Source organism: Jaculus jaculus, chromosome 4 (assembly GCF_020740685.1).
Source record: "Jaculus jaculus isolate mJacJac1 chromosome 4, mJacJac1.mat.Y.cur, whole genome shotgun sequence".
Taxonomy (NCBI): Eukaryota; Metazoa; Chordata; class Mammalia; order Rodentia; family Dipodidae; genus Jaculus; species Jaculus jaculus.
The window spans coordinates 67310954-67446046 of NC_059105.1; the positions used below are offsets into that span (position 1 = coordinate 67310954).

The 135093-nt window shown below is 42.0% G+C and overlaps 1 protein-coding gene across 3 annotated transcripts; it reads left to right on the forward strand.

The window, feature by feature from the left end:
* The first annotated feature begins 15190 nt into the window (after positions 1–15190).
* Slc25a12 (solute carrier family 25 member 12) lies at positions 15191–117320 on the forward strand. Of its 3 annotated transcripts, none has more exons than XM_045147751.1 (18): positions 15191–15240; positions 16248–16301; positions 46185–46327; positions 58802–58917; positions 69509–69648; positions 77904–78050; positions 80484–80622; positions 81330–81423; positions 84230–84314; positions 90824–90905; positions 92380–92538; positions 96851–96903; positions 97142–97222; positions 109581–109721; positions 111744–111882; positions 114737–114895; positions 115007–115097; positions 116698–117320. In XM_045147751.1, the coding sequence occupies exons 1-18, from the start codon at positions 15229–15231 to the stop codon at positions 116894–116896; spliced, it is 2034 nt and encodes a 677-aa protein (XP_045003686.1). In that variant the 5' UTR covers positions 15191–15228; the 3' UTR covers positions 116897–117320. The 3 variants fall into 3 exon arrangements, with proteins under 3 accessions (XP_045003686.1, XP_045003685.1, XP_045003687.1); XM_045147750.1 differs by lacking the exon at positions 15191–15240 and adding an exon at positions 15469–15603; XM_045147752.1 differs by lacking the exons at positions 15191–15240; positions 16248–16301; positions 46185–46327 and adding an exon at positions 65191–65294.
* The last annotated feature ends 17773 nt before the right edge of the window (positions 117321–135093 follow it).

Sequence of the window (135093 nt, forward strand, 5' to 3'; positions counted from 1 at the left end):
CCCAAGGACATAAAATTATTGTCTGAATCCATATGAAGGGAAACTTTTATTCCTCAATATAGTATTATTTTCAATGATCCCTTTACCCACAATATTTTCAGTGTTTTGGTTTTTTCTCTCCCATCCAGTGGTAGTTAAGAATAGGACTCATGGGCTGGAAAGATGGCTTAGCGGTTAAGTGCTTGCCTGTGAAGCCTAAGGACCCCGGTTCGAGGCTAAATTCCCCAGGTCCCACGTTAGCCAGATGCACAAGGGGGCGCACGCGTCTGGAGTTCGTTTGCAGAGGCTGGAAGCCCTGGCGCGCCCATTCTCTCTCTCTCCCTCTATCTGCCTCTTTCTCTCTCTCTGTCACTCTCAAATAAATAAATAAAAATAAAAATAAAAAGAATAGGACTCATTGCAATTTCTGTCCAAGCAACAGAATTATATATGTAGGTAGGCATCCATGGTGACAAAGCTTGAACACAATTTTCTTTGACACTTTGTTATGACATTTTTAAAAAATATTTTTAGAACCAGGTGCGGTGGCGCACGCCTTTAATCCCAGCACTTGGGAGGCAGAGGAAGGAGGATCGCCATGAGTTCAAGGCCACCCTGAGACTACATAATGAATTCCAGGTCAGCCTGGGCTAGAGTGAGACTCTACCTCAAAAAAATTAAAAAATAATAAAAGTTTTAATTTTTATTCATTTGAGACAGAGGGGGAGAGAGAGAGAGAATGAGAATGGATGTGCCAGGGCCTCTAGCCACTGCAAAAAACTCCAGATGCATGTACCACCATATGCATCTGGCTTACATGGGACCTAGAGAATTGAACCTGGATCCTTAGGCTTCTCAGGCAAGCACCTTAACCACTAAGCCATCTCTCCAGCTCCATTATGGCATTTTAAAAATTTTGGGAAAAATAGAAATTTTCAATAAACTCCCATATGATCTACAAGGTAGATATACCTCAAAATATCTGTCCATCTATCTACCCATAAATCTTTATTTCTGTGATGTACTCCAAAGTGAGTTTAAGCTACTAGTCTATTTGCAATGACATGTATAAACTTTACGTCTGTATTAAGCTTTGAAAATCTTACCTAAGCCCCTAGCAAAACCCTATCATCACTCTAGAGACTTCCCACAGACCTCTTCACAGTCACTTCCTCTCCCCTGGTTATCATAGTTCTTTTTGTTTTTTCCGAGGTAGGGTCTCACTCTAGTTCAGGCTGACCTGGAACTCACTATGTAGTCTCAGAGTGGCCTTGAACTCACGGCCATCCACCTACCTTTGCTCCCAAGTGCTGGGATTAAAGGCGTGTGCCACCACACCCAGCCATCATAGTTCTTTTTGTCCTAGGACCTTACATAATTGGCACTGTATAGTATACGCTCTTTTTCGTTTGTTTGTTTGTTCAAGGTAGGGTCTCATTCATAGGCTTAAATGGGCTAGAATGGCAATTTACTCTGTAGTCCCAGGCTGACCTCGAACTCACAGCAATCCTCCTACCTCTGCCTCTCAAGTGCTGGGATTAAAGGTGTGTATATGCTCTTTTGTGCCACATGAGTCCATGTAAGGCTTTAGTATCTAGCATGATGATCATCACTCATCCTTGTTGTGAGTATCTGCAATATCAGCAGTTTGCTCCTTTTAATTTCTGAATAGTCCTCCATTCTACAAATGCACTACACTTTGTTTATTCATTGTCGTATTCATGGACAATTGAGCTATTTTCAGGTTTTGGTGATTATAAACATTCTTGTACAGTCTTTTCTTATTTTTATTTTTTAAAGAATATATATTTTTAACTTTTTTGTTGTGGTTGTTTATTCTTATTTATTTGAGTGCAACAGAGAGAGAAAGATCGAGAGAGACAGAGAGACAGAGAATGGGTGCACCAGGGCTTCCAGCCACTGCAAACGAACTTCAGACGCGTGCGCCCCCTTGTGCATCTGGCTAACGTGGGTCCTGGGGAATCGAGCCTCGAACCGGGGTCCTTAGGCTTCACAGACAAGGGCTTATCCACTAAGCCATCTCTCCAGCCCTGTTTTTTTATTTATAACTCATGATGCTCTCAAATTCACCATGTAGCTCAGCTTGGCATGAAATTCACAATCCTCTTGGCTCAGCTTCCTTAGTACTGGGATTGCCGGCATACATGTCTCACCACATGCAGCATGTGCAGGTCTTTTTATGGGAGACTGTGTGTGTGTGTATATATGTATATACATGTGTATATGTGTATATATGTATACACACACACACACACACACACACACACACATATTTTTGTTGTTGTTGTTTTTTTGAGGCAGGGTCTCACTCTAGCCAAGGCTTCCAGGCTGACCTGAAATTCACTACATAGTCTCAGGATGGCCTTGAACTCATGGCGATCCTCCTGTATCTGCCTCCTGAGTGCCGGGATTAAAGACGTGCACCAGGACATCTGGCTTGGACATATATTTTTTTAGTTTATTTTTATTTATTTATTTGAGAATGACAGACAGACACAGAGAGAAAGAGGCAGAGAGAGAGAAAGAAAGAAAGAGAGAGAGAAAGAGAGAGAGAAAGAGAACAGGTACACCAGGGTCTCCAGCCACATCAAACAAGCTCCAGATGCATGCACAACCTTGTGCATCTGGCTTACTTGGGTCCTGGGGAAACGACCCTCGAACCGGTGTCCTTAGGCTTCACAGGCAAGTGCTTAACTGCTAAGCCATCTCTCCTGCCAATTGGACATATATTTTTATTTCTTGGGTAAATACTGAGGCATAGAACTAAGAGTAGGTATGTTTAGTTTTGTTTTTTAATATTTAATTTTTTTGGTATTTATTTATTCAGACAGAAAAAGGCAGAGAGAGAGCCAGAGACAGAGAGAGAATTGGTATACCAGGGCCTCTAGCCACTGCAAATGAACTCCAGATACATGTGCCACTTCGTGCATCTGGCTTGTGTGGATTCTGGAAAGTTGAACCTGGGGCCTTAGTCTTCAGAGGCAAGAACCTTAACTGCTAAGCCATCTATCTCTTCAGCCCATATTTAGTTTTTTTTTTTTTAAAGTTTTTGCTTATTTACTTATTTTATTATTTATTAGAGTTGACAATGCAGAAGGGTGGGTTAAATAAAGGCTTATTAGAAAAGAAAGCGAAAGTAATGCAGAAGAGCTCCCAAGCTGGGAGGGGTCTGGAGCAAGCAGCTGAGTGTGGCCTGGGTCAGGGCTTTTTATTTCTGGGTATGTAAGTTAAGTATGGAGCCCGGGTTACTCTAAATGTGTGGGGCTGGATAGCTCCTGATAGGCTAATGAATTAGACAAAGGATGAGTTACTTTCTTTGTGTGAGCCAGTGACCTCCTGGTGAGTCAACATAAGCCCAGGCTTTTGAGCTTTTGGAAGCCACGGCTTTTTGGATTTTCTTTGCAGGGCTCTAGTTTCTGGATTTATTTTAAAATCTCTGTGCTTGGGCTGGAGAGATGGCTTAGCGTTAAGGCGATTGCCTTCAAAACCTAAGGATCTGGGTTCGATATACTAGGTCCCACGAAAGCCAGATACAGATATACAAGGTGGCACATGGTTAGAGGCCCTGGTGTACCCATTCTCTCTGTGTCTGTCTCAAATAAATAAAAATAAATATTTTTTAAAAAGCAACCCTTGAATTTAAAAAAAAAGATTAAAAAAAAAATCTCTGCTGAGCATAGTGGTGCACATCTTTAATCCCAGCACTCGGGAGGCAGAGGTAGGAGGAGCACCATGAGTTCAAGGCCACCCTGAGACTACAGAGTGAATTCCAGGTCAGCCTGGGCTAGAGTGAGACCTTACCTCAAAAAAAAAAAAAAAAAAAAAAAAAAAAAAAAAAAAAAATTCCAGGTCTGCCTGGGCTAGCATGAGACCCTGCCTCAAAACAACAGGGCTGGAAAGATGATGCAGTGGTTGCTGCTCATGATGGGGATGTCCACATGCATTTGCACTGTAGTCCATTGGGGAAGATGGGGCGGAGGCATTTAGGCTGGAGGATTGCTGGGGTTCAGGGATGGTAGCTCCAGGTTCAGGGAGACTTTGTCTCAAGTAAAGACTTGGACAGGGTTGGAGAGATGACTTAGCAGTTAAGGTGCTTCCAACTGGGCAGCCTAAGGACTCACATTAGGTTCCCCAGGACCCACATAAGCCAGATACACAAAGTGGCACATGCATATGGAGTTTGTTTGCAGTGGCTAGAGACCCTGGTACACTTATTCTGTCTGTTTTCTCTTTATCTCTCTTTGCTTGCAAATAAATAGATAAATAAAATACACTTTTAAAGTCTCTTTTTAAATTCATTTTTATTTATCAGAGACAGAGAGAGAGAGAGAGAGAGAATGGGTGGGCTAAGGGCATCCAGCCACTTCAAAGGAACTCCAGACATATGTGCCACCATGTGCATCTGGCTTAAGTGGGACCTGTAGAATTGAACCTGGGTCCTTAGGTGTCACAGGCAAGCGCCTTAACAGCTAAGCCATCTCTCCAGTCCCTCAATGGATTTTGAAAGAAATTCATGAAATGTGCTGCTCTACTCAAAAAATATGCTCATCCAAGTCTTTTTTTTTTTTTTTTTTTTTTTGGTTTTTTGAGGTAGGGTCTCACTCTGGTCCAGGCTGACCTGGAATTAACTCTGTCATCTCAGGGTGGCCTCGAACTCATGGCAATCCTCCTACCTCTGCCTCCCGAGTGCTGGGATTAAAGGCATGCGCCACCACGCCCGGCTCATCCAAGTCTTTTTAAAAATGTATTTTATTGGAGCCGGAAGTGGTGGCACACGCCTTTAATCCCAGCACTCGGGAGGCAGAGGTAGGAGGATTGCCGTGAGTTCGAGGCCACCCTGAGACTACATAGTTAATTCCAGGTCAGCCTGAGCTAGAGTGAGACTCTACCTTGAAAAACAAAACAAAACAAAACAAAACAAAAAAAAAAAAAAAACCCAACAACAACAAAAAATAACCCAAAAAACCAAAAATGTATTTTATTGGGCTGGAGGGATGGCTTAGCCATTAATGCACTTGCCTGCAAGGCCTAAGGACCCAGGTTTGACTCCCCAGAACCCAGACATACAAGGTGACGGTGACATATGCACACAAGGTGATGCACACTCGTATCTGGAGTTCCAGTGCAATGCCTAGAGGCCCTGGCGCACAAACTCTCTCTTTCTCTCTCTGTCACTCATTAAAAAATATATATATCCATTGAAAATAAATCTGGCTATTATTGCCTCCCTGAGGAAATAAAGACAGCTGTGGTCCAAAAATAAGATCTCTGTAATACTCATTGCATAATTTGTAGAATTTAGAGTAATACTGTGACAAAAATAGCTTAGGAAATGATGTAATTAGGCGCTGGAAAAATGGCTCAGTGGTTAAGGCACCTGCCTTTAGAGCCTAAGGATCAGAGTTCAGTTCTCCAGTACCCACATAAAACCAGATGCACAGTAGTGCCCAGAGGAAGTGCAGTTAGGGTGACAGGACCCCTGAAGGTAAAAAGGAAAGGAAAGACTGCATTTGCTAGAAATCAAAGATGATCTGACTTCTTACCTCTTTTTTTTTTAAATTAATTATTTATTTATTTGAGAGTGACAGACACAGAAAGACAGATAGAGGGAGAGAGAGAGAATGGGCGCCCCAGGGCTTCCAGCCTCTGCAAACAAACTCCAGACGCGTGCGCCCCCTTGTGCATCTGGCTAACGTGGGACCTGGGGAACCGAGCCTCGAACCGGGGTCCTTAGGCTTCACAGGCAAGCGTTTCACCGCTAAGCCATCTCTCCAGCCCACTTCTTACCTCTTGTCTAGTTCCCTCAACCTATTTTTCCACAAACAATCGGGACTCCTCCTGGGAGGGAGGTCTTTTATAGGATTTAAGCATTGTGGTTGATCAAATTCAGCCCCCAGAACTTGGTGTCAGGGCTAGCCTCTTCCTGAGTCAGCCTCTAGTCCTAACTAACCAGCTGTCCCTCTGGTTCGCCTGAGCTGGAAGCCAGCCCACCACTATAAGGTGATAAATACCTTTACAAGAGGAGGGCAGGCTTTCTGACCACTTGGGAACTTCCACCTATGAGGGAGTTTTTCCCTCTGCTGGCCTGGGCTGGCCCCCTAACCCTTACTCTCCACATGGGTTCTTTATGCCCTCGAGCTCCACAGATGGCAGGAGCTCCTTGAACTTTCTTTTCTATTTTCTTTCCATAGATTTTCCACGTCCTCCATGTGGGATCTCTAGTCTCATGGGTGCCTTTCCTTGGCTCTGCACCTCCCTCAATAAATACAATAATTTGATAATTATCCTTCTCAGTCTTCTTTTTTATTCAGTTATTTGATTAAAATGAGAAACAAAAGCTCATGCCTTTAATCCCAGCACTTGGGAGGCAGAGGAAGGTGGATTGTCATGAGTTCAAGGTCACCCTGAGACTACATAGCTAATTCCAGGTCAGCCTGGGCTAGACTGAGACCCTACCTCAAAAAAAAAAAAAAAATTAGAAACAAACCTAGGATTTTGGGTTCAAGGACTTTCCTGGACCCCAAGCATCGTGTGACAGCACATGCATCTAGAACTTGCAGAGCCTGGAGGCCCTGGTGCACTCATTTCGCTCTCTCTTTTTTTTTTCTTTTTTGGTTTTTAGAGGTAGAGTCTCACTTTGGCACAGGCTAACCTGGAATTAACTATGTAGTCTCAGAGTGGCCTCAAACTCATAGCAATCTCCTACCTCTGCCTCCTTGAGTGCTGGTATTAAAGGCATGTGCCACCATACCTGGCTCTGTCTCTCTTCTCTCGCTGCTTGCAAATAAATAGAAAGTATTTTTTAAAAAGATGTAATTGGGGCTGAAGAGATGACTTAGCGGTTAAGCGCTTGCCTATGAAGCCTAAGAACCCCGATTTGAGGCTCCATTCCCCAGGATCCACGTTAGCCAGATGCACAAGGGGGCACACGTGTCTGGACTTTGTTTGCAGTGGCTGGAGGCACTGGCGCGCCCATTCTCTCTCTCTCTCTCTCTCTCCCTTTCTCTGTGCCTTTCTCTCTCCATCTGTCGCTCTCAAATAAAAATAAACAAAATTTTAAAAAAAAGATGTAATTGTAGTAGATGTAGTTGATTGATATTTATGCATGAGTGCTCATGCACGTGTATGGTGTGTGTGCAGGTGTACATGCGCATTTGTGAGTATGTGTTTGTGTGTGCGTACGAAGGCCAGAGGACAACTTCAGTGTCATTCTTCAGGACTCCATATACCTTTTGTGTTGCGTTAGAGTTGCTCATTGACTTGGAATTTGCCATGTGGGCTGGGCGAGCAGCTGACCAGTGAGCCTCAGGGCTCCTCCTGTCTCCATTTCCCTAGAGCTGCGATTGAAAGCATGTACTTCCATGTCCAGTATTTTTACAGAGGTTCTGGGGATTGAACTCATGTCCTCATGCTTGCAAGGTAAGAACTTCTTTTTTTTTTTTTTTGAGGTAGGGTCTTGCTCTAGCCCAGGCTGACCTGGAATTCACTATTCACTATGTAATTTCAGGCTGGGTTCAAACTCACGGTGGTCCTACTATCTCTGTGTTGCAGTCCAGTTCACATTGCTGGTAGAAATCACCCAACCAAGAGCAGTCTGTGGGGGACCACAGAGGTTTATTTTGGCTCGCAGGCTCAAGGGGGAAGCTCCACAATGGCAGAGAAAACAACAACATGAGCAGATGGTGGACATCACCTCCTGGCCAACATCAGGTGGACAATAGCAATAGGAGAGTGTGCCAAACACTGGCAAGGGGAGCCGGCTATAACATACATAAGCCCGCCCCCCACAATACACTGCCTCCAGGCGCGTTAATTCCCAAATCTCCATCAGCTGGGAACCTAGCATTCAGAACACCTAAGTTTATGGGGGACACCTGAACCAAACCACCACACTCTGCCTCCCCAAATGCTTCAATTAAAGGTGTGCACAACCATGCCCAGCTAAGGCAAAAACTTTTAAGACTAACCTATCTCCCCAGCTACTTTAATCTAATATTTAAAAAAAATCATTTTACTTATTTATTAGAGAGAGAGAGTAAGAGGCAGAGAGAATGGGCATGCCAGGGCCTCCCGAGTGCTGGGATAAAAGGCACGCACCATCACGCCCAGTTCAAGAACTGTTATTTTTGTGGGCAATGACTTCACCAGAAGATTTGAATGTTGATTTTTTTTTTTTTTTTTTTTTGGTTTTTCAAGGTAGGGTCTCACTCTGGCTCAGGCTGACCTGGAATTCACTATGTAGTCTCAGGGTGGTCTTGAACTCACGGCGATCCTCCTACCTCTGTCTCCCGAGTGCTGGGATTAAAGGCGTGCGCCACCACGCCCGGCTGGGTTATAATATTTTTAATCATATTTCCCCATAAAGTTTGTGAAATATTCTTTGACAGGTTTGTCTTCTGATATTTCCCTACTTCATTTATACTTCAACCATGACCATTTGAAATTGAGATTTTTATTTGTTTGTTTGAGGCAAGTTCTTACTCTAGCTCAGACTGACTTGGAACTTACTATGTAACTGGTCTCCAACTCCTCTTACCTCAGCCTCCTGAGTGTTGGGCTTATAGGCATGAACCACTGTGCCTGGCTCACATAATTGAGGTTTTTTTACTTTTTATTTTTATTTTTTGGTTTTTTCAAGGTAAGACTTCACTCTATCCCAGGCTGGCCTGGAATTCACTATGGAGTCTCAGGATAGCCTCAAACTCATGGCGCTTCTCCTACCTCTGCCTCCTGAGTGCTGGGATTAAAGGCATTTGCCATCAGGCCCAACTATAATTGAGGTTTTTTAAAGTAAGTTTTAATTTGCCAAAACATTTTCTAATACTACTTTTAGTCAACCATTACAACGAAATGACAGTTGTAATAATTGACTAATGCTGAAGGTTTTTATGGCAGGAACTTTTTTTAATATTTCACTTTTATTTATTTATTTATTTATTTGACAGAGAAAGAGGGAGAGAGAGAGAGAGAGAGAGGGAGAGAAGGAGAGAATGTGCATGCCAGGGCCTCCAGCTACTGCAAATGAACTCCAGACGCATGTGCCCCCTTGTGCATCTAGCTAACGTGGGGACCTGGGTGCTCTGGCTTTGCAAGTGAACACCTTAACTGCTAAGGCATCCCTCCAGCCTTTTTTTTTTTCTTTTTTTTTAAAATTCCCTCAAAGGTAGGGTCTCACTCTAGCCCAGGCTGGCCTGGAACTCAAACACCAAGCTCAGCCAGGAACATTTAAAAATAAATAAATTTTATTGTGTTCTATGTCCTCAGCTCTAGCGTTTATTTGTCCATTAATGGTTGTTTCCATATCTTGACTTTTGTGAATAATGCTGCAATGAACATGGGATTGCAGTTATCTTCAAGATGTAGAAATTTCATGTGCTTTGGATTGTATATATATCTGTATATAGCCCAGAGAGGGACTTCTAGATCATAGTTACATTTTCAAATTCTCTAACAACCTCTATTTTCCATAATGGGTAAAGCAAATTATAGGAGTGTCATTGTTGGCTATACTCTTACCTGCCAACACTTGTTCCCTTTTATCTGCTTTTGATAATGGCTATCTCAATAGCCATGAGGTAATAACTCTTAGTGGATTTTATTTGGACTTTCCTGATAAGTGATGTTGAACATTTGCGTATGTGTTGCCAATATTTCTGTCATATGTAAAAAGGCTACTCAAGGCCTTTGTTCTGCCTTGGCTATTAACCTTTCTCTAATACAGTTTGTAAGTTTTTTTTTTTACCCAACCTGTATGTTGTTTTGCATTTTGTTATTTCCTTTACTGTACAGAAACATGTTAGTTTGATGTAAGCCCACACATTTTAGCTTCAGTAACCTGTCAGTAAGTGTTTCCTCCTACATTTTCTTCTGGGTGTTTTATGGTTGTTGGTCTTGCATTTAGCTTTTAAAAATCAATTTTAAGTGATTTTTGTTTTGTTTTGTTTTGGTTTTCGAGGTAGGGCCACTCTAGCTCAGGCTGACCTGAAATTCACTATGAAGTCTCAGGGATAGCCTCTAACTCATAGCGATCCTCCTATCTCTGCCTCCCAAGTAGTGGGATTAAAAGCTTGCACCACCACACCAGGCTTTAAGTGATTTTTAAAACATAGTTTTATTAACTTATTTGAAAGGGAGGGAGGAGGAGGAGGGAGAGAGAGAATAATACGTGCACCAGGGCTTCTTGCCACTGCAGAGGAACTTAAGATGCATGCACAACTTTGTGCATCTGGCTTTACATGGGTACTGGGGAATTTAACCTTGGCTATCAGGCTTTGAAAGTAAGTAAGCGCCTTTAACCATCAAGTCATCTTTCTAGCTCTTAAGTGAATTTTTGTGCATAGTATAAAATAAGGATCCAATGTTATTGTTTCACTTGTGGGAATCCAGTTTTCTCATCAGCACTTATTGAAAAAGTGTACTTTTTTTTTTCTTTTTTGACTATGTTTTGTTTAAAAAAACATGGCTGAGGTTAGGGGAGAGGACTTATGATTTTTTTTTTTTTTGCACCTTCCTTTTCTCTTCCTCCCTTCCTCTCTCTCTCTCTCTCTTTCTTACCACACTAGGGATTAAACCCAGGACCTTGCACATGCAGGACTTATGATTTCTAAGTGCCTAGAGGACAAGGATAATGTCTTACTTGTTTATTTCCAGGTTCCTTATATGTGTGCTTTTCTTTCTATTCAGTATGGAGGATCCTTTCAAGCATTTTCTGAAGAGGTGGTTTTGTTTTCAAATATTCCTTTAGCCTGCTTTTGTTGTGAATGTCCTTATTTCTCTATTTGAATGGATAGCTTTGCAGGATATAGTAACCTTGCTTGACAGTTGTTATCTTTCAGAATTTGGAATATATCATTTCAAGGACTTCTGGCTTTTAAAGTTTGTGTTGAGTAATCTATTGTGATCCTGATGGGCTTGTCTTTATATGTAACTTGATTTTTGTCTCTTTTTCAATATATTTTCTTTGGTTTGTATGTTTGGTAGTTTGATTATAACTGTGGCAAGGAGAGGTTCTTTCCAGATTTTGTCCGTTTTGTGTTCTAAAGGATTCCTGTATCTGCATTGGCATCTCTTTCCCAATTTATGGGAAGTTTTCTTCTATGATTTTGTTGAAAACACTTACTATGCCTTTGGAGTGAAATTCTTCTTTTTCTACTAAACCCTGAATTTTTATGTTTGATTTTTTCTTAGTGTCCTGAATATCTTGAAATTTCCATTATGCCTTCCTATTAGTTTCTCTCTCTTTGAGGATTGTATTAGATCTGCCACCTGGTCTTCTAGTTTAGATATTCTGTTCTCTCTTTCACCCCTTCTACTGGTGAAATTTTTTAGTTTTTTATTTGACTGTGCTTCTCATTTCTAGTATTTCTGGCAAGTTTTTTCTTTATTATGTCTATTTCATTATTTACATCTTGTTTTGACCTCCTTATTTCATTAAATTGGTTTCCTGTATCTTCTTTGATTCATTTGATTTCCTCTTTGATTTCTTTGAGCATATTTATAATCATTCTTTTGAAACCTTTCTCAGGCATTTCCTCTAAATCAGTCTCACTGGAGGTCATTTCTGATGGATTAATAGTTTTTGGTGGATTTACATTTGATGTTTTGTGTTTTTTGTATTATAATGTAGCAATTTTTGTAGTTTGGATTATTTCTTTTTAATCCTTAAAATTTGTTTATTTATTAGATACAGAGAGAGAGAGAGACAGAGACAGAGAGAGAGAGAGAGAGTGAGCGAGTGAGCACCAGGGCCTCTAGCCACTGCAAATGAACTCCAGATGTATGTGTTACAATGTGCATCTGGCTAATGTGGGATCTGGAGAATCAGACCTGGATCCTTAGGCTTTGTAGGCAAGCACCTTAACCACTATGCTTGGGTTTTCTAATTACCTGCAGTGTTATGAGATCTATCAATCTAATGTTATATATCTTCAGGGTAGGAGCTTAAGGTACTGGGTGTGGCTCTTAAGACTCTCAGAGTAACCACAAAAGTAAGCCTAGGTGTTGGGTTTGCCTGCTATGAGAGTATTCTAGTAGGCTCAGTGGAACAGAATTCAGGCAAATTCTAAAATTTAACTTAACAATATACATATTCAATGAAAACCAGCACAGAGTATTTATGCAAAAGTAGGTATTATGACAAACCCAGATCCTCTAACAAAGTCACAGTCCCTAAGGATGTGTGTTGCTCCACACTCTTAATCCTGTCAACTGGGAGGTTGAGACTTCTGGTCTGTAGAGGGCCCTTGTGCATCTGGCTAACGTGGGTCCTGGGGATTTGAGCCTTGAACTGGGGTCCTTAGGCTTCACAGGCAAGCACTTAACCGCTAAACCATCTCTCCAGCCCTCACCTGGCTTTTGCTGCGGCTCAGGCTGAGCTTGGTGGCTGTGGTGGCTCAGACCTGGTGCCTCTGCTGCTGGCGCCACCTCTGCCTGCTTCTGTGGGCTCTAGATGCTCTGGACCTCTCCTACTTCACTGCTGTGGTTGATAATTATTTTAAACTTTATTTTTATTTATTTATTTGAGAGAGAGAGAGTGAAAGAGAGCATGGGCATGCCAGGGCCTCCAGTCACTGCAAGCGAACTCCAGACACATGCACCCCCCTTGTGCATCTGGCTTATGTGGGTGCTGGGGAATAGAACTGAGGTCCTTTAGCTTTGCAGGCAAATACCTTAACTGCTAAGCCATCTCTCCTGCCTGATAATTTTTTTTTAACACCTTCACTTTTTAGTAGAAGAGTGTATTTTGCTGTTTTTTTTTTTTTTTTTTTTAGTTTTTCCTTCCCAGGCTGCTTTGGCATGGTTCCTATGCCGCCACCTTAACCAGAAGTTCGTTTATACATATTTCAAGTATTACAATGCTTGTTGGTAGTTACAAGTATATAAAATAATAGCATGAACATAATTTCACAAACGAACAAATTAAGTATACTTACTTTCAACAGCTATAATAAGATAAGCCAATTAAAATTCTCACCATTTGTTTCATACTCAGAAAAATCACTTCAAGGACATTAATGGTCAGTTTTGAGCAAGTAAACCATGTCTCTTTTTAAAAAACTTGTGAGAGCTGAGGAGATGGCTCAGCAGTTAAAGGCATGTGTTTGCCAAGCCTGACCTCTTGGGTTTAGTTCCCCAGTACCCATATAAAGCCAGATACACAAAGTGGTGCATGTGTCTGGAGTTCATTTGCAGTGACCAAAGGCCCATTCTCTCTATCTCTCTCTCTGCTTGCAAATGAGTAAATAAAAATAAAAAAATAAAATAAAAAGACTTGTGAACTTGCCCAGGTCAAGGATATTGAAATCTAGCATATAAAGTCCATTACTAGAGGGATCAGTACATGCAACCATCAAATGGAAGCTATGAATATTTCTTTAACAACCAGGTGGATAGAGAAATACTGGCAATAACTCAAGTGTTACTGAGGAAAGTGTATTTCTACAGTATTCATTGTTACATTTGGTTTCTAACTTAAAGTAACCTTAACTGGTAACAAAAGAGGTTTTGCAACAGCCTGCCCATCTTTGAATCTTTTTTTTTTTAAACTAAAAATTTATTTTATTTATTCGAGAAAGAGAAAGAGAGAGAGAGAGAGAGAGAGAGAGAGAGAGAGAGAGAGAGAGAGGGAGGGAGAATATGTGGGCACTAGGGCTTTTGGTCACTGCAAATGAACTCCAGAGATGTACACCACCATGTGCATCTGGCTTATGTGGGTTCTGGGGACTTGAACCTGGGTCCTTAGGCTTCTTAGGCAAGTGCCTTTACCACTGAGCCTTCTCTCCAGTCCTCTTTCCTTGTTTTTCTTTATTTTTTACAAGATATATATTTATTTTTATTTACTTATTTGAGAGAGAGAGATAGAAGGAGAGGGAGAAGACAGAAAGAGGCAGATAAAGAATGGGCAGTCAGGTCCTCCAGCCACTTCAAATGATTTCCAGATGCATGGGTCCCCTTGTGCATCTGGCTTACGTGGGTCCTGAGGAGTTGAACCAGGGTCCTTTGGCTTTGCAGGCAAATACCTTAACTGCTAAGCCATCCCTCCAGCCCTGTTTTTCTTAATTTTAAACTTTATTTTATTGAGACAGAACCTCACGTAGTCCAGAATGGTTTTGAACTTATGTAGCCAAAGATGACCTTGAACTCTTTGATCTTCTTGCCTGTACTTCCCAAGGGATGGGATTACAGACAAGTGCTAGTATCAGTTCTGATATATAAGGCAGTTTCAGTAAAATGATTTTGGCTTCATAGACCTTAGTTCTTAGGTAAGGCTGGGAATCCAATGTAGAATTATTTTGTTCACGTAGAAGCAAGGATGAAAATTCAGTGCCAGCCCTATCAAAGATTAATGGAGTTGTTTCCCTTATTTTTATTTATTTATTTGCAAGCAGAGAGAAAAAGGAAAGATGGGTGCACCAGGGCCTCTTGCTAGTGCAACCAAACTCCGGACACATGCACCACTTTGTGCATCCAGCTTTTCGTGGGTACCGAGGAATCGAACCCAGGGCGTCAAGATTTGCAAATAAACTCCCTTAACCACTGGACCATCTTTCCATCCCGAGTTGTTCCCTTCGTGCACTGGTACCTCTGGTCATTGAAAACAAAAACAAAAGCAAAAACAAACAAACAAAAAATCAAGCATTCCATGACTAGGAAAGTGGAGTCCGTTAAAACTGCTACGCACACTCGTCCCATGCCAATTTAGAAGCACATTTCTCATCCATTATATTTGCTTAACTTTTCCCCAGGGTGCGTAGTTTGTAATCTTTTTCTTTTTTTTCTTTTTGTCAGTATTTCCTACTAGTTGTCGTTAATTCGTTATTATTAATGGGACGCGCTCTTTGATGTTTCGAAACCTGGCTCCAGATGGCCCCAAGTGACCCTGGAAGCCTAGGGGAGACGCATTTGGCTGAAGCCTGCGCCCAAAGCCACACCCACCGAGAGGCCTTAGGAAACTTGGGGTTTGCTTGGCAGGACCCGGGCTCTGGCAAGCAAACTGGGGAATCCCGCGGCGCGAGCTCCAGTCCGGCCCGGGGTCAGGTCGGCTGGGGGTCCTGGCAGCGGCCCGCGCCCCTCCCGCCCCCGCGCGGCCGGGCCCCGCGGGTCCGCCAGCCGCGCCGCGCCCCGGCTCATTTGCATAGGGACGCGCGCGGCACCGCGTGCGGGAGGGCGGCGGCGGCGGCGGCGGCGCGCGCGCGCCCTGACAGCTCGTCCCCGGCTCCCGAGCTCAGCATGGCGGTCAAGGTGACTCCAACTCTCTACTGCTGCCTTTATTGCATAAGAGACATCCCGAGGGCCCCGCGTGCAGCCGCCCCCCTCCCCGCTTCCCCCCACTTTTCCCCCCCCCCTTCTCTGCCGAGTTCTCGAGCTAGCGCGTGTCGTGGGGGCTCCAGATTTGCGGGCGGTGGGAGAGCTGTGCGGGGCGGGACCGCCGGGAAGAGGATGCCCGGGCTGGGGGAGGGGACGGAGGAGGGATCGCGAGTGCCCGGGGCTCTGCCGACGACCGCGGCTGGGAGCGGGGAGAGGAGCGTCCTGCCCTGCGTACGCGGGCTTGTGTGGAGCCCGGACTAGGGGAGCATCGGAGAGGGAATGGGAGGAAGTGGCACGGTAAAGCCGGGGGTGGGGGGCGGGGGCTGCCCGGGGCATCGGTGCATCGCGGTGGGGGAGGGGCAGCGCTAAGTAATCGGGGGGTCCTCGGGACGGTGGAGGCCGTGGGGTTGACATTGGCGTGGTTAGGTCGTGGGATGTCCGACGTATCCGCATGGGATTGGGGGAGGGTGGGGGAAGAGAAGGGTGCTGAGATAATTCTATGCTTTTATTGCTTGCCATCGGGAAGAAAGGCTGCTAGGCCAATGTTGCTCATTTGGGGGTTTTACCCCACTCCTTGTGGCTCCCTTCTTGTGGGTCTCTGGGTTTGATGCTTGGTGGTTTGCCCCTGCGTTAGCTAGTCGATGTGGCGTAAAGTAAAAGATTATACCTCGCTGGTTTCCCGTTCCTGTTCCGAGGAAGCTGTCTGTGTCTGTAACTTGGCTGTGTCTTTAGGCCATTCACACCCGATTTTCCCACCTCGCTGTCATGGATCTGCAATTTGACAGGTGTTTTCAGCAATTAGGGCTTTGGGGTTGTTTTATCCTAAACATCCTTAGAAAAGACGAGAGCATCGATTCTTAGTGGATGTGACCTGTAATCTTAAAGAGATACAGTGGTCTCAAGTGAAGCATTAACTGGTTTTTTTTTTCTTCCCCTTACAGGTGCACACAACCAAGAGAGGTGATCCTCATGAGTTGAGAAACATATTCCTACAGGTAAATTAAAGCATTTGCATTGAGAAAAGAAAAAGAGATAATGTAATCTTTAGTCCTTTTCAAGCATTAACTTACAAACATGGCTAGACAGTGTAATTGATAATTCTCTTAGTAGTGGCTGATTAAAAGATTTCCTTTATATTTTTCTTTAGGTGAGTTAAGTTGTAGTTTCCCTATTTATAAGTGAGCCTGCATGTTATTTGTTATACAGAACAGAAACTTATAGGTATTCTTAACCTCTCTCCCCCTTCTACTTATTTTTAAATAGTATAACCATAGGTCTTTGCTGGGGGGTGGGGTTGTTGATACAAACAATTACCCTGTAAGATTTTAGCAGGGATCTCTCTCTCTGCTAAACTGAGATCACTTACTTGGCTGTGGACTTAGAACAACAACAAAAAAAGTTGGCTGAGTTTTTATTTTGCTTTCTTAAATTTCTGAGGTGTTTCACTAAATATTGTATTTTTCTCTGCAATCTTTTGAGAACTTCCTATTTGGTATCTGCGTTCTGAGTGGACACTTTAACCTTGGGCAGACTTCCTGCTGGGTATTATTTTCCTCCGTAAAATGAAAGGTGACCTCTAAGGTTCCTTCCAATTCCAAAAGTCTATGATTCTAAATTAGGAACAGATTCTAACATATGCTTGATGAGCCTAGGCTAGATGACATTTTTATCTTGAGACATGTGGTTTCTTTAAGCCCTTGTTGGGAAGGAGGCTGCATGGATGAGCACAAACGCTCATGAAAGGAATTAGTAAAGGCAGGGAGAGTCGCTCAGTTTTAGAGCACTTGCCTAGCTTGTAGGAGGCTCTGGATTTGGTCCCCAGCACCAAAAGAAAAGAGTTGTTAATAAAACAGCATTTATCTTTTTTAGACAAGAGTTTCACTGTGTAGCTCAAGCTAGCTTTGAACTTCTTTTTTTTTTTTTTTTTTTTTTTTTTTTTGAGGTAGGGTTTCACTCTAGCCCAAGCTGACCTGGAATTCACTATGTAGTCTCAGGGCGGCCTCGAACACAAGGTGATCCTCCCCCGGCAAGCTTTGAACTTTTGATCCTCTTGCCTCAAGCCTCTTGAAGTGCTGGTATTATATACCCCAGTGTTCCTTGAGAACCTTACACTTCTTGAAAATTATTAAGATAAGCATCTTTTTTTAGCATAAAATTAATTGGAATAAAACACCATTCATTGCTTGAAACTCTTATTCTTCACAAATATTCTTGAGGAGTTAAAAAATATCAGTAATAACATCATGTGCATCTTCAATGGTTTCATGAGGAGTTCATATGATATAATTAAATTTATTCTCTGATTAAGCAGGTATGGAAGTAATTAGTAGAGATGCTGTGATTCAGTGAAAAGAATATTTTTTAAAAAGTTTATTTTATTTACTTGAGAGAGAGAGAGGGAGAGAACGGGCATGCCAGGGTTTTCAGAGCCTGCAAACTGACTCCAGATGCATGTGCCGTCTTGTGCATCTGGCCTACCTGGGTCCTGGGGAATTGATCCTGGGTCCTTTGGCTTTGCAGGCAAGTGCCTTAACCACTAACCCATCCCTCCAGCCCCAAAGTATTTTTAAAAAATATTTTTATTTATATGCATGTAGAGAGAGAATGAGAAAGTGAATGGGAGAGAGAGGGAATGGGTATGCCTCTTGCCACTGTGAACGAACTCCAGACACTTTGTGCATCTGCCTTTATGTGAATACTGGGGAATTCAACCCAGGCCATCAGGCTTTGCAAACAAGTGCCTTTAACCACTGGGCTATATCTAGCCCTGAAAAGAGTATTGGTCCAGGTGTCAGGAACAGTGGTTTAATTCCTGGACATGCTTTTCTCTAGCTTTTGTGCCCTTAAGCTAATTATCTAGACTTCCAGGATTCCATTCTCTCATATGGGACACAGTGGGACCATAGAGCACAGAAATTGAAGTCTTTTCAGCTTTAAAAATATTATGAAAAAAAATCTGATTCTGTAGATTTGGTTTCTCTTTTTCTTTACTTTTTTTTTGTTGTTGTTGTTGTTTGTTTTGTTTTGTTTTTCAAGGTAGGGTTTTCCTCTAGCCCAGGCAGACCTGGAATTGGAATTCACTATGTAGTCTCAGGGTGGCCTTGAACTCATGGTGATTCTCTTACTTCTGTCTCCCAAGTGGTGGGATTAAAGGTGTGCGCCACCATGCCAGGCTGGTTTCTTGGTTGTGTGTTTGTTTGGGGTGGGTAGTGGTGGTGGGCGTGTTAGACCTTAAAGGTACCAGGAGAAAGCCCAGGACTTTGCTTAGCCCTGTGACAAATTTCAAGCCTTCGATTTTCAGCTGATGTTTTGTATATTATTATTCTTTTATTGTACATCATCGTTATTATTTTGTGGTGCCAGAGATCAAACCCCTCACACATATTGGCAAATACTCCCAGTCCTTTACATTATTTTGATGTTGCCTGTATTTTGTTATACTGAAAACTTGAGGAATTTATACTTGCATATATTGGGTGCCTTTACCAAAAGTTTTATAATAGATACTTATTATTTATTAACATCATAGATATAATAGGTAAAATACTTGCTAGCTATATCTTTCTTTAGTAGTTAACATGTTTACACATGCTTACTGAAGATTGTTGGCATGAGTCATGTGCTTGTATTTAGTTTAGTAGTAATCATCAAATTGAATAATCGAAGAAGAATTGAGCCAACATTGGATTGATTCTCTTTTCTGAGGCTATCTCCAGCTCTCCAGTCTGTAATTGAGGAAGTGAAGAACAGTAAAGATATGCATGGCTTGAGGTAGCGCAATTGAGGTGGCTTGCTGAGAATAGAGGGTAATGGAAGAATGACAGTTGCTGACACATATTGATTATTTAGAGTGCTGTACATTGGCCCAGGGTTCTAAGTCTGTTATGTTAATTTTCATAATGCTCTTATGAGGTATGTTTTGGATGTCTGTTACAAAGATAAAAACTAAATGACTTGGTTAATGTCACTTAGTTCATAAGTGGTACAGACCCGAGTCAACTCAAACCCATGCTGTTTGGTTGTTATTTATTTTTGTCTTTTTTTTTTTTATTTTTTTTTTTGGCTTTTCGAGGTAAGGCTCTCGCTCTAGTCGAGGCTGACCTGGAATTCACTACGTATTCTCAGGGTGGCCTCGAACTCACTGGTGATCCTCCTACCTCTCCTTCCCAAGTGCTGGGATTAAAGGTGTGTACCACTATACCCGGCTGGTTGTTACTTATTTTTAAAGAAGAGTAGGTTTGGGAAGATGAAAATCACTATGCTAACTTGAACATCTAGGTAGTAGAAGAAAGGATCTGAAAATACCACTTTGGATGCCCTTTAAAACTTGATTCATTTAGCTATACTTTGAAAGGCCTTTTTAAAAAAAATTTATTTATTTGTAAGCAGAGAGGTACAGACAGTTTGAGCACACTGGGCCTCTAGCCACTGTAAATGAACTGATACATGTGCCACTTTGTGCATCTGGCTTATGTGGGTAGTGGGGAATTGAACCTGGGTTGTTAGGCTTTGCAAGGTAAGCACCTTAACTACTGAGCCATCTCTCTAACCCTCCCCCCGTTTTTTTTTTTTGAGGTAGGGTCTCACTTTAGTCCAGGCTGACTTGGAATTCACTATGTAGTTTCAGGGTGGCCTTGGACCCACAGCAATCCTCCTACCTCTGCCTCCTGAGTGCTGGGATTAAAGGTGTGGGTCACCACACCTGGCTGTTTTTGGTTTTTAAACACAAGATTTTACTGTATTGCCTAGGCTGTATAGTCTTCCTGTCTCACCTGGGCTTTGGAACCCATGCCGTTTTTATGAAAAAAAAATTATTTATTATCAAGGAGAGAGAGACAGAGGGAGAGAAGAGGGAGAGAGGGGAAATGGGCACACCAGGGTCTCTTTCTTGCCACTATAAATGAATCCAAGATGCATTGGCCACTTTGTGCATCTGGCTTTATGTGGGTACTATGGCATTTTTTTAAAACATTATTTATTACAGACCGAGGGAAGGAGGGAGCAAGGGAGAGAGAAAGAGAGAGAATGGGTGTGCCAGGGCCTCTAACCACTGCAAATGAACTCCAGACACATGTGCCACCTTGTGCCCCTGGCTTATGTGGGACCTGGAGAATTGAATCTGGACCCTTAGACTTCATAGGCAAGCACCTTAACTGCTAAGCCATCTCTCCAGCCTGGTGCTGGGGGATTAAACTTGGGCCATCAGGCTTTGCTAGCAAGCGCCTGTACCTGCTGAGCCATCTCTCCAGTTCTGGAACTCATATTCTTAACCCTACACTACATACTTGTAGGGTATTGAAATGGGGTGATTTTTGAAAAACACAGAAGTATGCCAGTCTTTGGCAGTTGTATTTTGCTGAGAAATTAGGGAAAAAAAAATCTGGTTACTTCGGTGATCAAATATAAAAGTGCTTTTATGCTATCACTGCCTAGAAGAGTTGGCCTAGGAGTTTGGGTTGAAATCAGTAGGGAGGCACTGTGTGCTTCTGAGTGGGAAATGAAAGTGGTAACTTCCAGCAGCTCTGTGTACATTGGATAAAGTGTAGAGGCAGTGGAAGTAAGTGAGGCTGCCAGCTAAGAGGCTATTGAAATAATTCTTGTGGGAGATAATGACCTGGAGAGGCTTTTTTTCTGGAGAAATGGAAAGAAAGGACAGCACTTGGGACTTTACAGGAAGACTCTATTGGGTTGGGCATTAAATATGGAAGTGATGAAGGAGTAGGAAATCTAGCATGGTTAGGCTAGATATTAATTGATAGGGCATCTGTCTTGGGAATGGGGAAGTGAAATTTGATTGCTCAATAAATGTGGCATGCATTACAGTCAGGTTAGGACAGATACAAGTTTACATCAGTAGTAGATGCATCTTTGTTAGGAGGACTAGATGTATAATCAACAGGCTAGAGAGCAGGAGTTGATTTCTAGGTGATGTTCACAGTTGAAGTGGGAAGGAGAAGGACTAGAACTGGGGAGAATAGTCTCAGAACTTGAGTATCACAAAACAGGTAAGTCAAAGGTTAAAAGATCAATCATTCTGTTAGTATAATTCAAAAAAGATTTTAGATCATTTGAATTTAGTTTCATTGGAGCTTGCTAATTAAAGTTACATAGAAAATATTTAAGTCTTAGAACACAATGAAAAGTCAAGTGTGGAAGCACATGCTTGTAACCCAACACTTGGTAGGTTGAGACAGGAGGCTCATGAGTTCCAGGCCAGGCAGGATTACATGGAAAGACCATGTCTTTCTTTTAATTATTTTTTCTTTTCTATTTGTGAGGAGAGAGAGAGAGAGAGGGAAGGGGAAGAGAGCAGAGAGCAATATGGGCATGCTGGGGCTTCTTGGCATTGCAAATGAATCCCAGATGTATGCACTCCTTTGTGCATTTGGCTTTACATGAATACTGGGGAATCGAACCAGAACCAACAGGCTTTGCAAGCATGGAGCCATCCCCCTAGCCCTGAATGACCAATGCTTTTTTATTTTCAAGGTAGGATCTCACTCTAGCCCAGGCTGACCTGGAATTTACTCTATAGTTCCAGGCTGGCCTCAAACTCACAGCAGTCCTCCTACCTGGACCTCCTGAGTGCTGGGTTTAAAGGTGTGGACCACCATGCCCAGCTTGCTTTGGAGTTTTATTAATTAAGACATGGTCATCTTCCTCCAAATGATCTAAAATCTTTTTTGAATTATATTAACAGGCTTGATTCCCCAGGACCCACGTTAGCCAGATGCACAATGGGGTGCATGTGTGGAGTTCGTTTGCAGTGGCTGGAGGCCCTGGTGCTCCCATTTTCTCTCTCTCTCTGTCTGTCGCTCTCAAATAAATAAAAATGAACAAAAAAAAATTAAAAAAAAGAAGCATTGTCGGGCTGGAGAGATGGTTTAGTGGTTATGGTATTCACCTGCAAAGACAAAGGACCTAGGTTTGATTCCCCAGGACCCATGTAAGCCAGATGCACAAGGTGGTACATGTGTCTGGAGTTCATTTGCAGCATCCAAAGGCCCTGGTGCACCCATTCTCTCTCTTTCTCTCTCCACCTCTATCTCTCTCAAATAAATGAATTAAAAAAAAAAGAAAAAGCCAGGTGTGGTGGTGCATGCCTTTATTCCCAGCACTCAGGAGGCAGAGGTAGGAGGATTGCCATGAGTTTGAGGCCACCCTGAGACTACATAGTGAATTCTGGGTCAGCCTGGGCTAGAGTGAAACCTTGCCTGGGGCTGTGGAGGAAGCATTGCTATATAAAACATCAGTGCTGGGAAATAGCTCAGTTAGTGAAACACTTGCCTACCAAACATGAGGACCTGAGTTCACTCCCCAGTATCCACATAAATACCAGGCCAATGATAGGAAGAGGTGGACGGCATAGCTGCCCATGGTAGCTACATCTGTAATACTAACACTTAGAAGGCTGAGGTAGGAGGATCACTGTGAGTTTGAGGCCAGTCTGGTACACAGTGGCTTCCAGGTTAACCTGAGCTGCAGGGAGACTTGCCTCAAAACAACAATAGCAAAATACCCAAGAGGTGGATGATGACAAACCTGATAATGACACCAAGATTACTGTACTTTGGCCTTCACATACACCCCCATCACACAAGTATACACGTACATGCCAAAAAGAAAAAGAGAAGTATTTCAAGCATAGAGAAATAGGTTCTTTTTCTCCCTGCGTTCTTTATTGCTGTTAAAATTTGATGAGCTTGAGCTGGAGAGATGGCTTAGTGGTTACGGAACTTGCCTATGAAACTCAAGGACCCATGTTCAACTCTTCAGATCCCATGTAAGCCAGACATACAAGTGCTCAAGGTCACACATGTGCACAAGGTGGTCCATGTGTCTGGAGTTTGATTATAGTAGCTGGAGGCCCTGGTGCACCAATATTCTCTCTCTCTCTCTCTCATTCTTTCACATGAAAAAAAGGCTAGTGTTGGGCTTGCCTCAAAAAAGATTTAGAAAAATATGATGAGCTATATCTTTTTATTTTTATTTTTATTTATTTATTTGACAGAGAAAGAGAGAATGAGAATGGGCGCACCAGGGCTTCCTGCCACTGCAAACGAACTCCAGACCCGTGTGCCCCCTTGTGCATCTGGCTAACGTGGGTCCTGGGGAATTGAACCTGGTTCCTTTGGCTTTGCAGGCAACCACCTTAATCGCTAAGGCATCTTTCCCTATATCTTATTTTTAGCTAATAAAATAAGAGATATTCGCTAGTTGTCTACCTTTCCCCGCCTCAACTCAAGTTCATGAAATTGAAGCACAACAAACGAATTCTTAGGTGTTCAACTGTGCTATAATTTTACAACCAGTTGTCAAGCTAAGATTTTACTATTACCACCCTTATAACTGTCATTTCTTGATTTATGTCTTTCTTCTTTTACTTCTCTCTCACACACACTGTTATTGACCCAATTTTGCTACATCAGAAGTATACGGTAGCGCATGGGTACAATGGAAGCAATGAAAAGGCAGGGGAGGTGGGTGAACAGGAATGTGACAGGCTGTTGGTTATAAGCCTGGCAAATGTCAAAATGAAGAAAATCTTGTTTTTGCTTTCTTGCACAGTAACAACCTTTATAATGTTTAAAGGTCTCTTAATTTTTTTACTTGATGGACTTTATGGTCATTTATTTATTTATGTATTAGATGATAAAAGCAACACATGCTGAAGCTCTACCCTTTCGCAAGCCAGATCAAAGATTCACTGAGATATAAAATTCATATATAGCCAGGCATGGTGGTGTATGCCTTTAATCCCAGCACTCAGGAGGCAGAGGTAGGAGGATTGCTGTGAGTTCGAGGCCACCCTGAGACTCCATAGTGAATTTCAGGTCAGCTGGGCTAGAGTGAGACCCTACCTCAAAAACCAAAAAAAAAAAAAAAAAAAATTCATACACACACACACACACACACACACACACACACGTATATTAAAAAAAATTCTTTTTTTTTTTTTTTCCAAGGCAGGGTCTCACTCTAGCCCAGGCTGACCTGAAATTCACTATGGAGTCTCAGGGTGGCCTCGAACTCATGTGCTCCTCCTACCTTTGCTTTCCAAGTGCTGGGATTAAAGGCATGCACCACCATGCCTGGCTTTAAATATTTTTATTTATTTATATATTTATTTGAATGAGAGAGACAGAGAGAGAGAGAGGAGAGAGAGAAAGACGCAGAGAGAGGGAGGCATTTAGAGAATGGGCACACCAAGGCTTCCAGCCACTGCAAACGAACTCCAGATGCATGCGCCATCTTGTACATCTGGCTTACGTGGGTCCTGGGAAATTGAACCTAGGTACTTTGGCATTGCAGACAAGCGCCTTAACTGCTAAGTCATTTCTCTAGCCGAAAATTCAAATAATTTGATTCCTATTTTTTTCTTCACTAGCAATACTTTTTTGGTTCTGTTTGTTTATTTGTTGCTGTGCATCAAGCCCAGGGCCTTGCACCTACGACATGAACTACGACCCTAGTCCTGCCTTGTTTTATTTTTACTTATTTATTTTTTCGTTTTTTTTCGAGGTAGGGTCTCACTCTAGCCCAGGCTGACCTGAAATTCACTATGTAGGCTCAGGGTGGCCTTGAACTCATGGCAATCCTCCTACCTGTGCCTCCCAAGTGCTGGGATTAAAGATGTGCGCCACCATGTCCGGCTCTGCCTTGTTTTAGATAACAGAGTAAGTACATGATCATGCTAATGTATATCAGAAGTGAGTCTTTCTTGGAGCTTTTATAATATATACTTTTTTGTTTTTTTTTGTTTTTTGAGGTAGGGTTTCGCACTAGCACAGGCTGACCTAATGAACTCCCGATGCATGCTCCTTCTTGTGCATCTGGCTTACGTGGGTCCTGGAGAATCGGACAGGATCCTTTGGTTTTACAGGCAAACACCTTAATTGCTAAGCCATCTCTCCAGTCCCCTAACATACTTATTTTGTGGAAGGAAAGGGCCTTTGCTTGATCAAATATTTGTTTGTATGCCACATTTATTTTTGGCTGAGAAGGGAATTAAGCAAGGCTTTTAGCAAGGGACCCTTTTTCTTTTGGCATAACATTAGGGCTATGTTTTCAAAATGTCATTTTACACTATAGAATTAAAGTTACACTATGTGGGCTGGAGAGATGGCTTAGCGGTTAAGGCACTTGCCTGCAAAGCCAAAGGACCTTGGTTTGATTCCCCAGGACCCACGTAAGCCAGATGCACAAGGTGGCACATGCATCTCGAGTGGCTGGAGGCCCTGGCATGCCCATTCTTTCTCTCTCTCCTTCTGCCTCATTCTCTCTCTCAAATAAGTAAAAATTAAATATTAAAGTTGCAGTATGATTATTATGAAAAGGAAGTAACATGTACTAGGGTCATGGAAGAAGAGGATGTTTGCTCTTATATAATATAGGTAGAAACAGTAACTCTGGAAAAGCCATTTGGCACTGGGTTAAAATAAAAGGTTGGGCTGGAGAGATAGCTTAGTGGTTATGGCACTTGCCTGCAAAGCCTGAGGACCCAGGGTTGATTCTCCAGTGTCCACATAAGCCAGATGCACAAGATGGCACGTGTCTAAAATTCGTTTGCAGTAGCTCGAGGCCCTGGCATGGCCATTTTCAATCTCTCTCTCTTCCTCTCCTTCCCTCCTTCCCTGTCTCTTAAATAAATAAGTGAGTGAAATTTTAAAATAAAAGGTATATAGAATGGGATGTAATTTGCACATTATTCTAATCCCAGCATTTGGGACTGAGGCTGAAGGATCATAAGTTTAAAGTTAGCCTAAAACACGAGACTAAGTCAAAGAAAAAAAAAAAGAGTGGATGCACTGGGATTGGGGAGATGGCTTAGCAGTTAAAGGTGCTTGCCTGTAAGCCCAGGTTCTGCTCCTCAGTACCCACATAAAGCCAGATATGCAAAGTGGCACATGCATCTGGAGTAGCTTTGTTGAGGAAGGGTCTCACTGTAGCCCAGGCTGACCTAGAACTCACTGTGTAGTCCCAGGCTGGCCTCAAACTCAGTGATCCTCCTACCTCTTTGTCCCTCAGGTGCTGGGACTAAGGTGTGCACCACCACACCTGGCTAGGTTTTTTTTTTTAAACTTATTTGTAAGCAGAGAGAATCAGTGTGAGAAGAGAGAGAGAATGGGTGCGCCAGGGCCTCTTGCCCCTGCAGATAAACTCCATATGCATGTGTCACTTTCTGCATCTGTCTTTAAGTGTGTACTGGAGAACTGAATCCAGGCTTTCAGACTTTGTAAACAAGTGCCTTTAACTGCTGAGCCATCTCCTTAGTCCTTAGGTTGCTTGCTGACTTGATTGTGAGAAAAAAAAAAAAGGAAAACAATGAAAGTAGTCGAGTGTGTACACACTAAATTTTGAGTGCATAAGAAATTTAAAATGTAAGAACTTATTGGGTGGGGATATAGCTCAGTGGTAGAGTCCTTGCCTATTGTACATAAACACCTGGGTTGATCACCAACATTGCCTTTCCCCCACAAAAAGCTTATTCAGAACCTAAAGCTAAAGAGGGTTTCCCAACATAAACTGAGTTGAATAAACCCAGTAGGGATGCACAGAAGAGGATCTGTTGTTTAATTAGCCATTCCCATTAATGGCTTTCACCAACTCTTTAGCATATGGGAATTGAAGATGATACTTTTTTTTGTTTTTTAAAAAATATTTTATTTACTTATTTGGGTGTGTATGTGTGTGGGTGGGGGAAGAGGAAGATAGAGAGAAAGAGAGAATGGGCACACCAAGGCCTCTAGCCACTGAAACAAACTCCAGATGCATGTGCCCACTTGTGCGTCTGGCATATGTGGGTCCTGGGGAATTGAACTGGGGTCTCTAGGCTTCGCAGGCAAGCGCCTTAACTGCTAAGCCATTTCCCCAGCCTGAAGATGATAATTTTTATCTTCAGTGAAAGAATTCATAAGCTATATAGTGATGATGACAATGATAATAATAAAATTTTTTGAAAAGCTGGGCATGTAACCCCAACATGAGAAAGGCTGGGCAGAAGACTTAAGGGTTCAAGGCCAACCTAGGCTACAGAGGGGGAAGTCTTAGGCCTACCTGCATCCACGACAGCCTGAGCCTTATAGTGAGACCCTATATCAAAAGCAAAATAAAAAGAAAAGCTTAGATATTAGATATTAGACTGGCACCGTAGTGAAACTTTGTCCTGGGCTCATTGAGAAGGACTGAAAAGGTAAGAAATTTTGGGGCTGGGAGATGGCTCAGCAAGTAAGAATACTTGCCACTCAAGTATGAAGATGTGAGAGGTCTTGAATTTGATCCCAACACCTACATAAAAAGCTGGGTGTGGTCACAGTGTGTATAACTCCAGTCCTATGTGTGTGTGTGGAACCAGAAGGATGGCTGACTATTCCAGGTTCGGTGAGGGACATATCTCATGACACAGAGAAGTGGTAGATTCGAATATCCAACAGCCTCCTCTGGCCTCTGCAGGCATGTGCTTGGAGGACGCACATGCATACACACACATACCACACCATGAATCCTACACATATACTTGCCAAGAAAGGATAAACTCAGTGTTATTAAATGCCAAGTAGTAATATACAGGTCAATACTTTTTTTTTTTTTAATTTTTTTTTTATTTATTTATTTGAGAGCGACAGACACAGAGAGAAAGACAGAGGGAGAGAGAGAATGGGCGCGCCAGGGCTTCCAGCCTCTGCAAACGAACTCCAGACGCGTGCGCCCCCTTGTGCATCTGGCTAACGTGGGACCTGGGGAACTGAGCCTCGAACCGGGGTCCTTAGGCTTCACAGGCAAGCGCTCAACCGCTAAGCCATCTCTCCAGCCCCTTGTTTGTTTTTTGAGGTAGGGTCTCACTCTGGCCCAGGCTGATGTGGACTTCACTATGTCATCTCAGGGTGGCCTTGAACTCATGGCGATCCTCCTACCTCTGCCTCCCGAGTGCTGGGATTAAAGGTGTGCGCCACCACGCCCAGCCTTTAGCCCTTGGTTTTTGAGTCCGGGTCTTACTGTGTAGCCCAGGCTGGCTTTGAACTCCTTTTGTGGCCCAGGCTGGTCTTCAGTTCTCGGTCCTCTTCCCTCATGCTGGGATTACTGATACCACACCTGGCTTCTAACATGGGTTTGAATCCTCATTTCATCCTTTTTTTTTTTTTTTTAATGTTTTATTATGTTTGCTTTTGGAGCCTGTTTCCTCAGCTAAGAAGGGCTAATTATACTTAGCCCAGAAGGTGGTTATAAAAATGAAATGAAGTAGTAAAAGCAATACCTGACATAAATCAGACTTAGTTTCTTGTCTCCTTCCTTCTAAGTAGGGATAAGGACATTTTTTTTCCCCTGAATTGTACATAAGCACTTTTCCTCTTTGTATAACTGCTGGAATTGATAAAGTGACTTATATGTTATATTTATGACTATGTTTATGTAATCAGTTAATAATGTTCTTAAGTCATGCACTGGGGTATCTTTATAATTGGCTAGGCACAGAAATACAATCCCGAGAGGTGATTTTTCTCATCTGTCAGGTTCTGAGGAGATACGCTCACAGTATGGGGCTGGGAGACCTGCGGCAGGTATTAGCAGAAATTTTTTTTATGAGGTAGGGTCTCGCTGACCTGGAATTCACTATGTAGTCTCAGGGTGACCTCGAACTCACTGCACTCCTCCTGTCTCTGCCTCCTGAGTGCTGGTATTAAAGGCGTGCGCCACCATGCCCGGCTGTTAGCAGTTTTTTGTTTTTTTTGGGGTGGGTCCCTTCAGTTGCTCAGTCTGGAGGATAAAAGTGGTAACAGTCCAACTGTAGGCTCTCTTAGTACATACACAATCATCCTGTTGTTTTCTATAGGCTTAAAAACATCTTATTACGAACAATGTGAAACTGGGTGTGATGGCCTGTGCCTGTAATCCCAGCACTGGGAAGGTGGAGGCAAGAAGATTAGAAGTTCCAGGGTCATCCTCCACTACATGGGAGCTGGGGAGATAACTTAGAGGGTAATGTCCTTACTGCACAAGCATGAGAAATAGAATGCAGACCCCTAGGACCTGTGTAAATGGGTAAGGTATCCTGTCCGTGAGTCCAGAACTCGGGAGGTGGAGTCAAGGGATCCTGGGACAAGCCAGCTACACTAGACAGAGCGGTTAGCTCTGAGTTCATGGGAAGAACCCTGTCTCAGTACATAGAGTGGAGAGCAGTTGAGGAAGACATTCGGTGTCAACTTCTGGCCTCCACACATGTGTGCACACATGAGCACCCCCCCACACGTGAACATGTGTACACACACCACCCAAGCACACCCAAAAGAAAACAATACACATGAATTTATAGAAAACAGATGAATCATCACCTACTTTTCCTGAAGCTTCAACAGTGATGACTAATTTTGCTTCGGCTTTATGATAAACCCAGACATCATAATGTTGCATCTTTTAAAGTTTTTATTCAAAATGAGATTAAGACGCTGGAGAGCCGGGCATGGTGGCGCACACCTTTCATCCCGGCACTCGGGAGGCAGAGGTAGGAGGATCACTGTGAGTTTGAGGCCACCCTGAGACTACAGAATGAGATCCAGGTCAGCCTGAGCTAGAGTGAGACCCTACTGGAAAGATCGCTTAATGGTCAAGGCACTTACTTGCAAAGCCAAAGGATCCAGGTTTGATTCTTCAGGACCCATGTAAGCCAGATGCACTAGGAGGTGCATGTGTCTTGAGTTCGATTTCTCTCTCTCTTTCTCTCTAATAAATAAATAGAAAATAAAACAGAAAAAAAAATGAGATCAAGGCCATGTTTATACACTGCATTTGATTGTCTCTTAGGTCTTTTAGCACTTTCTGCTCCCTCTCATGATAAAGGACCTTCCTTTTCTATGGCAAACAGCTTGCTATTAAATCAAGGTTTAACCACATTAAGGTATTCGGCACCCCCTAGGAGCTGTACCTTGATTATCAAAGAGACACAGTTTGCCCAGGCTTATGAATATATATGCTTCTTGTATGTTCCCATGGTTACATGGAACAAGAGATTGACGTGTTTATTTAAAGAACAATACAGATTAATTATTCAACTTAATCTCCCCTAGGAAGTATTCTAGTTCCAGTTATTAGATCCTCTGAAGTCATTATTTTATTTCCTAGGGTTTTGATCATTTTGAACGGAAAATTGTTTTGGTAGCTCTAGCTTATTTTGGTAGCTTCAGTGTATTTCAGTACTTATAAGCCTCTTGTTCCTCCTCCACATTGCTAGGAACCACATTGCTCAGCAGCTAACAATAGGCTATAATGAACAGTGAAAATACATATGTATTATAACCTTAATAATAATAATAATAATTTTGTTATTATTATTATTTGTTTTGTTTTTCGAGGTAGGGTCTCACTCTAGCTCAGGCTGACCTGGAATTCACTCTATAGTTTCAGGGTGGCCTTGAACTCAAGGCAATCCTCTTACTTCTGCCTCCCGAGTGCTGGGATTAAAGGCATGTGCCTTCACGCCCTGCTAACCTTAATATTTAAAAAAATTTTTTTTTTTTCTTTTGGTTTTTTGAGGTAGGTTCTCACTCTAGCCCAGGCTAACTTGGATTTCACTATGTAGTCTCAGGGTGGCCTTGAACTTAAGGTGATCCCTACCTCTGCCTCCCAAATGCTGGGATTAAAGGCGTTTGCCACCACGCCTGGCAAAAATCTTTTCTTTTGAGGCAATGTTCCATTCTAGCCCAGACTGACCTAGAATGAACTATGTATTCCAGGTTGGCCTTGAACTCATACTCTTGTCTCAGCCTTCCCAGTGCTGGGATTATGGGCAGGCGACACCACAGTTTGTCATTAAAATTTAAATAAGTGTTTAAAATTACAGTTGGGTGTGGTGGCACTCGGGAGGCAGAGGTAGGAGGATCATCATGAGTTCAAGGCTGCCCTGAGACTACAGAGTGAATTCCAGGGCAGCCTGAACCAAAGTGAGACCCTACCTCGAAAAACAAAACAAAAAGAAACAAACAAAATTACACTATCTACTTAAGATATTTAAGGCAGGCTTGGTGGCACATGCCTTTAATTCTAGCACTCAGGAGGGAGAGGTAGGAGGATCGCTGTGAGTTTGAGGCCAGTCTGAGACTACAGAGTGAATTCCAGGTCAGCCTGGACTAGAGTGAAACCCTACCTGGGAAAACCAAAATAAATAAGTAAATGAACTAAATAAATAAAAATGATATTTATGATAGAATATGCTTTCAACCTGATTGAATCAACATACCCAATGCAGGTGAATTCCATCTTACACTGTGGTTGGCGGGTTTTGATGTAAGGTCTGATCCTCCCGCAGGGTGCTTGGGTAGGGAAAGGGCACGCATTCCAGACTGAACTTGGCTTCCGTGGGAAGCATGAGCAGTAATCGTGGACAGCAAGAGGATTGGCTCTGTGCACTCAGCCTTTGCCTCGGTACATACCGTCCTCTTTGTTCCCATAATCCATTTTCTCCATCGGAAATGTTCCTTGGTATTTGTACCTACCAAACTTTGTGACAGTCTTTGGCGCTATGGAGGTTAGAAAGAGGTTAAGATCTGAAAATGTTAGTTCATCACAGTTGGAACAGCTTGTTTTGACTCCTGTTACAGCCAATGCTGGATAAAGAGAGCAGTCAGTACTGATCTGGTAAGGTAGCTCCTAGGAAGCCTTGGTTTGGAAGAATAACAATGCCTTCGTGTTTAGACAGAAGCAGGACAATTCAGCGAGCAAGGAGGGAAACTGGAATCCCATGCTTTCCTTTTTTCTAAGCATTTTTTCCCCCCCAAGGTAAGGTCTTTAGCGTTAATCATTTGCCATTTCAAAGATGTCTCTTAAGCAGCTGTAAATCCCTCTTGGGCAAGAAGTCAAGGACACATGAAAGACACTGACAAGAAGTAACTGACAAAAATAGGTGATCTGTTTTCTAGATGAAACCTCTGTCAACCCCAACCCAAGAATCAGGAATGCACAAGGACACACAGCTTTGACATTTCCAGAAAAACTTAAATTGACATTAAATGGAGTTCAGATGTGCTTGAGAAAGCCTTAGCATTGTGAAGCTTGAAAAATAAGATGGATCGTAGGATGAACTGGAGTCCTTATACATGTAATCAAAATTATGTACAAAAAAGGCAAGGTTTCATATACAAATATGTGTCACAGTCCCGCTGAATTATCTGTACCTCCAAATGAGAGGATCATGCCATCTAGACATGTTTTGCCCACAAGGTCAACAGATCAACATATCAAGGCCTCACCTGACTGGCAGAAACTGGATAGTGTAACTCCTTTCCAAGTTACTAACATTAAACTTAAGTTACCTTTAGAATACATGGAACCAAGACTGTAAGTTAACTATATTAACTACACCTTATAGTTTACACATCTCTTAAAATATCCACTAAGAAAAAGATTAGTTTAAAATTTCAATAGCTGAAAGCCTTTAATCCCAGCACTTGGGAGGCAGAGGTAGGGTGATCACCGTGAATTCCAGGCCACCCTGAGACTCCATAGTGAATTCCAGGTCAGCCTGGACTAGAGTGAGACCCTACCTCGCAAAAAACAAAACGAACAAACAAACAAAAAAACCTCAGTTGCTGAGCTAGGCAGCATTCATTCAGGAGGCAGAAGTAGGAGGATTGCTGGAAGATCAAGGCCACCCTGAGATTACATAGTGAATTGCAGTTCAGCCTGGCCTGGAACTGAGACCCTACTTCAAAACAAAACAAAATTCAGTAATTGGCCAGATGTAGTGGTCTTTAATCCCAGCACTCAGGAAGCAGAGTAGGAGGATCACTGTGAGTTCAAGACCAGTCTGAACTACAGAGTGAGTTCCAGGTCAGCTTGGGCTGGACTAAGGATATAATATTGGGCAGTTTCATTTAAAAATCATTTTAATTTGCCCTTTGAAGTAACAGGAGCAAAATGGAAAAGATATGAAACTACTAAATTACTTGATATATTAAATCTTTTTAAATTAAATTAAATTTGTTTATTTGGAAGGTGAGGGAGAGAGAACAAATGAATGGGCACACCAGGGCCTCCAGCTGCTGCAAATCAACTCCAGATGCATATACCACTTTGTGCATCTGGCTTTATGTGAACATAGGGAATCAAACCTGGGTTGTTAGGCTTTGCAGGCAAGTGCCTTAACTGCTGAGCCATCTCTCCAGCCCAGATATACTAAATCTTTTGTTTTGTTTTTTATCTTTTGAGGTAGGGTCTCACTCTGGTCCAGGCTGACCTGGAATTCACTATGTAGTCTCAGGGTGCCCTTGAACTCATAGCGATCCTCCTACCTCTGCCTCCCGAGTGCTGGGATTAAAGGCGTGCGCCACCATGCCCGGCTATACTAATTCTTTAGCATAATGTTATTCTGGGAAATTCAACATTTTGTTTTAATTTGTTTTTGCTGTTTTTAGTGTAAACATTCAAGTAATTTTGGTTAGAATAAAGACAAGTTTACAATAAAGCCCTTCATATTTTTTTATTTTAACATTGTTATGCTATCTTTCCTTTCCTTTTTTTTTTTTGGTTTTTCGAGGTAGGGTTTCACTCTAGCTCAGGCTGACCTGGAATTCATTATGTAGTCTCAGGGTGGCCTCGAACTCATGGTGGTCCTCCTACCTCTGCCTTCTGAGTGCTGGGGTTAAAGGCGTGTGCCACCACGCTCGGCTTACTTTCCTTTTTCAAATTTTATTTTAAACATTTTAATTTATTTAAGAGAGAGAGAGAAAGAGGCAGGCAGAAGGAGAGAGAAAGAGAGAATGGGTGCCAGGGCCTCTAGCCACTGTTAACAGACTCCAGACATATGCGCCACCTTGTGCATCTGGCTTATGTGGGTACTGGGGAATCAAGCCTGCGTCCTTAGGCTTTGTAGACAAACACCTGAACTGCTGAGCCATCTCTCCTGCCCCGCCCCCTTTATTTTGAAACAGTATTTTATTTACTATGTATCCCAGGCTGGCCTCTGACTTCCTAGTGCTAGGACTGTAAGTGTGTATCACCAGGGCTCTGGTTCTTTTTGGTCTAAAAAACCCATTTGAAACATTATTACCAGGCTGGGTGTGGGTGGCCTTTACTCCTGTACTCAGGAGGTAGAGATGGGTGGAGCAAGGAGCTCAAGGTCATCTTTAGCAAATTTGAGGCCAGCCTAGTGTACATGAGACCCTCATAAAGCTCTGTTCCCACAAAAAAAAAAAAAAAAGCTCAGACCACCAACAACCCTGTTATTTCACAATCAATTAAGTTGTTTAAAATAAGTGGTTCAGCTGGACATAATGACACACGCCTTATAATCCCAGCACTGCAGAGGCTGAGGTAGGAGGATTGCTGTGAGTTCAAGGCCAGCCTGAGGCTACATAGTGAGTTCCAGGTCAGTCTGGGCTAGAGGGAGACTGTATCTTAAAAAAAAAAAGTGGGTCATACTTTTTAAATATGTTATTTTAGTTTCATTTATTTACTTATTTGATGGAGAAAGGAGGAGAGAGAGAGAGAATGGGAGCACCAGGGCCTCCAGCCACTGCAAATGAACTCCAGACGCATGTGTGCCCCCCCCCCCCTTGTGCATCTGGTTAACATGGGTCCTGGGGAATCGAACCTGGTCCTTTGGCTTTGCAGGCAAACACCTTAACTGCTACGCCATCCCTCCAGCCCTACTTTATTTTATTATATATATTTTATTTTCCTACGTTTTTTAAATGATTTATTTTTGTTTATTTATTAGAGACAGAGAGAGAGAGAGAGAGAGAGAGAGCGAGCGAGCGAGCAAACAAATTCCCAGACACATGCACCACCATGTGCATCTGGCTTATGTGGGACCTGGAGAATTGAACCTGGGTCCTTAGGCTTTGCAGGCATGTGCCTAACCGGTAAGCCATCTCTCTAGCCCCATACTTACTTTTTAAAGCTATTTAGGGCTGGAGGTATAGCTCAGTGGTAGTGTGCTTATTACCTAGCATGTGCAAGGCCCTAGGTTCAATCCCCAGCACCTGAAAAATTAAAAAAGATAAAATATGAAAAACATTCTAAAAGTATATTGGCTTTAAGTACATCATCTTTTTTTTTTGTTTTGTTTTTTCGATGTAGGGTCTCAATCTAGCCCCGGCTGACCTGGAGTTCACTGTGGAGTCTCAGGGTGGCCTTGAACTCACAGCAATCCTCTTCTTACCTCTGCCTCCCGAGTGCTGGGATTAAAGGCATGCGCCACCACGCCCGGCTGCCTTTTTTTTTTTTTAACTTTTTTTTTTGAGATTGAACCCAGGGCCTCAAGTATGTTAAGCACACCCTCAGCTGAGTTACAGCCTCAGCTCCTAATGATTTATGTGTATTTACATGTCAGTATATGTGTGCGTGTATTGTTGCAGTGCCGGGAATTGAACTCCCAAGGAGCCTTGGTCATGCTAGGCGGGCATCTTACCACTGCAGTTAGATCTGCAGCCCACATACTCCAGGTTTTTGATGGGCCCGCTTTTCTCTGTTAGCTCAATTCCTAAAATGTTTTAGCACTTTTTTTGTTTGTTTTTGTTTTTCGAGGTAGGGTCTCACTCCAGCCCAAGGCTGCCCTGGAATTAGCTATGTAGTCTCAGGGTGGCCTTGTATTTTAGCATTTTAACTGCCTGAGTAGATTCTAGTTTTAGTTTTAAACTCCCTCTTTGGTTCTGTCTATTAAGGCAAAAGGCTTACTGACATTGCCAAGTAATTGTCTCTAATTTAATGAGTTAACTAATTAACTGTCGCCTGTAGAAGTCAAGTACTGACTCCTTGTGGATGAGAAGACAGACTTAGCCTCCCCCCTCCTCCAGTGACGTACATACTATTTTTCAGTTAAAATCAAGTTAAAGTAGATTGAGAGAGTTGAGGAAAACACTGGCAAAATACCTCAGGGAAAGTGGTTCTCTGGCATCATTTATAACCCTAGGTACTGGTAAAGCCTGTTTCAGTTCATGTCAACAAAAGCATTTGTTTTCCTGTTGGCTGCTGTGTTTTGGGGGCTTGTGCTAAGGCTGCTGTATTTCCTAATGGTTTTAAAGTTAAGAATGTTGGGCGGGCTGGAGAGATGGCTTAGCAGTTAAGCGCTTGCCTGTGAAGCCTAAGGACCCCGGTTCGAGGCTGGGTTCCCCAGGACCCACGTTAGCCAGATGCACAAGGGGGCGCACGCGTCTGGAGTTCCTTTGCAGAGGCTGGAAGCCCTGGCGTGCCCATTCTCTCTCTCTCCCTCTATCTGTCTTTCTCTCTGTGTCTGTTGCTCTTAAATAAATAAATAAATATCATAATAATAAAAAAAAAGAATGTTGGGGGATTCCAGTGAGTTTGTGGGTGCAATATACTCTCTCTGCATGGTGTCCTCATTTTGGCTACAAGATTTCAAGTACCAGAGCATAATCACTTCCATGGCAAAAGGAATGGACAAGTAATTGCCACATTTTGTTACTCTGAAATATTTTCATATTATTTTCCTCTCTTACCACGTGCTAGTTACAGAGAGAAAGCATCCTGTGGCCAGTTGCGAAGGGAGAAGTAAGTGCAAAGCCATTCGCAGTGATGGAATTTTTTCATGTCCCCCATCCCCCCGTACCTGGCCTCAGTGTCTTTCACTCTTGGCTTTGGCTGGCCAGGCCCCCTCTGTCTCTACCCACCTTTCCCATTGCTAGTAGGGATAGCCCAGGGCTCATTTCACCCCTGAAAGTTTTAGTGGCGTACCATGGCGCACACAACCAGGTTTAGACCTTTTGGTGCTTTTGCATTCAGAGTCTTCCACAATTTGGTCTCAAGCTGCCTTTCTCAGCTTTACCTCCTGCTCCTCATCTGTGTGTGGAAATCAGAAGTGCTCCTGAATCCAAAAGGTTTTGAGCACTAATATGATGAAGTGGATTTCTTTTTTTTTTTTGAGGTAGGGTTTGATTCTAGTCCAGGCTGACCTGGAATTCACTATGTAGTCTCAGGGTGGCCTTGAACTCATGGCGATCCTCCTACCTCTGTCTCCCGAGTGCTGGGTGATTTTGTCTTTTTGTGTGTATGTGTGAGGGGTATGTGTATGTTTGTGTGTGTGAGTGGAGGTGCCACAGCATACATGTGGAGGACAGAGGACACAGAGGTCAGTCCTCAGCTGGCCTTTCCACCTTGTTTGAGGCAGGATTTCTCTCCATTCTTTTTTTGTTTGTTTTTGTTTTCATTTATTTGTGAGGAGAGGTGATCATTAAGTTATCTCCCCAACTAATCTAGATTCTTTGTCTTTAGAAAATATTGTGGTAAAGAGCCAGGCATGGTGGCACACGCCTTTAATCCCAGCACTCAGGAGGCAGAGGTAGGAGGATCACCATGAATTCAAGGCCACCCTGAGACTCCATAGTGAACTCCAGGTCAGCCTGGGCTAGAGTGAGACCCTATCTCGAAACAAACAAACAAACAAACAAACAAACAAACAAACGAAAGACAATATTGTGGTTAAAATAAAGTGGTTAAAGTCACATGCTTGCGTCACTTGATGGTCCTGGTTCCCTTCCCCAATACCAATGCAAAGTCAGATCCTCACACTGATCCTCCTACCTCTGCCTCCTTAGTGATAGGATTAAAGGGGTAATGTATTTACAGTTTTCTTTTTCCTCATCCTTTGTTTATATATGTACAGTTTTGAAACATCAAGAACTATTTCATCTTTTTATTTGCAAGCAGGGAGAGATAGAGAATGGGTACACCAGGGCCTCCAGCTGCTGCAGATGAACCTCAGATGCATCTGGTTTTGCATGAGTACTGGGGAATTGAACCCGGATCATCAGGCTTTGCAGGCAAGCACCTTAACTGATGAATCATCTCTCTTGCCTACTGCTTCATCTTTATTGTGTAGATCTGTGAAAGATCTAGAGGACTGAGAACGTTATGGAGGTGTCACATGGGTTGATGATTGGTAAAGCCAAGGTTGAAACACAAGACCACATTAAGAATGGCTTTTATAGTCATGTAGACAGACCAAGATTCATTTAGGGGTGCTAACTTTTTGAGTGCTGTTTTCCCCCCTGTTTTTTGACTTTTTATTGGCAACCCCCATAAATATAAACAACACACCATGATCATAGTCCTCTCCCACCATCCTCTGTCCCCCACCCCCCGCCAAATCCTATCTCCACAGAGTTCCTTCTTTCCAACTTGTCTCTTCAATTTTGATTTTATATTTACCCCCTCCTGTGATGCAGGTTTTATGCAGGAAACTTAGCTTCTGTGAGGTCATGAATACCACAGCCACTTTGTGTCTAGATGACATTATTAGAAGCACTCTTCCCCTTCCTTTGGCTCTTACATTCTCTCCACCACCTCTTCCTCAATGGACCTGAGCCTTGGAGGGTATGATAGAGATGTTTCACTGAGTGCTGAACTTGAAAAAAAAATATATATGTATATGTATACGTGTGTGTGTGTGTGTGTGTGTGTGTGTGTGTGTGTGTGTGTATGTATGTATGTATGTATGTATTTATACTCATTCATTTGGGAGAGTGAGACAGAGAGAAAGAGGCAGACAGAGTGAACATGGATATGCCAGGGCTTTCTGCCACTGCAAATGAACTCCAGACACATGTTCCGCTTTGCACATCTGTCTTTACATGGATACTAGGAATTGAACCTAGGCTCTCAGGCTTTGCAAACAAGAGACTTTAACTGGTAAGTCATCTCTTGTTCTTGAGTGCTTTTTTTTTTCTTTCTTTCTTTCACGATAGGGTCTTGCTGTAGCCCAGGAATTCACTATGTAGTCTCATGCTGTCCTCGAACTCACAATGATCCTCCTACCTCCACCTCCCAAGTGCTGGGATTGAAGGCGCAAACCACCACACCCAGACTTTGAGTGATTTTCATTAGTTTAGTGTTTGTGCATGTGGTGTATCCACATGTATGAGCAGGTGCATGCACCATGTAGACACACATGAAATTCACTACTATTCACCATATGTATGTATGTGTGTGTATTTTATATATATATATATATATATATATATATATATATATAAATACACACACATATATATGTTTATATCGTACAAAGTATGTTTTATTTTCACTAGTTATATAAATAATTTTCTATGATATCCCAGGGCAAACTGGAGAAATTTGGCAATCCATTTGGGGGTTCCCAAAGAGACCTGCAGGCCAGTGGCATCGGCGGGGAGTGTCTGGTTTCACAGTGCAGCTTGTGGCTTGTGTCCATCTTGCAGGTGGCTCTTCCTCTACATCACAAGGGGGCTCAAGATGACGGGGGTGGGGGATCCTCTAGGCTCTTAGGAAATCAAACTCTGCTTTTCCTGTTCAATGGTCTTTTGGTCGGCAGGGGGGTGTTTTTCTCCTGCATCTCGATTTTCTTCAGTTTTCCTTATCAAAGCTGGCGATTTCCCCCATGTCTGGTTTGTCTGCCATTTTCTTTTTTTTAAAATATTTTATTTTTATTTATTTATTTATTTGAGAGAAGGAAAGAGGGAGAGAGAGAAAGAGAGAGTGAGTGAGTGAATGGGTGCGCCAGGGCTTCCAACCACTCCAAACGAACTCCAGATGCATGTGCCACCTTGTGTATCTGGCTTACGTGGGTACTGGGGAATCGAACTGAGGTTCTTTGGCTTTGCAGGCAAGTACCTTAACCACTAAGCCATCTCTCCAGCCCCTGCCCTTTTCTTAAAGCAATCCGTGTGGAGGCTCGCTCTGAGCCCAGGTTCCTGGTGCTCTCTCTTGCCTCACTGTAGTAACAGAGTGTTTTTGTTATTTTTGATTTGGTTAGGCTGGTGTTCAGCAAGTACCCATCAATCTTCCTGTCTCTGTCCTCCTCGGTATTGCAGTCATAAGCAAGTGTGCTTACTCATCTTTGGAATGCATAAGTATGGAGTTAGAACTCTGGTCCTCAAGCTTGCATAACAAATTCTCTTTCTTATCCAATGACCCATCTCCCCAGCCCCTTAAGTGCTTTTATTTGTTTGAGGGAGGGAGGGGAAGAGAGAGAGAGAGAGAGAGAGAGAAAGAGACAGATAGAAAATGGGCATGTCAAGGCCTCTGGCCATTGCAAACGAACTCCAGACGTATGCACCACCTTGTGTATCTGGCTTTATGTGGGTACTGGGGGATCTAACCTGGGTCCCTAGGCTTTGCAGGCAATCTTCTTAACCATGGAGTCATCTCTCCTTGTGTTTCTTTTTAATATTTTATTTATTTATTTATTTATTTATTTGAGAAGAGGGACAGATAGAGAGAACCTGGCCATTTCTTCAGCTCCCCTTTGAGTGTTTTGGATAGTGACAGCTAGTAAATGAATGTCTACCTCAGCCAGGCGTGGTGGCGCAAGCCTTTAATCCCAGCACTCAGGAGGCAGAGGTAGGAGGATCGCTGTGAGTTTGAGGCCACCCTGAGACTACATAGTGAATTCCAGGTCAGCCTGGGCCACAGTGAGACCCTACCTTGAAAAACCAAATCAAACCAAACCAAACCAAAACAAAACAAAAAAAACCCAACAACAAAAAAAAAAAAATCAAGACAAAACAAACAAAAACAAAACAAAAAAACCCATCTACTCATGCTCCTTATGCAAACTGGCACATGCTGTGGAAGCTTTTGGTGTTTTCAGAATAAGACAGGTTTTGGCTTAAATTGTCTCCGGGTTGAAACAGCAGGTGGCTTGGTTTACTCAGATTCACAGACATTAGGAATACCTACCTGAAAAATCAGGGCTGGAGAGATGATGGCTCAGTGGCTAAAGACACGTGCTTGTAAAGCCTGACAGCTGAGTTCAATTTTCCAGTACCTATGTAAAGCCAGCCACCCAAAGTTGTGCGTGCGTCTGGAGTTGGTTTGCAGTAGCGGGAGGCCCTGGTGTGCCCATGCTTCTCTCTCTCTCAAATAAATAAACAAACAATAAATACATACAGGAATAAAAAGTAAGTAAATCGAAACAAAAGAAAACAAAACCTCTCCTTAGATCCCACATCTTTCTTGACTTGATTCACTCTTTCCTATGAAAGAATTCTGGGGCCGGGCGTGGTGGTGCATACCTTTAATCCCAGCACTGGGGGCCGGGAGGGAGGGGAGAGGCAGAGATAGGAGGATCACCATGAGTTTGAGGCCACTCTGAGGCTACATAGTGAATTCCAGGTCAGCCTGAGCTAGAGTGAGACCCTACCTTGAAAAACAAAAGCAAAAAAAAAAAAAAAAATTCTGGGCTGGGGAGATGCCTAATGTATAAAACACTAGCTGTGCAAGCGTGAGAACCAGAGGTCAGACCCTTAGCACCCAGGGACATGCCTGGTGGACGTGGGAGCCCCTCTGTAATCCCAGTGTTCGAAGCAGAGACAAGGTCCTGGGACAAGCTGGCTAGCTAGCCTCGCTAAATTCATGAGGTCTGAGTTCTAGTGACAGACGCTGCCTCGGGAGATAAGAGAGTGATTCAGGAAGACACCTTGAGGTCAGTCTCTGTCCTCCGTATGCACATACACATACATGTTCCCACGTCCATGCAAACACACATGCATGCATGCCCCCCTGGTACACCTACAAAAACATTCTATAAAAACCAGGTGTGAGGCTGGAGAGATGGCTCAGTGTTTAAGGTGGTTGCCTGCAAAGCCTAATGACCGGGGTTTGGTTCCCCAGTACCCACGTAAAGCCAGATACTCAAAGTGGCACATGCACTGGGAGTTCTTTTGCAGCATCTAGAGACCCTGGTGCGCCCATTATCTCTTCCTCTCTGTCTCTTCTCTCTCTCTCTCTGCTTGCAAATAACTAAAAGAAAAGTATTGCTGGGTGAGGTAGCACACACCTTTAATTCCAGCACTCAGGAAACAGAGGTAGGATTGCTGTGAGTTCAAGGCCAGCTTAAGATTACATAGTGAATTCCAGATCTGCTTGGGCTAGAACAAGACCCTACCTCAAAAACCAAAAAACAAAACAAAACAAATCAAAAACAAAAGCAGAAAGAACCCACGTGTGCTGATGCATGTTTGTAATCACAGCACTTGAGGTTAAGACAGGAGGATCTGATGCTCCAGGTTATCCTTGGCCACAGAGCAAGTTGGAGGTCAGCCCAGGATACATGTGTCCCCGTCCCTGAAAACAACAGTCAAGTCTGCTACAGCTTCCTGAGACAGGGTACAAGAGGACAGAAAACGTATTGAGAACATAGATACCTCAAAGCACCTTTAACCTAATCTTAAATTTGATTAAACGTTTGGAAGTAATTTCTTGGAACTTTCAAAGCCTCCCTCTGTTGTCTTCATCCTCTCATGTTGCAGCTGAGGAGCATGATGCCCCAGATTCTTCATTGTGACCTGGATTTTTCTCTTTATACAAGCTGCTTTTTCTGCAGTTTTATGAGAATGGCCTACTCTTATTTATTCTTTTATGAGAGAGGGACAGACATACAGACAGAACTATGGTTACACCAGCGCCTCTAGCCACTGCACATGAACTCCAGAACCATATGCTACGTTGTGCATCCGGCATTATGTGGATACTGGGGAATCGAACTCCAGTTGTTAGGCTTTGCAGACAAGCATCTTAACTGCTGAGCCATTTCTCCAGCCCAGGGTGGTCTACTCTTGATGTGGGTTTTTAATTTTTTTTTTTTTCTTTTGTGCTTGACATTTAGTGATTGCATCTGTTCTTTTGTTTGGGAAGTTTTCTGATCTTTGTTGGTTGGCTGCAGTAACTAGATTAATCTGCTGCAATACAGGGAGCAGGGCTCAGGTTGTTGATGATTGGTCAGAGATGCGGTGCACTGAACCCTTAGATGCTGAGGCGTTCTTTCATGTTTGATTTTGCTTTTATTTTTGAGGTAGGGTCTTGCTATAGCCCAGGCTGACCTGGAATTCACTCTGTAGTCCCAGGCTGGACTCAAACTCACAGTAATCTTCCTACCTCTGCCTCCTGAGTGCTGGGATTAAAGGCGTGCAACTACCCCATCTAGGTTCTTTTCTTTTTCTTCCAAGGTAGGGTGTCACTCTAGCCCAGGCTGACCTGGAATTCACTTTGTAGTCTCAGGGTGGCCTCGAACTCATGGCAATCCTTTTACCTCTGCCTCCCAAGTGCTGGGATTAAAGGTGTGCACCACCCCACCTGTCTTAAAGTGTTTTTAAAAATTTGCATATGTGTGTGTGCCCATGAGTGTTCTGTACACATGGGCACACTATGGTCTCCTGCCATTGCCAGTGAAAGCCAGATCCATGTGCCATTTTGCATCCAGCCTTAAGTTGGTGCCGAGGAACTGAACTGAACCGGCAGGCTTTTCAAGCAAGCAAGGACCCATGTAACTACTGAGAATCTCCCCATCCTTGTTTATCTTTTTTTGGTTTTTATTTATTTGCACATGTGTGCATGTCTATTATCATTGCAAACATGCCCATCTAACTTTATGTGGCTGAGGGATTCAACCCCAGGCCATCAGACTTATATATTTGACCATCTGCTGTTTTTTGTATTTTAAAAGTATGGTCTCATTGTAACCCAGTTGGACCTGGATTCACTATGCAGTCTCAAGCTGGCCTTGAACTCATGATCCTCCTTGAGTATTGGGAATAAAGTCGTGTGCCACCACACCCAGCACTTTCACTTTTAAAATATATTATTTATTTATTTGACAGAGAAAGAAGGAGGGAAAGTGAGAGAATGGGCATACCAGGGCCAGTGTAAATGAACTCCAGATGTATGCGCTCCCTTGTGCATCTGGCTTATGTGGGTCCTGGGGAATCCAACCTGGGTCCTTCGGCTTTGCAGGCAAGCACTTTTAACTGCTAAGCCATCCCTTCAGCCTCCACTTTCACTTAAAAAAATTTATTCATTTTATTTGGTTATTTTTTTTTTTAGGTAGGGTTTCACTCTAGCCCAGGCTGACCTGGAACTCACTTTGCAGTGTCAGGGTGACCTTGAACTCATGGTGATCCTCCTACCTCTGACTCCCGAGTGCTGGCATCAAAAGCATGTGCCACCATGCCCAGCTCAATACTTTCACTTTTAAGATTGGCAAACAACTTGGTTACTCCTCTCCCCAACTCTGACAGACTCTTGAAACAGGAAGCATCCAGGGATTTCAAGAGTCTACTTTCTCACTTTGAGTTCCTGCCTTTCTTTTGCTTCACTTTGTCCTTCTCATATGGCTTATCACACACATGCTTGCACACATGCACACACACATATATTTTGTATAGTGACAGTACTGTGTGACTATTACCATCATTTAGTGCCAGAACACTTTCGTTGTTTTCAAAGAGAATCCCCGTTCTCATTGAGCAGCTGACTTACTTCCCTCTCCCGGCTTCTGGGAACTACTCTTTTGCTTTCTCAGTCTATGAATTTGCCATTGTGGACATTTCATTTCATTTCATTTCATTTCATTTCATTTCATTTCATTTCATTTCATTTCATTTCATTTCATTTCATTTCATGCAGTTGGAATCCTACAATGTGTGCCTTTGGTGTCTGGTTCAGTCACCTAGCATATTTGTAAATTTCATAATGCGGAAGCATGTATCAGCATTTTATAGTGTTCTATATCAGTATCTGGGTGTTTGATTTTTTTTTACTACCTGGAGAATTCCACAATCATTACTCTTGTTTTTGGCATGTTTGTGTGTGTGCAGTGTATGTGATGTGGTGAGTATAGTGTATATACATGTGTGTGCACAATGTATGTATATGGTATGGTATATATAGTTATTCACATGTGTTTACATGGTGTTGCAGTCCGGTTTGCCTTGCTGGTAGAAATCACCCAACCAAGAGCAGCTTCTGGGAAAAAGAGATTTATTTTGGCTTACAGGCTCGAGGGGAAGCTCCACAATGGCAGGGGAAAATGATGGCATGAGCAGAGGGTGGACATCATCCCCTGGCCAACCAACATAAGGTGGACCACAGCAACAGGAGGGTGTGCCAAACACTGGCATGGGGAAACTGGCTATAAAACCCGCCCCCAACAATACACTCCCTCCAGGAGGCATTAATTCCCAAATATCCATCATCAGCTTGAGAGCTAGCATTCACAACACCTAAGTTTATGGGGAACACCTGAATCAAACCACCACACACGGTGTATGTACATGTGTGTTTATGGTGTGGTGTGTATAGTGTATGCATATATGGTGTGTATAACTTGTGCACAGTGTGTGTATGTGTATAGAGTATGTATTGTGTGTGCTTATACATGTGTATGTATATGATGTGTAGCGTATGTATATGTGTGTGCACATGTGTGTATATGGTGTGTATAATGTATGTATATGTGTATGGGGTGTGGTGTGTGTAGTTTATGTGTATGTTTGTGTGCACAGTGTGTGTGTGGTATGGTGTGTATAGTGTATGTGTGTTTGGAGTGTGTATGTATGTGTTGTGGTGTGTATAATTTATGCACATGTGTGTGCAGAGGCATGTGTGTGCACACTGTATAGTGTGGTGTGTATAATGCATGTACGTGCGTGTGTTCACAGTGTGTATATGGTATGTGTGTGCAGTAGGTGTATGTGGCATGGTGTGTATAGTACATGCACATGTGTGTGCCCCATGTGCATGCACGCAGAGGCCAGAAGAGGACATTGGCTTCTGTTGCTCTTCTGCTCATCCTTGAGGTGAGTCTGAGCCTGGAGCCGCCAGTGAGTGAGCTTAAGGATCCTCTGGTTTCTGATCCCTAGAGGACTGGGGTTACTCCTGTACATGGCCATGCCCAGCTGCTTGTGTGCTTACTGGGGAATTCACTCAGATGAATCATGCCCCCTTAGGCCCTCCTGTTTGCATAACAAGCACTTTCTTGCTGAGCCATCTCCCCAAGCCCTTGCTTTGATTTTAATACTAGCCTTTAGTATTCGTTTCCCCGAAACAAGTATTAGCTACAAAATGATATGTAATAGCCGTACACGGTAAGTGAACATTGCTTGTTTATGTTTCAGTATGCCAGTACTGAGGTCGATGGAGAACATTATATGACCCCAGAAGACTTTGTCCAGCGCTACCTTGGCCTGTACAATGATCCAAATAGCAATCCAAAGATTGTGCAGCTCTTGGCAGGAGTAGCTGATCAAACCAAGGATGGGTAAGAACTTCTATACATTTTCTGAAAACTAATTAAATGTCTTGCTGAAATTCAGAAACTTTTTTATTTTTACCTCTATCTAGAATTTTAGTAGTAATAAACCACATCTTTGTTTACAAAAATGGCATTTGGGGGGGGTGGTGGAGAGATGCCTTAGTGGTTAAGGCGCTTGCCTGCAAAGCCTAAGGACCCAGGTTCCATTCTCCAGGTCCCATGTAAGCCAGATGCACAAGATGGTGCATGTGTTTGGAATTTGTTTACAGTAGCTAGAGGCCCTGGCATGCCCATTCTGTCTCTCTCTCTCCTCCTTGCCCCTCTCTCTCTGTCTCAAATAAATTAAAAAATAAAAAATAAAGCCGGGCGTGGTGGCACATGCCTTTAGTCCCAGCACTTGGGAGGCAGAGGTAGGCCATGAGTTCAAGGCCACCCTGAACTAGAGCAAGACTCTACCTTGAAAAAACAAAACAAAAAAAACAAACAAAAAGTAAATGTTAGGAGGAGTTTAGGGAGTGGTATGTATTATATGTCTGTATTTATTTGGCAAACATTGTGTAAGCCACAACCATTTATCAAGTTCTGTTGAGCCTTATCTATACAGCCATAAGTAAAGTGAGTAGTGAGGTTGCCAGCCTTAAGAAGCTCATAGCTTAGTGGGGAAGAAGATGACCAAACAAAGACAAAAAAGAAAGTAATACGCCTGGGGTAAGGCACGCTAGTAGTTATACGTGCAAAGTATAGAAGGTCCCAACAAAGCATGGCTTACTCATTTTTGGGTGGTCAGGATGGCATCCTGGGAGAGGCAGCAGTGGAGGGAAATCCGTGGCAGTGTTACAGGCTGGCTGGTAGTTGGGGAGCGGCAGGAGAGAAGCAGGAGTGTCGAGAGTCAGGCAGGGACCCCCTTGGGCGGGAGTGCAGCCCTGGGGGCGCTGGGTGGATGCACTTTGGTGTGGCTGCTGCATTACTTTGTTGCTATGGATGATGTAGTTGGAGTGAAGCTGGGACCCCATGACCTGAGCTTTCACTATCTATTGTAGACTTACGACTGTCAGTCAGGAGACTGTGTATTTTTTTTAGCCTGGTAGTAGATGTGCATGAAGTCACAGTCACCGAAATAACAAGGTACATCTTACTAGAGTGTCAGTTTATTTCCCAAGGGGAGCTATTGTTGCTTTTTTTGTTTGTTTGTTTTGTTTTGTTTTTCCGAGGTTGGGTCTCACTTTTAGCACAGGCTGATCCGGAATTCACTATGGAGTCTCAGGGTGGCCTTGAACTCACAGTGATCCTCCTACCTCTGCCTCCCAAGTACTAAGATTAAAGGCATGTGCCACCACACCCAACTGTACTTACTGTGTTTTGGTTTTTTTTTTTTTCTTTTCTTTTTTTTTCTGAGGTAGGGTCTCACTCTAGCCCAGGCTGACCTGGAATTCACCATGGAGTCTCAGGGTGGCCTTGAACTCACAGTGATCCTCCTACCTCTGCCTCTGGGATTAAAGGCATGCACCACCACCATGCCTGACTTCTACTGTTTTTATTTAAATTACTGTGGCTGAATTATGGAGTAAATGGAGCATTTGCTGAATTCCATAAAGAAAATGTGGGCTGGAGAGATGGCTCAGTGGTTAAAGGTGCTTGCTTACAAAGTCTGACGGCCCTGGTTCAATTCCCCAGTACCCACATAAAGCAAGATGCACAAAGTAGCACATGCATCTGGAGTTTGCAGTGGTAGGAGGCCCTGTTGTGCCCACGCTCTCCCTCTCTCCCTTCCTCCTTCTCTCTCTCTCCCTCCCACTTTCTCTCTCAAATAAAAAAATAAAATAAAAATAAATGTTTGCTTGCTGTGGCGCTTGTAAGCTATAGCCCCAGACCTCCAAGGCCACAGGATTTTTCTTTTGCCTTTAGAAATACATATACGGGAAATTTTAAAACACTGGGTTGTGAAGATTCTTAAAAAATTAATATAATTACCATAGGTGTGCTCAGGTTTTAGAGAAATAGAAGCTTGGAGTAGGACAAGACTCTAGTGAAATCCAGTTAGCTGAGTGTTAAAGTAGAAAGGTTGGTGCATAAATTCTTTGATTCTGGGACTAACCTCATTTTTATTTTTATTGTCCTATAGAGCTTAATATAGTGTGTGAAATTTAATATGTTCAACAAATGTTTATTGAATGAGTATTTGATGACTTGGAATGATTTTATAGCCTAATACAATGGACGGTGGTGGGTAACAGGTAAAAATTTTGTCTAGTCAGTTCTAGAGCTGCCAGTTATATAAGAGTTATATGAGAGAGAGAGAATGGGCACTCCAGGGCATCACGCCAATCTAAATGAACTCCATCCAGATGCATGTGCCTCTTTGTGCGTCTGGCTTTACATGGGTACTGGGGAATCCAACCCAGGCTGTCGTGCTTTGTAAGCAGGAGCTTTTAACCACTGAGGCATCTCCCCAGCCCCCACCTATTGTGTTTTTGATAATGAGTCTATAGGTGTGTAATTTGAAATAGCCACATATGATATTACTTTAAATCACCCAAGATCAAGGGAAACCAAGCCAGTCAGTGGAATTGGTGGAGACAAGTTATTTGGTTCAGTGTGTGGTAACAGCGGGGGTGGTCGGTACTGTGGTCTTTTGTGAGCTACTTACTCTCCCTGGATGTTCTCTAGCGTATGAGCTGTTCTTCCTTACCCCCATCTGGTGTCTCCCAGTAGGTGGCTAAATAAGGAGTGCTTCAATACAGGTGCTTGCAGTAGAGAGCGATGTGGTATAAATAGCCTGATGGATTGTCTAGAAGTCAGACCATTAACCAAATATTATCTGGGAGCTTGTGGTTTAAACTCTGACGTTCAGGTTGCATAATGAAAAGTAAAATGATTTTATGCATTAAGTGCACATCTCAAAGACAATTGTGTGAGCTGATCTAAAATATTTAGACAGTTGCTTGTTTGAAACTGTAACTTCTAGAATGGTAGTTTCTATAATTAGTCCAGTCAGCGTTTCATGTGGAGATTCTGTTCTACAATGTGAAAGACTAGTTTTTCTTCTGCTTTTGTCACAAGTGTCTTTTATGTATCATATGAATATAGAAGCTTTTTTGGGGGGCAGAAATCTTAACTATTTTAAAGATTACAAAAGTCACAAATATATTTTTTAAATGTTTATTTATTTATTTGAGAGCGACAGAGCGAGAAAGAGGCAGAGAGAGAGAGAGAGAGAGAGAGAGAGAGAATGGGCATGCCAGGCCTCAAGCCATTGCAAACAAACTCCAGATGCATGTGCCACCTTGTGCATCTGGTTAACGTAGGTCCTGGGGAATCGGGCCTCGAACCAGGGTCCTTAGGCTTCACAGGCAAGCGCTTAACTGCTAAGCCATCTCTCCAGCCCCCAAAGCAACAAACATTTTGCCATTTCTTTTTCATTCAGTTAAGGGGCTTTGTAGAAAAATGCTAAACACATTCATATAACATTTAGAGTTATAAAATGAATAACACATTTTAAATAAAAATTGCCTTTTGAATCTGCTGATAATCAAAATGTAGGTATTTAGCAAATCCCATGAACTTCACGTTTTAGACAGAGCATGCCTGCTGGGTATTTGGAAACTTGCACGGTGCATACAACCCGAGGCCTCTAGCCGTCTTGCTGACGTGAAGCCAGTGGGACCAGAAACTTCCTTTTGCCCAAGCTTGCAAATTGTCAAGAGAAACTAGAAAACTGGATACTTGTATGAAATTGTGGAATTTCCTAATGTTGGCAACCAGTGTATATGAAAAAAAAAAAATTCTTTGTTTGCCAAAGTAATCACATCTGTGAGCCAGACTCCGTCTGCCGGCCAACAGTTTATGACCTTAGCTAGATAAGGAAATAGTCCTTGATCTTTTCTCATAAGAAAGTTTTACTACTAGCATAAAACATGTTTTAGAACTACATAGTCTCCCGTCCAAGTACTAACCCGATCCCACCATGCGGTTTCCAAGAGCAGGCATGTTTAAGGTGGAATGGCTGTAGACTAAAGCGACCTATTCTAAATTTCATGATAGTTGTGGTTTGATGCCCAATTCTGGAGGCTATTTGGAAAAAACAAATTGCTGTGTTTCTTTTTTCGAATCTATAATCAGCCCATCTATTTAAATTTTTTATCAATATTCTTTACAATTTATTTTAACTTTATTTTTATTTGAAAGAAAGCGGGAGAGAGAGAAAGAAGAGGAGAGAGAGAGAGAGAGAGAGAGAGAGAGAGAGACAGAGAGAATGGGCATGCCATGGCCTCCAGCCACTGCAAACAAACTCTAGACGCATGCACCCCCTTGTGCATCTGGCTTACGTGGGTCCTGGAGAATCAAACTGGGATCCTTTGGCTTTGCAGGCAAAAGCCTTAATCGCTAAGCCATCTCTCCAGCCCAAGTTTTAAAAATTTGTTTGCTTGCCGGGCATGGTGGCGCACGCCTTTAATCCCAGCACTTGGGAGGCAGAGGTAGGAGGATTGCCATGAGTTCAAGGTCACCCTGAGATGACAGAGTTAATTCCAGGTCAGCCTGGACCAGAGTGAGACCCTATCTCGAAAAACCAAAAAAAAAAAAAAAAAAGAAAAGAAAAGAAAAATTTGTTTGCTTATTTTGTGTGAGAGAGAGGTAGATAGAGAGAATGGGTATGCCAGGGCCTCTAGACACCTCAAACAAGCTTACGTAGATACTGGGGAATTGGACCTGGGTCCTTTGGCTTCACAGGCAAGTGCCTTAGCCTCTAAGCCATCTCTCTAGCCCTCATTATTTTTTAAAATCTTTTTCTTTTTTTTTTTTTTTTGAGACAAGCTCAACAGAGACTGGCCTTTTTTTTTTTAATGTGAGAGAACGAGAGAGAGAGAGAGAGAGAGAGAGAGAGAGAGAGAGAGAGAGAGAATTAATGGACTAGGGCTTCTAGCTACTGTAATTGAACTCCGGGCACATTCGCCATCTTGTGCATGTGTGACCTTGTGTGCTTGTGTGACCTTGTGCATGTGGCTTACATGGGATCAGAGAGTTGAACATGGGTCCTTAGGCTTCATAGGCAAGTACCTTAACTGCTAAGTCATCTCTCCAGTCCTCTTTTTAAAAATATTTTTATTGATGCCAGGTGTGGTGGTGCACACCTTTAATCCCAGCACTTGAGAGGCAGAGGTAAGAAGATCGCCATGAGTTCGAGGCCACCCTAAGACTGTAGAGTGAGTTCCAGGTCAGCCTGGGCTAAAGTGAGACCCTACCTTGAAGGTATATGAAGGTATATGAGCTTCCTGTCACACTGCAAATGATATCCAGATTCTTGCGCCATGTTATGCTTCTGACTTTACATGGGTACTGGGGAATTGAACCCAGATTTTGTAAGTAAGTGCCTTTAACCAATGAGCTCTCTCTCTGGCCCTGATTATCAAAGCTGGGTGTGGTGGCACACTTTTAATCCCATGGCTCAGCTCAGGTAGGAGAAGTGACAGGAGTTTGAGTTCACCTTGGGCTACAGAGTGAGTTCAAGGTCAGCCTGGGCTAGAGTGAGACCCAGCTTCAAAAAATTTTGTAGGCAAGGTATGGTGGCACATGCCTTTAATCATAGCACTTGGGAGGCAGAGGCAGGGGAGTCACTGTGAATTTGAGGCCAACTTGGAACTGTAGAGTAAGTTCTAGGTCAGCCTGGTCTAGAGTGAGACCCTATCTCAAACATCAAACACAAACCAAAAACAAAAAGAAAGAAACACTTTGCAAGTGTTTCAAAAAGATATAGATAGTGAAAGTTTTCTCTAACTCCTGCCTCACATCGATATTATGTTTGTGTTATTTATTGTTATACTTCCAAATGGTATCATTCCACTAATGTTTAGCTTTATTCAAAGCCTTACACCGTATACTCATTCTCTTTTTCCCTCCCTCCTTCTTCCTATTTGGAGTTGGAACTAGAGGACAGGGCCTTAGGCCTGCTTAGCTGCCACTGAGCTCCACCCTAGTTGGACTCACTACTTGTGAGGAATGTGTGGTTGGTCATGTGGACACCTGGTACATTATAACTTCAGTTGTTTTTACTTCCCTATAAGTTGTTTAATGGTAAGTACACTTCCTAGTTCTACTGTACTTTTGGGTAGCAGAGAACCCTGATGAACAGTTGAGATACTGTATTGTTCCTCTAATGATTCACTAGACCCTCAACCATCCAGTTTCACCAAGGGTTCTTTAGCATGGGCAAAATTAAATTTGCATTTAGGCCAACTTAACATTTCAATATGGTCTTCATTATCTTGAAGACTTTCTCCATATAAAGGGCAAAGACTTACTTGCTTTGTATATAATACAATTTTTATGATTAAATATATTTCAAATTGTTTTAAACATTTAAAAAAATTTTTTTTATTTATTTGAGAGAGAGAGAGAGAGAATGGACACACTGCAAATGAACTCCAGCTTCATGTGCCACCCTGTACATCTGGCTTATGTGGGTCCTGGGGAATTGAATCTGGGTCCTTTGGCTTTGCAGGCAAGTGCCTTAACTACTAAGCCATCTCTCCTGCCCAAATTGCTTTTTGTGAAATTTTTAAATATTTATTTATTTAAGAGAGAGAGAGAAAATGGGCATGCCAGGGCTTCCAGACGCTGCAAATGAACTCTAGATGTGTGCACTCCCTTGTGCATCTGGCTTATGTGGGTCCTGGGGAGTTGAACCTGGGTCCTTTGGCTTTGTAGGCAAGTGCCTTAACCACTAAGCCATCTCTCCAGCCCCCAAGCTGTTTTTTTAAAAGATATTTTATTTTTACTTATTTATGACAAAGAGGGAGGGGGAGAGAATATGAATGAGAATGGGTGTGCCAGGGCCTCCAGCCACTGCAAATGAACTCCAGATGTGTGTGCCTCCTTGTGCATGTGGCCAAAATAGGTCCTGGGGAATTGAACCTGGGTCCTTTGGCTTTGTAGGCAAACTCCTTAACTGCTAAACCATCCCTCCAGCCCCCAAACTGTTTTAAATAATAGAAAAATGTATTGTTGCAGTCAGGTTCGCATTGCTGGCAGAAATCACCTGACCAAGAGCAGCTTGTGGGAAAATAGGCTTATTTTGGCTTATAAACTTGAGGGGAAGCACCATGATGGCAGGGGAACACATTGGCATGGCCAACAGCAACAGGAGAGTGTGCCCAACACTGCCAAGAGGAAACTGGCTATAATACTTATAAGGCCGCCCCCAACAATACACTGGCTTCCAGGAGACATTTATTCCCAAGTAGTCATCAGCTGGGGACCTAGCATTCAGAACACCTAAGTTGATGGGGACGCCTGAGTCAAACCACCACATGCCTCTTTGAATGTATGTTTGTGGGTGAATAGATGCATGAAATAAGATGTAAAATGTAGTGTTATTTTCCTGATCCTGTATCAGGAAATTTTTCTTTCTACAAATGTATTCTAAGTTGTATGTGTTCAAGAATATTTGTGAGTGCTTACCTGAACAAAGCAGGTACTCTATGATGGGCCTAGCTTCTGGGATAGGAGACTCTTGAAAATGAGACTTAAAATATTTTTATTTATTTATTTGACAGAGAAAGGTGTGGGGAGAGAATGGACACGTGAGGGCCTCCAGCCACTGTAAACGAACTACAGATGCGTGCGCCCCCTTGTGCATCTGGCTAACGTGGGTCCTGGAGAATTGAATTTGGGTCCTTTGGCTTTGCAGGCAAACACCTTAACTGCTAAGCCATCCCTCCAGCCTGAGACTTGAAAATATTAAAAAATATATTTTTTATTTATATATTTCCAAGGAGAGAGAGAGAGAGAGAGAGAGAGAGAGAGAGAGAGAGAGAGAAAGACTGACTGACCGACTGACTGAGAGAGACAGAGAGAGAATAGGCGTGCAAGGGTGTCTAGCTATTGCAAATGAACTCCAGATGCTTGTGCCACTTTGTGCATCTGGCTTTATGTGGTTACTGGGGAATCCAACCTGAATCATTAGGATTTACAGGAAAGTGCCTTAACCCACTGAGCAATCTCTCCAGCTCTGAAATGTTTTTATTTATTTATTTGTAAACAGAGAGATATAGAAGAGGGACAGACAGAATGGGCACACCAGGGCCCCAGCACAGACTCCAGATTGCATGGACCACTTTGTGGATCAGGCTTTACATGGGTACTGGGGAATCAAACTCAGGTTGTTTGGCTGTAGAGGCTAGCTACTTAACTGTTGAGCCATTGCTCCCCTGGAAATTGGAAATAAAACAACCAATGCATAATTACCTTAATAAGAATTGCATAAAGGGATCTGGGTGTGGTGACACACGTCTTTAATCTCAGCACTTGGGAGGCAGAGGTAGGAGGATCATCATGAGTTCCAGGCCACCCATTAGACTACATAGTGAATTCTAGGTCAGCCTGGGCTAGAGTGAGACTCTACCTCAAAAAAACCAAAAACACATGAACAAACAAAACACAAAACAAGAATTATATAAAGGGTGCTGAGAAAATACAGTGGGTTGCTGCAAGGGTAGTAAGGCTTATAAAGTCACCTGGGCACTCTGGGACTCTCCACATAAGGAAATAGTATTTGTGTGTGTGTGTGTGTGTGTGTGTGTGTGTGTGTGTGTGTGTGTGTGCGCGCTTGAGGTAGGGTCTCATTGTAGCCCAATCTGACCTGAAATTCACTATGTAGTCTCGAGCTGGTCTTGAACCCACAGTGATCCTCCTGTGTCTGTCTCTCAAATGTTGCGATTAAAGGTGTGCATCACCACAACCGACAGGAACTGATACTTGAGCTGAGCTTTGTAATGATGTGGTGCAAATTGAACAAAAGTTTGCGGGAGATGGCGTCACTCCAAGGAGAATGACTTCCTGTGTGAAGTCCTTACACGGAAGGCGCATAGATCGTTCTAGTTACTGAGAATGAGCTAGATTGTAAATAACAAGGGGGAGCTAAGGAGGGGCCTCCAAGGGATCATGGTGGCCTTCAAGCCATGCCGGGTTAGTCCATTAGATAAGTGTATCACCCAAACCAGGCCACTGAGAGTAAGAAGGGTTTGCTACTAATAGGTAGATAGGACATCTGGTCACTCTACCTTAAGGATGAGCACTGAAAAGTTAAGTGTTTGAAGTAGAAAGTGATGTAATCACATTTGATTCATATTTCAAAAGAGGCCTGTGATTATTCAGGCACAGAAAGACAAACATCACACAGTTCTTCTTCATGTGTGGAATCTAGCAGTGTTGATTTCATAGAAAAAGAAAATATGTGCTGGAGAGATAGCTTAGTGGTTAAGGCGCTTGTCTGTGAAGCCTAAGAACCCATGTTCAATTCTCCAGATCCCACATAAGCCAGACACACAAAGGTGAGGCAAGCACAAGGTCACACATGCCCACTAGGTGGCATAGACATCTGGAGTTTGAATACAGTGGCTGAGGCCCTGGCGTGCCAGTTCTCTTCAGGCATGCAGTCTCTCTAAAATAAAAAAAAAAAAAAAAAGAAAGAAAAAGAGAATAAAATGATAGTATCTGAGGCTTGGGTTTAGGGAGGAGGGGTTGGGATATGTTAGTGAAAGAGTATGTACTTACAGTTAGGTAGAGGGAATATTAAAAAGTATATCCTGCCAGGCATGGTGGCACATGCCTTTAATCCCAGCATTTAGGAGGCAGAGGTAGGAGGATAGCCATGAGTTCGAGGCCACCCTGAGACTACAGAGTGAATTCCAGGTCAGCCTGGGCTAGAGTAAGACCCTACCTTGAAAAACCAAAAACAAACAAACAAATAAAAAAGGTATCCAGAATAGGCACATATATAGAGGTGGATTAAGATTAAGATTAAGATTAAGATTAAGTGGTTGCCGGGGAATAGAGAGTGGCAGGGGGAGAAAGGTAAGGAGAAGAGGAAAATGGAGAATGACTACTAATAGTTATGTTTGGTTGGTGGTAATGTTCTGTAGTAATACTATTATTGGGTTGTACACTAGAATATGGGTAAGTTGTATGACAAGTGAATTAAATCTCAAAGTTTTCTTTTAAAGTATTTTATTATTTTAGTGGGTTTTTTTTTTGTTTTCTTTTTTTTTTTTTTTTTTTAGGTAGGATCTCACTCTGGCCCAGGCTGATCTGGAATGAATTCCACAGATTTTATTTATTTAGTTTTGTTTTGGTTTTGGTTTTTGGCTTTTCAAGATAGAGTCTCACTCTAGCTCAGGCTGGCCTGAATTCACTATGTAGTCTTAGGGTGGCCTCGAACTCATGGTGATCCTCCTATCTCTGCCTCCCAAGTGCTGGGATTAAAGGCGTGCACCACCACGCCCAGCTCATAGATTTTATTTTTATTTATTTATTTTAGAGAGAGAGAGAGAGAGAGAGGTAGAGAGAGAGAATGGGCACGGCAGGGCTTCCAGCTGCTGCAAATGAACTCCAGATGTATGTGCCCCCTTGTGCAAATGGCTTACATGGGTCCTGGGGAATTGAACCTGGGTTCTTGGACTTTGCAGGCAAGCTCCTTAATGCAGGCAAGTGCCTTTAATGCTACGCCATCTCTCCAGCCCTCAAAGTTTTCTTTATTTTTATTTTTTATTAACAATTTCCATGATTATAAAAAAATCCCATGGTAATGCCCTCCCTACCCCCCACTTTCCCCTTTGAAACTCCACTCTCCATCATATCCCCTCCCCCTCTCAATCAGTCTCTCTTTTATTTTGATGTCATCATCTCAAAGTTTTCTTTTTAAAAAACAATTAAAAAATAAACTCTGGCTATGATTAGAAGAAGGAGTTGAAGGATGATTGGAAGGATCCAGAACCCTAGTCAGGATGCTGTTGCCAGTCATAGCTGTCAAGAACAAGTGTGGCTATGTTAGAATACATATTTTTGGGGACTATAAGTATTTTTTATGTGTTTAATATTTTAAAAATATCTTATTATTTGACAGAGAAAGAGGGGGAGAGAGAGAGAGAGAGAATGGGCACACCAGAGCCTCCAGCCACTGCAAATAAACTCCAGACACGTGCGCCCCCTGTGCATCTGGCTAATGTGGGTCCTAGAGAATCAAACCTGGGTCCTTTGGCTTTGTAGGCAAATGCCGTAACTGCTAAGCCATCCTCCAGACCAGTTTTTAAAAAATATTTATTGCTTATAAATGTACTACTTTCAAAATTAACTTTTCTTGTGTGTTTACATGTCATATGTAGTATGTAGTGTATGCATGTGTGTGTGCAGATGTATGTGCCTGGTGCAAACAATTGCAGAAGCCAGAGAATGTTGCTATCCTCTTATTGCTCTTCCACCTTATTTCCTTGAGACAGAGTCTCTCACTAAGGGCTGGAGAGATGGCTTAGTGGTTAATGCACTTGCCTGTGAAGCCTAAGGACCCATGTTTGACTCTGTAGATCCCACATAAGCCAGACACACAACTGTGAGGCAAGTGCAAAGTTGCATATGCCCAGTAGGTGGCGCAAGTGTCTGGCGTTCAATTTTAGTGGCTGAGGCCTTGGCACACCAATTCTCTGTCTCTTGTCTGTCTCTCTCTCTCTCAAATAAATAAATAAAAAATCACAAAAAAAAAGAATCTGTAACTGAAATCTAGAAGTATCAGGTTTTTGGCTAGACTGGCTCACCAGGGAGCCTGGCAACCCTCCTTTAGAGAAAGGAGAGGCACCACCCTCAAAAGTGCTGGGATTACAGGTGTGTGTGGCCATGCCTGGCTTTTCATGTGGGTGCTGAGGATCGAACTCAGGTCCTTGTGTTTGCCCAGCAAGTGCTATTTTCCATTGAGCCATCTCAGGGTTTTACTTAAGTCAGGCTGGGCTTGAACCCATTATGTTGCCAAGGATGACCTTGAATTCTTAATCCTGCTGCCTTCACCTGTCAAGTGCTAGGATTATAGGCGAGAGCCTCGGTGCTAATCAGCTGCTGTTATATTTCATCTTTAATGTGATTATTTTTCTTAGGAAAGCAATCTTTCTTTAGGTGCCCAGTGTTCATTACTCAGTATATTTCAAAATAGATTAATTAATACAGGTCCTTTTTTAAACTTTATTTTTATTTATTTCTTTATTTGAGAAAGAGAGAAAGAGGCAGAGAGAGGGTGAGAGAGAATGGGCACACCAGAGCCTCCAGCCACTGCGAACGAACTCCAGACGCGTGCGCCCTCTTGTGCATCTGGCTTACATGGGTCCTAGGGAATCGAACCAAGGTCCTTTGGCTTTGCAGTCAAGCTCCTTAACGGCTAAGCCATCTCTCCAGCCCAATACAGGTCTTTTTATAGTATAGTATATCTTACTGCAATTTTAGCTTGAAGAGAAACAAATAGATTTAATGGTGTTGTCTTGACACAAATCTTTTATGAATAGCAAAAAGGGTAATATTTTCTCCTTCCTTCCCTTCTTTAACTCTGTCCGCTCTTCATCTTTTACTTGGCTGCCCTGAGGCACAGCTCTTGTAGTAACAGCAGGATTAAATGCCTCGTGTTTTCCCACCCTTTACTAGCCAGTAATGTTTTATATTTTCTTCTAGGTTGATCTCCTATCAAGAGTTTTTGGCATTTGAATCTGTTCTGTGTGCTCCAGATTCTATGTTCATAGTGGCTTTCCAGCTGTTTGACAAGAGTGGAAGCGGAGAGGTGACATTTGGTAAGGGACAAAAAAGATTTTAAGTGATAAGTAAAGTTAGTGCTGCTGGCCCAGTCTTTATTTCCCAAATGAAATAACCAAATATATATTGCTGCTTATTTAAGACTGGACCAGTAAGAGAAGCATTAATTTCTTAGGAGGATCTATAGATAAAAGTACTTTTATTTTCTTCACAATGTTAGGTGATTGCAAAAGATGAAGGAATTTAGGAGTATTGTTGCTTCAGCTCATTATGTCACTGGTCATTTGACATTCCTTAATAGTAGAACAGGCTTTTTTTCTTTTTTCTTAATTTTTTCATGAAATAAATGAAGAACAACATGGAGCACTCTTCTCGTTCTTCAAGGGACTTTTTTTGGTTTTTGTTTTTTTGAGGTAGGGTCTCACTCTAGTCCAGGCTGACCTGATATTCACTATGGAGTCTCAGGGTGGCCTTGAACTCTCAGTGATCCTCCTTCCTCTGCCTCCTGGGTGCTGGGGTTAAAGGCGTGTGCCACCAAGTCTGGCTTTTTAAGGGAGTTTTTGTTTTTATTTATTTATTTATTTATTTATTTTTTCAAGGTAAGGTCTTACTCTAGCCCAGGCTGACCTGGAATTCAGTGTGTAGTCTCAGGGTGGCCTCGAACTCATGGCAATCCCCCTACGTCTGCCTCCCAAGTGCTGGGATTGAAGGTGTGCAACTTTCTTTAAGGGATTCTTTTTTTTAAATTAGGGAATTCAGAACTTCTCTAGAGCAGCTTTGTAACATAGCTATTATGTAATTTTCAAAAAATTATTTTATTTATGTATTTATTAGAGAGAGAGAGAGAGAGAGAGAGAGAGAGAGAGAGAGAGAGAGAATGGGCATGCCAGGGCCTCCAGCCACTGCATAAAAACTCCAGATACATGCATCCCCTTGTGCATCTGGCTGACATGGATCCTGGGGAATAGAACCTGGGTCCTTTGGCTTTGCAGGCAAACACCTTAACCACTAAGCCATCCCTCAAGCCCTTATGTAATTTTTAACACCAGCACTGGACTGAAGAAGGGTTATGACAAGACTGGTTAGTGTTCAGGCTAATCTGAAATTCACTCTGTAGCCCAGGCTGGCCTTGACCTCCTGAGTGCTGTGATTAGAGGCATGTGCCACCATGCCCAGCTAGTTAGTTTTCTATATACAACCCTCCCCATTTTAGATTTTTGATTTTAATTTTAAGAAAATTGAAATTATCATCTGTGGTAGATGTAGAAATTGATTCATATCCTTTGGTGGGTCCAATGACTCACAAGTTTACAAACTAGGATTTTAATTTGCATCTATGTATTTGTTTTAAAGATGTTCATTGTAGCTGGGCGTGTTGGCGCATGCCTTTAATCCCAGCACTCGAGAGGTAGGCGGATCACCATGATTTCGAGGCTTCCCTGAGACTACATAGTGAGTTCCAGGTCAGCCTGGGCTAGAGTGAGACACTACCTTAAAAAAAAAAAAGTTCATTGTCAGAAATTAATTTGTGTTTAGAGTATTGGCTAATTTTTCCCAACAACAGACTTTTCAGTAAAAACAGTGTAGTGTTTTCTAGAGCACCTCTGTCTTTTTTTTAAAAAAGTATTTATTTTTATTCATTTATATGAGAGAGAGAGAGAGGGAGAGAATGGGCGCCAGGGCCTGTAGCCACTGCAAACGAACTCCAGGTGCATGCACCACCTTGTGCATCTGGCTTACATGGGACCTGGAGAATTGAATCTGGGACCTTAGGCTTTGCAAACAAGTGTCTTAACTGCTAAACCATCTCTCCAACCCTGTTTTTTTTGTTTCTGTTTTTTTTTTGTAAATTTTTGTTGTGGTTAAAAACATCCTAAACTTTAACTATCTTTTCTTCTGGTGTAAATTGCACAAAATATCTCCAGAGAAACCCTTGAAAATCAGGCTTTCCCTAAGCTACAGTACTAAACGTTTATTGACTATGGTATTTGTGTTACATACACTTGAAGGAGGAAATATTTTGGTAGGATTAAGGATGGAGAAAAAGTACAAGTGCGTAGGAAGGACATGTGGGACCTTGCCAGTTACTTTGGAGGACACATTTTCTCATTTGGCCTTCTTTCTTCTGCCCATTGGCCCAGTTGTCTTCTGTGTAAGAATTCTTTCCTTAAAAATACTGTGCAAAGCTGGGTGTGGTGGCGAATGCCTTTAGTCCCAGCATTCGGGAGGCAGAGGTAGGAGAATCATCATGAGCTCAAGGCCACCCTGAGACTACATAGTGAATTCCAGGTCAGCCTGGGCTACAGTGAGACCCTACCTTGAAAAACCTAAAACCAACCAACCAAACAAACAAAAATACCCTGCAAAGCCAGCACTTGGGAAGCTGAGCTAAGAGGATCTCTGTCAGTTCAAGGGCAGCCTGGGCTACAGAGTGAGTTCTAAATCAGCCTGCACTAGAGTGAGACCCTACCTCAAAAACAACCAAAAGAAACAGAAAGAAAGAAAAGAAGCTATGCAGGGCTTTTTATAGTTCTGCTTCTAATTCTGTTCTGGAGCAAGCTCTGGTCATGTTACCTGCTGAAGAATGTGGGCTTCCCTTCTCGACACCTCTTCTATAGTCAGAGTACAAAGCTTCTCTTAGCTCATTGGTCGGCATCAACCTGCATGACTAATGATGTTGCACTTTCTATTTCTAGTAGGCATCACATGTGCTCACTTCTAAATGTGGTGCAGAAATGCTCAGGGAAATTGGTTAGAAGTGTCTGTGTTAGTGACAGATTACCTGTATTTACTAGATTATGTGTATGTTAAGAATTAGGTTTCTTAAAATCAAATTCCAATTTATTTCGTCCCCAACCTTAAAAGTGTGATCACTTTTCCAACTTGGCTTTAAAAAAGAAAAAGTGTCTCTGACATCACTTCACCTTCATGCCACAGACTAAGACACTCGTGCTTTGTTGAGCATTTAGGTGAAAACAAGTCTAGGAAGCAGCTGAGTGGTTTATACATACCTTACTTCATGAAAATAAAAGCTGTGGTGGTTAGAACCTAATTATTGTTTTTGTGGTTCTTTTGTTTTTGTCTTAGAATATGATTTGTGAGTTAGGATTTCAAAAAATGTAGTTAGGATTAAAATGAGTGAGTTTTTAATAACATCTGGTATGAATTAATAAACATATGGACCCCTAGAATCTTGCTTGTATTTTTCTGTTCCGTAATCTAGAGATAAGATTATTATGGAATAAGAAAAGGTTCCTGGGATCCCTGGCCAGGTAGTTCTATCTATCCCTCCCTCCTTTCCTTCTTTCTTCCCTCCCTCACTTGCTCCCTTCCTTCTTCCTCTCTCTCTGTTCCTTTGTAAATTCTTTTTGAGGTTACAAAATTTAGTATATAACACATTTAAAAACCGAACTTCTTGACTTCTCAATGTTAAGCAACTAAATGTGCAAAAGAAACACTGTTAAATAAGACATTAGAAGTTAAACGTTTTCTATGGAATAGTATGTGTACAGATTGCAAACCTGTGAAAATGAAATAAAGAGCACAGTACATTTTGGTCACTTTATTAAATGACATTAAATAGTTTAAATTTCAGCTGCGAAACAGCACTTTGAATAGTGAAATCACAGATAGTATGCTGTCATACTTGAATGTTTTCTTTAAAAACACAATTCCAGTGTGTTCCCCCCCTCTCTCATACACACATACATTGTGCTCACCTATTTCTTAAGTATTTTGGCCATTTTCCATTCCTGTCCTGCTTCCCTAGTTTTAAAGATACATTTCTATTTTATTGTGGATCTGGGAAGCAAATCCAGGGTCTCATACATTCTAGGCAGGCATTCTGCCACTGATCTCCAGCTCTATTTTTAGACAAATTTTCTCAATGAAACTGCATGTAATTATATTAAAGAAGATTTTATTTTATGTTTTTAAGAAAATAAGGAAAGCATTGAAACGATACTTACAGCTATTTAACAAGATTTTTAAGGCCCATTATTTCCAGCAGTATTCAAGAGTACAGGTTTTCTGCATAAGGAAATAATTAACTTGGAGTTTATTTTTATAGGAATTTTGGATCTGTGATGAAGGTCAGTTTTCATGTTTGTACCCATTTAATAAAATGAATTGTACTTATGTATTTATAGACACATGTTTAGGTAAAAAGAAATTTGAGATTCATTCTAACTAGAGTTAAATACTTTTCACCAAATGGTTTTACATTTTCTAGTTTGGATCTATTTAAGATACAGGTTTCTCTTATGCACTCAAGGAAAGAAATTCAGGAGGGAATACAGGGTGCAAAATGCAGCAGAATGGGGGAGACTCATTTTTCCACTGGGATCTCTTGTGGATTACACTCACAGAGTTCATGTCACCTGTGGGCTTGTACACACTGCTGTTATGTATGCTTCTGTTCTTTTTTTAGATGTGCTTTTTAAATACATCAATCTGTACATGTATATGATGTGCATCTGTGCAAGCATTTATACAAATAGCAATATGAAACATGTATTTGCGCTCTGGACAAACTGTTTTTGTTGGTAGAGATGCCTTCACTCTGGAAGAGAGGACTTATATTGAGGCCTTGGTAATGCATTGCAGAATGTGAAATTCCAGGAAAGGGTTCTAGAAGTTTTGTTGTTGCTTTTTTTTTTTTCTTTTTGAAACAAGTAAAGCCTTAGTTAATTGTTTCCTCTTTTGATGATAGTTAATAAAATTTCTAATGCATGCTGTGGTTAATTACTTAATGGCTTGTATATCTGTTACTGCCAGGGGGCATGAGCCTCTTAGAGGCCATTGCATGACTGGTGTGTGCTAAAGTGTGCATTCCCTGTTATCCACTAGTGCACTGGGAACCCTGCTTGACGGAATTGGTTGAAGTAACGTAACTTTAGTTGAGTGGTAATATCACATTGTATTGTCACTTGCTGCCATGAATTTGTCTGTTTTCTTTTAAAACACTGTTTTAACAAAGGTGTAATTTTAAAGCATGCAGGCACATGTGTGTGAGCGTGCACACACATGCACACACACACACATACACCCCAAAAAGAAATTCCTATTAACCAATAAGCAAATATGAAATATATTATATGTTCTGAATTTTCCATTAAAACCTCAACCTTGTGTTCCATACTGTTTGCCTAGGAATAAGCAGTCCTCAAAATAAACTTTCCTAAGCACATCCTAAGAAGCGGGGGTACCTTTAGATTTGTCACCGTGTTGGCTGGCAGTATATGCAGTGGGCACAAGTAAAAATGTGTTCTATTTGTGCCTCCACAATAGTCTCTTCCCTAAAGGGAAGAACAGTAGTATAGACATAACCACTGCTGTCCTCTAAAGGGACAGGACATGGTAGTGGAGCTATGAAAAATGCACACGTTCTCAGTGGAAACAAAAATATTGGCATGGAATAACATGAACTTCTAATGGAGATAAATAACTAGGATAATTTGATACAAAGTCATGTTCATGCAGGCATTCAGTTTGAATCAGGGAGAATTAGAAACAGACTCAAGGCTACTCAGGTAGCTTAGAATTTGAGGTTTATAAAACAGACTCAGTGTTTCTGGTTTTTATGCCACTTAATGGTAGAATGTTGAAGCTTCTTGCTTGTATGACGATAGATGCTCTTTAACTGTGAACCCATCTTTCCTGAGAAACGAACCTTTACCTATATTTGGCAGCAGGACTTCTCTGTTGACTGATGATGGTACAGTAATCCCTCCTGGAGGTAGGTAAAGGGCTAACAGGAATATGTACTGTCCCCCAAACAAATAGGAGGGTTCACCCGGGCCACTAAAGGCCTTCCTGGGAGTCGATTGTGGAAGCTGTGCCTGAGTCTGCATGCTGTGCTGGTTGAGACTTCCACCACAAGTTCTTGTTCCTGGTCGTTTTTGTTGTTGTTTTCTTTTCTGTTTTTTTTTTTTTTCTTATCATTGTTATTATTTTTGGCCTACAACTTGTGCCTGTACTTTACCCCCATTTTTCCCCTTCACTGAAAAGCACTTCTGCAAGCGTCACCATTGTGTACGTTCAGTTGTGAACAAGGATAGTCACCGCTCGTGGTGGGTGTCCACAGGGTCTCTCTGACTTCCCCTTCAGAACCGTGCAGGTAAAGAGCAACTATTGAGGGAACTTTTTTTCTCCCCCCCCCCACCCCCCCCCCCCGACAATAAGGTTTGGTCTCAAGCCTTTAAGTTGGACACAGTGGCTCCTGCTGGGCCAGAACCCATGGACTCAGGATGTCAAGTTGGGCTGATGGTAGGTGGGCTGTGTCACGGGGCTGATGGCTTGTATACCTACAGGAGGAGTTCTCTGGCCACACCGTTGGTACAGCAGCTCCTTCCAGGCTCATTCATGGAACAGGCATGGCGGCAGTCTTGGAGAAGAGTGCCAGCCCCGGTCAGAGGTAATTTTGTACTGCAGAAAGGTGATCAAGACCTGTAGGCAGTTCCCACAAGAACCAGGGGAGGGCTGAGGGGGGACGAGATGGGGAGACACAGTGTGGGCTGCTGGGGCAATTGAAACCTCTGTTAAGACAGATTTACATAATATATATGCTTTCAATGTGTATTTCCCCTAGTCCAATCAGAAGTGACGGATACAGCTAAACTGGCTAATGCTGTCCATCTGGGCACATTTTTACTTAATCACAGTTGTCACTATTACCTGCCCTCCCGACAAGTCATTGCGCTCCTCTCCCTCAAGCAAAGAGAACGTAATGACAGGCTACTTTAGTATCTGGCCCCAATTCCCTTTTCAATGGAATTATCAACCATCCCTTTCATAAGCCCATGCTTTGCAGGAAGTGTAAAGGTGGTCTATTGTTTTCTATATGTCAGAAAACGAATGGATTCCTCTTTCTCTTTATAAAGCCAACCTAGTATAAAATTCTGGATCATGATCTTGCTGCTGAGAGATGACTGCCATAGCCCTTTCATCCAGGCCAGAGCTGTGACCGCTGAAATAGCACTCTTTAGAGATTTCTCTTTAGAGCTAAAGATCCTTGTTTGCCCCTGGAAAGACGGGATTCTCTCTGGGTGGGACACTTGCTAGGCAGCTTCAGCTAGAGGTAATAGGTGTACTTGGGATTAATGGTGGTCCTTTTCATGTCATGCAAGACCTGATAAAACCAAGTGGGATAAGAACATCCGCTGTTGGAGCTGGTGTTGCACCCAAGTTCAACTCCTTAGTTTTGAAGCTTTTCCATAATTCCCAGTGGAAGGAGAGAGGTGATCATAAATTCAGACTTCAAAACAATGGCTATGCTATTTAGTTCTGTGACATTCCTGAGCAGCCTGAGGCAACTGGTAGTTGGAAGAATAACAGAAAACAGGAAGCATACATTTCTGAAGTGCCAGAGTAAGTTTGTAATTTTATTAGTCCTAGTAACTATTATTGTAGCCTGTGAGTAGTAGTTAATACATCACAGCCTACAATGTCATAGTGAAATTCTACCCAGAGCTGTCAAGTGACCACTTTGGGAGAAGTAGAAATTGTCCAAACACTATTCATGGAAATTGCCACATCTGTATTTGAAGAGATTGCTGTGAGTAATTAGACCATTATTTGAATTGCCTGAAAGACATTCCAAGATCTTACTAGAAAGTTTATAAGATAGGATTTCTACTTAAAGTTTGTATTATAGGGCTGGGGTATAGCTCAGTGGTAGAATGCTTGCCTGGAATTGGTGAGAGCGAGTTTAACTATAGCAATTTTTATATATTATATAATTATACATTACAAATTCAGTTTGTAAGCTTGGCATTGTGGCCCATGCCTGTGATCCCAGCCATCGGGAGACTAAGGCAGGAGAATTACCATAAGTACAACACTAGCCTGGACTACACAGGGAGTTCCAGGTCGGTGTGAACCACAGTGTGAGACAACCCTTTCTCAAAAAAACAAAACAAAGCAAGCAAACAAACCAAAAACCCAACCAAACAAAAATAAGCCAGGCTCAATAGCACAACCCTGTAATCTCAGTTACTCTTAAAGAGGCAGAAAGAATGTAGATTCAAGGCTTGCTTGGGCTACAGGGCAAGTTCAAGACCAGACTTGAAAACTTAATGAGACACTGTCTCAGAATTAAAAAAAAAAAAAAGGAAAGACTAAAAAATAAATAAGGATTTGGGATATAGCTCAGTGATAGACACTGCTTGCCTAGCATGCACGAGACCCTGGGTTTGATCCTAAATACAATAAACAAAGAAATAAAGTGATGCATACATAAAATGAAATTAGGTTGTAAATATCCTTTTTGTGATATCCAAAAAAAGGCTAATTACATTTTCTGATTTTTAAAAGCTTTCGAGTCATACTGTTTTAGACATAAAATTCTGATATTTTCTAATCATATAAAAGGGATTCAGTCTTATCTACCATTACATACAAATTGTTTACATAGCAATATAAACAGCTTCATCTTTTTTTTTTTGTAAGATATGGTCATGTTAATCAACTTCAAACTTGTTATGTTGCAGTATTTACATTTCTTCTTAAATAATTGAATTTTGGAAGATATAATCTTTAACATAAAGGCTATCATGAAATAACATTTTCATTATAATTAACCTTATTATTACTCATGTAAATATAATAATTATTCATTCCATTTTTCATCTTTTACGTTGAACATCTTTTTCATTAGACCTTTAAAATAAGTGCTTAGGCTGGAGAGATGGCTCAGTGGTTAAGGCACTTACCTGCAAAGCATTATTACCTGGGTTCAATTCCCTAGTGCCCATGTAAAGCCAGCTGCACGAAGTGGTACATGTGTCTGGAGTTCATTTGCAGTGGCTAGAGACCCTGATATGCCCATTCTCTCTGTCTCTTTTTCTCTCACTTTCTGCTTGCAAATGAGTAAATAAATAAGTAATTGCTTAATTTGGGAAGAGTTGCAGCTAATTATATTAACTGAATTCTAAAAAAAAAATATTGGTCTTTCATAATTTTAGCCCTAAACATTTTTGCAACCCGTATTATTCTAAATATCTTTCAAACTTGAACATACTTTGTCAAATGGAGTTTCATATATGTCTACTTTTTGATACTGGGGATAGACGCAGTCTCATGCATGCTATGTAAGATTTCTACACTTAGCTAGCGTAGTCCTAGTGTTAAAGATAATCTTATGTTAACTAGAAACCAAGATCCCATGAATTACTATTGAGGGTTTTTTTTTTTTTTCCTGGCAACCAACACCTCATATAATATTTAATTTCTGTTTCCGTAGGGTGAAAATATTTGACATGATTTGAAAACTTAAATATTCAAGCTACTCAGGCAAGAAAGGAATCCTATATCCTTGTGCTAGAAAAGATGAGAATCCCATCTCCCCAGTGACATCCAATGCCTTCTTCCAACTTTGCTGCATGCTCTAAACACTTAGCTGTTATATTGAGTCCAGTCTGGTAGGATTTCCAGTTCAGAATCCGTGCACTCTCCCACTCCAGAAGTAATACTTTCATTAGGAAATAGCACATATAAAACAAAGGGAATCCATTACACCATTTACAGTATGAGATCAATGTTGTATTCACAGGATCTGTAGAAATTAGAGAAAATAGCGTAGTTGGAGGTGATTATAAAACATTAAACGTTTATTTACTAATTCTCTAGTATAATTGATAGCTACTGATGGTAAAACCCTTTCACTAATAAAATTGGCTTAAATTGAAAATAATTTCGCTTTTAAGACAGTCAAACTGGCTTCCTGCTTTTTTTTTTTTTTTAACTTTGTTAATGATTTTTTTTGGCATGAGCTTCTAAATTAGTCTATACAGTCTATGCTTGTTAAAGTGCCAGTCATTTGTGAACTGATTTTTATAGTAAATGGAAAACTGTGTAAAACGTGAAATGATTTTGCTAGCACGTGAAGGCAAGCTGCAGAGTTTCGGTTGCATATTACACAGCGTGACTGGTTCCCATCTAAAAGTTAGTGTGCCATGTTTGGTTCTTTATTTAAAAGCGAATCACTAATTTCACTCATCTTAAAATATTTTAATAGTTCAGACTAATAATCATGGATTTTGTGGGGATTTTGAAGCTTTGTGTCAAGACCTTATTTTTGACAATATCAGAAGCTTTTAATAAGGTGCTTGCTGCTGAGCTAATGATATGCTTTTGGTAGTATTTCTTATACCTATCTTCAATAGATATGTTCAGGCTAGTGTGAATGTAATAATCAAGCCTCAATCAAACCATACTTAGTATGACAAATATTGCATTATACTGTAATTTAGGTATTCATGCTTCTGATAAAAGGCTTAATTCGACTCCTTGAGAAACCGGGAAAACACTATTGATTTTACTCTGGAATGTAAAGTAGCAGCCATTTATAGTGCAAAAAAAGAAATCACTTCCTAATTAAAATTAAATCAAGAAAAATTAAGAATCTCGTGGCCTTACATATAATGGTACACAATCTTCATTGTAAAATTATATTTTTGTATCCGTTGTGTTCCTGCATGGATTTCTGGGCACAAAAAAGATTTGCAGTTCATCTTAGTAGAAGCAGATGGTATTGACTTCTAAAACTTCCCTTTTTTTCTGTAGGAACATTGCAGTGGATTAAATTACTTATTCCAGATATAATTGGTTTATTTTTGTTTTCCTTTTAAGAAAATGTCAAGGAAATTTTTGGACAGACTGTTATTCATCATCATATCCCTTTTAACTGGGATTGTGAGTTTATCCGACTGCATTTTGGGCATAATCGGAAGAAGCACCTCAGCTATACAGAATTCACGCAGTTTCTACAGGTGAGCTTCCTGCCTTTTATTGTTTAGTGCTCCCCATTGCACCCCCATTTTCACTTCCCTCTCACCTGACAACTTCTTGAATACTTACAGCTGTTTCTTCCAGTGTCTGTTTCCATAGTGAACTTTTATTATCACTTCTTTTTTGAGGTAGGGTCTCACTCTAGCTCAGGTTGACCTGGAATTCACTGAAGTCTCAGGGTGGCCTCGAACTCATGGCGATCCTCCTACCTCTACCTCCCGAGTGCTGGGACTAAAGGCATGCACCACCATGCCCGGCCGTCATTATCACTTCTGGGAATGTTTCACTGAACTCTGACTCTGGAAGGTTATAAGTTAGTTCTTTCACCTCTTCTTCTCAATGACATACTTGGGCATTTTCTGCCCCTGTTATTTGTATTGAGTCTGTTTAGATCAGTAATCACATGAGTTACGATAATTTTATAGATACAGCTCTCCATGTCTGTGGGTTCTGCATCTGTGGGTTTAAGAAACCACAGATAGAAAATATTGGGAAAATTTGCAATTCTGATGAACATGAACAGGATTTTTTTCTTGTCATTATGCCCTGAAAAATATAGTATAACAACTATTTACATAGCATTTACATTGCATTGGATTTTGTGAGTAATCTAGAGATCATCTAAAATACACAGGATGATATGTGTAGTTCTTAAGCAGGAAATAATTTAAAGTATATTGAGGATGTGTAAGTTATATGCAAGTAGTATGCCATTCATGTAAGGAACTTAAACATCCTTAGTTTTTTTGTTTTTTTGCTTTTTGTTTTTTGTTTCTTTAGAGGTAGGGTCTCACTCTAGCCCAGGCTGACCTGGAATTTACTATGGAGTCTCAGGGTGGCCTCGAACTCATGGCGATCCTCCTACCTCTGCCTCCCGAGTGCTGGGATTAAAGGCGTGCACCACCACACCCAGCTTACATCCTTAGATTTTTATATCCATTGGGAATGTTGCAGTGAGGTTGGACCTTGGAACTAAATGCCTCGTAGATACTAAAGGATAACTATAATTTGCATGACTATCAATTGACTTCATCTTTGTGGAGATATCCAGGAACATTTAAACAAAATGAGGACCAGGCATATGGTTGGTTCAGTGGCACAGTAGTCACCTGGCATATGTGAGGTTCTGAATTTGACCCCCAGTACTACAAATGGGGGGAAAAAGGGATGAAATTTACATATAATATACAATATAAAATTGACCCTTTAAAAGTATACACTTTAGTGGCTTTAGTACATTGTCAGTGTGTGGTTTTGGGTTTTTTTGCAATTATCTCTATCTTACTCCAAACCTTTTCATTACCCAGTAAGAAAATCCTACACTCTTGAATAATCATTTCCCATCCACACTTCTCTCTCAGCTTCTGGCAACTGCCAGGCTGCTTTTTGGTTTATAGATGTATCTGTTCTAAAAGTTCCATTGTAAATACAGTTGTAATACTAATTTTCATGTAACAGGATGTTTTTAAGAACTATCCATATTGGGATTGGGAATATAACTCAGTGCAGAGTGCTTGCAAGCGTTCTTGAAAGCCCTGGGTTCAGTTCCCCCATACGGCCAGGAACGACGACAGTAAAGATCAAAGTGGGTGTGATGGTACACAGCTGTAACCCCAGCCCTCAGAAAGTGGAGGCAGGAAGATCAGGAGTTAAAGGTTATTCTTAGCTCCATATCAAGGAAGGAACCCACCAAAAACTATACAGACTGTATCATGTAGTAATAGTTCATATCTTTCTTTTGGCCTAATAGTATTCAACTGTATAAATATATTACATTTTTTGTCAGTTCATTGGTTGGTTGACATTCAAGTTCTCACCTTCTGATTATTAATAAATAGTACTTCTGTAAACATTCATATGTAAGTATTTGTGTGAATACCTATTGTCAGTTCTTTTGGGCAGCTACCTAGGAGTAGGATTGCAGAATTATGTAATTCTGTGTCTAACCTTCCTCCCTCCTGTCCTTCTTCTTTTCCTTTTGTGGTACTGGATACTGAACCCAGGACCTTGTATATGCTAAGCAAGAGCTCTGCCACTGAGCTACATCCCCAGCCCTGTGTTTAATATTTTGAGAAACCACCGGGCCATTTTCTACAGCAGCTGCCCATCTTCCTGACTGCCACCACCGTCAGAAGGCAGACTCCGTAAGCTTGCCGCCCAGCTGTTCCTCTGTGATCTTCCTTTACCTTCGTCCTGAACGAACTGTTTGCCTTTCAGTTACATTCAGTCTCTCGTCTCCTGGGTTTCATCTTTTCCTTTATCATGGGTATTTTCTTTCTTTTTTCTTTTTCTTTTTCTTTTTTTCGAGGTAGGGTCTCACTGTAGCTCAGGCTGACCTGGAATTCACTGTGGAGTCTCAGGGTGGCCTCGAACTCTCAGCGATCCTCCTACCTCTGCCTCCCAAGTGCTGGGATTAAAAGCGTTACGCCACCATGCCCAGTGGTATTTTCTTTTTGATGGAGTACTTCCTGCATTGGCTTTGTGAAGAAAGTAAAATGAAAAAAATTAAGACTTTTCTCCTGTCTAAACGCTTCTTGATCCATCATTAAACTTAAATAGTTTAACTGGGTATTGAATTCTAGCAGGAATGTATTTTCTCATAATTTTGAAAGCACTCCTTGTTTGCTTTTGATAGGTACTGTTCCATTACCATTATTTTTCCTCTTTAAAATGTATTTAGTTATTTGCATGTGCAAAAATGTGTGTGCAGGGGAGGGACACAGCCTCTTGCCACTGCAAATGAACACCAGATGCTTGAGCCACTTTTTGCATCTGGCTTACATGGGTGGCTTGGGAATCCTTCATTTCTCTCTCCTTCCCTCCCTTCGCTTCCCTCCTTCCTTTCCTCTCCTTTCCTCCCTCTCTTCCTTCCTTTCCTTCCCCCCTTCCTTCTTTCTTCTCTCTATCCCTTTTTCCTTCCTTCACTCCCTCTCTCCCTCCTTCCCTTCTTACTTCAGAGGGCACTTTCAAGTTCGTCCTTTACCTTCCACCTACTTTAAATTTTTCATATATCTATCTATCTATCTATCTATCTATCTATCTATCTATCTCTATCTATCTATCTATCTATCTATCTATCTATCTATCTATCTATGTATGTATGTATGTATGTATATTTATTTAGGTAGGGTCTCGCATTAGCTCAAGCTAATCTAGAATTCAGTATAGTATTCAATGTGGTCTCAGGGTGGCCTTGAACTCACAGCAATCTTTTTCTACCTTTGTCTCCCGAGTGCTGGGATTGAATGTGTGTGCCACCACTCCAGGCTTCCACTTCATTATCGAGGTAGGGTCTCTTGTTATTCACCACTTCTTTGGTGAGCTTCCAGAAAATTCTCCTGTCTCCACCTCCCTTCTTGTAGGCACACTGGGCTTACAGAAGCCCACCACAGCTTCTGGCTTTTATGTGGGGTCTGGAGATTTAAACTGAGGTCCTCAGAGTTGCATGCTAAGTGATTTATCTATTGAGCCATCTCCCTAGCCCCCCAATTGTTTTTTCATTTGTTTTCCTCACTTTGTGCATCTCACTTTATATGGGTACTAGGGAATCAAACTCTAGACTGGTGGTCTTTGTAAGCGAGTACCTTTAACTGTGGAACCATCTCCACAGACCCCTCATTTCTTTTCAAGGTGTGTTTCTCAAATTTCTTATTTTGTTTTCTCTTATTTTTGTTTGTTTTTGAAACGAGGTCTTGCTTCATAGCTTAGGCTGGCCTGGAACCCTGTCTTCCTGCTCAGTCTCCTGAAGGCTGGGATGAGCCACAACACCCAGCTCCCAAGTGTCCTTTTGTTCCTCCATGTTTAGGTCTCTGTGTTTCATGTCAGTGGCTCTTGTCGTATGTCTGATGGTCTTCTTCATATTTAAGCTTCGGGCTTATTGAAAAATGTGGGTTTATTAACTCTAGACCCTGTAATGTCTGCTTATTACAGTGTTTTGGATTAGAGAATCAGAAGACTCATTTGGTCCCACATCTGGAGTATCAGATGTGGCTTTGGACATTCTGGTTCCTGAGTAAGGGAGAGGGCTGGAGGTTTCAGCATACATGTGGACGTGGACCTCCAGTTAGGTTATTTCCTTTTTTTCAGTGTAGAACTTCCCCTGTCGCCTGTGCCTGGTTTCCACTAGTCCCAAGTTCCTCTGTGAAATGCTCTAGTCAATAGCCTTGTGCCAGGACAGAGCCTGGGTTCTGTGGGGTAGCCAGGATCTGCTTCTTAAAGAGACTTCCAGGGCTGGAGAGATATCTTAGTGGTTAAGCACTTGCCTGTGAAGCCTAAGGACCCTGGTTCAAAGCTCGGTTCCCCAGGTCCCACGTTAGCCAGATGCACAAGGGGGCGCACGCGTCTGGAGTTCGTTTGCAGAGGCTGGAAGCCCTGGCACGCCCATTCTCTCCCTCTCCCTCTATCTGTCTTTCTCTCTATGTCTGTCACTCTCAAATAAATAAATAAATAAAAATTAAAAAAAAAAAGAGACTTCCACCTAACTTTCCTCTTCCACTGCCCTTACCAGGAGTCCCAGTAAAGCCAGTTCCCAAGTTGTTGGCTAGGGGTGGTCTGTTAGACATATTGGATTCCTCTGACTCTCTCCACTTCTTCCTGGATCTGTTAAGTTGGTTGTCACCTGCTCTTGTGCTTGCTAATCTTTTTTTTTTTTTTGATATTATAACTATACCTTTTAATTATTCCTAGTTTTGGATTTATTTGTAACAAAACTTTAGGTTTTTCCAATTTTTGTATTACTTTTGTAGCTACATCATTGTCATTAATTTTAACTTACTTTAGGCTTTTGTATGAAAATGCTTCATTATTACATTCCAATCTGACAGTGGAATCTGATGCAGGATGACCGTTCACTTCCATCAGTGTCTTGCTAATCTTAAAAATGTAGTTGTCAGGCTGGGGAGATCTGCCTATAAAGCCTAACGTCCTAGGTTCAATTCCCGAGTACCTACGTAAAGACAGATGCACAAAGAGGTGCATGCATCTGGAATTCATTTGCAGTGGCTGGAGGCCCTGTTGTGCCCATTCTCTCTCTGCTTGCAAAGAAAGAAAGAAATATTGTTTTATAAATGTAGTTGTCACCTTCTAGGTTTTTTTTCTCAATTTTTAATTTTGAGAGAGGTGAGCCAGGGCTTCAGTCACTGCAGTTGAACTTGGGATGCTTGCATCACCTAGTGGGCATGTGCGACCTTGCTTCACCTTTATGCGTCTGGCTTACATGGGATCTGGAGAGTTGAATGTGGGTCCTTAGGTTTTGCAAGCAAACACCTTAACTGCTAAGCCATCTCTCCAGCCCACCTTCTAGTTTTTTATGTTCTTTTTCTTTGTGTTTTATTTTGCTTTGTTCCTTTGCAGTGCTTTTGTTTTTCTTTTCTTTCTTTCATTTTTATTTTTATTTATTTATTATTATTTTTAAAAAAAATTTTAAATTTATTTATTTGAGAGCGACAGACACAGAGAGAAAGACAGATAGAGGGAGAGAGAGAGAATGGGCGCGCCAGGGCTTCCAGCCTCTGCAAACGAACTCCAGACGCGTGCGCCCCCTTGTGCATCTGGCTAACGTGGGACCTGGGGAACCGAGCCTCGAACCGGGGTCCTTAGGCTTCACAGGCAAGCGCTTAACCGCTAAGCCATCTCTCCAGCCCAATTATTATTTTTTTTTAAAGGACTAACCTCTGCGCCACTTCCCGCTTCTATTTATTTATATTTTTGAGGCAGGGTCTCATAGCCCAGACTTACTTCAAACTCAATACAAAGTCATGGCTGGACTTGAACTCCTCATCCTTCTACCTCTGCCTTCTGAGTGCAAGGACTATAGGCATGTGCCATCACTCCTGGCTTTTATGTTTTGCATTTCTGATAAGTTCTTTTCCTGGGCTTTATTTGATTCTCATACTTGTTATGCCCTAAACCTACACCATCTCTGCAGAGCCATCTGGGGCTCATGACTTTTTCTTTTTTTCCTGGTCTACAATGTCATGCTAGCTCAGGCTGACCTGTTTCACATCTGTCCTCCTACCTCTGCCTTAGTGCTGGGATTAATGGCATGTGCCACTGGGGCTTATTCCCCAGTACCCATGTAAGTCAGATGCACAAGGTGGCATATGCATCTGGAATTTGTTTGCAGTGGCCAGAGGCCCTGGCATGCCCATTATCTCTCTGTCTGCCCCTTTCTCTCTTTCTATCAAATAAATAAATAAAGTATTAAAACACATTTTAAAAAGGTGTATGCCATAATGCCCAGTGGCTCTTGACTTTTAAAAATATTTAGTAGGTTTTATATACTTGTCTTTAGCTTATCAAACTGCTAAGAATTTTGAAAATTTATTGTTAAATTTCATATGCACATAGAAAATCATAAAATTAATGTTACAAAGTAAATACCTGCTAAAGTAATTAAAATTTTTTTGTTAATTTTCATTTATTTATTTGAGAGTGAAAGACAGGGAGAGAAGGAGGCAGAGAGAGAAAGAGAGAGAGAATGGGCGCGTCAGGGTCTCCAGCCACTGAAAACGAACTCCAGCTGCTTGCGCCACCTTGTGCATCTGGCTTACATGGGTCCTGGGGAATTGAACCTTGAACTGGGGTCCTCAGGCTTCACAGGCAAGCGCTTAACCATTAAGCCATCTCTCCAGGCCCTACTAAAATAATTTTAATGACTTGAATTACCATTGCGATAGCAAAAATCCATAGAAAAATATAGTTAAAGCCTCGCATTGTGGCTCATGCCTCTAATTCAAGAATTTGGAAGATGGAGGCAGAAGGATCAGGAGTTCAAAGCTAGCCTTAGCTAGAAGTTGAGGCTAGCCTGAGCTACAGAAGACCCTGCTCCAAAAGAAAAAGCAAATTAAGTATACATATACATATGCACATATTTAAATATTTGAATCAAATAGTATTTTATTTATTTATTTAGCTGTTTGGAGGTGTTGGGGATGAAAGCCCTCCAGGGCCTTGTGTATGCTAGGCAAGCATTCTATCATTAAGTTACATTCTCACCTCTCAAAAGTATTTTATTTTGTTTTTTAATATATTTTATTTTATTTGAGAAAGAGAGAGACAGACAGAGAAAGAGATTATGGGTACTCCAGGGCCTCCAGCCACTGCAGATGAACTCCAAATGCATGTGCCCCCTTGTGCATCTGGCTTATGCGGGTCCTGGTGAGTTGATCCAGGATCTTTTGGCTCTGCAAGCAAATGTCAAAACTGCTAAGCCATCTCTCCAGCCCCCCAAAGTATTTTAAATATTAGAAAAAGGTAAAGTAATACTGATATGAAGCCTTTGATAAATGAATGGCAATAAAATGGTAATCTTTTACCTTATCTTTGAATAATATTTATATACTTAAATATGACTATAATCCCCAGAGTTACCAGGGGCAATAAAATGGCATCTGATTATACCATTATGATACACCAGCTTATGTTTGGATTACATCAGGTGTCTGGGACAGAAATACACTGATTTTGACTTTGTATTGTACTCTGAGGATGACTGGAACTTTGTGTTGTTTTTATTGATATCACTTTTTATTTTCATATATGGTAGTTCAAAATTCTGGTTATTTTACAGTTAACTGTCCCCCAGACCTGAGAGAATGATGACTGAGCACTGCTTATACATACAGCTTTTTATTCATAACTTTCATCTTGGAACTACAAAGTGTCGCATTTGCCATTGGGTAGAGGTTGACACAGTTCATTTAGAAATTTGTTTGGAAAAAAAAATGGTATCAGAGAGAAAAGAAATAAAATGGAATCTGATTCAGAGGTAGAGATAGATTGACTTTAATTACAACATTTAAAAATGAAAAACCGAGAATGAATATAAACCCTTAATTCAGGAAGTACTCTTGGATGACAAAATCTTCAAGCAGGAGAGAATAAATTACTGTGTATTTTAGCGGCTGGAAGAAAGCACTGAAAACACTAGACTCTTTGTTTTCAGTGTTGAAGACTTTTCAAGTACAATCTGAAGGTTCTTTTTTCTTCTCTTTATTGCCATGCTCTGATTCATTCTTTTTCCTGAGTAGTAATGTGTAATATTTCTAAGAAAACATGTGCCTCTTGAAAGAAATCAAAAGCTTTGTTGTGATTTCAGAGTTGCACATTGTTTCTTTCTGTAGTAAGTCTGTGGAGTGGGGAGGATGTCTGTCCTTCCTTCCTTTCTACAACATGTACTTGGGGTGTTCTTTAACCATTGTAACGCTCTATTTCTAATCCCCTCACCCCAACATAGGAAGTGCAGTTGGAACATGCAAGGCAAGCCTTTGCACTGAAAGACAAAAGCAAAAGTGGCACGATTTCAGGTCTGGATTTTAGTGACATCATGGTCACCATTCGGTCTCACATGCTCACTCCCTTTGTGGAAGAGAACTTAGTTTCGGTAAGTAAAAAGCAAGATGGTTAGAGCCACGTGTTGGGACATTATGCACAAAGACATTGCCCCTTGCCCATAACTGATGGCTACCCCCACAATGCGTGACCCACACTCTCCAACGAGGAGGGCCCCTGCGGAGTGGGGAGGACTGTATACACACTGAGTATATAACTAATAATAAATAATAATAATAAGAAGAAGCAAGTGCTTTCACTTCCTAGTTCTTGAAACATTTTGAAGTATTGAGTCCTGGGTTGTTAGAAGGTGTGTGTGTGTGTGTGTGTGTGCACGCGTGTGTGCACGTGTGCATGCGTGCATGTGTAGTGATGGTGAGTGGCTTTTCCTCAGGTCATAGCTTCATTCAGTGCCCATCCTGCTCTAATATCCTTCCAAATTGCTTATTTCCATTTGCAGAGTCGAGTTCAAGGGACATGAGAGTTTTTAGACAAGGGTGAGCAGTGACTCGTTTTCAGTGCGTACTGACTTTGTCCTGATCTCTTGCACACCCCCCTCCCCTGCTCCTTCCTTGGTCTGCTGGAGGGCCGGTCACTGGCTTCTGCCCTGTTGCAGAAGGTCTGGAGGAGGCTGTGGACTCCAGCCTCTGGCTCAGTCCTCTCTCCCCGCCTTCAGTGCGTATGTACCAGACAGTTTTTTTTTTTTTGGTTCTGTCATATAGCAAATCATCTGGACCCACAGCAAACTCATGTCATCCACTTCCTCACACAGAGTGGTCGGACTTTCCTCACTCACCTGTTTCCTTGTCCATGTACAGTGCTTGTGTGAAAGTTTTTGATTACTGCTTGTTTGGAGTGGAGGGGAGCCAGTGGGCGCTTTGTTGTTTCAGCTGAAGACCATTATCCCTGATTTGGACTGGGCTAGAAAGATCAACCTTTGTTCTTTGTCTTCTGTGAATTTGAACATGGAGCATGTCACTGTCACCTACACATTTCACCTCCCTGACACCCACCCCCAACCCCGCCTTCACCTCATACCCCCACCCCAAAAGTGAAAGAAGCAAGGAAAGAAGAGAAAGCAGGGAGGGAAGGAGAGAAGGGAAGAAAATCCAGAGGGAAGGATTCATTCAGTGTAAGGAAGAAGGGACCCATGTTATAGTTTTCAACCGGGTTAGATGGACTTAGGATAGCTTCACTTTACCAAAAGATCTTCCCTATCCATAGGAGAATATTTTAAATAATACGAGTTCTCCTTTTGATATACAAATTTATACCAATGCAAATATAATCTATATTTGGGTTAAGGCATGTATAAGGGGACTTATAAGGAGCTGACTGACACATTTGCTCATTATTATCTATCCTATTCATAATTGGATTTTTTTTTTTTTTTTTTGAGGTAGGGTCTCCCTCTAGCTCAGGCTGACCTGGAATTCACTATGTAGTCTCAGGGTGGACTTGAACTCACGGCGATCCTCCTACCTCTGCCTCTCCAGTGCTGGGATTAAAGGTGTGTGTCACCACACCTGGCTCATTACAGTTTTTATACTAGTGTTTCCATAAGCATTTTGAGTTTTCAGTAGTGAATATTTTCAATTAACCAGGTTCCTGTGAGTTTCAGTTTGGAAATGAGGCTTTTGGAAGTTAACAAATCTTTTGACTTTCTATCTGAGCAGTGGGCAGAGGAAGAAATCCTTTGGCCTGCAGGGGTGGTGAAGGTTGCCTTGCTTACTTCTCAGAATGAGAGCGCCCCCTTGGCTCAGTTTAATTAAAGATAGAAGTTAATAATAAATCCTCACCAGAGTTTCTGCTCATGTTGGGAGTTTTGGGTAGCTATACTTTTTATGGTGCAGATTTCTAGAGTATCACAAACCATGTATCTTAATTATTACAATGGACTTAAACATTTTGAGGAAGGTAATATCATGAAATAGTCTTAAAATTTAAGGCCATCAGAGAGGTGGGGTGGCTCAATAGTAGCATACATGTTTAGACTATGGGAAGCCGTGAGTTCAAATCATGACATGAAAAACAATTAGTTATTACTTTTTTGTATGTATGAGTGTGGGAGAAAAACAAGTTAAGAAAAGATTCCTCATTTTGTACATTGATATTTCATTTATCCAGGACCAGTAGGAGTTTCATAGTTGAGGATCTTGAAAAATCCTGATTAAATAACCAGTTTTTTGATCTGCAGTAATTATATTTGTTGTTTCTGACCCTAGAGGTAGATGAACCATGAAGTCCAACTTCCAGATGTTACTTTCTTCCTTAAAACCCAAGTAACATAGGCTTCCCTAAGGGCATGAAATGAACTGTTTTAGTCCAGTGCCCTCCTTACAGTTATGGTCCAGCTATTAATCATTTTAATGATGAAGACTCGTTTGGATCTACTTTAGAAAAGTGCAGTATCTAAAATATTCCTTATGTTGGCATTTTTTTCTTAGTTTTTTGCATTAAAGTTTTTTGTGTTGTAATTTCCTAGGCCGCTGGAGGAAGCATCGCACACCAAGTTAGCTTTTCTTACTTCAATGCGTTTAACTCCTTACTGAACAACATGGAGCTTGTCCGTAAAATCTATAGCACTTTAGCTGGCACCAGGAAAGATATTGAAGTCACGAAGGGTAAGGTTCAAAGCTGTTTCTGTCTTTGCCTTTTCACTTTTCATCAACTAGGTTTGCGGCTGACCCAAGCCCTCCAGCCCCAAGTCGGATCTAGGAAGTGTGTGACCATGTGGATACATGCTTCCCTCGGGCTCCAGGAATCCAGGTGGATTCCGTGGGATGTCGAGGTAGGGAATGGGAAAGTGGCTTTGACAGTTTTGAAAGGAACCTTGGCCTGATCTGTCAAACAGGTCAGTGGCAATGTGACAGCAGCCCATTTGTACTGGGAATGAGCTGCCCAAACGATGAGTAAGCCTCCTCCTTTTTGTGAATCGTAACAGGATGTTTTGGGTGACTGCAGAATAGCCATTTCCTTATATGTCTGGAGACCAGAAAATAAACAAGATAAGATTCATTCTCTCTCTCTCTCTCAAATAAATAAATATCTATATCTATATATATATTTAGTACTTCTCGGGGCTGGGGAAATGGCTTAGTGGCTAAAGAGGTTTGAAAGAGTTGCTTTGTCAAAGTTAATTTGTTTTCGTGGTTTCATCCTCTCAACATTTTACCTTTCATCAGTGCAGAAATGCATGGCTACGTAGTTGAACATAAGTACTTAAATTTAGTTGTATAGTCTAGATGGTGCTAAAATGTCTTTTGCTTTTAGGTTATCAGATAGGTAGAAAATCTCTCCAGATTTTAACATCAGTTTCTTTCTCTTCCAGAGGAATTTGCCCAGAGTGCCATACGCTATGGACAAGTCACCCCACTAGAAATTGATATTCTTTACCAGCTGGCCGACTTATACAACGCATCAGGGTAACTCTTCCCATGACTCATCGTGATATATGTTACAGGCAGATCTTTCTTCCTTTATTTATTTATTTTTCCCAGGAAGATCTTTGAAGATGTGAAATAGTGGTGTGCTTTCAGGTCATGTAACAATAACTTACTCACAATATTTACATTTTAAGAAAGAGAAACAGGCAAATATGATACTTGCAGGAGGAAAAAGATAAGACAGGGAGAGGAGGATGAAAGGAAAGGAAAAGAGAAAAAGGGGTAAAGGGAAGAGAGGAGAGAAGGAGGGGAAAGATAAGAAAAAGTTGAAGGGCTTGAGAAGTAAGTGGGAAAAGGAAGAAAAATGAGAGAAGTGGAAGGTTAGAACAGAGGGAGGGAAAAGATTGATGTAATGTGTTTTCTCTGGACGTGCTTTGAACCCTTACCTATAGGTACCTAGCAGACATGTGGAAAGGGGTTCATGGTTTATTAAAAGACAAGATTTTTTTTTTCAAGGTATCTTGTAGTAGTTAAGTGCAAAAAATATCTGAAAAAAAAATGGGCCTTAACCCAAGGACTGGCGACTAATATAAGCTATGTTGGGCTGGTTCTGATATTAAATATTTCATCTGTCTTATGCATCAGTAGTCATTGGTGATTGACATAAAATATCAGGCCATGTCTCACCCACCTACACTTTTAGACAAATGCTTTGAGCTTTACTTCATGTTAATAAATGTTTTCAAAAAGTACTTATCACAGGCTGGGGAGATTTCTCAGCAGTTAAAGGCACTTGCTTGCAAAGCCTGTAGCCTGTTGATTCTCCAGTACCTACATACATCCAGATGCACAAAATAGTGAACATATCTAGAGTTTGTTTGCAGTGGCAAAAGGCCCTTGTATGCCCATACTTTCACTTTCTCTCTCTCTCTGCTTACAAATAAATAAAAACTTTTTTTTTTTTTTTAAATACTTACCAGGCTGGACCAGGCTGGAGGGATGGCTTAGTGATTAAGGCGCTTGCCTATAAAGCCAAAGGACCCAGGTTTAATTCCCCAGGTTCCATGTAAGCCAGGTGCACAAGGGGGTGCTTGCATCTGGAGTTCCTTTGCACTGACTGGAGGCCCTGGTGTGTCCATTCTCTCTCTCTTTGCCTCTCTCAAATGAATAATATTTTTTTTTTTAAAAAAGTACTTCTCAAGGCTGGGAAGATAGCTCAGTGGCTAAAGGCACTTGCCTGAAGAGCCTACTGGCCTGGGTTTGATTCTACAGCTCCCACATAAAGCCAGATGCAAAATGTGGCACATGTGTCTGATATTCATTTGCTGTGTCAAGAAACCCTGACATGCATATTCACACATCATACAGGCAAATATATATATATATATAATATATATAATATATATATTATAAGTTATTATAATAATTAATATATAATATATTATATAATTATATATAACATAATATATAATATATTATATATAATATAATTAATATAACTTAAATATAAAAATATATATACTTACTTTTATATATATATATGTATATATATATATATATATATATATGAAGTGCCTTTCTCTTTGTTCACCTCTTTTCCTCTCCTTTCCCCTCCCCCTCTCACTTTCCCTCTCCTTGTCCTCTCTTCTTTCCTCCCATCCCTTCCTTTCCCCTCTTCTTCCCTCCCCTCCATTTTCTCCTGCCTTCCTTTCCTCTCATCTCCTCTTCCTGAACTTTCTTTTCTTTTTTCATTTTTTTTTTTTTTTTGAAGGCAGGGTCTCACTGTAGACCTAGGCTGACCTGGAACTCACTCAGTAGCATATGCAGGCCTTCCATTCACTGTGCTGTTCCCATCTCAGCCTGCTGAGTATTGGGATCAAAGTCTGAGCCACTATTCCTAGCTAAAAGAGTACTTCTCAAAACTAGATCTAAACTAGCTGGTTCATAGCCTATTAGGAATAATAGTGCATTCATATTGCTCAAAATTGAAAGGATTTGAGGGAGAATGCTTTTTTTTTTTTTTTTTTTAATCTCCATCCTATACTTGTGTCCACCCTTGATGGCAGTCAGTATTTAATCAGCCTTGTGTTTATCCTTCCTTTTGGGACACTTTGTACCTATGCATTGACTAGGTCTACTGAGGGGCTTACATTGAGGCTTTGTGGACGCCAGATGCTTCTGCCATGAATTATTTCTTTTCTTTTCTCTTTTCTTTTCTTTTCTTTTCTTTTCTTTTCTTTTCTTTTCTTTTCTTTTCTTTTCTTTTCTTTTCCTTTCCTTTCTCTTCCTTTCCCTTCCTTCCTTCCTTCCTTCCTTCCTTCCTTCCTTCCTTCCTTCCTTCCTTCCTTCCTTATTTTATCTCTTTCTTTCTTTTCGAGGTAGAGTCTCACTCTAACCCAGGTTGACCTGGCATTCACTACGTAGTCTCAGGGTGGCCTTGAACTCATGGCAATCCTCCTACCTCTGCCTCCCGAGTGCTGGGATTAAAGACGTGTGCCACCACACCTGGCTTTTTTACTTTTTCATGAATTATTTCTTGACTTTTGGATCTATCTCTGGTGTCTTATTAGATTCAATCACCCCACGTTCATTTCTCTGGAGACTTTGTGTGTGTGTGTGTGTGTGTGTGTGTGTGTGCGCGTGCGTGCGCGCACGTGCATGTTTATAAACAGGATCTAAAGGATTTCATTTTTTAAAAAGTTTTTCAGTCAAATTTATGTGCATAAGGAAATGGCATTTTAAAATTATAGCTTTGGAGGTTTTTGTTTTTTGGAGGAAAGATGTTCATGATGTGAGTGGTTGTCACTGTCTAACAATTCGCTCTTTACCATGTTTCTCCCTTCAGGCGCTTGACCTTGGCAGATATCGAGAGGATAGCTCCGCTGGCTGAGGGGGCCTTACCTTACAACCTGGCAGAGCTCCAGAGACAGGTACGCGCAGTCTCATACCTGTACCCAGCATGCCTGTGACAAACCTGAAGCTTCCCATTGCCTGAATATTAACCACCTCCTACAGGACAACTTAGCTGGAAAAGTGCTCATAAAATCGTTATCTACACCCTCATAGGGGAGTTGTATGGGATTCCTAGATTTGTTATGTTTTTGTGTTTCATTCTTTTAGTTTAGCTTATTTTTTTTTGGTTCATTTTTATTTTATTTATTTATTTGAGAGCGACAGACAGAGAGAACAGGTGCACCAGGGCCTCCAGCCACTGCAAACGATCTCCAGATGCGTGCGCCCCCTTGTGCATCTAGCTTACATGGGTCCTGGGGAATCGAGCCTCCACCCAGGGTCCTTATGCTTCACAGGCAAGCGCTTAACTGCTAAGCCATCTCTCCAGCCCTAGTTTAGCTTATTTTTATTTTAAAATTTTTGTTTTTGTTTTTTGAGGTAGGGTCTCACTCTAGCCCAGGCTGACCTGGAATTCATTCTGTATTCTCAGGGTGGCCTTGAACTCATGGCGATTCTCCTACCACTGCCTCCTGAGTGCTGGGATTAAAGGTGCTTGCCACCACACCGGATTCTCATTCTTTTGGTTTATTAAGATGAGACAATTGGGAATTCAAACATGAGCTTGACATCCTTCCCACTAGAATTAGCATTCTTTTCCATTCACTTGTCTAATCTTTAAAGATTAGAGTTACAGGGCAGGAGGGATGGCTTAGCAGTTAAGCACTTGCCTGTGAAGCCTAAGGACCCCGGTTCGAGGCTCGGTTCCCCAGGTCCCACGTTAGCCAGATGCACAAGGGGGCGCACGCGTCTGGAGTTCGTTTGCAGAGGCTGGAAGCCCTGGCGCGCCCATTCTCTCTCTCTCCCTCTATCTGTCTTTCTCTCTGTGTCTGTCGCTCTCAAATAAATAAATAAAATTTAAAAAAAATGTTTTAAAGATTAGAGTTACAAGCCGGACATGGTGGTGCAGGCCTTTAATCCCAGCACTGGGAGGCAGAGGAAGGAGGATCACTGTGAGTTCGAGGCCACCCTGAGACTACATAGTGAATTCCAGGTCAGCCTGGACCAGAGTGAGACCCTACCTCGAAAAACAAACAAAAAAAAAGATTAGAGTTACATTCACTTTAATCATTAAGACTCTCTCTCGTGTGTGTGTGTATATTATTTTTAAAGTACAAAACGACTGGAGAGATGGCTTAGAGGTTAAGGCCTTTGCCTACAAAGCCAAAGGATCCCTGTTCAGTTCTCTAGGACCCATGTAAGCCAGATGCACAAAGGGGGTTCATACAAAGGGGGTTCATGCATCTGGAGTTTGTTTGCAGTGACTGGAGGCCCTGGCATGTGCTCGTTTGCTCTCTCTCTGCCTCTTTCTCTCTCTCAAATAAATAAATAAAATAAAATACTTTAAAGTACAAAACATTTTGCAAGTAAAATAGATCATTCACTAGGATTGTGCCTTATAGATCACAATAAGAGAAGGGGAAGTATATCTAATTAATGAACCAGAAAGAAAATTTTTGATTTTTTTTTTAATGTTAAGGGTAATTGAAAATGGCGCCTGCTTCTTGTAAAGCATTTCTGATTTCACAAATGCTCATTCGGTAGAAAAAAAAATACCCATGGGATTACCTTCAAGAGTACAATGGAGTACAATGGATACCTGTACCTCCGAGCACTTGAAGCTTCAGTTGTAGCAGAGGGGTATGGGGCTTTGTGTGAGTGGGGTTAGAGGGCCGTTCCTCATCTCCTGATGTTTTCCTGCTCTGATCCTGAAGGACCTGTCTGTGTCTCTCATAATTCTCTGAGAGAATGTGTGATGTTCTACGCTAGGAGATAGGGAGGGCATATGGGAAGGGGGAAGATTCAGGGCAGAGGGGGAATAGTTACTGGGCATGTTAAAGCAAGCCCATGTTGCCAGGCGTAGTGGCACACACCTTTAATCCCAGCACTTGGGAGGCAGAGGTAGGAGGATCACTGTGAGTTCAAGACCACTCTGAGACTACATAGTGAATTCCACCAGATCAGCCTGGGCTAGAGCGAGACACTACTTCGGGAACAACAACAACAAAAAAAAAACAAGAAAGCCCATGTCAACTTTTTCCTCATTGGTGAGTCACCAGGGATAGGCTTGCTGTTATGCACCTTTGCCAAATGGATTAGTGAAGCATAAAAATACTCTGCTCAGCGTGGTGGGGCACGCTGTAATCCCAGCCCTCAAGTGTCAGGAATCCAAGACAGGAGTATTGCTGTGAGTTCGAGGCCCACCAGGGCTACATAATAAGACCGTGTCTTAAAAAGAATCATGAAGGTACTTGGGTGTAGTCTGCTTTGAGAAGATTGGGTAGGAAACCTTTTCTTCAGCTTGAGCCCCATGGAATGGTAATTTGCTTCTGAAATTAGCATTTCCAGTTCCACTTTGCAGCTGATGAATCTTTGTACTAAATTGAAGTAAACTGAGAACGGAAAGTGAGTTTTTATATCTATGTTGGTTACAATACTTTGCTTGCTTGGTGTGTAAGAAAGCTTCCTACAGATACCAGCAACTCACTGCAGTTTAGCTTCTTTTGTACCAGAAAACTTTTCACTTCTCCTATCAAAGTTTCTCTCTCTTCCTGAGGTCAGATATCATGTAGCCTAGGTTAGCTGGTAAGCTGGCTAGGTGGCCAAGGCTGTCCTTGAACTCTTCTTGATTTTCCTGCTGCTATCTTCCAAGTGCTAGGATTATAAGTGTTTACCATCATACTCCATTTCAAAGTTCATTTCTACTTTAAGCTCTCAGATTTGGGGCTGAAGAGATGGTTCGTCACTTGAAAGCACTTGCTTGCAAAGCCTGTTGGCCCAGGTTCAACTCCCCAGATACACGTAGTGGCACATAAATCTGTAGTTCCTTTGCAGTGGCAAGAAGTCCCGGAGACTCGCTCTGTCTGTCTGATTTTTAAAGCATTCTCAGAGCTGGGCATGGTGGTACACACTTTTAATACCAGCATTTGGGAGGCAGAGGTAGGAGGAGTTTGAAGTCTGCCTGGGACTACAGAGTGAATTCAGGTCAGCCTGGGCTAGAGTGAGACCCTGCCTTGGAAAAATATTTATTTATTTATATAATTTATTTGAGAAAGAGATAGAATGGGCAGACCAGGACTGTTAGCTGCCTCAAGTGAATTCCAGTTAAATGGGCAACTTTGTGCATCTGATTTTATGTGGGTACCTAGAACTCGTGGCCTCCTATCTCAGCAAATGAACTCCAGATGTATGTGCCATCTTGTGCATCTGGCTTAACATGGGTCCTGGGGAATCAAGTCTGGGTCCTTTGGCTTTGCAGTCAAGTACTTTAACTGCTAAGCCATCTCTCCAGCCTTAAAGTTTTGTTTCTATGTGACGTATCAAAGTTATAGGCCATCCATTCTAAATGATCTGAGTTGTATTATATCAAAGCATAGGAATTACTTGTGTCTTTATTTCATGTGCATTTCTGAGTCATGGGACTTTATCTCTTTTGTGAGGTTTGCATCTTTGTGAATTTTGGATTCACAGCACACAGAGGAAAATATTAATAGTGTACTTACTAACTCCATAAATGGAAGTCTATTCTCAAAAGGAGAAAATTATGGGGCTAAGGAGAAAGCTCAACTATTAAAAGCACTTGTTTGCAAAGCCTGACATCCTGGGTTTGGTTCTCCAGTACCCACATGAAGCCAGATGTACAAAGTGACACATGTATTTGTGCCTGGAGTTCATTTGCAGTGGCAGCTGGCATGCCCACTCACTCTCATAAATAAAAAATGAATAATTTATTTTAAAACCCAGTCCTTTGGAGCCGGAGAGATGGCTCAGCACTTAAGGCACTAGTCTGCAAGGACTAGGGACCCCAGTTCAGTTCTCCAGTACCCATATAAAGTCAGGTGCACAAGGTGGTGCATGCATCTGGAGTTCGTTTGCAGTGGCTGAAGACCCTGGTGCACCCATCCTCTCTCTTTTCTCTGCTTGTAAGCAAATAAGTAAAAAAGTTAAAAGTCCAATCCTTATTTGTTCTTCACTGCTCACTATATATATATATTTTTTTTAAAGTGGGGGCAGCCACAGGGTGTGGTGGCACACACTTTTTTCTTTTGTCCATTTTTATTTATTTATTTGAGAGTGACAGAGAGAGAGAGAGAATGTGCACGCCAGGGCCTCCAGCCACTGCAAACAAACTCCAGATGTGTGTACCCCCTTGTGCATCTGGCTAACGTGGGTCCTGGGGAATGGAGCCTTGAACCGCGGTCCTTAGGCTTCACAGGCAAGTGCTTAACCGCTAAGCTGTCTCTGCAGCCTCACTGCTCACTATAAATTGTTGTCAACAGTTCCTTTTCTTACATTTATTAACATCATCAGGTTGGCATGCTATGCAAAGCAGCTTGGTGTTGGCAACTTGACCTGTTAACTGATATGATCTTGTCCTATCTAATTCTTACTTCCAGGGTGCAATACATTTAACAAGGAGCAGGAAAAGAGCTTCTTTTCAAATAAAGTCCCAGCTCACTTCCTATCATGTGTATATGCTTAGGCAGCCAGTTAAACATCATTCAAGATTCTCTGCTCTGTTTTGCTTCGAAAAACCCTTAAGTAGTGTTAAGTATCAGCCTTCCTGATCATAATCATAACCTTAAGGGAAACACTGGCTTTTCTCTTGGCCTGTTTGCTCTCGGTAGGCCATGTTCTTAGTGCTGAAGATTTTCTTTCAGCTTAAATGCTGAAAATTCAGTGCACAGTCATTAATAGGGATGACAGCTATAGGAGCATTCCTTTGATGAATATTCATGATGTGAAATCTATAGCATTAATTATATTAATTTACATAGCTGAGTACAAGTGAACCATAAGTTGTGGTGGTACTTGAGCTGTGAGAAAAAGACCTAGGTAAGCCTATACTGTGTGTTTTCTTACAAATGCCTTTTAATAGGGATGGAAGTGACATTGCTGTCAAAAAGCATTTGGATATTTATAGTTTGAAATGTTTTAGCTGAAAATTAGAGCACAATATAATCCTTCAGTTTTCATAGGATTTTGTAGGACTTACAGATAGGCTTTGAAGAGTCAAAAGAAAAATCCATGTTGTTGAATATAAGAGAAACCTTTCATATGAGTGGGGAAGTTATATGCTGCTTATTTGGGATCATAGCTCTTTTATTTTATGAAAATAACCCTTATTTTGAGACAGGGCCCCATTTTGTATTTCAGGTTGGTCTTGAACTCTCTTTTTTAAAAGTTTTTACAATACACCATGATCATAATTCCTTCCTGCCACCCAATTTTATCCCCTCTCCTTCCCTACCTCCTCTTCACTGAATCTTTTCTTCTAACTGGCCCTGGTCTATATTAATGTCATTTTCCCCTTCCTGTTCTGCAGGTCTGACCTTGAACTCCTCTTGATCCTTCTGCTTCAGCTTCCCAGGTTGCTGGGATGGCAGGTGTAAAGCCTCATCTGGCTTTCTTTTGTAGCTTTTAATTCAACATACTCTTTTTCGAGAACATAGAAATGAAAATAAAATCTAGAGCCAGGTGTGGTGGTGCCTGCCTTTAATCCCAGCACTCAGGAGGCAGAGGTAGGAGGATCGCCTTGGGTTTGAGTTTGAGGCCACCCTGAGAATACATAGTGAATTCCAGATCAGCCTGGGTTAGAGTGAGACCCTGCCTCAAACAAAACAAAACAAAATCTATGGGCAAGATACTGTGGCCCACTTCCCATAATCCCAGTACTTAGAAGGCAGAGGCAGGAGGACTAGAAGTTCAGGTCCATCCTCAGCTGTAGAGTGATTTGGGGCCAGCTGGTGCTACATGATGCCCTGTCCAAAAAACAAACAAAAAACCTAGGAGAATGAGTTTTCTTTTTATCCACATTTATAAATGCCTCTAATTTTGAAGGAAAATGGTTTTTTTTCTGTTTTTTTTTTGTTTGTTTGTTTTTACTGTTAATGACAGCCTCCTTACATATAGGCAGTATACTATGATCATAATTCCACGCCCCCACCTCAAGAAAAGTTTTATTTTCCAAGGTAGGGTCTCATTCTAGCCCAGGCTGACCTGGAACTCACTATGTTGTCTCAAGCTTGCTTCGAACTCACAATGATCCTCCAACCTCTGCCTCCTGAGTGCAGGGATTAAAAGGTACACGCCATCATGCCTGGCCCTGTTTTTTATTTTTATCTTTAGAGACTTTATTAGATTAAGAGAAGGAAAGAGGGAAGATTATGAAGAGCTCTTGCCCGTGAGAAGACAGGAGCTAGATATGTTGTTTAAATGCTAATAATAGGTGTTTATTTGAAAAAAATCCTTTGCATTTTTGACTACATTGATATTCTATTTTCTCTCAGAGATGAAGTTACATCATTAACAATATCAGTTTTAGGTTTTATTTTTTTTCCCTTATCTTGAAATAATCAGATTGCAGCTTTTTCGTCTGCTAAGTGCTAACCCAGATTTTTTTCTCTCCTTGTTTTCTTCCTGCCCACAGCAGTCTCCTGGGCTGGGCAGGCCTGTCTGGCTCCAGATTGCCGAGTCTGCTTACAGGTTCACTCTGGGCTCAGTCGCTGGAGGTGAGTGACGTGTCCATGGCTGTTTCATACTGGTGCTAATGTAATATTATCGCAGCAGACCAGGGAAGTTCAGTAAGGGTGTAGTTCATTGTTCCAGGGGGTCATGACTGAAGGGCTTTCTGAAGGTTCTTTTATTTTTACCTATGATCAGAGGGCTTGTCATAGCATGGCTGTGGCCCCTCTGGCTCCAGTCTGTCTTCAGGAGAAAACCTCTGTAATGATGTGAAAGCCTGAGATGCAGTGTCGCACTCACCTTAATTACATAGGCCAGTGTGGAAAAAAAATGGAGACTGAGTTTATGGGGTCAGGCCTAGGGGCAGGTAGAAAAATCAAGGTTTGGAATACAAGCCCCAGAATGTCATGAAATAAAACACCCCGCCACATGGCTTCTTCGTGGCTGTTTCGCCCATATTGTTTCTTCTACTTTTCCCCTGGCTTAAGAATATCCAAACTTAAAGCGAGCCTCTCCTCCCCTCTCTGCTCATAGCAGACATTTGAGAGACTACAAAGGAAACGTGTGGACTCTGAAGTTGCTTTGTTGAGAAGAACCTAGCGGGTGTGATTAAAATGCTCATGAATTTTCACAAGCCTGAACTGATGACGCCAGTACTTTTTCAGTCCCAGCCTTAGAAGTTCCAAGGAACTTTTTTTTTTTTTTTTTCTTTTTCCTTAGGTGGGGTCTTACTCTAGTTCAGGCTGACCGGGAATTCACTATGTAGACTCAGGGTGGCCTCGAACTCATGGTGATCCTCCTACCTCTGCCTCCAGAGTGCTGAGATTAAAGGCATGTGCCACCATGCCTGGCTTATGTTTTAGTTTTAAACAGCCAAAAAAATATAGCACTCTACATCATGTAATAAATATTTCAGTCCCTGAGAAATTCTAAAGTATGACCCCCCCCCCTTTTTTTTAAACCAAATTCTCTATGTAGGGTTAGGATCTTGTTAAATTTTGTTTCCAGTAACATGGTAATAACTTCACTTACTAAAATGATTTAGTGAACCAAATTTAAAATTGCAACCACTTAGCTTCCATATATATATATATATATATATATATATATATATATATATATGGTCACTTTATAGTTAGGAAGAATTAACAGATATAATATTCAGGCATTTAGTGGACAATATAAAAAAATATTACACATACACAATGGTTTAATGCCACAGGAAATTGAGAGTTGATTTTCTAATTTTGGTGGTTTAATAGTGTACTTCCTAACTCATAATCCTACGATCCCAAAGAACATTTCTTGGCAGTTTGTGTAAATATTTAAGGCCTTGACATGGTAGGCAAGTGTTCTGCCACTGAGTTACGTTTTACAGCCCAACAAGCTCCTTCCTTGAAGCAGCTGTCTGTGGGCCACTTTGGTTGTATATAAGAGTAGATACTGTGTTTTATATTTTTGCCCTTTTAGGTGAGATTGATGTTCTTATGCACTCTCTGTTTAACTCTGCTTTTCTTCAAGCTGTGGGAGCCACTGCAGTGTATCCTATAGATCTGGTGAAAACCCGGATGCAAAACCAGCGTGGCACGGGCTCTGTGGTCGGGGAGCTGATGTACAAGAACAGCTTTGACTGTTTTAAGAAAGTCTTGCGCTATGAGGGCTTCTTTGGACTCTACCGGGGTGAGTAAGCAAATCTCAGGCTTGGAAGTCAGTGATTTTCTGTCACCAACAGCAAATCTTAACACACGCATCATGGAACTCAGTACTTGTCTGCTTAGCCAGATTCAGGCTGCTTCTTTTTTCTCTCTGCTCATTTTCTTTCTTTCTTTTTATTTAATTTTGTTTTTGTTTATTTGACAGAAAGAGAGAGAGAGAATGAGCACAGCAAGGCCTCTCGCCACTGCAGACGAACTCCAGACGCGTACACCCCCTTGTGCATCTGGCTAATGTGTGTCGTGGGGAATTGAACCTGGGTCTTTTCACTTTGCAGGCAAACGCCTTTGCTACTAAGCCATCCCTCCAACCCTCTTTGCTCATTTTCTTGCTTTCCATTTTTTTCTGGTGACTAGTAATACTAGTCTGCAAACAGATGTTCAGTCCTTCTTGCTGCTATTTTCATCCCTTGAAATCCAAATTCCGTGTTTCTTCCCACCTGAGCTAGTATCATCATGCTCTCACAAGGCATATACCTGCACAGAGACCCCCTTTTCTCAGAGAACTGGAGAGGAGAAATAGACTTCTTCCCTGTGAAGACTCAGGGTCAACTCCCCCGCATGATGTCTTACCATGCAGGTGACTTTACCCTGAGTCTACACACTTACTTTATTCTTTTTTTTTAAATTAATTATTTATTTATTTGAGAGCGACAGACACAGAGAGAAAGACAGATAGAGGGAGAGAGAGAATGGGCGCGCCAGGGCTTCCAGCCTCTGCAAACAAACTCCAGACGCGTGCGCCCCCTTGTGCATCTGGCTAACGTGGGTCCTGGGGAACCGAGCCTCGAACCAGGGTCCTTAGGCTTCACAGGCAAGTGCTTAACCGCTAAGCCATCTCTCCAGCCCTACACACTTACTTTAGATGAAAGAACTATCAAAATTTGGTCTCTTCTAAGGAAGTCAGTGTTAACATATTTTCCAGTGAGTCATTGAATTAAAGAGGAAAAGAGCGGCTGGAGGGATGGCTTAATGGTTAAGGTGCTTTCCTGGAAAGCCAAAAGACCCTTGTTTGATTTCCCAAGACCCATGTAAACCAGATGTACAAGGTGGCAAATGCATCTGGAGTTTGTTTGCAGTGGCTAAACGCCCTGGCATGCACATTCTCCCTCCCTCTCTTTATATGCCTTTTCTTCTCTCTCTCTCAAATAAATAAAATAACTATTTTAAAACATTAAAAAAGAATAAAGGAAAAGAGTATATATACTCTTCAGCCTTGGTCACTTCCTTGCCCTTGGCTCAGAGGCACGCAGGCAGGAGCGCTTCCTCGCGCTTGTGCTCTTGGCAGCGAGGCAGAATTCTCCCAGCCCCCATGGGCTTTGTAGAAACTTGTTCTCTTTGGAAAGAGAATGACTTTCATCTACATGTTTTCACATTAGAATTTAGGGTTCCTTTGGGGGGGAGATTAATTTTTTAATCCCTTTGGGCGCCACTTGGAATTCTTTGAAATACTCTCCACACGCTGTAGCCCAGGACACTTATGTAATTTACTGTGCTGTTTGCACACCCAGGCTTATTTGTAACTGGTTGGTTTAGAACCTTTCCTAGAAAAGAAAGAACTGGGTCTGAAGAAAGCCTTCTGCGCATGGATGGAAGAAAAAAACAAAAACAAAAACAAACAACAAACCTCTAATTAGCATCGTGTTCAGGCATTTGAGTAAAAAATGTAACTCTGACCTTAGAGTTGATGGAAGTGATGTATGGGTGTTCATTTTGGCATTCTATATGTAATATGAGCAGACAGGCATTTTAAAATCAAACGAGGCCCAAATGCCATGCTTCTGAGAGTAACTGTAATGAATTTTGCTCAAATCTCCAGAATGCTTGGCCTCTCTTTCTGAGCTGTCCAGCTTGTACTCTGGGAAGCGGCTGTCCAGAATGGAGGCCGGGGAAGGCTTGTTTCAAACTGACCACACCCTGCATGTGTTGGTTTTCTTTAGGGAATCAGGGTTGAGCGGCACCAGGCTTCTTTATTCCCTGTTTATGTCATTACAGAAGAATGGCCATTCTCTGTAGCATAGTTTTAAATAATAAAGAGAGAGTTTATTAAAAAGAACCTAGGTATATAGTACATTCTCAATGGATAAATGTTTATAGACGATTTCATTTGAGAGAGCTGTCATATTAATTATGTGGGTACAATATTGCAAGAAGGGGAGGGCATTGTTTGCTTTATTCAGGATGTAAGCCGGTAAAATTGGTCCTTTAAATGAGAGACTTTTGTGTTAGGGAGATGGTTGTAGGAGTCCTGCATGTGGGCATTGTGATTATTGAGATTGTCATATGTTGCTTAGAACTGGCCCATTATTCTGTCAGATGACTGACAAAGTTGTTGACAGATTAGCTAAATTTCTTTGCAGGCAACAATGATAAAATGACACAAATCAGTGCTTTATTAAAATTCCACGAGCTTTCGCGAGGCAAGTTGTAAAACAAATACACATGCTGCCATGGTTGTGTGGGGTTAGATTAAAAGTAATAGGGCCTGATCATCGTGAAGGTTAGAAAGTTAAGACTGCCATCTGCTGATTTGTTCTTTTAAATCATCCTGCTAACCCATGAGAGGTGTGTGTGGATTTGTGTTTGCCATTGATAATTCAGTTTGACTGACAGTAGCCTGTATGCACAATTACTTGCTGGCTCTCAACTCAGGGAAAAATCACTCAGCAGCTCCCACAAAGTAGCTTAGGATCAGCAGTGAGCAAGCATTCAAACACATATATCACTCCCCCTTGGCTGGGTGATTTAAAAGACAGAAGATGTTTATTGTTAGCATCATTTAAAAATGTATGATAACAATTTGAGTAAGCTTTAGTAAACTGAGCCCTGTGAGCATCTACAGATGTGGAATTGTTTATATATGTATGTTTTTTTTTCCTCTCTTGGTCTGGAAAATTTAGCTCTCTAAGAATAAAAATATCTTTTGTTTTGAGAAGGTTTCTTTAAAATATATTTGGTAAATTAAAATACAATTGGCATATGTTTTTGCTTATAGAAGATACTTACTAGGAGATACCCAAAACTCCCCATTTTTCTTTGCAGATGTAGCTTTTAAAAAAAATAATAGCTGGGTGTGGTGGTGCACACCTCTTTAATCCTAGCACTCAGGAGACAGAAGTAGGAGGATCGCCATGAGTTCGAGGCCTCCCTGAGACTACAAGGTGAATTCCAGGTCAGCCTGAGCTAGAGTGAGACCCTACCTTGAAAAACAAAAAACAAACAAAAATTGCAGCTATTCTATAACCAAGCTTCTCTATGCTGTTATGAAGGTAGCATCATTTGTAGCAAAGTCTGGGTGTGCTTAGGAGCCCATTGCGCTGAGCTCTCCAAGTGTGTAACCTTAGCTTCTCTAAAGTAACTGTATATTCATATGTTGCCTGTAACAAGAAGGAAATTTGCCATTGGCAATGTTCTCAGAGTAGAGAAAACTGTAGGCCCTATTATCACCATATACTTTTGGAAAGATGTTGGATAACTAAGATGCTTTTTTTTTTTTAAAGGCAGTGTCTCATTCTAGCCCAGGCAAACCTGGAACTCACTCTGTGGCCCATGCAGCCTTCAGACTTTCAGAGATCCTCCTACCTCAGCCTCTCAAGTGCTGGGATTATTGGCATGAGCCATCATACCCAGTTGGCTTTTTAAAACAATGTATTTATTTGAGAGCAAGAGGCAGAGAGTGTGGGTGGGAGGGAGGCAGGGAAGAGAATGGGCATGCCAGGGCCTCTAGCATCTACAAATGAACTCCAGAAACACACCCTATCTTGTGTATCTGGCTTTATGTGGGGTACTGAGGTCCTTAGGTTTTGTAGCTAGTGCCCTAACCACTGAGCAATCTCTCCAGCCCCAGTTGGCTTTAAAAAATATTATTTATTTATTTGTAAGACGAGAGAGAGAGAGGGAGAGAGAGAGAGAGAGAAGGAGGGAGGGAGAAAGAATAGGTATGCTAGGGTCTCTTGCCACTGCAAATGAACTCCAGATGTGGGTACTGGGGAATTGAACCTGGGTCGGCAGGCTTTGTGAGCAAGGACCTTTAACTGCTGAGTCATCTCCTCAACCCATGGCTTTCTCTTTAAAAAAAAAGAAAAACTTAAAAGCAAAAGATTTATAATTTTAAGAAAAATAACACTATACTTATAACAAATGTTACATACATATACATATGCAGAGTTTTTAGGTTAACTCAGTTTTTTTTCCATTTTAATGACAATCTTGAGTTGTTTGATGTGTAAGTAAGGAATACTGATATCTATTATTATAACTGCCTCTCTCCCTTTACCTAGGCCTGATACCACAGCTTATTGGAGTTGCTCCAGAAAAGGCTATTAAACTGACCGTAAGTTCCTTTCCCACTGAATTTTCATCATTTAATTAGATTATTATTAAAGCAAAAATGAAAGTTGATGCTGCTGAGACTGGTGTCCATTCAGGTACTTGTAACACTTTGTATGGCAGCAGTTAATAAACCTTGCACTGTGTCGTAAGGCAGTTGCGTTGCTGACTGGAGAATGTAACGGTGGCTTCAGGGAAAGTGGTTGGGAATTCTCGTTAACAGATGTTATCTTTCTAATTAGGTTAATGATTTTGTCCGGGACAAATTTACCAGAAGAGACGGCTCTATTCCACTTCCAGCAGAAATCCTTGCTGGAGGTTGTGTAAGTATTAATCCTGGGTATTTCTTATAGCAAACATCTTCCTCTGATGTTTTTACACACTAAGTGGGATCTGAGTGACATTTTCCTTGAATTCAAGGGACTCTAAGCAGGTTTTCTCATATGGAGGGATTTTTATGTTTCATTCTTAGTTTTTTAAAACCTTTTTATTGACAAATTCCATAAATATAAACAATATACCAGGATCATAATCACCTCCCACCACCCTCCCTTTCTCCCCCTTAAATATCTTCTTCACTGAATTTGTTCTTTCCAGCTAGTCTCATTGTTGGTTTTGAGGACAGAGAAGTACTAATTCTATCAGCTCTGTTTCTTAGAAGCTCTTGACGAATTATGTTTTAGACATTTAAAAGTCTGAAATTTTGTTCTTGTTAAGCATCACAGGAAAGTAGTATGTTTATACAGAGGAACTTCAAGCGTGAGGTAGCTGATCAGTTGAGCCCTTCCTTATTTATTTTTGCTGTAGGGTTGAATGAGTCATTGTGGTTTTGTTAAGATTTTTCTTATTTTGGGACTGGAAGGTACCACAAACAGCTGTAAATATATATATATATATATAGCTATTGAAAACTTCTGGAGCTTAGATGATGTTTGCTTAGAGCACAAAGGTTTCTGTCTTTAAAGTTTGTCTATTACGTTGGACTAGAGTCGTTCTCACATGTAAGTTTACAGCCCAGCTAATCTTATTTATTGTGGTATCTGTTTCACATTTGATAACGTGGTTTGCTTGAGACTTGTATAGGCCATTTTGGTCCTGAAAATGTTAATAGCTTCTGGTTGAATTGGCCGGTGGTCTTGGCTGAAACCTTCTCAGTTGCTTATGGAGCCCGAGGTGATGAGGTCAGTGACCTTTGAAGTTTTAATTCAGAGAAGATGCCCCTGGGGTCAGCGGGAGCACTTGTTCCCAGGTTCTCCTTGATGAGTCTTGTCAGCCCAGCACATACTTAAGCCCTCGCCTTTCTGCAGCTCCTCTTCTTGAGGAGGAGGGGTGGGCTGGGGGCTGGAGCCAGGCGTGCAGATTTGCATATTCTTGCACGCCTTCCTGCCTGCCTTCTCAGGCAGAGACTTCCATGGCTGAATTGACTTTTCATGAAGGATAAACCGTGGACCAGCATGAGGCCCCCACCAAGTATGTCACCAACAGTGTATTTTCTCCTCACTGAATTGCTGTTTCTCCTCTTTGCAGATCGTAAATATTTTCCTATGTGCTTTTAGTTTTCATTTGATTAGGAAACTTCCCAACTCTTTTTTTTGGTTTTTCGAGGTAGGGTCTCACTTTAGCTCAGGCTGACCTGGAAGTCACTATGCAGTCTCAGGGTGGCCTCGAACTCACGGCAATCCTCCTACCTCTGCCTCCCAAGTGCTGGGATTAAAGGCGTGCGCCACCATGCCCAGTCCCAACTCATTTTTATTACAGCACATATGTACTTAGCCAGAAACCTTGAAAGTCTATTCTGGACATATAGGGGCTTATGCAAGTAATACCAGTGCTTGAGAAGATGGAGCAGAAAATATCAGGAGTTCAAGATCAGCCTGGGCTACATGAAACCCTGTCTCCAAAAACACAAACAAGAAAGCAAATGCTTTTTTGTTTGTTTGTTTATTTTTGTTTTTGTTTTTCGAGGTAGGGTCTCATTTTAGTTCAGGCTGACCTGGAAGTCACTATGCAGTCTCAGGGTGGCCTCAAACTCACGGTGATCCTCCTACCTCTGCCTCCCAAGTGCTGGGATTAAAGACGTGCGCCACCACGCCTGGCAACGAATGCATGTTATGTCTCAAATAACTAATTATTTCTGTGCTATTTAGAGGATCTGGATCATAAATCTGACCTGTTTCATATCTGACCTGTGACCTGAGTGGTTAGGTCATAGTCAGACATATGATTGCTTTGTCTTCCCTAAGTGTGGGTTCTTGTCTCTAGCTCTGAGAGTTGAGAAATCTGGATTCTGAAATCTAGTGTACATTGAGGGTTGTGCTGACACCAGATCTCTTCCTTAATAATGATTCATTTCTGGATGCTTTGATGAGCTAACTGGAAAGTGACAGCATGAGAAATAGTGAACTTGAACTCCAAGCAAAGGGGAAAGAGTATGCAGTGATTGAGTGGGCTTTTGTTTTGTTTAATTTTGGTTTTTTTTTTATGAGCCAGAGTCTTCCTGTATACCCAGGCTGGCCTTAAACTCATAATGCTTCTGCCTCAGTCACCTGAGTGCATTGAAGCTTGAGTTTCTGTTGATGAATTGTCATACTACAGTGTATGATTGTTAAAGCATGGTCTGCTACTTCTCCCCAAAATCATTATACTTGGGCTGGAGACATGGCTTAGTGGTTAAAGCACTTACCTGCAAAGCCAAAGGACCCAGGTTCAATCCCCCAGAACCCACGTAAGCCAGTTGCACCAGGGGACATATGTGTCTGGAGTTTGCAGGGGCTGAAGGCCCTTGTGTGCACATTCTTTGTCTCCCCATCAAGTAAATATAAATAAATTAATAATAAAACAAAAAATTAATGTATATTTGTTTTATTTACAACTTCTGTGATTGTAAACAATATCCCATGGTAATTCCCTTCCTCCCCCCACTTTCCCCTTTGAAACTCCGCTCTCTATCATATCCCCTCCCCCTCTCAGTCAGTCTCTCTTTTATTTTGATGTCATCATCTTTTCCTCCTATTATGATGGTATTATATAGGTAGTGTCAGGCAGTGTGAGGTCATGGATATCCAGGCCATTTTGTGTCTGAAGGAGCATGTTGTAAGGAGTCCTACCCTTCCTTTGGCTCTTACATTCTTTCCGCCACCTCTTCCACAATGGACCCTGAGCCTTGGAAGTTGTGATAGAGATATTGCAGTGCTGAGCACTCCTCTGTCACTTCTTTCCAGCACCATGGTGCCTTCTGAGTCATCTCAAGGTCACTGACATCTAAAACGAGAAGCTTCTCTAACCAAAAGTGAGAGTAGCATTAATATATGGGTATGAACATTAAGAGAAGTGCTTACTGGGCACCTTGATGAGCATAGTATATACATTTAGCCAGATAGCAGCAGACATTACACCCCTATGGCTCATGACTACCCCTGTTGTAGGTTTTCAGTATCAGGGATGTATTCCCTCCCATGGAGTGGGCCTCCAGTCAAATTAGAGGGTGGTTGCTTTCCCTCATAACAGACATGCCATTATTGCATCCATTTAAATAGTTTAAAAAATTCCTAAAATTGCTAGACATGGTGATGAACACTTTTAGTCCCATCACTTAAGAGGTGTAAGAGGATCACAGTGAGTTTGAGGTGAGCTTGGGCTAGAGTGAGACACTACCTTAAAAACAAATCATTAAACTACAAGAGAATAAAGTCTTAGACAAAAGGACAAGCCTTTGTTTATGGAATATCAGGCATTGTAGGATACAGTATACTCTTCTGAATGACACCAGATTGGAGGCATGCAGAATAACCACTTGAGAGCCTGATCCTGAGAGCCACACCTAGTGGTGAGGATAAACTACTGTGTCCCCATACATTGGCTGAGTGCCATCACTGTCACCAGTGACAAGAGTGTTGCTGTTCTTCCCCAAGCTACCCAGTTTTAAAGTTGTGCCTAGTGAGGTTAGTTAGGAAGAAATGGCTTAAACTGAATTTTCCAGAGGAAGGATTAATAAGGGCCTGCGCCAAGTTTCAAGTAGGGAAGGAACTTCTACTGCCTTGAGACTGGAGTAAAATGTTCTGCTTCTCAGGCCTGCATGTTTGTTCATGAGAGAGAGAGAAAGAGAGAGAGAGAGAAACACACACACAGGTACTGTGTGAACCCAACACAAGCTACTGCTGAGCTACCTCCCCAATCTCATTGATTAGCTTTTAAAGGTTCGTGATAGGACTGGCGAGATGGCTCAGCAGGTGAGGCACTTGCCTGCAAAGCCTAACAACCGGGAGTTTTATTCTCTAGTACCCATGTAAAGTCAGATGCACAAAGTGGCACATGCTCCTGGAGTTTGTTTCAGTGGCTGGAGGCCCTGACACACCCATTCTCTCTCTCTCTCTGCATGCAAATAAACAAATAAATAATTTTTTTTTTTTTTTTTTAGAAAAAGATAAGTGATAAGGCCAGGCATGATGGCTCATGCCATAAACCTGGTGCTCATACCTGTAACCCTAGCACCTGGGAGGCAGAGACAGTAGGATTACTACAAGTTCAAGACTAGACTGCTCTATGTAGCAAATTCCAGGCCAGCCAGAGCTACAGAGTAAGACCCTGTCTCACAAAGAAACAAAATTAGGCCAGAGGTAGGAGGACTGTTTTGAGTTCAAGGGCAGCCTGAGACTACAGGATGAGATCCAGATTGGCCTGGGCTAGAGTGAGACCCTGTCTTGCAAAACCTAAAGCTAAAACTAAACAGAAAAGACATGTGCTCTTTGATATATGTAAAAGAATACATGCTATGTAGACAGAGTCATAATAAAATGAGCATGCACACAATTCAGCAGTTAATGCTTCTATCATTCACACTGAATTTTTCCTTTTCATTTTATTTATTTGTTTGTTTGTTTTCTAGGTAGGGTCTCACTCTAGCCCCGACTGACCTGGAACCCATTCTGTAGCCCAGGCTGGCTTTGAACTCATGGCAGTCCTCCTGCCTCAGCCTTCTGCTGGGATTAAAGGCATGTGCCACCACTTCAGCATACTTTTGCCTTTAATGTGGCTCTAAGATACCACATTGCTAATGAGCACTAGGAACTTTCAGTACTCAGTGAACATTTTATATGATTATCTTATTATTAGTCCTAACTAGGGCTAACTAAAACCTCTGTGAGTTCCCACATGCCCTAACTGGCAAACTTTAAATTCAAACCACTTCTTAGCCAGGTGTGGTGGTGCACACCTTTAATCCTATCACTTGGGACACAGAGGTAGGAGAATCAAAAACAAACAAACAAATAAAACCACATATTTATGGGCTAGAGAGATGGATCAGTAGTTAAAGGTGCTTGCTTGCAAAACCTGAAGGCCTGGGTTCAATTCCCCAGTACCCACATAAGCCAGATGCATAAAGTGACGCATGCATCTGGAGTTGGTTTGCAATGGCAAGAGGCCCTGACATGCCTATACACACTCTCTCTCCCTGTCTCTCTGCTTGCAAATAAGTTTTAAAATAAATATTTATTCAAGAGAGAGAGAGAAACAGACACAGGGACAGGGACAGAGAGTGAGTATGGGCATGCCAGGGTGTCCTGTCATTACAAACAAACTCTAGATGCATGGGCCACTTTGTGTATCTGGCTTTATGTGGATACTGGGGAATCAAAATGGGGGCCATAAAGCTTTGTAAGCAAGTGCTTTTAAATACTGAGCCGTCTTTCCAGCCCAACAACAGCTTTTTTTGTGTTGTGATAGCTGGTGCTGGAGACCAAACTTGGCCTTGTACAGGTTAAGCAGGTGACCCGCCAGAGGTGTGCGTCCAGCTCTAAAACTGAGCGTAGCTTTATCAATACATAACTCACTTCATAGTTCGCTCATGTGATGTGCAGCTCAGTGATTTTCAGGATAGCCACAGAGTTGCCCAGCGATCATCACAATCAATATTAGGACGTTTTCATTACCACAAACTCCCTGTTACTTAGTAACTATCGCCCTCTAATCTTCCTGCCTCACCCCTACATTCTAGGCAATCATTGGTATGCTATTTCTATAGATGCCTCACCTTTGAGTATTGATGTAAATAGAACTTGATATGTCACCTTTGTGTCTGGCTTCTTTTCCTGAGCGTGTATTCAGGGTTCATCTATTTTGAAGCATGTGTCAGTTTTTACTTTCTTTTTATTGATCAGTATTTGGATGTGCCATGTTTTGCATATCCATTCATTAGTTGATGGATATTTATTTATTTATTAGGTATGCACGTAGCATGTGTGTGTGTGTGTGTGTGTGTGTGTGTGTGTGTGTGTGTGTGATGGTGCATGTGTGTGGAGGTCAGAGGCCAATTTCTAGGTTGGTTCTCCCCTCTCTACCTCATTTGAGGCAGAGTTTCTAATTCTGTGTTCTCATTCTACTGTTCTTTGATGTGCTCACCTAAGGTTTCCTGAAAATTTTCTTGGCCTCCAGATTACAGAAGCCCACTGCAGCTTCCATCTTTTTATGTTAAGTTGTCAGGTTTCAATGGCAAACACTTTCCTCCCTGGCCATCTCCCTAGCCTGAGTCTTATTGTGTAAGACTCTTTAGATCTTTGGTCTTTTTTATTTTTTCAAGGTAGGTCTCCCTGTAGCCCAGGCTGACCTGGAATTCACTTGTAGTCTCAGGCTGGCCTTGAACTCACAGTGATCTACCTCTGTCTCCTGAGTGCTGGGATTAAAGGTGTGTACCACCATGCCTGGTTTTAGATCTTTGGTCTTTAACATTGATTTTTAATCTTAATTTAGGGCGTTTTGCCTTGAGCAGAGATATAACCAAAAGATAGTTTTATTTTTCATTTATTTATTTTAATTTTATTTTTTTAGAGAGAGGGAGAGAGAGAGAATTGGCACACCTGGGCCTCGGCTACTGTGATTGAACTGCAGACGCTTGAGCCACCTAGTGGGCATGTGTAACCTTGCGCTTGTCTCCTCTTTGTGTGCCTGGCTTACGTGGGATCTGGAGAGAGATCGAACCTATGTCGTTAGGCTTCACAGGCAAGTGCCTTGACCAATTGGCCATCTCTCCAGCTCCTAGTTTTATTTCTCCTTGCTAACATTTTGTTACATTTCCTATATTTTCATCTAACTGTATGTGTATACTTGGCTGTTATGTATCACGTGTGTGTGTTCAGATCCATAGCGCTAGTGCAAGTAAAAGCCAGCCCAATGGATATAGCAGCCCACCTGTAATCCCAGCTCTCTAGAGGCAAAGAAAAGGGATTCCCTGAGCTGACCTGATTTGCAAAATGAGCCAAAATAAAGTGGAGAGTGGTTGTAAGACACAATCATTGACTGTCCTTGCTCCTGCTGAGTATTTTTTTTTTTTGTTGGCTTTTCTGATTTAAAATGCGCATAGTTTGTACATCTGCTTTAGGAGTTGGTGTGGTCTTAACGAACCTGATGCAGCAGGATTTACATCCATCTCTCAAGGGGAGACTTCATAATAAGTTACACTCCCTGGACATTTGTAGTTGGAGGGAAATAGTTCCAAACCATGGAAGACAGTAGTTCAAAGAAGGAAATAGGAAGGGACTTGGCACAAACAGGGCTAGTTTCTAACCTTTTCATGGACCCTGCCCCTGGGGTAGGATTTTGAGGGCAGAAGGTTGAACAGGCCTAAGCTTGTATGCAACTCCCGGCCTGGTGGCCTGGTGACATCTCAGTGTTAAGTCCTTTTCCCAGAAATGTTTACTCTCAACTTCGGTTGACTTACTTCCCCGCCCCCCCCCCCCAGAAAAAGAGAAAACCGTGAGTCTATTTTTATGCTATTTCCACTTCTTTTACCTACGACTCACCCTAATTCAAAAAGGGATTTGTTCCCTTTTGTCTTTTCAATTTTAGAACAAAAGAACGACAGAGTAATTCCAAAAAGAAAGAAAAAAAAGTATCTAAGCCTGTTTTACTATAAGGGTTTGCCCCTCTTTAAGAAAAATGAGTAGCTAGTTTGATGAGAGGAATCTAACAGTTAGCAGGTGAGATGTTAGCTTTGGTAATTTAGTACATTTTTTAAAACATCACTGAAAATGTATGGATGATGTAAGTTGCATCTTTACCAGAAACAGCAGCATGTCAACTCAAGCGATGTCCATTTAAGTCCGTGCGGATGTGTTTATGGCTGGGTACAGGTTATTTGTTACCTTGTGCCTGTCATTTCAGACACTAGCGATGTTTGTGTAGGTTTTCTGATGTTCAAGTCTACACAGGCGGACCAGCTTCTTAACATTCTGAATCCACGACTCAATGCCGAGTTGAAACCCTTGCAGTCTTTTTTCAGGCAGGGTATGTGAGAGAGGGCCTGATCTATAAAGAATCCATTGTTTCTGAGTCAGCTCTGTTTCTTGTTGTCCGATAGCTTGAATTCATCCCTGTGTCTGAGGATTTAAAAGGTATAATAGCATGTGCAGGAAGAACTCTTCTCCCAGACACGCAGTGTCTCTTTTTTTTTAATTTAATTTTTATTCAATGTCTCTTTTTGGAACACAGCTAATGGTGTGAATCTTTAAGCCACTATGAGGTAGATAAATGCAGGTAAATTCTTATGTACTTGTGATCAAATGTGTAGCTAATATTTTACATTCATACATGATTCAGCCTGCATTTATTTTTTTTTAAATTTTTTGTTCATTTTTTTATTTATTTATTTGAGAGTGACAGAGAGAGAGAGAAAGAGACAGAGAGAGAGAGATTGAGAACGGGCGCGCCAGGGCTTCCAGCCACTGCAAACGAACTCCAGATGCATGTGCCCCCTTGTGCATCTGGCTAACGTGGGTCCTGGGGAACCAAGCCTCGAACCGGGGTCCTTAGGCTTCACAGGCAAGTGCTTAACTGCTAAGCCATCTCTCCAGCCCCAGCCTGCATTTATTAACTAATCTTATTGCTTTATTAATTCCTATATTTGTAAATAATTAATTCTAAATAATCCCATTATTCCGATAGTTGGGAGAAGAGTATTTTGTTATCTTGTTACTTCAGTTGTAAATTCTTAAGTTATGATTCATCTTAATTGTAAAATGACCTAATTATCTATTAAAAAAAAAAAAGCTACAATTGTTTTTATTTAACCATGTTCATACTAGACATTTGAATTTTTTCTGTGTACTTTTGTCACTCTTAAAATTTACAGACTGGGGCTAGAGAGATGGCTTAGCGCCTAGCTTTGCTCCCCCCCCTCCCCCGAGGTAGGGTCTCACTCTAGCTCAGGCTGACCTGGAATTCACTATGTAGTCTCAGGGTGGCCTCGAACTCACAGCTACCCTCCTACCTCTGCCTCCAGAGTGCTGGGGTTAGAGGTATGCATCACCATGCCTGGCGGGCGCATTGCTAGATTTCTTGTCTGTGAAATCAAACTAGTTTCAGGTTTTAGTTCCCTTCCCTTACACATGCGCATCAGCTTGATTTTGTGATTCTAGGACCTTCTGTGTGGGCTCGGTAGCAAATCTTCAAAGCATACAGTACAATTAAGCTAAATGTGCTTGACAATGTAGTCATCTCCTTCTCTCAGGTTCACTGTTTTAGTGGAGGTTTATAGTAGGAAGCCTGTTAGTGGTACACTCAGAAATTTGAAGAGTTGTTAAAAGAATACAAATCTCCATCAACTGGCAGTTATTTCCAGAAGGGTCTAGTGAGAAAGGGGAGGGGAGAAAGTAGGGAAGGGAGGAGAGAAGCAGGGAGCAGGCGTGTAGATTAGAATACTGCTGATTCCACAGGGTTTTATCATTTACTGGTGATTACAAATGTGAAAGGACTTTAAGTTCATTTAAACATATTGTCCACATTTAACACTTGGCACCCAAGGGCTGACTGCCTAGTGGTACTAAATTTGGGGGATTACAATCACAATTTGTAGTTCTGTTTTTGTTGTTGTTTTTGTTTGTTTTTTGTTTTGTTTTTTTTCGAGGTAGGGTTTCACTCTAGTCCAGACTGACCTGGAATTCACTCTGTAGTCTCAGAGTAGCCTTGAACTCATGCTGATCCTCCTACCTCTGCCTCCCGAGTGCTGGGATTAAAGGCATGCGCCACCACATCCATCTCTCTGAGGTTTTTTTTTTTGTTTGTTTGTTTTGTTTTTAATCTACTTTAGTTTAAAATATCAAGCATATTTCCTCAAAGATGGTCTCTTAAACAAATTCAGGGAGAGTAGCAAGCTTTTTCAGTTGGTTTAGTCTTTTAATACTAGCTACAGGAGTAATTACTTAGATTATCATTTTAACATAATTTTTCACCCAGCAATCATTTTGCAAGTATTGTTTGCTCAGATTGAAACACTGAAATGCTGCCTTCAGCCTGCAGTGCAGCAGATTAAAAAGAAAGAAACACAAGCAAGTCATGTAAAACTGGGTCAGTACATCCTTGTATGTGTGTGTGTGTGTGTGGGGGGGGGTGCTTTGTGCTAGTGGTCTGTGCTGGGAAAGGAGTAGGGTAGTAAAAAGAGGAACAGGAAAGAAAATGGGGAGGATGGGTTGCTGCACCTCTCTCCTTGGTATACAAAGCAAGGCCAGTGTTCCAGGAACTCAGCACTCGAATTGTCCAGAAGAGGGAAAGAACCTTGTACTCATGGGTGTTGGAAGTAGTTGAGGGCTGTATATCCCCAGAGTGGTTAGGAAAACAGGCCATGCCACCTTGCTACCCTTTAGAAGGGGGTGGGGAATAGAGTGTGCTTTTAGATAAATGATCAGAAATGTGGGTGGAGGGCTGGAGAGATGGCTTAGTGGTTAAGGCACTTGCCTACGAAACCTAAGGACCCAGGTTCGATTCTCCAGGTCCCATGTAAGCCAGATCCACAAGGGGGTGCATATGTCTGGAGATTGTGTGCAGTGGCTAGAGGCCCTGGCATGCCCATTCTCTCTCTCCCCCCTCTGTCTGTATCTAATAAATAAATAAAATAAAATAAAACAAAGTAAATGTGGGTGGAGGAGAAGCCCTGAGCTGTGTTGCTAATAGCATTTGGACACCTGTGGAATCACAGTGCCCAGTGAGACATACATTTCATGTTTCAGAGACGTGCGTGGCAGTTGAATTACAATTATATAATGATTGTGATTGTATGACTACTATTACAATCATGAATATTCTACAGCTGTGATTATATAATGTAAACAGGTACAGTTTAAGACGAGACTGTACAAAGGAGATGTCTTCACTTCATGAAAGGAGACTGTCTCTATATATATTATATAGTGATCATATAGACATGCTCATCTTTTTATTACAGAAACCAAAAAAGGAGTTGGTAGCAGTTATTTTAAACATTCTCTTTTTATTTTTTCCTCTACTAGTTAGCAGATTTCAGATGCAAATACACTTTGATTATCCGAAATCAAATCTGTCACTCACTGCTAGAGTGTGTGGGATGTGGCTTTGATGTGAGAGAGTTGTATTCTGGATAACTAGATGTTCCATTTCCCAACTCTGCCTTGAAGAAGTTTTCTGGTTTTGTCTTGAAATGATACTGAAATTTGTCTTCCTAAATTCCTTCCTTTTGTGTGTGCATAGTTAGTGCCTGTCCCAGAGTTCTGTTCAGGCTCATATACATTTTAGAATTTGAACAAGAGATAAGTCTTGCTGACTTATGTCACCTCTGTGGGGACAAAGTTGTGTTAATTGCTCTACCATCCACTGGAGCAGAACCAAGTGTCTGGATTAATTAAAAAAAAAAAAAAAGCCGGGCGTGGTGGCATACGCCTTTAATCCCAGCACTCGGGAGGCAGAGGTAGGAGGATTGCCATGCGTTTAAGGCCTCCCTGAGACTACATAATGAATTCCAGGTCAGCCTGGGCTAGAGCGAGGCCCTACCTCAAAACAAGCAAGCAAGCAAACAAACAAACGAACAAACAAATGGAGGGCTGGAGGGAGAACTTAGAGGAAAAGGCATTTGCCTGTAAAGCCAAAGGACCAAGGTTTGATTCCCCAGGACCCATGTTAGCCAGATGCTCAAGGGGGCGCATACCTCTGGAATTCATTTGCAGTGGCTGGAGGCCCTGGTGCGCCCATTCTCTCTCTCTCTGTCCCCCTCCCTCCCTCCCTCCCTTCCACTCTCCCTCCTTCTTTCTCTGATAAATAAATACAAAAAAAAAAAAAAAAAAAAGATTGTAGATCTGAATTTGAGCTCTAGCCTGTGAAAGGTGCCAGTCTCTTATCACCATTCCCTCTTGCTGGGAGAGGATAAGTATCATTTCTGGACTTGCTTTGTTTTCCAGATTGACTTTACTGGTTTTGCTACCTTTATTTATTTTTGTTGCTGTTTTGAGGTAGGGTCTCATTCTAGCTCAGGCTGACTTGGAATTCACTATATAATCTCAAAGTGGCGTTGAACTCACAGCAATCCTCCTGCCTCTGCCACCCAAGTGCTGGCATTAAAGGTATGTGCCACCACGCCTAGCTGGGTTTGCTATTTCGAGTGTGCTTAGGGTGGCCCTTAAAGTCTGTCTGAGAATCTATCTTGATATTTCGAATTGAAACAAGCCCAGAACTGCCGTGGTGGTTCAACTTGTGATGCCAGCACTGTGGAGGCTGAGGCAGGAGGATAGCTATGAATTTGAGGCCAGCCTGGACTGCAGAGTGAGAAAGTGGCCTATGGATGCCCCAGTGAAGAAGGTGGAAAACCAACCAGTGACAAACTAGCCAAAGAGGCTCCCGTGGCCACTGCCAGCTCTGACGTGGAATCTTCTCCCTTGTTCACAGGCTGGAGGCTCGCAAGTCATCTTCACCAACCCACTGGAGATAGTGAAGATTCGCCTGCAGGTGGCGGGAGAGATCACCACAGGACCCCGAGTCAGTGCCCTGAATGTGCTCCGGGACTTGGGACTGTTTGGCCTGTACAAGGTGGGTCGATCCCCCCGGGCTATCTCATAGCTATGAGAGAATGCAGAAGTCGAACTCTCAGCAGCGGTTGGTGGAGTAGGAAATCTACTGAGGGTGTGCATCACATGCATGCGCCCTGTTGTCGCCTGCGGGTTTAGGAGGGTTGCTGGTGCTGGCAAGAGGGCCTGCTTGGCAGAACTGCTGGCCTCGGGCTCCGTCTTTCATCCCACGGGAGTCTGGGGAAAGTTTCTTGGCTGCTTTCTCTTTGGATGGGTTTAGGACTACAAAATAGCCTTATGCGGAGTTTGAGTCGGAATCACCTCTTGTTATCTTCCCAGCACGAGCTTCTTTTTGTCTTAATAATTTGTCCACAGTAAAACAGTAGTAGAGTTCGGTAGGATTAACTTTAAGAAGTTAAGTGGTAGGATTTGTCAATAATGAATTCCATTAAAAACGCCACCAGTGTACTGTACCTTCACAAATGCCAGTCAACACATTCCTCTCCTGCAGGTAGACTTACTCCCGTCATTATAGATCAGATGTAATGGAGCAGAAGCTATTATTTTTCTTAAGGAAGAGTATTTCTTTCCATTCCTTTGCCTGGGAAAAGGGAAATAACATAAATTTTGCCTTTATAAGGTAACTGTGTTGCCACAACATCAAATTTATTGATAGATCCATCACTGTAGAAATGTGTAAATTTGCTTCTGTAGCTGCAAATTAGAAATTTCTGGATTAGAACCCCACACGGTCACAGGGCTCTCCGGAGACCAGCAGACAGCGATGCCTGTTTCAGCAGAGTATGACACACACCCTTTGCTCCCCCTCACCCCCATTTCTGTCCTTTGGGATCTCCCTTGAAAGTGGAATTTCTTGTTTCACTCTATATCATCCTTTACAGTCCTTGGGCTTTTTGTTGTAAAATCAGAGCCCAGAGTGCAGTGTTTGCCTGGCCGGGTAAAGCCCAGGGCAGGGATTGGCATAGGTGCTGACCAAGCTGAGGAGGGTGTTGTTGCCCTCTCAGTGGTCATGCTGTCCCTAGGTGGCTTTCCACTGCCATGGACACCTCCTGCTAAAACGTTTGTCTGGGTTCTGCCCAGTGCTCTGCAAGGGGAAGAAGGACAGCTTGTTTTCTGCCTTCCCTGGAGGAGTGCCCCTCACCATGGCCTCTGGCTAGCTTCCTACCCAGCACTACCCAGGGGCTAAATGGATTGAGATTGAGTTGGGAATTTGTTAGTTCTTTGGGGCTTGGGAATCAAGCCATTAATTTGGGATTTCAGTCTAACTCCTTCCCTGCCTCCCTCCTCTCCAATCCCACTTTTGTTTACCTTCAACCTCCTCCCCAAGCAAAGCCAGACAAAGCAAGCAGCTAAGAAGTTTGAAAATTTTTATTAAAATTAAGAGGCCATCCATCACACTGACGGTAACGCTTCAGTTAGGCAACATTAACAAGCTTTAGAGATCTGCCAGAACACACTGGTTAATATTCCACTTAATCTTAGCCAAAAGGCTGAGAAGCGATTATGGTTAATATTGTATTGCACATTTAAAAAGTTAAGAGGAATTTGGTTGTGGTGGCGCACGCCTTTAATCCCAGCATGAGTTCGAGGCCACCCTGAGACTTCATAGTTAATTCCAGGTCAGCCTCAGCTAGAGTGAGACCCTACCTTGAGAAATCAAAACCCCCCCAAAAAAAACAAAAAGTTAAGAGGTAGATCTTACATGTTCTTATCATAATAACAGTAATTACTTAAAAAAAAAAAAACCTGAATTTAAACCAAAAATGCCTGAAAATTCTTGGTTGTCCAAATACCCCAGTTGCCAGTGTTACCCAAGGATTTAAGGCTCAACCTTCCACACAGGCTTTGGGTCACTCATGTTTGCTTATGTCCGGTGAGCCCCCACCCCATTTCCCTTCACATCACTTCTAAAGCTGTTTGAAGGACATTTCAGCTTGTCACTGACAACCCCCCTCTTCCCATTTGGGCATTCACACCCTGTTTTACACCCTTTTTTTTGCACTATTTCCTCACTGTGTGACAGGGTGCCAAAGCGTGTTTCCTCAGAGACATTCCCTTCTCTGCGATCTATTTTCCTGTGTACGCTCACTGCAAACTACTCCTGGCTGATGAAAGTGGACACGTGGGAGGTGTCAATCTCCTCACAGCAGGAGCCATGGCAGGTAACTACAGAACTTTTGAACCCAAAGACTTTTCCTTAAGAAGTACAGAAACTGAACTTCTCCCTTTCTTTCTCTCTGGAAGTTATTGTTTGTGTCTGGCTTAGTTAAATACGATTGCTTTTTCTCCTTTGTGGGATACGCTGTGATTCTGATGAGCGTTAATTACATTTGCATAATGTGGATAAACAACTTAATGCAGCTTAGCAACTTGGAGCCAAATTAGATCTGCCCATCTAAATTGGGCTTTCATAATGAACACATTTCTGAGCCTCCTGTCCCCTGAGACCTTGGCTGTAGGCAAGCTTAAGGTGACAAAGTTCTCATCAGATCAGTGGCATTCTTAGATGCATGCTCACACAGGTCTTGCTTGCCCTTTCGGGCTTGGTTGGAATCTCCATGCTCTGGTTGAAAATGGTGAGCTTTGCCCCAGCACTCGGAAGGCAGAGGTAGGTGGATGGCTGTGAGCTCAAGGCCACCCTGAGGCTGCATAGTGAGTTCCAGGTCAGCCTGGAATAGAATGAGACCCTATCTCAAAAAATAAAACATATATAAAAAAGAAAATGGTGAGGTTTGAAGCTGTCTCTCCTTGCCAACGTGACCCTTATCAGACCTAAGCAGTACTGTACCCCTCAGCAAACCTCCTGAGCTTGAGTTTCATCTCTTTCTGACCCTTAGCCTTTTGTGTTGTTAATTATGTCTTACCTAAGAGTTCTCTTCTGTACCAGGCTGAGAGCTAGGTGAGGGCAGCAGTTTCGTTGTGTTCATCCTTGACACTTTAGCCTAGGAGCTCAGTGCACGGCAGAGCAGTAGTTAAGCACCTCCATCCATTCTGAGATTCCAGCTTAGGCCCAGAAGAGTTTCCACCTTGAAAGAGCAGTCTATGAAATGTGGGAAGGTACCAGTATGTTTCCTCCTACCTTTCAGGGGTAGCCTCACTCTTGAGTTACCAAGGGGCTGACTTCAAACACAGATGAAAAGGAAAAAAAATGTGCCGGGCGTGGTGGAGGCAGAGGTAGGAGGATCGCTGTGAGTTCAAGGCCAGCCTGAGAATACATAGTAAATTCCAGGTCAGCCTGGGCTAGAGTGAGACCATACCTTAAAAAAAGAAGGAGCCGGGCGTGGTGGCGCACACCTTTAATCCCAGCACTTGGGAGGATCGCTGAGAGTTCGAGGCCACCCTGAGACTCCATAGTGAATTCCAAGTCAGCCTGAGCCAGAGTGAGACCCTACCTTGAAAAAACCAAAAAAAAAAAAAAAGAAGGAAAGGGTGTGTGGGTTTGCTTTCCACAGTAGTGAACCATCACAGAGCTCCGTGTGGTTCTGACAAGATGGGCTCCTGGTCCTTGTCTGCTTCTCGCTAACTGGGTTTATTCTCCTCTGGTGGCGGTGACAGGCGGCAGACCAGCCTGAACGTGTCCAGTGTTGTGTACAGCGTGTCAGGAGCCCTGGGTTCTCAGCGCTGAGATGGACATGTTATTCCTTCTTGTGATGACAGGGATGACTTGTGATCATTAAGAAACTCCTCCAGGGAGCTTTGAGCCCTTACTTGGGGTCAGCAAATGCCTTGGCCTCTGGCACATGTAATCTTGGTTGCTTGAATGTTAAAAGCCACTTAATCCACCCGTGCTTAGTCTTGACGCGAGTGTTCACCAGCTCTCTGGAACTCACCAGTCTTCTCATTTTTAAAAAGGTGTTAACATCCTCAGCCCCCCGCCCCTGCCCCCGGTTCTGTCTGTGCCCGGTGATGCAGTGATAGGGAATTCCCCCCCTCCATTCTGTCTGTGCCTGGTGATGCAGTGATATTTAGGCCAAAGGGAATCCCCTGCCCCCCGGGGAAGTTTTGTCGCTTCTTTGTGTCTTGTTTTGTTTTATAAGCAAAAGATGTGGTTGGAAAGCCCATCCCCTCTGTCCCACTGCTACTGAGTCTTTGCGTGAGCCCAGGGAGTTCAGAGCCAGGGACCGTGAAAGGGGCTTTGGATGATCATCTCCCCTGGTGTTCTTTAACTGGCTGCCTGGCCTCCTTGCCTCCAGTTGTAATGACTTTTGTCATGTGTGTGTGTGTGTCAGTCAACGGTCACTTAACCCCTCCTGCAGGTCAGTGCTGTTGGTCTTCATGAGTGCCTGGCACAGTGTGTGGTGAGTGCTGATGTCTCCACGTGTACCCATGTGGTGTGGGTTGAGCGCCGTTGTCTCCACGTGTGTGGGCACGGTGTGGGGTGAGTGGCGATGTCTCCACGTGTCCCAGCACACTGTGGGGTGAGTGGTGTCTCTATGTGTACCTGCACGATGTGGTTGGCAAGAATCAGCACAATTTAGTCTGGTCTTTGGTCACATGCATTCAACATCTCATTAATTTGACATCCTTCATATATTACCCATGAAGACACTTGTATCTAATTTAAGGAAAAAAGGAGGTTAAAAATAATTGAAACTTGAAAGGGAACAGTTAGGATTTGTTCTGATTTTTTTGCACTTCATTGATCATACAATTTAGAGCAATTTTTTTAATTAAAAGAGAGAAACAAAAGCCGGGTGTGGTGGCGCATGCATTCAATCCCAGCACTCGGGAGGCAGAGGTAGGATCACCATGAGTTCGAGGCCACCCTGAGACTACAGAGTTAATTCTAGGTCAGCCTGGGCTAGAGCGAGGCCCTACCTCAAAAAATCAAGAACCGAAAAAGAGAAATTAATTTTCCCTGATTATACTAAAGCAGCTAACAGGCTCCTTCCTTCCGTGTGCCAAGGCATGAGTTCCTCTGCCGGTTAAAGCCGCAGATTGTATTGTTAGATGTTAACAGTATTTCTATCTGTATAAACTCCTTGCAATGAATTAAATGTGGATTTCTCCTGAAAGGTGTTCCTGCTGCCTCGCTGGTGACCCCTGCTGATGTCATCAAAACAAGACTGCAAGTGGCTGCTCGCGCTGGCCAAACAACGTACAGCGGTGTCATTGACTGCTTCAGAAAGATCCTTCGTGAAGAAGGCCCCTCCGCGTTTTGGAAAGGGACTGCAGGTAGGGGCCGGGCCTGCCAGCGCGGGCCATCTTCCGGGTCCTGCCCCTGTGGTGGTCCGCCTGTCACTCATCCCGGTTGAAAGTCTGCCTTACCCTGCATCTCTTTTTCAGCTCGAGTCTTTCGATCCTCTCCCCAGTTTGGTGTTACTTTGGTCACGTATGAACTTCTCCAGCGGTGGTTTTACGTGGATTTTGGAGGCCTGTAAGTGCAGCTTCTCAAATCTTTCACAGAGAAGCCACCAGAACCTATAGAATTTCTTCTGTTTACACAGTCACTTTGGGACCCTTAGAAAATCGTTGAGGCAGAGCCCTTTAAGACCAATGCATTTGAAAAGCTTCAGTTTTGAGAGCAAGACCTTGACAGAGTGACATGATACACAGTATTGAGCAACTGTTTGAGGAGGTTTTAGGGATCAGCAAATTAAGACCCTGTGTGACAAATTGTGACTTTCGTTGTAAGCAGATGTGACTCATAGGGTTAGGTTATTATGCAGATGGGACTGGCTTCTTACACGGCTCTCAGCAGAAACAATCTAAATGTATACCAGTAATTCTTCTCTAAATTTTCTCTTCAAACCATTCACACTTACATCTCATTTTCGCCATAATTAATTAGGTAAGTATAGATGTTCATCGAGCTAATTTATTTTTTAAAAATCCAGAGCAGGGGGTGGCTGGAGAGATAGCTCAGCAATTAAGGTGCTTGACAGCAAAGCCTAACGACCTGGGTTGTATTCCCCAGGACCCATGTAAAGCCAGATGAACAAAGTGGCACATGGATCTGGAGTTCGTTTGCAGTGGCTGAAGGCCCTGACATGTCCACATTCTCCCTCCCTTTCTTGCCCTATCTCCCTCTGTCTCTTTCTGCTTAAAAATATATAAGTAAGCCAGGCGTGGTGGTGCATGCCTTTAATCCCAGCACTCAGGAGGCAGAGATAGGAGGATCGCCGTGAGTTCGAGGCCACCCTGAGACTACATAGTTAATTCCAGGTCAGCCTGGGCTAGAGTAAGACCCTACCTCGAAAAAAAAAAAAAATATATATATATATATATATATATATATGTATATATATATGTAAGTAAGTAAGCTAGTAAATAAATAAATAAAAAATCTGGGCTCTAAGCTGAACATTTGAAACTTACTGGGGAGAACAGTTATTTGTTGAGTTTACATAGGGAAGTTATACCCAAAGCAAGAAATTATCAGCTTTTCAATAGAAGTCCAAAATACTATTGCTGAGTCTTTGTCTCATAATCATATGAGCTTCCTTTCTGTTCAGAGGGCCTTTACAGAGACAATACGAGAACAGCAGTCTTACCTTCCATTGCTCTGTAAAAGCAAGAACTAAATCAATTTCTCTTTAGTAATGTACTTCCTGATCCCACTATTTAAGACACTTTTAGATTACATCAAAATGAAAGAAAAAAATGTATGCCTTTGTGATACATTTCATGTATGCTTGCTACAGAAAAATTAGAAAACTAGAAAGAAAAAACTGCATAGCTTTCTTCCCAAAGAGTATTAGCATGTGGGTATATTTTCCTCTGATCTTTCTTCTATGTATGCATGTATAAATATGTAAGCATACATAAATCTATGCACTGAAGCTGAGATCATCTTTCTTCCAAATCAAATACATGAATGCGGTCTAAAAAGCAGCTATAAATCATGAGTAATGCCACAGAGACAGCATGAAAATGGCTGAGACTTCTTTGTGGCCTGTGGGTCTGTCGGAAGCTCTGGTTGTGAGCGCCCTCGTCAGTCTTGAGCACACTAACCATTGGTCTTTCCCTGTCAACAGCAAACCCTCGGGCTCCGAACCGACACCAAAGTCACGCATCGCGGACCTTCCTCCTGCCAACCCTGATCACATTGGTGGATACAGACTCGCCACAGCCACTTTTGCTGGCATCGAAAACAAGTTTGGCCTTTATCTTCCCAAATTTAAGTCTCCCAGTGTGGCTGTGGTTCAGCCAAAGGCGGCGGCAGCAGCTCAGTGATGCGGCAACGGCAGAGAGGCCCTGGGGGAGCCGCCCTCTACCGCTTCCGGTCAGCTGCATGGTGCTGGCTGAGCTGGGGAGTCAAAGCACTCTTTCTATTTGACATATACATGTATTTGTTTATAAAGTCATCATATGCCCAGGGAGAAACCACAGTGCAGTTTCAAGCTTTAGTCTTACTCGTTGAAATGTTTTCTAAGCCTTGGCATGAATTCAGTGTTCTAGACTCTGCTTTGCGCAGCCTGTCCCGCAGTGACTGTACATAGTGTACATCTTTGTACAGAGACGCCTCGGCGCCTCGGCCTCATCCCGACAGATCACATTTATAGACCTGGAACGCAGTTCTGAGTGGCTTGAAATGTACAGAATGTTTTGGAAAGTGTTTTATTAAGAATCACATAAGAATAAATGTATTGAAATTAAATTCATTCTCTTGTTGGTGACTTACGGAAGAAAAGCATCAGTGTTGGATGTATTTAATTCCGCCTTGCTTTCCGTGCTGCAACAGGAAGGGATCTGCTTATGGAAGACATAGTGATGCTTTGGGCCTGTGCGCACACCATTGAGTAAGTGATGCTTTGGAAAGACGCATGTCAGTGGAGGCCAGAGGACCAGGCTAGTGACTTGTGTGTGTTGGTGTGCTCCATGTATATTTAATGTGTTCATCAGAAAGCAGCTCTGCTCTCTTGGTGTACATATGGAAACAGGGCGGGCCCCAGTAGCCCTTTCTGCCTATACAGCAAAGCAAAGGCCAAGCTTTCAGATGGGAAGAAGGACACTTTGGCGATCTCTACTCGTATGGTCTATATATCACAAGTAAAAGCACCCCAAGATGTGTGCACGTTGTTGGGTTTTCCTTCATAAATATACTCGCAGTGCTTTGTGCACTCATGAACTACAACATCTGACTACCTTGTGGACAGGTGTGTTCCCTCTCCCACCTTAGAGGAAATCTAGCTTGGTTTGGGAAGGACTCTAGGGTGGGGTGAGGGGAGAGAGGAAAGAACAAAAGCCCTCTGTGATGATTTACTGGGGCTTGGCCTTACTGAGGAGTCCAAGTGAATACTCCTTATTTTGACAGTCAGTCACGCAGGGCGTGGTTACTGATTTGGATCTAAACATGCATCTTGACAGCCACATCTGCACTTTGCTCCAGATGTTCTTTGATGTGTAGCATCAGGGATTATTTACTTTAGCAAAGTGCTTCGGGAAAACATTGCTAGTGCCAATGAACCAGGATATGAGACTGTATGCAAATACTTTTCAGGGGTGGAGCCTGGTGTTGGACCAAATCACTTAGCATCCAACACAGCGCTCATCAGTTGACGGCTGACAGCCCTATTGCCACAACTGTGAGCTTTCGAGGCTCTCCAGAAACAAGATGATTTCTCAAAAAGGCGCTTTCCGAATGTATTAGTCTTATTAGATTGAACAAATGACAAAGTTGTTCTTGCTATATGCTACTTGTTAAAACATGTAAGTAGTCCAGGGGTACGGAGTTCCGTGTCATGCGCGTGTGTACAGATGTTACAGTGCAGGTACCTCCTTTATCCTCCTTCCTGCCCCACTGCCATCAATGCTTGCTACAGCAGGTTAGAGCTGTTTGCCATATTCTATATAATATATGTACATATTTATATTTTTAAACCAGGTTATGTATAATTCTATTACTTGCTGTTATTAGTATGTCTGAGATTTCTCTGTGTCAGTTCATTAAAATGTACCTTTTATTTTTAATAATTAATACTTCATCATATGGATTATGAAACTTTTGGTAAATATTTCCTGACTGATATTGATTCATTTTCACTATTACAAACAAGGTATGGCGAGAGAAAAACTTCTTTTTGTGTGCATACCTTGGAGTATATGCTTAGGATATAGTATTTAGAATTGAAGTTGAAAATACACAAGATGAATTTTTATATTTTTATACATATCACCACGTCGCTCTTCACAAAGGTCTTATTAATTTCCTTTCCTATAGGAAATATATGAGAATACCGATTTCTTAGACAAATCCTGAGTGGGCCATTACTGTTTTAATTTTCATTTTCCTAAGTACTTATGGGGTTGAGTGAATATCATTTTGGCTTTAGTGCTTTTGTTTTCTTCTTTTTCAAGGTAGGGTTTTGTTCTAGCCCAGGCTGATCTGGAATTCACTATGTAATCTCAGGGTGGCCTCGAACCCACAGCTATCCTCCTACCTCTGCTTCCCAAGTGTAGCAATTGGGAGGCACAGGTAGGAGGGTTGCTTTGAGTTGGAGGCCACTCTATTACATAGTGAATTCCTGGTCAGCCTGGGCTAGAGTGAGACCCTACCTTGAAAACAAAACAAAACAAGAATATAGAAAGAACATAAAACATGTATGCACTTTCCCGCAGAAATGTGCAAGCAAGCACCTTTAACCACTGAACCATCTTCCCACCTCAGAAATAGCAAATATGCATATCTTCAAAGAGCACTGGGTCAAGAAGCATTTGTTTCCGACACCTCAGAAGCCCCTTTATGCTCTTCTGGTCACAGTTCCTGCTCTATACACTAGTATTGTGCCTTCTACTTATTTCTTTGCTTTTCTGTAGGCATACTGGCCATTTATACATCCCTAATCACTATATTTAATTCTTTCTTGATTTTTGAAGTGGAGTCTCGCTCTAGCCCAGGCTGACCTGGAATTCACTCTGTAGTCTCAGGCTAGCCTTGAACTCAGTAATCTTCCTATCTCAGCCGTCATCATGCCTGGCTAATTGTTTTGATTTTTTTGAGACAAGGCCTCCTTATTGTAGTCCAGGCTGGCCTCAAACTTTCAGTCATCCTGCTTCAGCCTCCATAGTGCTGAGATTATAGGGGTGGACCACTATACCTGGCTTAATTCTCAATTTTTTAAAGTTTATGCAAATGAAACTGTATACTGTTGAGACATGTTTTGCTAAACATGTTATGATTTATTCATACTATTGTGTATAGCTATAGCTATAGTTTGTTTATTCCATATATGGATATATTATAACTTTTCATTTTACTCTTAATGAATATTATTGTGTTATTTTTTTTTTACAGTTTGTGGTTATTACAGATAGTTCTGCTGTGGATATTGTGAACATATGTTCAGGAGTATGCATCTTTTCTAAGTATCTATTGACAACTTTCATAAATACAGACAATATACCATGATCATGATCCCCTCTCACCACCTTCCCTTTCCTGCCTTCCAAATTTCCCCTTCATGGAATCCTTTCTTTCCAGCGTGGAGTAAGCATCTTTAGGACACATCCATGCCAGTGAGGCAGCAGACTCGCAGGGCAGGAGACATCCCACTTTGCTAGGCCATGCCTCATTGTTCCCCAAAGATCCCTGTGCTTATTTACATTTTCCCCAAGGTATAGTGATGTTTTGATTTTTACATAGATATTGATCTTCATTTGAGGTTTTAATTAGCATTTTCCTTATATCAAATGAGACCAAGCATCTCTCATATATTGGTCATTTGGATTTCATCCTTTTTTTTCTATTTTTTTTTTAAGATTTTATTTATTTATTTGAGACAGATAGAGAGAGATAATCTAGAGAGGGGGAGAGAGAGAGAGAAAGAGAGAATGAGAATGGGTGTGCCAGGGCCTTCAGCCATTGCCAACAAACTCCAGACACATGTGCCACCTTGTGTATTTTGCTTACATGGGTACTAGGGAACCAAATCTGGGTCCTTAGGCTTCGCAGGTTAGTGCCTTAACCACTAAGTCATCTCTCCAGCCCTGTTTTGTTTTGAGATAAGGTCTCTTCCTACCTCTGCCTCTCAAGTGCTGGAATTAAAGGCACATACACCATTAAGCTTGACTTAAATTTTTTTTTAAATTTTTATTTATTTGAGAGAGAGACAGAGTGAGTGAAAGAAAGAGAAATAATGGGTGTGCCAGGGCCTTATCTTGTGCATTTGGTTTATGTAGGTCCTGGGGAATCAAACTGGAGTCCCTTGGCTTTGCAGTCAAATGCCTTAACTGCTAAGCCATCTCTCCAGCCTCCCCCACTAATTTTTATTGAGAACTTTAATATATGAACACATTGCAAATTGGACATATTTCCCCTGTGTTGTACTGTCCCTTGTCCTCTATGCCCAATCCACTAAGGGCCTTCCTCAGTAGGGTTATCGGTAATTGTGGGGTCACAAATGTACCAGTCAGTCCCTGTAGGGGGGTTGTCAATGTCTGTGAGTACACCTTCCCCCTCTGTGGCTCTTACATTCTTTCCAGCCACCCTTTCTGCAGTGTTCCCTGAGCCTTGGAGAGCATGTTAGAAGTCTTTTTTAAAAAAATATTTTTTTGTCCACTTTTTATTTATTTATTTGAGAGCGACAGACACAGAGCGAAAGACAGATAGAGGGAGAGAGAGAGACAGAATGGGCGCGCCAGGGCTTCCAGCCACTGCAAGCAAGCTCCAGATGCGTGCGCCCCCTTGTGCATCTGGCTAACGTGGGACCTGGGGAACCGAGCCTCGAACCGGGGTCCTTAGGCTTCACAGGCAAGCGCTTAGCCGCTAAGCCATCTCTCCAGCCCTAGAAGTCCACTTTAGTGTTGAGCTCTCAGCAGCCTCTGATTTTCTGCTTTGATGAGTTTGGCGTTTCCTCAGGGTCTCCTGCCATTTCCGTGCAGTAGGGTCTCTGGCCTTCTCATTTAACCCACCTTCCACTGTAGTGTTTCTAGACCCTGGCTGGTATGACAGAGATGACATATCTTGTGCTAGGGACACGGCTTTCTTTTCTTGTCATTCTGATGGGGATTTCATCTTTGATGAAAGAAATTCATGTTGAATTGTTTTGCTTATTTTTTTCATGAATTTCCAGAGTGTTCTGTGTTCTAGTTGAGTTGTTTTATACAATCTTAACCACTTTGTGGCTCGTCTTCACAATGTATCCCCCACCCCAGATAGGGTCTCACTGTAGCTCAGGCTTACCTGGAATCCACTAGGTAGCCTCAGGCTGGCCTTGAACTCATGACAGTACTCCTACCTCTGCCTGCCAGATGATGGGATTAAAGGTATGTGCCACCATAGGTAGCCTCAGGCTGGCCTTGAACTCATGACAGTACTCCTACCTCTGCCTGCCAGATGATGGGATTAAAGGTATGTGCCACCATAGGTAGCCTCAGGCTGGCCTTGAACTCATGACAGTACTCCTACCTCTGCCTGCCAGATGATGGGATTAAAGGTATGTGCCACCATGCCTGGCTTCACAGTGACCTTTTTTCTAATGTTTTTGTTTATTTTTATTTATTTGTTTATTTGGGAGAAACAGAGAGAAAGAGGGAGAGAGAGGAGAGAATGGGCACACCAAGGCCTCCAGCCACTACAAACAAACTCCAGATGCATGCGCCACCTTTTGCATCTGACTTACATGGGTACTGGGGAATGGAGCCTTGAACCAGGGTCCTTAGGCTTCATAGGCAAGTGCTTAACCACTAAGCCATCTCTCCAGCCCCACAATGTTTTTGATATATTACCATTTATTATGTTCAAATATATCAATATTGTCCTTATGGCTAGCTTATTTAGTTTTTTTTTTTTAACTTCAGGCACATTACTTTATCAAGTTCAGATCCTGACAGCTTATTTATTTGTTTGTTTATTTATTTACTTACTGGAGAGAGTAAAAGAGACAGAGAGAAGGAAATAGAGAGAATTAGCGCTCCAGGGCCTCCAGCCACTGCAAACGAGTTCCAGACACATGCGCCACCGTGTACATCTGGCTTTACATAAGTACTTGGGAATCGAACATGGGTCCTTGGGCTTCATAGGCAACCACTAATCCATCTCTCCAGCCCTTGTATTTCATTTAATAATTACTCTTTGGGGCTGGGAAGATGACTCAGCAGTTAAAGATACTTGCTTGCAAAGCCTGCCAACTCAGGTTCAGTTCCCTAATATCTGTGTAAAGCCAGATGCACAAAGTGGCACATGTATCTAGAGTTCATTTGTAGAGGCAGGAGGCCCTGATGCCCAATCCTCTCTTTCTCTTCCTCCCTGTCTCTTACTCTCTTTTCTCGGTAAAAAGAAATTAAAGATGTTATTCTTGAGAAATAGCTCTGTGACATAGTGTTTGCTTAGCATTCACATGTTCCTAGGTTCAGCCCCCAGTACTACAAAAAAAATTTTCTCTCAGCTGGCCATGGTGGCGCATGCCTTTAACCCCAACATTTAGGAGGCAGAGGTAGGAGGATTGCCATGACTTTGAGGCCACCCTGAGACTCCATAGTCAGTTCCAGGTCAGCATGGGCTAGAGTGAGACCCTACCTCAAAAAACAAAAACAAAAACCAAAACAAAAAATTCTCTCTGTAGGTAAAAAATACTATTAATTTTCTTGCTAAGGATTTCATAGTTGTGTTTTCTTTTTTCTTTTCCTTTGCCTTTCATATTTAGGTTTCATTTGATTTGAAACTGTCTTGGCACACATGAAATAGTATTTTTTTGTTTGCTTGCTTCTTGAGGTAGGGTTTCACTCTAGTCCAGACTGACCTGGAATTCACTATGGAGTCTCAGGGTGGCCTCAAACTCATGGCAATTCACCTACCTCTGCCTCCCGAGTGCTGGGATTAAAGGTGTGTGCCACCACGCCCGGCTGAAATATTCTTTTTTTCCTTTTCTATACAGCTAGTCTGCTGTGCCAAACACTGTTTTATTAAAAACCTTTCACAGGCTAGAGAGATGACTTAGTGGTTAAGGTGCTTTTCTGTGAAGCCAAGGGACCTAGGTTCAATTTCCCAGGACCCACGTAGGCCAGATGCAGAAGGTGGTGCATGCATCTGGAGTTCATTTGCAGTGGCTGGAGGCCCTGGCGTGCCCATTCCCTTTCTCTTTATCTGCCCCCCCCAATAAAAAAACCTTCCTTTCTCAATTATTTTGAAGTGTCTTCCCTATTGCCTATTTTGCCTATTAAGGGTCAATATATGTTGTATCTATATCATAGCTCTTTGTTCTATTATACTGGTTCTTTCCTATGCTGATACATACTCTCTTCATTACTCTGTCCTTTAATTTTTTATATATTATGTATATATGTATTTATGATATAGAAAATTTACTCTGGGGCTGGAGAGATGGCTTAGCGGTTAAGCGCTTGCCTGTGAAGCCTAAGAACCCCGGTTCGAGGCTCGGTTCCCCGGGTCCCACGTTAGCCAGATGCACAAGGGGGCGCACGTGTCTGGAGTTCGTTTGCAGAGGCTGGAAGCCCTGGCGCGCCCATTCTCTCTCCCTCTATCTGTCTTTCTCTCTGTGTCTGTCGCTCTCAAATAAATAAATAAATAAAATTAAAAAAAAAAAGAGTCTGCATTGTTCGTGTTGCAATGCAGGTCACTTGAAAATTTACTCTGGTCAATTGTGTGAGTCAAAACCATTATATACTGGGTGTGGTGGTGCATGCCTTTAATCCCAGCACTCAGGAGGCAGAGGTAGGAGGATTGCCGTGAGTTTAAGGCCATCCTGAGACTCCATAGTGAATTCCAGGTCTGCCTGGGCTAGAAGACCCTACCCCGAAAAATAAAACTAAACATACTTGAATAGTAATGAATCTATAAATTGTTTTGGAAGGATTTATATCATTATAGTAGGTATTTCCAGTCCATGAACATGATATAACATACTCAGATATTTCTCATGTCTTAGTAAAATTTGATAGTCACCAGTAGGTCTTGTATATCTCTTGTTATATGTCATTCCGGGCGCCTCATATATTTGGATGCTATTGTAAATCAGATTCTCTGTGTGTGTGTGGTGCTAGGAGTCGAGTCAAAGGATTTGTACATGCTTGCTAAGTGCTCTCCTATGGAGCTGCCTTCCCAGCCTTTTCTGTTTTTGGACAGGATTTCACTGTGTAGTCCAGACTGGCCTGAACAACTGATCCTTCTGCTTCAGCCTCTAGAGTGCTGGAAATTACAGGTGTGTACTGTCTCTCCCTGCACTATAAATTATAGCTTTCAAAAATTTTGCTTCCAGCTGGGCATGGTGGCACACGCCAATCCCAGCATTCTGGAGGCAGAGGTAGGAGGATCGCTGTGAGCTCGAGACCACCCTGAGACTCCATAATCAGTTCCAGGTCAGCCTGAGCTAGAGTGAGACCCTACCGTGGAAAACCAAAAAAAAAAAAAAAAAAAAAAAAAAATATATATATATATATATATATATATATATATATATATACACATACATATATATATATACACACATACTGATAGCCCACTGAAGAAGACCCTCAGGTGACTGGGGCTGGGGAGAGGGAATATTAGAGTATAATCTGATGGGAATATGACCAATATGCAATATGTTCAAACAGTAAAACTCACAATTAAAAAAAATCAATCTTTTCCTTGTAATTTTTTTTAGTTTAAAAACAAAAGATTCTTTGGATAGGCCTAATACTGATAAGCACTGAAAAATCACTTATAACTTCATCCCTATTTAGTCTACACCTGTCTTCTAAAAATGAGGACATTCACTGGCTGAACATTAAAAAAAAAAAATCAATGAAGACTTCATAATATCTGATAGACAGTACAAACTCAAACTTTGACAGCTATTCCAAAAATTCCTTTATTTCTTCTATCCAAGATGTAATCAATGTGGATGTGTTAAAATTAATCAAACATCTTTGGGTTATAACTCTGATAACGTCCCTCTGTCATTTTGATAGTTTTCATAACATTGTAAGCTGGTTGGTTGTCTCATACTGTTTGTATCCTCCTGATGTTGTCTAGCTTATTCCAATACTTATCACCTGTAAGTTACTCTAGCAGTGCAGTTGGTTCTTAAGAGCTTGACTCTGAAGCTGGGTGTGTTGGCTTACGCCTTTAATGCCAGCACTCAGGAGGCAGAGGTGGGAGGACTGCCATGAGTTCGAGGCTACCCTGAGACTCCATAGCTAATTCCAGGTCAGCCTGGGCTAGAGTTATTTTTTTTACACGTATTGTGAAGATTCTAAATTCACCTTCCTTGTGGACCTCCACACACAGTGAATTGCTGTGTGCTCTCATCGAAGTTAAATGATCATGCAGCCAGGATTGATTTCTAGATCCCATTCATCTATAGCACTGTACTTAATGCCAGCATGACAGTCTTTGACATAGGGACATGTGAACCATCTAGCTTAGTTCTTTTTCAATATTGTTTTGGTTATGTTGGGTTTTTGCTATTTTAAGATTAGTGTGCTGGTTTCCTCCACCCCTGCCCCCCTCACGGCAAGCTCATATTTTGGTAAGGATTGAATTGAATTCCTAGAAATCATTTTGGGAAAAATTGTTATCTTTACATTGTTGAGTTCTAATCCCCCAGCTTGAACGATCTTTCTACTTACATAAATCTTTTTCAGCCTAAGGACCCCATGATTGTTTCAGCCATGATTGTTTTCAGAATACAAGTCTGGTACACTTATTTTTAAAATTTATTTCTAAGCCTTTTCTTATTTATGTTTTAAATGAGTGAAATTATTTTCTTACTTTCAAATTATCTATTAGTAAACATGTAGAGATATAACTGTCTGTTTCAGTCTTTTTTTTTTTTTTTTCTGAGGTAGGGTCTCACTCTAGCCCAGGCTGACCTGGAATTCACTGTGTAGTCTCAGGGTGGCCTCGAACTCACAGCAATCCTCCTACCTCTGTCTCCTGAGTGCTGGGATCAAAGGCGTGTGCCACCACGCCCTGCTGTTTCATTCTTTTGGTTGAGACAGAGTCTTGCTGTGTAGCTCAGGCTGGACTGGAACTCATTATTCTGCCTCTGCCTCCCTCCCAAGTCTGGGATTATAGGTATGTGCCACCATGTCTGCCAAGATGCAATTTATTTTAGCATATTGATCTTGTATATTTCAGCCTTGCTCTCAACTTACTTGTTTTATAGTTGGGTTTTGTTTTTCACATGTGTTCTCCTTCTCCTTGTTTTCCTCCTTTTTTTTTTTCTTTGTTTTTTTGAGGTAGGATTTCACTGTAGCCCAGGCTGACCTGGAATTCAGTCTGTATTCTCAGGATGGCCTTGAACTCACGGCGACTCTCCTCCCTCTGCCTCCTGAGTGCTGGGATTAAAGGTGTGTGCCACCATGCCCGGCTTCCTCCATTTTTTTTTTTCCAGTACTGGAAATGCAACTGCTGAGTTATAGCCCTTGCACCCTTTCTTGCCTCATTTATTTATTTAAATTGTTTAAAAACATTTTTATTTATTTTATTTAAGAGAGAAAGAGACAGAGAGTGAGAATGGGCACAGTAGGGTCTCTAGCCACTGCAAATGAACTCCATACACATGCTCCACCTTGTGCATCTTGGCTTACCTGGGTGCTGGGGAGTAGAACCAGGGTCCTTTGCAGGCATGCACCTTAACTAGAAAGAAACAGAAAGAGAATGGGCATGCTAGGGCTCTTGCCACTGCAAATGAACTCCAGTCACATGTGCCACTCTGTGCATCCGGCTTTATGTGGGTACTGGGGAACTGAACTTGGGCCATCAGGCTTTGTAAGCAAGTGCCTTTAACCACTAAGCCAACTCTCCAGCTCTTAACGGCTTCTTATTTCAGATATTATATGTGCCTTTTGAAGAAATGATTTTTTAGATTGGTGATTTTTTTTTTCAGAACAGCAACTTTTGGTTTATTGGTCCTCTTTTAAAATATTTTTATTTTTATTTGAGAGAGAGAGAGAGAGGGAGGGGGGGGGAGAAAGATAGATAGAAAGAAAATGGGCATGCCACTGCAAACTCCAGAAGCATGTGCCACCTTGTACATCTGGCTTACATGGGTCCTGGGGAATCAAACCGGGGTCCTTAGGCTTCGCAGACAAACGCCTTAACTGCTAAGCCATTTCCCCAGCCCTCATTGATCCTTTTAAGATTATATTTCTATTTCATTAAATTCTATCTTTTATTATTTCCTTGGGTTTATTTTGCCACTTTATTTTTGATTTCTTGAGAATGATCTCCTCGAAGAACTCTATAGATCATATGCCAAAAACTCACAAGCAACTCTTAACCAATTATGACCTTTTCTTGGACTCATAGACTGTTTAGAAGAATGTTTCTTAATTTCCAAATTTGGACATATTTGTTAGTTTTAGGATTTATAGAATAACTATTGTGATCAACATGCTATCAATAAGCCCCTTAATATGTGTTGAGAGGTGTTCTGAGAGCCCTAAATGGTCATTTTAAAAGAATACTGTGTGAATGCATATAAAATGCCCCATGTTCTGCTGGTGGTAGATGTTATGGTTGTGTGCGCTCACTTTCGTACATGCAGATTTGGTCAAGTGTAGTGACTGATTGAAAATTTCTATATCCTACTAATTTCTGTTTGCTTGTTTGTTAACTAGTAAATGCATCATGTTGCAATTTCCCTTTACAATTTTGTATTTTATGTTTCTCCTTGCAGTTCTGTTAATGTTTGCTTTATATATTTTAAAGTTATGCCACTAGATATATCAAAATTAAAAATGATTAAAGGCTCCTTGGTGAATTCAATCATTTATCATCACAGATACTTGTGACTTTATTCAGAACTGTTGAATGGTGGAAGCTACCAGTTGTTCTGGGGCAGCTGAGTATATAACCTACTTGTACATCCAGGTAACGGAATTATTACTCAGTACTAAAAAGGAATGGGTATAAGGCCATAAAAAGACATAGAAAGTAAAATTCGATTAGAATAGAAATTTCGGTAGATAATACTTAATGAAAGAAGACAATATGAAAAAAGCTACATATTGTTTAATTCTAACTAGATGGCAGTTTTGGAAGAGGCAAAACTCGTGGGATCATTAAAAAGATTATAGTCTCAGGCTGGAGAGATGGCTTAGCGGTTAAGGTGCATGCCTGCAAAGCCTAGGGAACCAGGTTCAATTCTCCAGGTTCCATGTAAGCCAGATGCACAAGGTGGCACATGCATCTGGAGTTCATTTGCGGTGGCTAGAGGCCCTCGTGTGCCCTTTCTTTCTGTCTCTGTCTCTCTACCTCTTTTTGTCTCTAATAAATAAATAATAAAAATAAATCTTTTTCAAAAAGATCATAGTCTCAGGAATTGGAGGGAGGAACAGATGTATAGTATCTGTGTGCAGATTTTTGTGTGGCTATACATTTTCAACTCAGCTGGGCAAATACAAGGAGTGTGGTTACTGCACCATATGGTAAGGGTGTTTCATTTGTAAGAAAGGGCCAAACTGTCTTCCAAAGTGACCATGCAGTTTTGCATTCCTGCCAGCAGTGCCCGAGAGGACAGTGTGCTCCATCTACATCATGGGCATTTATTTCATGGTGTGTCAGGGTTCGGAATTTGGCCAAATAGGTGTGCAATGGTATTAACTGTCCTTTTAATATGCAATTCTCTAATGACACATGATATTAATAAACATCTTTTTCGGCTTACTTGCCATCTGTATATCCTTGGTGAAAATGTCTGTTTAAATCTTTTGCCCATCTTTAATTGGGCTGTTTCTTTTTGTTTCTTTGAGGTAGGGTTTCACTCTAGCCGAGGCTGACCTGGAATTATTTAGTTTCAGGGTGGCCTTGAACTCATGGCGATCCTCCCACCTCTGCCTTGCAAGTGCTGGGATTAAAGGTGTGCACCACCATGTCTGGCTAGGCTGTTTCTTTATAACTGGGTTTTAAATGTACTTATTTGAGAGAGAGAGAGAGAGAGAATATGGATGTGTCAGGACCTTTAGCCACTGCAAACTTCACACATGTGCCACCTTGTGCATCTGGTTTTTAATGGGTACTGTGGAATCAAACCCAGGCCATAAGGCTTTGCAAGCAAGCACTTTTAACTGCTGAGCCATCTCTCTAGCCCTCTAGTTGGGTTTTCAAAGCCCTTTTATATTATGGACGGTAGTCCTTCACCAGGTATGTATCTCTCCCAGTCAGCGGCTTTCTATTAATACAGTCTTTCACAGAGCAGCCATCAGCTTTTGTCCGTTTTGTGGTGCTTGGGTTGAACCTTGTCCCTGATGCATGTGAGGCAAGCCCTTGGCCACTGAGTCATTCCCCCAGTCCAGAGAAGTGCTAGTCCAATTTAACAATCATGTCTGATATGGATCTTCTTTATAGCCCTAAGATATATATTCTTGCCGGGCGTGGTGGTGCACGCCTTTAATCCCAGCACTCGGGAGGCAGGGGTAGGAGGCTCGCCTTGAGTTCAAGGTCACCCTGAAACTACATCGTGAATTCCAGGTCAGCCTGGGCTAGAGTGAGACCCTACCTCAAAAAAACCAAACACACACACATACACACTCTTTTTCACTAGTTACCCTAGACTTCTGTAATACACACTTGAAGCTAATTCAAGGTCACTTTTAAATAACACTGTAGCAATTCTCAGGTATTGGACGCACCTTATATAACACAACTTCCTGATTCTTCCTTCTGCACTCTATGTCATCGCTGTCATTCATTCTGCTCGCTCTTTCCACCATGCTAGGCTTGCTGTCACTCATTTCACTTACACATAGGTATGTGTACAGTCACAGAACTGAATGTATTATTTTATACAGACTATCAGGCCAACTAATCATCATTCCTTCTCTGATATCCCTTACTTCACACAGTTTAGTGTTCCTGATCAATAGTTTTCTCTGGAGAAATTCTTATAGCCTTTCTTGCACAGCATGTCTACTGGTATCAGTTTCCCTCAGTGTTTGCCTGTCTGGTCTAGGAGTTTAATTCAGTGGTAGGAGTTGGAACTGGGAGGGCGTCGACTCCAGGTATGAACTCTTTTGAAGAGCAGCAGCTGCTTGGGACACTACCCCACCTTCTCTTCTCCAGCACTTCTTTTCTGGGCTGGGTACAGACACACCTCTTGCCCATCACATGGCCTGCTGTTCTGCACCAGACCCCTTAGCACCTCGCAGCGTCCCAAGGTCCCTTTCTACCCTTCTCATCTGTTCACTATGGGTCCCACACATTTCTTTTTAGTTAGCTTTGTATGTGTATGTGTACTTTACGGATTTGTGGTTCTGTATGCCATCTTGTTCCAATCTCACTACTACCCCATACAGCAAACAGAACCAAACTCTTATAACCTTTTTCTTGTCCTAATTTTCTTTATAAGAAATGATCGCTCTGGGCTGGAGAGATGGCATAGCGGTTAAGCGCTTGCCTGTGAAGCCTAAGGACCCCGGTTTGAGGCTCGGTTCCCCAGGTCCCACGTTAGCCAGATGCACAAGGGGGCGCACGCGTCTGGAGTTCGTTTGCAGAGGCTGGAAGCCCTGGCGCGCCCATTCTCTCTCTCTCCCTCTACCTGTCTTTCTCTCTGTGTCTGTCGCTCTCAAATAAATAAATAAAATTTAAAAAAATATTTAAAAAAAAGAAATGATCACTTGATGGGGTAACGCAGTGGTTACAACTGTGCTATATGATTAGCCACTCACAGAAAGCAGGAACTTATAAGACCAGCTCTTTTCTCTGCTTCCTAACATGCAAGCTTGATGATGAACCTATCAACACAGAACCCTTTTCTCCAGGGGTCATGAAATGGTATTCAGTGATGAGTACTTTTATTACCATTGAAAACAGATGAGGGAGAAGCCCAGGAGCTTAGGAATTGGAGGCAGGAAGGATAACTAGTTTGAGCCCAGCCTAGGTAACACAGACAGAATCCACTCTTGATGTCTGCCTCAAGAAAAGACAGCAAAGTAAAACAAAAACAAAAAACAAGTTTTTAAAACCACTTAAGGGCTGGTAAGGTGGCTTAACAGTTAAAGGCACTTAGTAGTGACTCCCTAGTGCTCATGTAAACCAGTGTACAAAGTAGCACATGTGTATGGAGTTTACTTGCAGCAGCAAAAGCCCCTGACACACCCATTCTCTCAACTAAATAAATAAAAACCCCACTTAAATTGTTGGTTGGTTAAGACCATAAAGGCAGTGTAGAGTGATTAAGTACATGGCTCTAAAATCAGGACCACCTGGATTAGTGCCTAGCCTGCGTCACAAAAGGCTCTCAACCCAGCTATATACTGGACTTGGCTTGCACTAGCTCAGTATGCATATAGTTTTGAATTGAAAAGCCCATTCTGGCGTATCTTCCCCAATTTCACATTCAGTGACAGCACACTGGCAGTTTACAATTAGCCACTGTGGGAGTGTTCTATGGAAACTGACTGAAGAACCAGTCCCTACAAACTGGTTGAGCCATCTCTCCAGCCCCTTTGGTGTTTTGTTTTGTTTTGTTTTTTAAATTTTTTTCGTTTACTTATTTATTTGAGAGCGACAGAGAGAAAGAGCAGAGAGAGAGAATGGGCACGCCAGGGCCTCCAGCCTCTGTAAACGAACTCCAGATGCGTGCGCCCCCTTGTGCATCTGGCTAACGTGGGTCCTGGGGAATTGAGCCTCGAACCGGGGTCCTTAGGCTTCACAGGCAAGTGCTTAACCGCTAAGCCATCTCTCCAGCCCTCCTTTGGTGTTTTTGAGGCAGGGTCTTACTCTGTATCCAAGGCTGTCCTCAAAGTTGTTATCCTGGGTCAGACGTTTAGTGCTGGGATTATAGGTAGGTACCACCATGCCTGGCTTAGAACTTGGTTGAGCCCAACATTCTTTCTCTTATAGACCAGACCACCCTTTAAGTGTACAGAATTTTGTTCCAAAGCGTTTCCATTACTTTGTTCAGAAAAAAGTACTTAAAAATCCAGTACAGAAATTCACAAAAGATAAAATTACTTGCTATCAGAGTCTTACTGGTGGCAGACCTGATTTACAGAGTCTCAGGGTCAGCTCTCTGCATGTTCGGTGCAACGCAGGTGCATTCTACACCCCATACAATCGCTGCCCCCCAGCTTCCTGGCCAAATCAAGTACATTATGAGACAGGCAGGATAATACATTACCAGAGACCTGAATAGGTGACCTCACAAAGTGAAGTAGACCTTTCAGAGAGCTTACCTGAGTGCAAGCTGTTCTATCCTCTGACTGGGAACTGGTAATGGAATATTAAGAAGCCTAAGCTGAGGTGCCTGCTATGAAACTAACAACACAAAATACTGTAATTTTATAGAAGTTTGTAAAAGACTGCCGATTGGCTATTTTGAAACTATCCCTAGCTAGAAGTTACATACTGAAATTAAATACCTGACATCCACCCAAACTTTTAGAAGTTGATGAATTGTGAACATGGTAGGCACGAAGCGCATTTAAACACCTAAATTCCAAAAAAAGTTGTCAGAGCTCTGGGCTGTTGTGGCAAGTTTTAAAATGTGATGATTCAGTCTTGCAACTGGCACTGGGGTTAGAACAGTGGGATCTCTTTCTAAAGTTGATTCCATAATATGGTTCCCATATATGAAAAGGATATTTAAAGACTATGATACAGAAAGAAAATTAACAACATTTTGAGGTAGTGAAACTAAAGACAGTGCTGTAAAGAATGTTCTTGGTTGCAATTCCTTCACTTCAAATACTGGAAGTGATTTTTTTTTTTTTCCCCTGAGGTAGAGTTTCATTCTAGTCCAGCCTGACCTGGAATTTACCATGTACTCTCAGGGTGGCCTTGAACTCACGGTGATCCTCCTACCTCCCAAGTGCTGGGATTAAAGGCGTGTGCTACCATACTGGGCTCATGAATCTTCTTTTGATGTCACAATTTTGTGATTCTTGGATAGAACTATGGCTCCTCAGATTTGTAAGCCAGATCTGTAGGTAAATTATTTCCCAGCATTTATAATTTTTTTAAAAATAGTTATTTGCACATGAATGTATGTATGTATGTGTGCACATGCCAAGGTTCTTGCTGATAAAAATTTTTCAACTGTTTTATGTGAGCTGCTGGGGAATTGAACCCAGGCCAGCAGGCTTCATAAGCAAGTACCCTGTAAGTGCTGAGCCGTCTCCCAGACCGTTATTTTTTTTCATTTTTTATTTATTTATTTTTTTCTCAATTTTTATTAACACTTTCCATAATTATAAAAAATATCCCATGGTAATACCCTCCCCCCCCACATTCCCCTTTGAAATTCTATTCTCCATCATATCCCCTCCCATCTCAATCAGTCTCTCTTTTATTTTGATGTCATGATCTTTTCCTCCTCTTATGATGGTCTTGTGTAGGTAGTGCCAGACTGATAATTTTTAATAAGCCAAACATAGGGTTGTGCTTGGGAGCACTTCCCAAAATACTGTATAGTGCCTACTTACTAGCAATCAGCAAGACATGGCTCAAAGGCAGGAACTCCTTTCTTGCTATTATCTATCTTGTATTAAAGCAAACAAAAACCAAAATACACCTGATGGAAACCTTATAACTAAGTCATTTAAAGATCAAAACTAATGGCTCTTTAACCTAGACATATGCCCAGCATCAAGTATGAGACCACATGTGCATGTCCTCAATCGCTGGGGCTGGAACTGGAGCTCCATTCCTTTTTGTTTTGTTTTTGCGAGGTAGGGTCTCACTCTAGCCCAGGCTGACCTGGAATTCACTATGTAGTCTCAGGGTGGCCTTGAACTCATGGCAATCCTTCTTCCTCTGCCTCCCAAGTGCTGGGATTAAAGGTGTGCACTACCATGCCTGGCTGAGTCCATTCTTACACACATGAAGCTTTGTTAGTTAGAAAATCAGTCCAGTGCAAACACTGAAATACCAGGATTGTGGAAAAGACATTTAAAATTGCCCAATAGAAAGGAAAAGGAAAAACAAAGTGCTTCACAGCAGAATGTCATCTACGTCTCTCCATGCAGTTAGGTGGTAAATGTCCCGGTCCTTCTGGATGAGAACAGGTCAGAATAAATGGAAGACTAAGCTAAAGACGCCCATCACGGACCTTTATTTATACCTCCTTTTCAGTTTGCTCACTGATTCCTTCACAATACAGAACCTTCCCCCCCCCCCACTTTTTTTGTCTTGCTCTAGCCCAGGCTGATCTGGAACTTACTCTGGAGCCCAGGCTAGCCTCAAACTCTCAGCAATCCTTTTACCTCAGCCTCTTGAGTGCTAGGATTATAGGCACAAATTACTGTGCCAGGCCAAACATTGTATATTAACTTACATTTTTTCTTTATTCTAGTCTTTTTGTTTGTTTGTTTTTTTGAGGTAGGATCTTAGAGGTACTAGAGCTACAGCTATAGTTTAGGTCTAATATTCCTGGTCAATTATTCCTCACAACACAGACTACTCACAGCTAAGGTTTTTTTTTTTTTTTTTTTTTTTTTAGAGGTAGGGTCTCACTCTAGCCCAGGCTGACCTGGAATTCACTATG

Bases quoted from the DNA above. Each gene is read 5' to 3' on its own strand.
- Slc25a12 (XM_045147750.1), top strand. The intron at 46,328-58,801 runs GTAAGAACTTCT...ATTTTCTTCTAG, and splicing joins GCTGATCAAACCAAGGATGG to GTTGATCTCCTATCAAGAGT. The intron at 115,098-116,697 runs GTAAGTGCAGCT...CCCTGTCAACAG, and splicing joins TACGTGGATTTTGGAGGCCT to CAAACCCTCGGGCTCCGAAC.